The 144,179-nt window shown below is 36.6% G+C and overlaps 11 protein-coding genes, 3 long non-coding RNA genes, 1 other non-coding gene and 1 pseudogene across 19 annotated transcripts; 6 read left to right on the top strand and 10 right to left on the bottom strand.

Annotated features, from left to right (window-relative positions):
- Window positions 1-8,249: 8,249 nt before the first annotated feature.
- Window positions 8,250-8,870, bottom strand: LOC114820874 (blue copper protein-like). Its single transcript, XM_029092190.2, has one exon. It carries the CDS (start codon window positions 8,868-8,870, stop codon window positions 8,250-8,252), a length of 621 nt encoding a protein of 206 aa, XP_028948023.2.
- Window positions 8,871-10,640: 1,770 nt separating this feature from the next.
- LOC139191124 (actin-like) lies at window positions 10,641-11,181 on the top strand. The gene is made up of 2 exons (XM_070811675.1): window positions 10,641-10,907; window positions 11,074-11,181. Exons 1-2 carry the CDS (start codon window positions 10,641-10,643, stop codon window positions 11,179-11,181), a joined length of 375 nt encoding a protein of 124 aa, XP_070667776.1.
- Window positions 11,182-27,458: 16,277 nt separating this feature from the next.
- LOC103431008 (blue copper protein-like) lies at window positions 27,459-28,085 on the bottom strand. The gene has a single exon (XM_008369156.3). The coding sequence runs from the start codon at window positions 28,083-28,085 to the stop codon at window positions 27,459-27,461; it is 627 nt and encodes a 208-aa protein (XP_008367378.3).
- Window positions 28,086-29,982: 1,897 nt separating this feature from the next.
- LOC103454257 (probable protein phosphatase 2C 68) lies at window positions 29,983-33,747 on the bottom strand. Its single transcript, XM_008393849.4, has 4 exons — window positions 33,015-33,747; window positions 31,826-32,190; window positions 30,800-31,036; window positions 29,983-30,694 (listed from the first exon to the last, which is right to left on the bottom strand). Exons 1-4 carry the CDS (start codon window positions 33,313-33,315, stop codon window positions 30,452-30,454), a joined length of 1,146 nt encoding a protein of 381 aa, XP_008392071.3. The 5' UTR covers window positions 33,316-33,747; the 3' UTR covers window positions 29,983-30,451.
- A 2,590-nt stretch (window positions 33,748-36,337) lies between these two features.
- LOC103454256 (uncharacterized) lies at window positions 36,338-38,115 on the bottom strand. Its single transcript, XM_008393848.4, has 2 exons — window positions 37,430-38,115; window positions 36,338-36,564 (listed from the first exon to the last, which is right to left on the bottom strand). The coding sequence occupies exons 1-2, from the start codon at window positions 37,811-37,813 to the stop codon at window positions 36,475-36,477; spliced, it is 474 nt and encodes a 157-aa protein (XP_008392070.3). The 5' UTR covers window positions 37,814-38,115; the 3' UTR covers window positions 36,338-36,474.
- A 549-nt stretch (window positions 38,116-38,664) lies between these two features.
- On the bottom strand, window positions 38,665-43,966 carry LOC103454327 (DNA polymerase delta small subunit). Of its 3 annotated transcripts, none has more exons than XM_029092929.2 (15): window positions 43,811-43,966; window positions 43,404-43,533; window positions 42,844-42,950; window positions 42,639-42,765; window positions 42,045-42,095; window positions 41,519-41,634; window positions 41,347-41,430; window positions 40,672-40,740; window positions 40,514-40,585; window positions 40,334-40,425; window positions 40,099-40,226; window positions 39,789-39,890; window positions 39,612-39,679; window positions 39,398-39,464; window positions 38,665-38,894 (listed from the first exon to the last, which is right to left on the bottom strand). In XM_029092929.2, the coding sequence occupies exons 1-14, from the start codon at window positions 43,874-43,876 to the stop codon at window positions 39,405-39,407; spliced, it is 1,272 nt and encodes a 423-aa protein (XP_028948762.2). In that variant the 5' UTR covers window positions 43,877-43,966; the 3' UTR covers window positions 38,665-38,894; window positions 39,398-39,404. The 3 variants fall into 3 exon arrangements, with proteins under 3 accessions (XP_028948762.2, XP_008392150.3, XP_028948761.2); XM_008393928.4 differs by having other exon boundaries at window positions 42,045-42,152; XM_029092928.2 differs by having other exon boundaries at window positions 39,391-39,464; window positions 42,045-42,152.
- A 200-nt stretch (window positions 43,967-44,166) lies between these two features.
- TRNAA-UGC (transfer RNA alanine (anticodon UGC)) lies at window positions 44,167-44,239 on the top strand. Its single transcript has one exon. It is a non-coding gene; the product is annotated as a tRNA-Ala (tRNA).
- Window positions 44,240-45,470: 1,231 nt separating this feature from the next.
- On the top strand, window positions 45,471-51,003 carry LOC103454258 (probable plastid-lipid-associated protein 13, chloroplastic). Of its 2 annotated transcripts, none has more exons than XM_008393850.4 (7): window positions 45,471-45,923; window positions 46,531-46,652; window positions 46,738-46,821; window positions 46,965-47,061; window positions 47,643-47,859; window positions 49,405-49,457; window positions 50,678-51,003. In XM_008393850.4, exons 1-7 carry the CDS (start codon window positions 45,642-45,644, stop codon window positions 50,762-50,764), a joined length of 942 nt encoding a protein of 313 aa, XP_008392072.3. In that variant the 5' UTR covers window positions 45,471-45,641; the 3' UTR covers window positions 50,765-51,003. The 2 variants fall into 2 exon arrangements, with proteins under 2 accessions (XP_008392072.3, XP_008392074.3); XM_008393852.4 differs by having other exon boundaries at window positions 45,511-45,923; window positions 47,643-47,863.
- A 4,823-nt stretch (window positions 51,004-55,826) lies between these two features.
- Window positions 55,827-56,873, bottom strand: LOC103454259 (VQ motif-containing protein 17). The gene has a single exon (XM_008393853.4). It carries the CDS (start codon window positions 56,677-56,679, stop codon window positions 56,155-56,157), a length of 525 nt encoding a protein of 174 aa, XP_008392075.1. The 5' UTR covers window positions 56,680-56,873; the 3' UTR covers window positions 55,827-56,154.
- Window positions 56,874-69,648: 12,775 nt separating this feature from the next.
- Window positions 69,649-70,180, bottom strand: LOC108175325 (uncharacterized). The gene is made up of 3 exons (XR_001792218.3): window positions 70,057-70,180; window positions 69,836-69,952; window positions 69,649-69,729 (listed from the first exon to the last, which is right to left on the bottom strand). It is a non-coding gene; the product is annotated as an uncharacterized lncRNA (long non-coding RNA).
- A 7,245-nt stretch (window positions 70,181-77,425) lies between these two features.
- On the bottom strand, window positions 77,426-83,192 carry LOC139191125 (omega-6 fatty acid desaturase, endoplasmic reticulum isozyme 2-like). The gene is made up of 3 exons (XM_070811676.1): window positions 83,145-83,192; window positions 82,636-83,049; window positions 77,426-77,694 (listed from the first exon to the last, which is right to left on the bottom strand). The coding sequence occupies exons 1-3, from the start codon at window positions 83,190-83,192 to the stop codon at window positions 77,566-77,568; spliced, it is 591 nt and encodes a 196-aa protein (XP_070667777.1). The 3' UTR covers window positions 77,426-77,565.
- A 447-nt stretch (window positions 83,193-83,639) lies between these two features.
- LOC139191126 (uncharacterized) lies at window positions 83,640-84,710 on the top strand. Its single transcript, XM_070811677.1, has 2 exons — window positions 83,640-83,897; window positions 84,009-84,710. Exons 1-2 carry the CDS (start codon window positions 83,640-83,642, stop codon window positions 84,708-84,710), a joined length of 960 nt encoding a protein of 319 aa, XP_070667778.1.
- Window positions 84,711-99,981: 15,271 nt separating this feature from the next.
- LOC103454260 (delta(12)-fatty-acid desaturase FAD2-like) lies at window positions 99,982-103,721 on the bottom strand. Its single transcript, XM_008393854.4, has 2 exons — window positions 103,421-103,721; window positions 99,982-101,288 (listed from the first exon to the last, which is right to left on the bottom strand). Exon 2 carries the CDS (start codon window positions 101,259-101,261, stop codon window positions 100,113-100,115), a length of 1,149 nt encoding a protein of 382 aa, XP_008392076.3. The 5' UTR covers window positions 101,262-101,288; window positions 103,421-103,721; the 3' UTR covers window positions 99,982-100,112.
- Window positions 103,722-132,250: 28,529 nt separating this feature from the next.
- Window positions 132,251-133,405, bottom strand: LOC139191289 (uncharacterized). The gene is made up of 2 exons (XR_011575281.1): window positions 132,888-133,405; window positions 132,251-132,576 (listed from the first exon to the last, which is right to left on the bottom strand). It is a non-coding gene; the product is annotated as an uncharacterized lncRNA (long non-coding RNA).
- Window positions 133,406-134,608: 1,203 nt separating this feature from the next.
- On the top strand, window positions 134,609-137,100 carry LOC108171074 (late embryogenesis abundant protein 46-like; annotated as a pseudogene).
- Window positions 137,101-137,580: 480 nt separating this feature from the next.
- LOC139191562 (uncharacterized) lies at window positions 137,581-138,770 on the top strand. 2 transcript variants are annotated; one of them, XR_011575623.1, is made up of 4 exons: window positions 137,581-137,691; window positions 137,896-138,107; window positions 138,221-138,288; window positions 138,532-138,770. It is a non-coding gene; the product is annotated as an uncharacterized lncRNA (long non-coding RNA). The 2 variants fall into 2 exon arrangements; XR_011575622.1 differs by lacking the exon at window positions 137,581-137,691 and having other exon boundaries at window positions 137,775-138,107.
- The last annotated feature ends 5,409 nt before the right edge of the window (window positions 138,771-144,179 follow it).

Consider the following 144,179-nt stretch of genomic DNA (forward strand, 5'->3'; position numbering starts at 1 on the left):
AAAACTTGCTGAACCTGGTTTCTTAAAACCAGACCCAGCCAATCGAGTTACGGGGTGTTATACTGACTTCACATTTCATATCAATCCTTGAACATGTTAAAACTTGACGGTCCAACAGTGTCAATGAACCCTCTTACGGAAAGCTCAGGCGCGGGTTGGTTCTTCCCCAGTAAATCGTGATCTATAAAAATGACAACAATCGTAATGTCATCATGAAAGAACCGCCTAACTCCCCTCCAACCTTCTTAAGGTCATCATATCTCATCTCCCTTTTCCTAGCTGCCTCACTCAAAGCTGTTTTGAGATGCCTTTTTGCAATTCCCTGACATTTGTGAAAACAACATAAGAAAGAACTATTGGTATTTAGATACTGATGGGAAAAAAAAAATGATGAAAGAGGCATTAAAAGAAAAAAAAACAACATACTTCTCAAGGATTATTATTCAAAATCTCCACAGCTTCCTGATTTGTCATGTGCTCCCATAGCCCATCGGATGCAAATATTACAAATTTATCATTGGGTTATAGAACCCTAGCACATACAGATGGTTCTGCCGTTAGGACGGGCCGGCCAAGGGGCTCAGGAAGGTGGAATCTAAGAAACGCAGGATCAAGAGAAAATTCTGGCCTTTTTAAGTATGCATCACCGATAGATCTAGACACCTGATAGCAAGCACGTAAAGAGAAATTTAAGTAATTACTAATAACTTGTCAATGATGTTATCTAACTGGCAAATACAATTTGTAGTTCAGTGCCTAACACAGGAATTTGAATGCCTGAATGTGCGTACCAGTTAATTTTAAGCAACCGCTACTGTGGGGGAGTGAAAAATGTTAAACATGCATGTAATGAAGAAATACAACACAAAAACCTAGTCCTGCAGCATCTACAAGATACATGACTGATGCAACTACAAACACTGATTCTACTCAGACCAAAAAGTAACGGGAGAAATGTATGCAGTCGTGCTTGCTAACAGACACGCGTCTTGACAGGGCATGTGCATATACCACAGCAATCCTTAAGCATCCCAGACATTTATGTTAAGGCGATTACAGAGTTCATAAGTCAGAAATCATGAAGAGATTACAGCCTTGGAAATCATGATATTAGGAACGATCTGTATGGAAATTGTTAATATGTATGAAGCTATATCAGAGAGAAATATCAAGAACTAGAGAGAAAGAGAAAGTAAGAAGATAGAGAGAGAGAGAGAGAGATGAATGTACTGTTGTATTGATTTCTTACAGAGGAAGACATTACACTTAGGTTTATATAAAAGCCACAATACATGTAACTGACTAACTAAGTATACAATATATTGACAAGTGTCAACATCTCATAACACTAATATATCCTAACATCCCCCCTCAATCTCATGTGGGGATGCCCCAAGCATGAGATTGTTACAATGAGACCGAAACAAAGGAGAACTAAGCCCTTTAGTTAAAATATCTGCAAACTGCTCCCTGGAAGAGACAAACTGAACCATGAGTCGTTGTTTGGCAACCCGTTCTCGCACAAAATGAACATCAATCTCAATGTGCTTTGTGCGCTGATGTTGAACAAGATTAAAAGACAAAGCGATGGCAGACAAGTTGTCACAGAATAGCACTGGAGTTGCCGGAAGTTTGATGTGCAGAAAATCAAGAAGTTGTTGGATCCAATCAAGTTTTGCAAAAGTTGAAGACGTAGCCCGATATTCAGCCTCAGTAGAGGATCGTAACACTGTATTCTGCTTCTTGGAGGACTAGGAAATGGGATTGCCACCCAAAAACACAACTAAGCCAGTTGTAGAGCGTCGATCATTAGGATCGCCAGCCCAATCAGCATCACTAAAAGCTTTTAAATGCAAATCACGAGCAGAATAGGATATACCAAAGGACATTGTACCCTTTAAATATCGCAAGATCCTCTTGACTGCAGTGTAGTGGGAGACCATAGGTGCTTGCATAAACTGACACACTTGATGCACAGAAAAAGCAATATCTGGCCTGGTAAAAGTGAGATACTGCAACGCACCAACTATACTTCGATAGGCTGCAGGATTGTTAAAAGGAGAACCATCATCCTTGAGTAATCGATTGTAAGGCAAGCATGGTGTATCATAAGGCTTGCAATTAACCATTTCAGCCATCTGCAACAAATCTTGGATGTACTTGGTCTGAGACAAGAAAAGACCTGTTCCAATTCGAGTGATGTGGATGCCAAGAAAATAGTGCAACTCTCCCAGATCTTTAATATCAAATTCAACTGTAAGAGAGGCAATCACTTGTTGAATGACTGAAGAAGCACTACTCATGATGATTATATCATCAACATAGAGCAACAGTATCACAATCTCAGTGCCAACATACTTAACAAACAGAGAAGAATCATCATAAGTAGATGCAAACCCAAGAGAAGGAAGAAAAATGGTGAACCTCTCATTCCATGCTCGTGGGGCCTGTTTCAACCGATATAAAGATTTATGCAATTTACATACTAACTCAGGATGATTTGGATCTTCAAACCCCGGAGGTTGAGCCATATAAACCTCTTCTTGCAACAATCCATGTAGGAATGCATTTTTAACATCAAGCTGCCTTAAGGTCCATTGAAAATGTGAAGCCAAAGCTAGAATTAACCGGACAGTGGTAGGTTTGATGACAGGACTAAAAGTTTCCCCATAATCCAAACTAGGTTCTTGACGAAAACCCTTAGCTACCAACTTAGCTTTATGCCTGGAAATAGAACCATCAGAATTCTTCTTAAGCTTGAAAATCCATTTGCATCCCACTAAGTTTTTTCTGAACAGGTAAAGAGACCAAAGTCCAAGTTCCCTGATTATGGAGTGTTTCAATCTCTTCTTGCATGACTTTATACCAAACAAGGACCTTAAGAGCAGATTTGTGAGTTGCAGGCTCACACAGGGATAAGTCAACATAACTGGAAGCACTGAGATTACTGAGAAATGCTTTCTTCTTGAAAATACCATTCTTATTCCGAGTTTGCATTGGATGCATATTTAAAGGAGGAATAGGTAACACTGGATGCAGTTGAGCAGGACTGAACTCAGGATCCACAGGGAGTGAGGAAGAAGAGCTTGCTGATACAGTAATGGACTGAGGAGAGGATGCAGATATGAAGTGCAAATGAGATGGTTCTGGGGATATATGTGTGGAAATTATGGGCTGAGGTATGAGAGATGGTGTTGAACGCACTGCTAAAGGTATGGAAGGATGAACCATAGTATTGGTAAGATTAGGGACTGGTGTAACTGAAGATGCATGTAATGATGCACATGATATGGAACACTTGTTAGACTGAGAGATCAGGTGTTGGTAAGGAAATGTAGATTCAACAAACACAACATGCCGAGATACATATATTCTACCCTTTAAGACATCATAACAAATGAATCCCTTATATTTAGAGGCATATCCCAGAAAAACACACTCAGTAGTTTTAGGTTGTAATTTGGAAGTGTTATAGGGCTTGAGTAAAGGGAAACATGAACACCCGAAGACTCTAAGATGGGTAATGATAGGAGAGGTACCATATAGCAACTCAAATGGAGACTTATGCTTTAAAACTGGGGTAGGCATTCTATTAATCAGATAGGCAGCAGCCTGACAAGCAAAAGACCAAAACTGAAAGGGAAGCTTGGCATATTGCAGCAGTGTAACAGTTGTTTCAATAAGGTGTCTATGTTTTCTTTCAGCTAGGCCGTTTTGCTCAGGAGTATATGGGCAAGAGATTTGATGTAACATCCCTTTAAGTTTGAGAAAAGATTGGAGTTTATGAATTATGTACTCCCCCCCCCCCCCCACCATCTGTTTGCAAAGTCTTAATGGTCACAGAAAACTGAGCTTGAACATATGCATAAAATGAGACAAAGGTATCAAAAAGTCTGATTTATTTATAAGTGGGAACACCCAACAGAATCTAGTACATTCACCAATGATAGTTACATAGAATTTGAAACCATCAAGGGAAGTAGGACCCTAAATGTCACTGTGTACAACTTCAAAATGGATTTAGGATTGATGAGTACTAGATTGAAAAGGAAATTTAGTAAATTTCCCTTCTAGGCAACTATGACATACAATTGGTGCATCATCCTTAGAACACCTAATATTAGCTTTACTGAGCATGGTAGAAACAACCTTATTGGTAGAATGACCGAGCCTACTATGCCAAAGAGATGAACAAATAAGTTGTCCCAGATATGCATAAACCTTGATATTGCTTGGTGAACAAGAAGAGGAATGTTTGGCAAGAGATGGGATGGGATAAAGTCTATTACTGCAGAACCCTTTGTAGAGAATCCTCCCTATGGCCTTGTCCTGAATCCAAAAACAGAAGGCATCAAAAATCAACCAGCAGTTGTTATCAAGACAAATTCTATGTACGGATAATAAGTTCTGAGACAACTTGGGCACATATAGAATAGAATTCAATTTGATAGGTTATACTGGTGTATTAAGAACACTACTGCCAATATGAGATACTGTCAAACCTTCTCCATTAGCAGTTTGAACTGTCTCATTTGTGGGATATGGAGAGGCTAAAGACAGGTTGCTGAGATCAGTGGTCATGTGATTCGTGGCTCCAGAATCAGTAATCCAAAATTGAGGAGAAGTCTGTGATGAAGAGGCCTGAGAAGATGAAACCATATTCTGCACTCCTGGTATAGATGGTGAAGAATAAGATGGAACCATAGCATGCATAGCTTGCATTGCAGGTTGAGCTGGAAACTGAGGTGCTGAATGAGGATAGGAATAAGAAGCCAGGGATGGTTGATGTGAACCAATGTATGCAGGGCCCTTATCATTGTAAAAACAGAACCAAGTAGTGTGATTGTGCTTCCCACAAATCTGGCAACCAGATTTATCCACTGTCTTGGAATGGCAGAATGGGGCAGTATGACCATACGCATTGCATAACTGACAAGGCTGAGCAGAAGACACATTCGGAGGTGGACCAAGAACACCGGAAGTAGGAACATGAGCCTGATTGAAGATATGTTGTCTTGGTGTAGAATACTGATACCCTTGATTGAACTTTCCTTTACCCTTCTGCTTGTTACGGTTGAACTACCTAAACCCACCATTGTTGCCATTAGATGATCCAGCAGATGAACTATAAGCCAAATGACCAAAAGTAGAAGACTTGGGTGCAGAAATGGTGTTGTTATTAGCAACCAAGGTAGACAAAAAACTGAGATGAAACATTGCTCTCCACAATCAGTTCTTCAGCGAGTAACGGAGACCTAAAGTCCTTAAGAGAAATAACAATTTCCCTGCCTCGAATAACACAGCAGAAAGTATTGTACTCAAGAGGCAAACTATTAAGTGCCAATATGACAATGTCCTCATCAACAAAATACACCCCAACAGCAGACAAGTAATCTCTAGTCTCCTTAATGCGCTGCAAGTACTTTGACACAAAATCAGACCCTTTCTTGATAGTTTGCAAATTGGACTTCATCTGAAATATGCTGGTTCGTGAAATAGTAGAGAACTGTTCTTTCAATCGATTCCAAAGATCACATGCACTTGTACTACCAATAGCACAAGAAATGGCAACAGGTGATAAAGTCGCAGTGATGAGTTGCATCAAAGCTCTATCATGCATTTTCCAAACAACATATGCATCATTCTCAATTTGAGAAGAAGAATCACCAGAGACAAGATCAGACACAGTCGAATTAACAATAAACCGAGGACATAGATTTGTACCATCAACAAACTGCATAATTCCATGACCTTCTAACAACAATTGCATTTGAAATTGCCAATTCAAGTAATTCGTATCATCAAGCTTAATATTCACAGAAGTAGAAATTGTGGAAATAAGAGCAGTAATGGGAGATTGAAGAATCTGAAGTTGCGATGCAGTTACCATTGTAAACACGAAATTTTCCTGAAACAAAACGAGACAAGAACACGTGTACAAAATAATATTTGTATTTAATGATTTTGGGTTACAATCTCTCTCAAATTTGATCATCTGATTTGATCTCCGTAAGGTGTTGATTGGTGGATGTGCGATTGATCCAAAGGGCCGTTTGGGCTTGATCTAAGGATGAACGTTCTTCAAGGGTCGTGGGCTTGATCTTTGAAGGTGGATTTGAGCGGATCTTCAAGGAGCCGTTAGGGCTTGATCTTGAGGATGAGTGTTTCTTCAAAGGCCGTTGAGGCTTGATCTTGAATAACGGTGATGAACGGATCTTCAAGGGCTTTTTGGGCTTGATCTTGAAGAACAGTGATGAACAAATCTTCAAGGGGCTTTTGGGCTTGATCTTGAAGAATGGTTGGATGTATGGATTTGTCGACGTTGTTGATCCAAAGGGCCGTTGGGGCTTGATCTTTAGGATGAATGGATGATGAACGATGAACACTTTCTTCAAGGGCAGTCGAGGCTTGATCTTGAATTGGTGGAAGTTCTTTAAGGGCCTTTGGGGCTAGATCTTGAATTGGATGATTGTTGATCCAAGGGCCGTCGGGGCTTGATCTTGGAAGAACGATGAACGAAGAACGAAGAAGGCCTCTCGATTCTTCGGGAACCTAGATGCTTGAGAGCTTCGGAGTTTCAGAGTTTCAGAGCTTCAAGGTTTTGGTGTAATATGAATTGGTGAAATGAAATGAATGAAATTGGCTTCTATTTATAGAATTTTCCAAGGACTAATTTTGAATATAATATTCCATATGAAATAAGTCGTTTTTGCCAGGTGTTGACACGTGTCCTGTTTGATGACTTTTCCAACTTATTTCGATTTTTTGTTTAGACACACGCTACGTGTAAAATTTATGTAATACATGAGCGTTGAAACTTTGATTTATCAGTCAACATTTATTTACCGAAATTTCGATGTCTACAACCATATCTGCAGATTTGGAAAGAAATTGTCACTGAGACAAAAATACAAACACCTGGTGTACAACAAATCTTCACCACAACATCAAAGATCTCGATTGTGTAGCAAACCCTAGAAATGAAGAGAAGACGATCGCACAGAGAGAGAAGACGATCGCACAGAGATAAGACGATCACGAGCAAATTGGAGAAGCGGAAGCAACAGAAGGATCGAACAGAATAGCTTGAGCTGATCCGGCGATGGATACCATGTTAATATGTATGAAGCTATATCAGAGAGAAATATCAAGAACTAGAGAGAGAGAGAGAAAGTAAGAAGATAGAGAGAGAGAGAGAGAGAGAGAGAGAGAGAGAGAGAGAGAGAGAGATGAATGTACTGTTGTATTGATTTCTTACAGAGGAAGACATTACATTTAGGTTTATATGGAAGCAACAATACATGTAACTGACTAACTAACTAAGTATACAATATATTGACAAGTGTCAACATCTCATAACACTAATATATCCTAACAGAAATATTGTCCTCAGTGAGACAGTGGAGGCTCCACTAGTAGTGGACCACTACGTTCCCTGGAATTGCTGACAGGATGAGCAAGGAGCTTACAGCCTTGGCTCCAAGTAGCATAAAGTTTAAGGTCGTAGCACCACCAGAGAGGAAATACATTGTCTGGATCGGAGGCTCCATTTTGGCATCCCTCAGCACTTTACAACAGGTAATGTGTCGTGTGTGTGTGTCTTTTCAACCAAAAAACAGCTAAAACACCTCTCCTTCTGTTCTTTCTTGTTTGTCAAAATGCTTATGTGACAATTCATTAGGGAGGTAACTTAACGTCTTGATACTCAAAGCTATTTCTATTACTGACTGCAAATGTGGATTGCAAGGGCAGAGTACGATGAGTCTGGTCCCTCAATTGTTCACGGGAAATGCTTCTAATCGCACAAACAAAGCAAGCGGGGAACAAAGAGTTTATACATAACAGATTTTGTATTACAGAAAGGCTTCTTCTGTTTAAGTGGTTGCCGAATTTCTTTTTGTATTCATTTTCGAATTTCATTCATGTCGATTTCTCTGTGTTTTTTTATGACGGGACATGAGCAGGGAGGCGAGCAAATTATGATTAAGATTCAATTTTTCATTGCTAGTTCGTTGTTGTAGAGAAATTATGTATTGTTACTGATTTGGTTCGGTTGAAATAAAAAATCCCCTTCACTACTCTTTTTGTTGTTCTATATGTCTCATCTTAACAAAAATCAAATAGATATTATATGTAATCTGAATAATCTTTTCATATATGTAAGTAGAACCACAGTATATGGAAAACAATTAAAACTAATGAAAGTACAAATTCATTTACAATCAATCCGAATAAAATAAATAATACATTTAAACGACTTGGGAACTCTTTTCGGCTTGGAATATGGATTCATTTAAACGGCGGTAGATACAATGCGAAACCCAAGCCGCCAACATAAGAAGGGCGGTAGCAGCTGCACCAAACATCACAAGATCAAGAACCGGAAGCGGTCGTGTGATTTTTGAGCTTGGTGACATTGCCTTCGAAGGAGAACCTGCTGGTGAGGATGGAGAAGGAGATGGGCTTGGACTAATGACTGGATCTTCTATTTCGAGGGCATTGATCTTGATTTTAATCTTTTGGCCGGCTTTGCAGTGACCAGGTTCACCGCAAATAACATAGTAGGTGCCGGGTATATCAAATGTTAAGGCGGTAAAGGTACCGTAATGAGATAGGGGAAGTGAAGGAATGCAATAGTCATAATCTGCTTGGGTGACTATCATCACAAAATCATATTCATGTTTGTAATTAAATATGAACTCGTCACCCACATAGAATTTTTTCGATGAAGCCCACTCGTTGTAATCAACCGCGCCACTGTCGGTCCACCCTTCCAAATCGCCGCCAACCGTATAAACGGTAGCGGAACAAGCACCAAAGCAAATCATCGTGATGATGAAACTCACGGCAACAGTGTTTCTTAGAGCCATGACTAAAACAGTAAACAATAAACAAGCAAGGAGTATGCACGTAGACAAATTTAGATGAAAGGCAGTAATGCCCGAGCATGCGTATATATAGAAAAGGTATAGTTAGTGTCCGAAACGGAAAATGTTTCCCAAATCCAGTTGGAAAACGATTTATAAAATCAGACAAAGTAGTAGGAATTCTATTTAGGAATAATATTGCCCAACCTTAATTAATATTCGAATTCCAATTTTCTGCCGTTTTGTCTGCTGCTTTTGCTTCCAACTTCTGCTTGTTTCCATGTATGATGAAACATTTTATTTTTATTATAAGTCACAGTGGAGAATCGACAATCGAAACTCGGGCCTTCGGATTGCATGATGCAAATTTAGTGCATAAAAAGATTCCAATTTCTTATTAGCATTTGGAATCTTTGTTGCTGTTTTTATGGCATGGCCTGAGATAAGACTCATTTACTTTATGCCTGATTGTCGAGAGAAGCCGCACTGCTTCAGTGTCACTGGCTCGCTCTTTGTGACGAGAGATACAAAGAGCGGTATTGACATCAGATAGAGAAGCATTTATCCCACTAGCAAGGCCTCGACTCAGCAACTTTGAGCTGCCAACAGAACCATGGTGGCAATGGTCGTTATTACAATTAATTTTGAGCAAATCTGATAGTGATATGTTTACCGAATGATGGTAGACAACAAAGTTTACGATGAAGATGCCATAACTTGAAACCCAAGTAATCATTATTTCTGATAAAGCAAACCAGAACACAACAAATTGAAAGATTTCGAAATAATGGCTTGCATTCTAAAACCAGATAGCTTCAGAATTCTGCACTTCAGAACTGTTGAATTATAAGCAATGAGCTGATTAGAGTTTAGTGAATTAGCCATGTGTTTAATTGTGTATTCACTTATGTTTAAGATTACCCAGTGTAAGGCTCTAATATGTAAGGCCATGAGTGCCATGTGTAATGATCCTAGTTATTAGCTAGATGAGTGGCTGAGATTAGCTTCTAGAGAGAGAGAGTGATCCAACTAAGTTTTTCTAATGGTATTATTCTCCTTACACGACTTGTGTGTGGGAGTGAGAGAAGTAATCAACGAGAAGAATATTTCCTCTGTGACTTGCAGAGAGAAAGAAGCAACCATTTTCCTCTCTCTTATGCACTCATCTCTCTTCGATTCTTCTTCTTCTTCCAAAATATCTACTGAGCTAAATTCCAATTTACACTAACAAGAACCACACCACTGGTTTTCCAGCAACTTGTTCATAAAGCAAAAACTCATCAAAGAGGAGGATTAAGTGTTGCAGTACTTCGGTAGCTCCACATTCTTAAAACACTTTGCAGAAATTGAAAAGCCGTGACAAGAACGGATTTATTAAATCGAAATCCATTGCACAGCTTTTGGGTGTATACAGACTCCAACTTATGAACCTCGAAAAAAAAGTCTAAAACTTTCCCATAGATTTGCCTAGGGTGCATACTTTTATGGAAAGAAATCAATTTCGACAAAAGAAAGGCTGGAAGAAAACAACCCAATGTAAGAAAAATGTTGAAGAACAATAAAACTTGCTGAACCTTGTTTCTTTAAACCAGACCCAGCCAATCAAGTTACGGGGTGTTATACTGACTTCACATTGCTCTTGACTATGAACAAGAGCTAGAGACATCAAAGACCAGTTCATCTGTGTAGAAGAGTTACGAGCTACCTGATGGACAGGTAATCACTATTGGAGCTGAAAGATTCCGCTGCCCTAAAGTCCTCTTCCAGCCATCCATGATTGGAATGGAAGCTGCCGGTATCCACGAAACCACATACCACTCTATCATGAAGTGTGATGTTGATATTAGGAAGGATCTGTATGGAAATATTGTCCTCAGTGGAGGCTCCACTATATTCCCTGGAATTTCTGACAGGATGAGCAAAGAGAGTACAGTCTTGGCTCCAAGTAACATGAAGATTAAGGTCGTAGCACCACCAGAGACGAATTACAGTGTCTGGATCGGAGGCTCCATTTTAGCATCCCTCAGCACTTTCCAACAGGTAACGTGTCGTGTATGTGTGCATCTTTTCAACCAAAAACAGCTAAAACACCTCTCCTGTTCTTTCTCTTGTTTGTCAAAATGCTTATGTGACAATGTCAATTCATTCTGGAGGTAACGTATTCATAGAATTTCATACTCAAAGTTATTTCTATTTCTGAGTACAGTTGTGGATTGCAAAGGCAGAGTACGATGAGTCGGCCCCTCAATTGTTCACAGGAAATGCTTCTAATCGCGTAAACAAAGCTAGCGGGGAACAAAGAATTTACACGTAACAAATTTTGTATTACATAAAGGATTCTTCAATTTAAGTGGTTGCGGAATTTCTTTTTGTATTCATTTTCGAATTTCATTCATGTCGATTTCTCTATGTTGGTTATGACGGGACATGAGCATGGAGGCGAGCAAATTATGATTAAGATTCAATTTTTTCATTCCTAGTGTTTTGTTGTAGAGAAACTATGTATTGTTACTGATTTGGTTTGGTTGAAATCAAAATTCCCCTTCACTACTCTTTGTTTTGTACCGTGATTTGGGAATACAAGACTTGACAGTGTTAACTAAAATTAATGAAACATAGTACAAGTTCATTTATAAGCAATCCGAATAAAATAAATTCAACTATTAGTACAAAATTCATTGACAACTTCAACATTCTTAATTGAACAATCTGGCAATTTTTTTCGCTCTGCATTTGAGATTCATTTAGAGAAGCGGTAGTAGATAAAATACGAAACCACAAACGTTAAAATCACAAGACCGGTAAAAGCCGACCCAAAGTATCACAAGATTAAGAACTGGGATCGGTCCTGTGATTTTTGAGCTTGATGACATTGCTTCAAAAGGAAACAAACCATGTAAGACCACGCTACTTGAAGGACTGAGATAAATTTTTTACAATTTTAAGAGTAAAATGTCGATTTCTACCCTAAACTTTCACTTAACTTTCAATTCCCTCCCTAAACTTTTTAATTGGAAAATTAGGTACTCAAACTAATTATTTTGGCCGATTTCCCCCAGTTCTTAGTCTTCCATACATTCCATCCGAATTTCTGTTAAATGGAAGCATGTGCACAATATGTGAGGGTAGTTCGGTTGCTTCACTCTTTAAAATAATTGAAAGCCTTATGTTTCTCAAATGTCAACTTGCGCAAATCTGTGTGATTATGTAGCTTTTGTGTCTAAAGGTCTAGCAAAGTGACTCTTTTACCCTCAAGGGAGAGTCACGTTGTGTGCATGTGATAAGAGTTAACGTCAATTTGGATAAAATTTATAAAAAAACTAACGGTAGGGAAGAACTCGGCTAAAAAAATTAGTTTAAGTCCTTAATTTTTCAATTAAAAAGTTTAGGGTAAAAATAGGAAGTTAAGTGAAAGCTCAAGGGAGAAATCGGCAGTTTACTCAAATTTTAATGGCCCTTTATTGTTTAATGTGGTATAATGTTGGAGCAAACTGTACCTGGAGTTGAAGGTATGTATATGTTGGGATGAGGATCAGTTGATGTCCAGCAATTCCCCATAATTCAATTTTGTCAACTAGAAAAATATTGGTGTAATTTTGCAAAGGTGGGGAGACAAAAGGAAAAATCTTGAAGGAGGAGAATGGAAGTGGAATTTATGTGGTTGGTTGGCATTTTATATAGTTGGAGTTTTGGAGTTGCTTCATTTTCTAATTTATCAAGCAGACTTATTTTGGATTTATATAAAACAAAACTAAATCTTTAATCTTCATATTTAACTCTAAAATAGTCACTTAGTACTATGGTCTAGTGTTATTTCTCTTCACTTGTAAGTGAGTGGTCTTAGGTTCAAGAATCACATTATCTCTAACCATTATGAGGCTGAGCCTTCCCCCTCCCCCTTAGTGTAGAAAATATCATTTGTTCAAAAAAAAAAACCTCCAAAACATAGGATTAATTCATTTCATTTTTAACTGTATGTAATTGTTTGTGTTTGGATCATAATTAACTCATACTTGTGATTTTGGGTATTTATTTTAGCATAAATGAATAGTGGCTGGCCCAAGATTCAAGAGTACTTTAGAAGTGGCATGTTTGGGTGGCAAGCTCACCATCGTTCACATAGAAAGAAAGCTTACTCAGCCGAGTTTCTCAAAGAAAAGTGCTCTACTGTGGCAAGATATGTAAATTCGAGAGAATCAAAGCTCGAGTATCCAAGTGGGAGGGAGCTCATCCTCTAACAAATGTCACATCACCAACTTGGATGAAAGAGAATGAACTGAGTTAGGAAAGCTTAATTCTAGAAGAAGAAAGCTTCTATAAAAGACAACAGAAGGATTAGAGAAAGGGACAATGATCAACTCAAGCCACAAAGATTTCTAAAAGCTCTGCAACCTACTTTTCAATTATTCCTTTTGTATCTCAGACATTCCTTTGTATCTATAGTTCTACTACTTCCCTTTTGTAGTATCGATTCCCTTTGTAGAACCCCCTCAATAATACATGGTCCGCAACTGCACGAACTTGCCCAACAGGCTTGGAAACTTGCCCGAATAGGTTGAAAACTTACATGATGGCTTGTATTTGTCATTTATTTTCTTGTTATTGTCATTATGCTTTGTTTATTACTTATGTTATTAATGTTCTTGAACATTTGCTAGTATATTCCTTTGTTTATGTATTGTGCTTTATTTTTTTGAATTTCCCTTTACTCAAAGATTGTTGACTGGTTCAAAGTCTCCTTTGATCCGTTTGTGATCCTTGTTTTTTGGTATTTAACACGATAAAGTCTTTTTCTTCAAGGCATAGAAAGAGAACCTAAGTATCGATTTAACCCCTCCAAAATAACAATACTTTGAGAGAAGGCCAGTTTCTTGTGGCACAAGCAAATGGCTTAGTAACAACTTAAAAACAAACAATCTATTGGTCTGCTACAAGAGAGACTATTAGCCTACTCAAGGCTTGACTAAGGCACCTTGTGCTAACAAGAGTTCACCACTAGCATCCCAACTGTCTGTATCCTTACATTTGGTCAACTGTTTTTTTAATCCAAAGTTCCAAGTCCTTATTTTTCACTTGCTTGGCATCAACTGTAACAACGGATATTTAACCGATTGTAAGAATCAACCCCCTGTTATTATCGACGTCCTATGACATTTTATACTCCCACACCAACATTAAAAAGCTGTCTCATTCCCATTTTCTTTGTACTTGGAAACAAAACATTGGTTCTTAATTTCTGTTCTTACCTAACTCTTGTGTTACTTCAAGTCCACACCAATGGCTTTATGTAGGCTTCCTCCAAAGAGAGGCCAGGTCAAAGTTAAGATAGTGTCCAGTCTTGTAAAGTTGGTGGTAAGAGTAGCTTCGAAAGTCGGGAGAGGGTTGAGCTGCCGGAGAAAGGTGGCGACACAGGTTGTCCAGGCGCCTGTGCAGCCAGATAGCGATCAAATTAATCGCATATAGTTCATACAAGCGTTGATGCCTTTAGCTGCGCTGCATAATGTTATAGTAGTGTACTGCAGTTCTATATGTATTAGTAGAGCACATGCATGCTCTTAAAAATGCATGAGAAAGTTTGTAATACGGTGTGCTTTTGGTTTTATGTATTGATCCTACCATAAGTTCATAACAAAAAGTTTTTTTTCTTCTCACTCTTTATATTCTTATGGAGGATGGAGAGTCCTATTCTTGTAGACGACGAACTCTTTGTGTTCGGCTTGGCTTTTAGAGTACAACGGTGCTTCACGAACATGAATTTCGAGCTATCTGTTATCCAGTTCCAAATTCAACCGTGCTTTTTGGAATCATCTTAGCATGCAACAGATATACCTAATGTTTCTGTTTCAGTTTACCAAAATGTGGATGTAGCCTTAAGGGGATGACTCGTGGAAGAATGTAAAGTCTCACGTCGGAAATCTTACAAAATAAAACAATTTATGCTGACTGGTTCCGTTACTAATTAAGTGGATACATTTTGTACTCCACACCCTGTTTACTTATTTTACAAGTTCCTGCAATTAAAAATGCATGAGAAAGTTTGTAATATGGTGTGCTTTTTGTTTTATGTATTGATCCCACCATAAGTTCATAACCAAAATTTCTTTTTCTTCTCACTCTATATTCTTATGGAGGGTGGAGATATTAAGGCTACAAGTGTAATACAGTTAGAAATACAGTTAGTAAGGTTGTTAGTATTTGGTTAAAATAGTTAGGATTTCTCTTATAAAAACAGTGTGTGTAATCTTCATTTAGTCAATTAATACAAATACTATTTCTCTCTCTAAACTCTCTCTCTCTCTCTCTCTCTAATATTTCTCTGTTCATCCTTTCTTCTTGATTTTCCCTTAAATTCCTAAACATTACAATGTAGTTAACATGGTATCAAAACCACCAGGCTCACACCATGGATTTTGGTGGTTCCACTTCCCATTATTTTACATTTGTTTCTCGCTTAGTTGCTTTCCAAATTTTCATTAAACATTAGGATAAGTTTCTGGGTGCTTCCGCAATCGTTCTTTTTACTTCTGGGTTGATTTCTTTCCGATCAAATTCATGAGTCTCCCCGTTCCCGATCGAAAGTTGGAGAAAATTTCAGAGCAAAATGGCGGCAGAGAAAATGCAGAGAGTCACATCTCCACCGCCGCAATCGGTTGAGGTGTCGAAGAAGAACATAATTTAGGTCTCCAACACCAAGACACCGCTCTTCTTCTACGTTAATCTTGCTAAGAGGTACATAAAGCAGTACAATGAGGCTGAGCTCTCTTCACTGGAGATGGCAATCAATGTTAGGATCCTAGTTATTGAGTTTATATATTTATGGTATTTTGTCTTATCTTTGTAGTAGTTGGCTTCATCCAACGGTTCTGAGGATATAGATGTGTTCCCATCTAGGCACTCATCTGCTAGGGTTGTATATAAGCCTCCTTTCACCATTTGGGAAAAGCATAATGAAAAGACTTGTTATTTTTTTTCTTACTTTCCTTGCATTTTTCTGTTCTTCCTCCATTCCTACGGAATGGGTCCTATCATCTGGTATTCAGAGCCTAGGTGTGCTTCCATGGGCAAGCGCACGGCATTGGTGCCCGTGACCGACGTTTCAAAGGCGACACTAGACAGGCAGTTTCCGCAGCAGCAAATCATCACTTAAATCCAAAACTTGCGTGCCAAGGTCACGCTGATGAACCTACGGCAAGATGCTCTACAGCACCACCTCGCAGATCTGGCCATCCACACCGCTCACCAGGAGCAACTCCAACAGACTTGTCTTGAGGAGCTCCATTCTCTAAAAACCCAACCCACCACCTTTCCTCAACCTACATGGAGTACTTCTCCGCCACAGCCCATTGCTACCTTCCACCCGTCGAGGACCCTTTTCGCTGCTGGTCCTTCGTCCCCCTCTCCTACCACACCGCCATTCCACTCCTCTTCCCACCCCGTTTGTCATTTCCCCACCTCCAGATATTTACCCCAGTCCTCCAGCGGCTCTGTTTTCCATCCATTTGACTCTGACCGACATTCCTCCCACCACTACCGCCCCCTCCCCCAATCCACGACCCCCATTTCACCCACGCCTACTAAACCCCTCCCAATTCGTCCATGACCATTCCAACTCCAGACTTACAGGGGCCGACGACGTCCACACCCGCCGTCTTGGAGTTCACAACGGCATCGCTCGAGTCGATTCTTCATCATGTGAGTCTGGACAAGCAGGTTCAGCGGGTTACGGAATCCGTGTCTTCTCTGTGTGTTTGCCAAGACAGGTTGCAAACTCAACCTACGGAAGGTGAAGACGGGATAGAGTCTCAATTGGAGGGTTTGGATTCAACGCTTGGATTGAACCATTTCCGTGCACTTGAATCGACGCCGTCAAACTCTTACCAGAGGCCGCTTATATACTCGACACCACTGACCTCCATTCCGCACTTGGAGTCAGTTACGAAGGCTCCTTACTTGCTCCTTGTCAACCGTTTTGATTCCCTCAATTTTGCCGGGAATTGGGTCTTCGCCCTCAGTGCCCATGGGCTATCTTCAAACCACACCATATCTTCCATCGCAGATTCCATCATCTGCACCACCACAGCTAAGACACCATCGTGTTCCACCGTTGCCTTCTACATCTCCGTCGTTGACAGCAATGACGACTCCGTCCAGAACACGTGCTTCCGTAACGATTGAGGGTTCCCGCACAACGACTCGTTCTGGCCATGCTTCTACGCAAATCAAGTGTTTCCTGCAACCAATTTCTTCCGTGGAGATGAAGAGAAAGCCTAAGTCAGAGATCTTTGGCTACCGACAGTCCAAGAACTCTTCGAATTTCTCCTCCTTCTCTGTAGGATCAACTTTACGCTCTTACTGTTGCACTGATGGTCTCGTCAATACCGTGCTGATTAATGATGTTACCTCATCTCGCTGGAAGGGTGGCTCTCAGACTAATTGCAATGGCAGTCGAGTTATGCCACCATTGGGTAACCCTACTCCTACGATTGAAGATCTCTGTCCTAAGGAAGATTTTATTCAGATTGCTCACCGGGTCCCCCGACCAAAGGAACCCGACAAGGCCCTCTGTTGTCAGGTACCCATATTGTGTTCTCCACTGAAAAATGCACAGTTGCATTTGGAATTTCTTACACACCATATGACCGTTGAAATGATTGTGTTTCATTCCTGTGGGAGCCGCATAAACATATTTGCTGTGTTTGAAAAAATGCTGAAGAGAGAAATGGCCCAAACATATGTGCCTAACCTTTTACTTGATCCGCACCATTGGATGGAGATTACTATATCGATTCCTGACTTTCTGCTTGTTGAAATTAGGGAACATTGTACCATGGATGTGTTTCTTTATGCATTCGAATCCTTTGGTATTGGGAACAAGGTGTACCCTGAATTCTCACTTCATTGTCCTAATTGGTGGTTCCTAACGAATTCTTTCCTCACTAGAAATGTTCAGAGTGATACTGAGACCATTTTGGTTTCTCCCACTACCTTGTTGACTGGCACTTTTGGATGGGTGAGTTCGTGCTCTATGGATACTTTTTTAAGGATGATTGTGAAAGCACCGAAGTGGGAGTTTACTAGTAGAGGTTCCATTATTTGTTCTACAATTTGGCACAATAATTTAACTATGATAGCCAATGGTATTTTTTACCCTTTCATGAGTGGCTTGACTAAAGTAATTTCCACTTTTCCTTTATCTAGCCATATGATTGATACTATGACATCAGTTTGTCTACTTGTCTCCCATTAAAACACATGTGTTACTAGAACCATTATCAGGCTTTTGGAAAAATTTGCCAACTTGAAATGGCCTACAGATGGATATTTTAGACAAGAAGAGGAAGTGTTTGCTGTTCTTATCCGTGGACGCATACCTGATCCTCTCCAAATCATGGCAGAGTCACTTTCTCTTCATTTTCAGAAGTTGATTTCCATGGTTCTTTCTCTAGCAGTGGGTACTGAGCAGATTGGTTGCTCTTCTTTTTCTCCTAATCTTGTTGAGATTGAGAACTTCTATTGGATGATCATCCTTCCCACGTTGCAGTCTCCGTATGCGACTGAGCATCCTATGCTCATGGATAATGCATTGAAAATTTTCATAGCAATCTGGAATGCAGAGCAATTTGGTAGTTTAGGCCTTGCTTACTTCAATTTTCATGACAATGAGATTACTGCTCTTCTCCAATTCAATCTGGCAATATCTTTTCTAAGCTCTTATTTCCCTTATGTTCATCGATGGCACATACTTTTTTGAAGCCTATCAGCAAGTTATAAACTATGTCTGCTTGGGATGTTTAAGGCTGCTATGTCTTACACAGGAACATGGTGTTTTGAGCTAATTATCACGCTGGTGAGACATTTTGGGGTCCAGCTGGACCACACTATATATAACCACGCCATTTTAGGACTTTGGACTGCCAAGAGTTTTGAACAAACCTGTACTGTGATGTATGGTGTTTTGAGCCATTTTGGAAATGTTCATACTATCAAGACTTGTGCCATTTTGTTTGCAGATCATTCCTTCATGGTCAAAGAGCTGTTACATTTGGCCGAGTTGATACAATATTGTGTGGATGATGCCAATTTGTCTGATGCATCGCTACTTACTCTGAGGATGCAAGATTATTATTCGATCAACACCAAATTTGATGATACCTACTTGCAGAATGTATCACGGTATAAATTGAAGATCATTTTGGGTCTTTGTTCAGTACCATTATATGCATCAGGATCATTAAGGCCAAAGTTCTTCGGTTATTTCACTTTTCTGGATTTTTGGAAGCTAGTGTGCTTGTGGAATGCTAGAAGATTTGGGAATTTAGCATTTTCACTAAGGGTATATGCGGCTACATATCCGGCAACTAAGGTCAAGTTTGCTAGGATTGAATTGGTACTCCTCTGTTATCTTCTCTATCCTTTGCCAACCATGGTTTTTTTTTGGGCTTTCAGCTTTCGTCAAACCAAGGGAGAGGTTGAATACCATTTTACGAGATGTGTGCTTCATAGCTCTTGCACTTCTACAGAGATCATGCATGGTAGAAGCACAACTTGGCCGGCTTGGTTCAAAATCTGTTTGGAAACCAATTTTCTTATGGTATGTTGGGAGATTCACATTGCGCTGGTTTTGGAGGCATCTTTCATGATACTTTTTTGGAACTCCAAGGCTTGGGTGAACAAGCAACGCAAGCCTCTACATGCCAACTTGACGACATGAGGACATGCCTTCTTTTAAGGGGGAGGGAATGTTAGGATCCTAGTTATTGAGTTGATATATTTATGGTATTTTGTCTTATCTTTGTAGTAGTTGGCTTCATCCAACGGTTCTGAGGATATAGATGTGTTCCCATCTGGGCACTCCTCTGCTAGGGTTGTATATAAGCCTCCTTTCACCATTTGGGAAAGGTATGAACGAAAAAACTTGTTATTTTATTTCTTACTTTCCTTGCATTTTCCTTTTCTTCTCCATTCCTACGGAATGGGTCCTATCAATCAACTCGGTTATCACTATTGCTGAAGATTTACCTAAAGATAGGAATCTCTCTCTCTTTTTGGGTTTGATTTTTTGTGACTCTTGGAATGTTTGGAGAAATGGAAATTGGTGGAAGTTCTTGCCCTGGTTGAACGTTCAAGTGTGCAAATCTTGGGAGCTCTTCAGGTTATGATTCTGTGCACTCCAACTGTTTGAAGGAATGGATCAGTGAATTCTTTGATCTCTACTGTGTTCTCTGGTATGGAAGAAAGATCAGATATGGGTGTAGTCCAGGTGTTTGACGAATTGCCCAGCTCAGAATTTTCATGTGAAGATCGGTGCAAAGTTTGTTTCAAATCGGAGCTGTTGGAGATAGTGGTGTTTGTCGGTGCTAGAGATTCTTTCTTCTTCGCTAGTTCTTTATCTTGAGTTTCAACAATGGTGGTGCTGTTTGAATCTTGCAGACAATCGTGAAATCAGGTACAGGTATTCCACTTGATACTTGTTATTTCCTACATGATCAATTATTTTAGCAGTGTACCAAGCATCCTTGTAGCCTTCCTCGTCGATGCTGACCTCCACCACAGTCCCGTTTTCAAAGCTTTCTCCTAATGGTTTTTTGCCTCACTTAAATTTCAATATTAACTTTCTAGATTTCACCACCATCCCAGACGAACTATTCTCTTCTTGAAAAGGAGGGACCCAAGAGCCATCATCCCAGTCTCTGTAGTTGTTGAAAAGTGTTGAATTGTTTGGAAAATTGTTGACGCACAAAGCCCTATATGTTTCTTGCCTATGAAAATTGTTGATATGTGGAGTCATTCAGTTGATATGGAGTTATTCATTTTTTGGGTTCTTCCAGTTGTTTGTGATATTTGCTTTCAAGATTCTTCATTTCAAGATCAATGTTTGTGATATTTGGGATATTCGGATTCAAGAATATTGGTCATTGCTGGATTGTGTGATTTGTATGGTGTTGTCCAGTTCTCTCTCTGCTTCACTGATTTTCTGCAATTCTGTTGAGGAGTTTGTGCAGTAATTTTCCCTTATCTCAACCTTTAATGTCGAATCTAACCAACTCAGTTGTTAGCATGAATCTACAGTAAGTCCGGTTATACGATGAAGTTTGAAGAAGTTGTTAAGGGTAAATCTCACGAAGGATAATTCCGTGATGTGAATAGGTAAATCCCACGAAGGGTAGAAGAAGTTGCTAAATGGTAAATCCCACGAAGGGTAATTCCATGATGCGAGTAGGTAAATCCCACGAAGGGTAATCCTACATAGATGTTGATTTTTTATTTTTTATTTTGTTGAAATTGTGAAGGCCAATGCCATTGTTAAGTTGTTTTTTGGTAAAATCCACAAAGGGTGATCCCGTGGTACTATAGTTAAGGCCGATGTCATACTATAGTTTGTTAGTTTTCTGTTTTAAAGGTTGATGCCAATGTTAAATGAAGATGATGAAATCCCACGAAGGGTAATCCCCCAAGGAATTGTTATAACCGGCATGAGGGTGTGTTACAACTTTATAAAAGGCTATTCTTTGATTCTGTATTATATTAGAAACAAAGGCTTCTGCATACAAATTGGTTCCATAATCTTGCTGAGTATGTTGAAAGAAATATTGGAGAACATTCTGTCTTTGGAAGATTGTATCTGCAAAAGTGATGTGTGAAATCAATTTGAGGGGCTGAAATTCTTTGGGAAGTTGATTGACGAATATGAAATTGCACCGTTCTTGAGTATGGATTTAAGTTCTGAATACCTGTCAGTTTAGTGAGCAAGTAGCATGGTTGAGTATGGATACTTGTCAGTTTAAGTATGGATTTACAGTAGCGATGGTGCTAAATACATGTCATATGTTAAGATTAGCAAGAAGCAGTGCGAAATTGTTAAGAGCCTGAAGCAATCTAGCAAAAGCATTCAGTCCAGGTCTCTCAACCGGATATTAGGTAACATTGATAAGCTTTGATGTACAACCATATGAAGTCTTTGTGGCAGAAGAACAGAAGAAGTTGCATCAGCACTGGTTGCAATTGGCAATTAAAGATACCCCAGCAGCTTATGCAAACTGGATTGAAATGCATTTACAGAGACGACAAATGACAAACTCTTTGGAGAAGTTGCATTAGCACTGGTTGCAATTGGCAAAATTTATGCTGAGTGCTGGTTCCGCTACTAATTGAGTGGAGACATTTCGTACAAAACTCCACACCCTATTTACTTATTTTTACCTGAGTTTTTCTTTGTCATTTATTCGTTTTATATTTTCACAAGAAGTTTCTGCAGTTTTAAGTACAGTTGTAAACCGAGCAAATATATGGGCAACAAGGTTGATCCAGTCGTGCAAATTTGAAGCCCTTTTTTTATCCTAGACAGTATCTGTGACCATAAAGAATGACAATTCTATGCAGTTGAAGCCGACAAACCGTTCATTTTATCAGAAGGGTTAAAAACTCTTTCTTTCTTTTTTTCTTTTTTTTCTTTTGGGACACTTTGGATGCGGTCCTTAGTCATGAATATTCTTTGATTGAAACCTTATTAGTTTTTAATTTTTTTATTGAGATCCCTGAAATTAATGTGATAATTTATTTCTATGTATGCTACTATTTTTTTTAAATTAAAAATTAGAAATTTTAGTTGTTTATATAAATGAGATTTTAAATAAAAAAACCATAATTTGTGGGATTAAAAATATTAAAATATAATCTACTATTGTGTGTGTGTGTGAACATGGGTACATTTATCAAAATTAACCAAAAAAATCAAAACATGGGTACATTCTTCAAAATCACAAAAAAAAAAGATATTAGGCTTAATAACATTAGTAAATTTCTTTGGTTAAACTTGACATGGATACATTTTAAAACCAAAGAAAAAAGAATGTACCCATATAAGTTAAAAAATGGATTAGAAAAAAATTGAATAGATTTTATATTAAAAAAAATGGTACATTTTACATATAACAAATTTTTATATTTAAGAATGAGTACATTTTAAGATTAAAAAGTTTTACATGAATGGGTACATATAATTAGCATGGGTACATTTAGCAAAATAAAAAGTACAAATAAAAAAATATATGGGTACAAATACAAATAAGCTTTAAAAAATATGGGCACAAAAAGAAATTAATATATGAGTACAAATTAAAATTGAAAAGAAATTGGTACAAATTAAAAAAAAATTACAAATTAAAAATGGATACAAACTAAAACTAAAAATATATGATAAAAAATTTAGTCATAAATATAAATATACTAATTGTAACATTTTTAACATTAAATGAATATATTTAGAAATAAAAAATATTTTATTATTGAAATAATTAATGATTTAATAATACCAAGGACCTTGATCAAAAATTGAAAATGAATAGGATTTTAATCAATGGAGTAGTAAAAGGAAGGATGAGAACCTAATTTTTCCTCTTTTTTTTTTTTTTTTTTTTTTTTTTTTTTTTTTGGGGGGGTTATCATGAAGTGTGGTGTTGATATTAGGAAGAATCTGTAGGGAAATATTGTCCTCAGTGGAGGCTCCACTATGTTCCCTGGAATTGCTGATAGGATGAGCAAAGAGATTTCATTACAGACTTGGCTCCAAGTAGCACCAACAGATTTTGTATTACTGAAAGGCTTCTTCTATTTAAGCAGTTACGGAATTTCCTTTTGTATTCATTTTCGAATTCGATTCATGTCGATTTCTATGTGTTATGACGGGACATGAGCATGGAAGCGAGCTTATTATGATTAAGATTTAAATTTTTCGTTACTAGTGCTTTGTTATTGATTTGGTTTGGTTGAAATAAAAAAAATCCCCTTCACTCCTCTTTTTGTTGTTGTATATGCCTCATATCTTATCTCGTAATAAAAATTAAATCAATATATATATGTAATCAGAATAATCTTTATGTAGGAGCGATATTAGAAAAAAACAATTTAAGAAATATAAAAGAATTCTAATAATAATACTCATAAAGAAAAACACAACATCTATACAAGATTAATATAAACAACTAGAGAGAAAGTAAGAAAGACTGACAAACTTGGAGATTGAGGCTTGCATAAATGTATTCCTAAAAACAGAATTTCGCTCATACTTGTAGTTTGATAGACGTTCATCACCCATGATTCAATAATCTATAATCTGAAGTCAACACACTTCAATCCTAGAACTCTGGCAAACTTTATACATATTTCATACTTTTAAAACACGACTCGGATTTTAACTAAACATTGGAGAAAACTCTTTTCTTAATTCTATTTTTTAAAGACAATAGTTCTTGAGTATTTATAGAACCCAATATACTGTTTGCCGAAGAGATGTATCTTTTAGGTTTTAGGTAATTAAGTAATACCCCTTAATAGATACATTACTAAAAGGGATGACTCCCCTTGCGGCACCCTTTGATACATGACTTTTAACACTTAACTAACTCTTATTTTTCATTCATAATTTTTTTAATTAAATATTATAATATATCATTTCCAACAATCCCCCACATGAATGAAAAATTAGAAGAATTTGAGAGTACAAGCAGATGCATCGGGAGAGATGTTTTTTGGACTTGAACCTACCCTAATGAATACTTATCGGGTTTACTTTGTGATGCAGTAGATGTGGAAGATCTTGAACTGTTCACCGCAACAGTAAATTGCGACAATAAGGGACACACATCTCTTATCTTAATATATTATGGTTCATACGGTTGTGTTCATTTGGGTCCTGAACAAATCCCGGAATCATGAGAGCTTTAGAGAATTTAGTCATCTCATTCTCATAGAAGCGGCCCTTTTCTACTCTCACATAGGTGACCATTGATTAAAAATAATCTACGTTATTCCTCTTATTTATAAGATATCATTGTCATTAAGTATAAATATACACCCTAAAACTTCTGCAAACAACTTCCATCATAGGAATGAGGTATATAGTGTGTTAACTTCTTTGAATTATGTCCAACCAGTTTGCCCATTGAACTTAGACCGTGGGATTTCCAATCAACTAAGTTAGGTTTCTGCCCGGCTGATTCATTAGTTATGTTGGCTTTAGCCTCATTTCCCTCGATGATCAACTTACTCTCCAGTCAAACCTTTAATATTTGGTACTTTTAGGTTGACTATCTCTAATGTTGTGCACAATCCATCTTATGAAATTTTATTTCATATGAGAGTAGTTGTTTTCCAATGTTAAATTAGGACTTTTTCAATAATTTGCTAAGACTAGGAAGTAGACTTCCCCACATTTAAGGTATTTGTAAGAAAGTCTCTAACCTTGTATTAAACAATTACTCATTATAAGAGATGACATTTTGATTGTCTCATTCAATTAGCAAATTACATTTCCATTCTTCTTAAGTAAATCTCATATCTCAAAATAGATAAGTTACCCCACAATTCTTTGATTGTGATTAATTTCGAACATTATCGTTAAATTGATCATGTTTTGTAATTTAAGAAGTAAGAAACAACTAAGATAGCCTTTTATATTTCTTCTTAGGCATTCAGGCCTCACTAAGCTGTTACAGGCTTTCACACTTTATCATCTGAGCTTTTAAATTATCATGGGACTAGAATCCCCACCAAGGAATGTTAATCTTAAATTCATTTGATTCTTCCTTGCTATGACTAGTAACAAGAGAAAGCTAAACTCTTATCATTGCAAGGTATTCCCAAACTTCCGGAGTCTAATTCTTCTCAAGGGAATTGGCTTTGGTTTCATACATGACTAACATGAAAATATCCAAGGCCACGCTTGCTTATTATAAAGCCATATTGGGTCTAACGTATTTTGCAAAATGCTCCCACACTTTTAGTGTCTTGTCATTTCTTTCAAAAAGACCCCCACACTTTTAATCCAATCATCGTCATTTCAAGACGATAATAACTCATCTAAAATAAGTTCAAATATTTAATTTGAATACAGTATCTTCTTTTGTTATCACAAAATCTTTCTTACCATGAGTAACCATTGATAAAACACACTCATTGGTTGCCATTGCTTACTAAATAAGCAACATCACGTCTTTCTGCAGGACTTGGCTTTTAGTCCTGACAATTCACGATTTATGGCAAACCAAGTTTTGTGGTTTCCATTAGACATAGTTTCCATTCATACGAAACTATCCTGTACAACTCAAAGATCATATTAACTCACTTAATTAAGACTCTGAGATAATTCACTATGGCCTTGCACATCTGCCTAATAGGGATTAACTGCATCAATTATATAGATGCAATTCCTTTACGCAAAAGGAACTTTTCCAAGAACTGCTACGAGTTGGCAGAACCACATCTAACATCCAATCTAAACCCAGTACACCACAATGGCCGTTCTGCACTTATTGTAGATGATACAAATTTTTAAACTATAAAATTTCACTTGGTAACAAACAATTCTCTTCAAGAAAGAGTCAACGTCAAACATGGATTTTAGATGGATCTCCATGATATGCCTAACATAAGTAAAATCTTTCCAAAAAAAAAAAAAACATAAGTAAAATCTTACTTGTAGGGATATGCATGCGGTGTCAGCTAACAGTCATATCGTTTCATCCATCTATGTGCAAACATAACCGATTGACACAAAGATAACTCAGATTACATGAAGGTCTTTAAGCATAAAAGCATACAAAGAATATTATATCATGGCATTTTCATCATTCCTAATTATGCAATTAGCGACAATTTTACAATATATCTTCATGCTTCAGTATCTCAATTAATTACTTATAAATGAACAGTCATACATGTAACATATTATAAATCATGCCAACAAATTCTTGGCCACATACTAATATAAACAGATGATTAATGCAGGTTGAAATTAAACAATTCCTCTTCTTATTTTTTTTTTCCATAAGAAATTGAAAACACCACAATTAGTTATTTAAAACTAACTGCACATTTGTATATAATTGATCATGTATTTCACAGAAACGTGTATCTAGAATCATACTTCAGTGATCTAGATTAATAACATGTATCTAGAATCATACTTCAGTGATCTAGATTAATGCATAAACTAACCTTATAATGCCAAAGTATGTAAGAAATGAATGATCCTCGCGGCCTGCATATATGCATGCCAAGTCAATGAACAACTGATGGACAATTCTACATGTACCTCTTACGCACCGTAAGTGTCAAATTTCAAGGACACGAAAAGGTTTTTGGGACGCCTCCTTTGTTTGAATCCGATCATTCAAACAAAAAGGCACGAATCGAACTCCAATAATATCCATGTCCTTTTTACTTTTATCTTCATCAATATAATGAAGTCTCACAATTAGATATCTTCCGTCAATCATTGTATTTAAGAAGGTGACAATTTTTTCAATTATGCCACTATGAAATACATAACGACAGTCAATCTTCCACAACGATCATCATGTTACAATGATTTGAAGATCATCTCCAACTTGATAGAATTTTTCTTCACTGCTTTACATATACTGCATATACATCTTACAGCCCATAATCTTTCGAATCACATTTTCTAACAATTGCATATAAAAGAAATATTTTCATATATGTAAGTTGAACCAGAGTGTATATAGAAAACAACCAAAACTAATGAAAGTACAAATTCATTTACTTTAAATCCGAATAAAATAAAGAATACATTTAAACAACTTGGCAACTCTTTTCGGCTTGGAACATGGATTCATTTAAACGGCTGTAGATAAAATGCGAAACCCAAGCCACCAACATAAGAAGCGCGGTAGCAGCCGCACCGACCATCACAAGATTAAGAACCGGGAGCGGTCGTGTGATTTTTGAGCTTGGTGACATGGCTTTAGCATTAGGAGGAGAACCTGATGGTGAGGATGGAGAAGGAGAGGGACTTGGACTAACTACTGCATCTTCTATTTCGAGGGCATTGATCTTGATTTTAATCTTTTGGCCGGCTTTGCAGTGACCAGGTTCACCACAAATAACATAGTAGGTGCCCGGTATATCAAAAGTTAAGGCGGTAAAGGTACCGTAATGAGATAGGGGAAGTGATGGAATACAATAGTCATAATCTGCTTGAGTGACTATCATCACAAAATCATATTCATGTTTGTAATTAAATATGAACTCGTCGCCCACATAGAATTTTTTCAATGAAGCCCACTCGTTGTAATCAACCGCGCCACTATCAGTCCACCCTTCCAAATCGCCGCCAACCGTATAAACGGTAGCGGAACAAGCACCAAAGAAAATCATCATGATGATGAAACTCACGGCAACAGTGTTTCTTAGAGCCATGACTAAAACAGGAAACAATAAACAAGCAATTAGGAAAGCAGAAAGCAAAGAGAGTGAATGAATGCAACTTAGATGAAAGGCAATAATGCGTGAACATGCGTATATATAGATAGATAGATATAGTTAGTGCCCCAAACGGAAAATGTTTCCCAAATCCAGTTGGAAAAACGGTTTATAAAATCAGACAAGTAGTAGGAATTCTATTTAGGAATAATATTGCCCAAGCTTAACTAATAATCGAATTCCAATTTTAAGCTTAACTAATAATCGAATTCCAATTTTCTGCCGTGTTGTCGGCTGCTTATGCTTCCAAATTATGCTTGTTTCCAAGTATGATGAAACATTTTATTTTAGGCTTATTAGTCGAAATGCCCCCTAAAATCGCCATTGAGTCTCAGTTACCCCTTGAAACTGATTTTATCTTACTTTGCCCCCTGAAACTAACATTTTCAACTCTTTTGTCTCAATTTACCCACTTCTATTAATGAACTGTTAAATTTAAGGATATTTTGGACATTTCAGTTTTTACACATTTATTTACCTCTAGCCTACACACTAAACAAGTCTTAATTTTATTTTTTGACAACTCTAATTCAAACGCATAAATTTTGGGCATTTTTTAAAATAAATTATTTAATCAATAGAAAATTTCCGAGCAACAAAATCATTGTATCAACCAAAATAAGGGTTAAATTTGTTCATATACTCATTTCATTTGCAAGACATCCATGTATTGGCTCGAAACTTTGCAATTGAAAATTATTCATTACAACAAAATTATTATACCATTAAGCTATCCTATCCAAAATACTTCCCAAACCAATAAAAAAAATCATTTAAAGCAAATGTGCACAGTTTGAACAAGCTCATGCCTAGTGAAATCAGTGCTCAACAATGTGAATTTTTTTTTTGTTTCAAACTGTGCACATTTGCTTTAAATGATTTTTTTTTTTTTGGGTTTGGGAAGTATTTTGGATAGGATAGCTTAATGGTATAATGATTTGTTGTAATGAATATTTTTCAATTGCAAAGTTTCAAGCCAATACATGTATGTCTTGCAAGTGAAATGACTACGAACAAATGTAACCCTTATTTTGGTTAATACAATGATTTTGTTGCTCGGAATTTTTCTATTGATTGAATAATTTATTTTTAAAAATACCCAAAATTTATGCGTTTGAATTAGAGTTGTCCAAAAGAAAATCGATACTTGTTTAGTGTGGGGGCTAGAGGTAAATAAAAGTGTAAAAACTTAAATGTCTAAAATACCCTTAAATTTAACAGTCCATTAACAGAAGTGGGTAAAGTGAGATAAAAAAGTTGAAAATGTCAGTTTCAGGGGGTAATGTGAGACAAAACCAGTTTTAAAGGGTAAACTAAAACTCAATGATAGTTTTAGGGGGCATTTCAACTAATTAGCCTTTATTTTATTATGAATCACAGTGAAGAAACGAGAATCAAACTCGGGCCCTTGGGTTGCATGATGCAAATTTAGTGCATAAAATGATTCCAATTTCTCATTAGCATTTGGAATCTTTGATGCTGTCCTTTTTATGACATGGCTAAAGCCAAGACCTACTGACTTTGTGCTTGATTGTCGAGAAAAGCATCACTGCCTCGGTGTCACTAGCCTCCTCTTTGTGACAAGAGAGAAACGAAGAGGGGTAGTGACACCGGATAGAGAAGCATTTATCCCACTAGTGAGGCCTCGAGTCACCAACTTTTAGCCGCCAACAGAACCATGGTGGGGATAGTTGTTATTACAATTAATTTTGACGAAATCTGAAAGTGATAGGTTTACCGAATAATGGTAGACAACAAAGCATACGATGAAGATGTCTTCACTTGCAACCCAAGTAATCATTCTTTCTGATAAAACAAACAAGAACACAACAAATTGAAAGATTTCAAAGTAATGGTCTGCATTATAAAACAAGATAGCTCCAGAATTCTGCATTTCAGATTTACACCATTGATTTTCCAGCAACTTGTTCATAAAGATACAACTCATCAAACAGGACGAATAAGCGTTGCAGTACTCAGCTGGCTTCACATTCTTAAAACGCTTACAGTAACTGAAGAGGCGTAACAAAGAACGGATTTATTAAATCGAAAAACATTGCACAGCTTTCGGGTGTATACAGACTCCAACTTATGAACCTCGAAAAAAATCTGAAGCTTGTCCATAGCTTTGCCTAGGGTGCATAGTTTTATGGAAAGAAATCAGTTTATATAAAAGAAAAACTGGAAGAAAACAACCCAATGTTAGAAAAATGTTGAAGGAGAATAAAACTTGCTGAAGCTGGTTTCTTAAAACCAGACCCAGCCAATCGAGTTACTGGGTGTTATACTGACTTCACATCATATCAATCCTTGAACATGTTAAAACTTGACGGTCCAACAGTGTCAATGAACCCTCTTACGGAAAGCTCAGGCGCGGGTTGGTTCTTCAACAGTAAATCGTGATCTATAAAAATGACAACAATCGTAATGTCATCGTGAAAGAACCGCCTAACTCCCTTTCCAACCTTCTTAAGGTCATCATATCTCATCTCCCTTTTCCTAGCTGCCTCGCTCAAAGCTGTTTTGAGAAGCCTTTTTGCAATTCCCTGACATTTTTGAAAACCAACAGAAGAAAGAACGATTGGGATCTCGATAATAAAAGCATAAAACAAAAAGACGAAAGAGGTATTAGAAGGAAAAAAAAAACATACTGCTCGAGGATTATTTTGTACAATCTCCACAGCTTCCTGATTTGTCATATGCTCCCATAGCCCATCGGATGCAAATATTACAAATTTATCATTGGGTTGTAGAACCCTAGCGCATACAGATGGTTCTGCTGTTAGCACAGGCCGGCCAAGGGGCTCAGATAGGTGGAATCTCGGAAACGTAGGATCAAGAGAAAATTCTGGCCTCTTTAAGTATGCATCACCGATAGATCTAGACACCTGACAGCAAGCAAGTAAAGAGAAATTTAAGTAATTACTAATAACTTGTCAACGATGTTATCTAACTGGCAAATAAAATTTGTAGTTAGTACCTAACACAGGAATTGAATGCTGAATGTGCATACCAGTTGATTTTAAGCAACTGCTGTGGGGAAGTGAAAATGTTAAACATGCGTGTAATGAAGAAATACAACACAAAAACCTAGCCCTGCAGCATCTACGAGATACATGACTGATGCAACTACAAACACTGATTCTACTTGGACCGAAAAGTAACGGAAGAAATGTATGCAGTTGTGTTTGCTAACAGACACGCATCTTGACGGGGCATGTGCAGATACTAAAGCAATCCTTAAGCATTCTGGACATTCATGTTAAGGTGATTACATAATTCGTAAGTCAGAAATCACAAATTGACTCGTTATAGAAAGTGGGTATCATTAACAGAAGGAAGTTGAGAAAAGTACAGAAAATATCTCCAAAAGCTAGATATAAGACCAGATTTGGAAACTAGGTACCAGGACAATACAAAAAAGTAAAACATACGTAATTACACAAGTATGCAATAGCTTTATAAACTATAATTCTATCCAAAAATTGACGACAGCAGGCAATAACAGATAAAGAAAAAAAGGGATCATGCATATTTATATATATATATATATATATATATATATATATATATATATATATCTATACACACACACACATATAATTATATATGCAACAAATAACGTGACGTGACAAAACCAAGCAAGTCAATTAAAGAGAGACGGAAAGTGAGTAAACCTGTATGATGCCTTTGATACGCCAAACGCCATGCTTCATAACAACAATATGTGAATCATCTGGATGCAAGGACCTGAGTTCTTGTCTAACCTCCTCCATACTTGCATTGTGCTCCCTATTTAGCTGTTCAGCAGCTATCTTATTCGATCTACCTATAGAACCAATTACTGCTCGAGAGTCTCCTAGATTAGCAACATACAATGTTCCTCTCCAGATAACTCCAACCAGACAACAAGACCCAATTGCTGCCATTAATGGCTTTATTCCACAAGTCCTACGCACAAGAGTAAGGAACCCATCCTCCGTCGAAGAAAAGGCACTTCTAAGAATATCTTCAGATATGGTTCCCTTTTCTTGAGCATGTCCTGTAACAAAAACATTTAAATAAGTTGCGATTGGAAAAATCCAAAAGTACATGGTGTACAGAACAACTGCAAATGGAGGGGGAAGCATAGAGTACAAAAAATAAGCAGTATTGCAACAGAAGCGTGGCAAGCGCCCGTGTTCTTAAACTATCTTCCTCTTCCACTTCCCCAATCACATATAGCTAAAAGGCTCTCTATTGGCATATCAAAAAGGGCCTTTGACTCCAGTGTGGAAGGGAAAAGACAATGTATCAAAGAAACAAAAATTTCAAATTTCACAGAATTGTACATTCAACTCTACTCGAACTATGCAGAACCAAAAAGATAAACATAACAACCTCCGATCGAGTCCATTAATGGAACCGATTCTCTCTTCTGATTTTTATTTAGCACAAATAAATTAAACCTTTCAAATAACAGCGCTGTGTATATTTCAGCATCATCAAGACAAACTCGACTGACAAAAATTTACCCAGTAGAGAAAAATCCAAGACTCTGCTTTAAACCAATTGACCATCAAACAAACATACAATTCACATTTAAGTTTAAAAGAAACAACAACATCAAAGACAACACCTTTCAAAAAACACAAATCCACAAATCCCAAACAATCCATCAAAACACACAACTCCAACAATCCCAAGAAAAAGCAGACGCTACGCCCGCAAAGTTGACTAAAGCAGTGTGCTCGGCTCACCACACAAGTTCAAATCCCCGCAGTTTAGATTAAATTAGAATATCGCTCGAATCAAAACAGGAAAATAAAAACCCAAGAAACGAAAAGAATCCAAAAACCAAGAAAATAGGGGCTCTGGCTCACTCACTCATGAGATGAAGAAAGAGATGGTCATTAATGAAGCGAGAAGCATCAGGTCCACCGTGTCCGTCATAAACACCAACAAAGGTGGCGTCTCGGCCGGTCTCCACCTGGCTGTGATCCTCAATAACTTCATTGGCCTGCACGACAGCGAACGAGAATTCTCCATAGCTGTGCCTGTCGAGGCTTCTGCACCACAGCAAAGGGTCCTCCAACGACGAGTCGTCCACCTCATCCTTGTTCATACGGGCATATCTCCGCAATGGCTTCCAACACGTACACGCTATCCTTGCCAGCCACGAAAACATCCCTCATTTCCCAACAACAAACCCGACAACTGCTACTTTCCTCTGTAATCCGACAACCATTTCGTGGATTTCTGGTGCTCTTTGAGAAAATTAAAGATTTGGGGTCGCTTGTTTTTCAATAAAGTTTCAAATTTTGGGAAGATTTTGGAGGATTGGCAAAATCCAAAAGGAGTTGTGATTTTTGAGACAAAAGGTTCAAAGGGTCTGTGGGTTTTTCTGAGTCTTCCTCTGTCCTTCTCTCTGTGTGTTTAGAGAGAGAAAGAGGGGAGAGAGAGAGAGACAGGTTTTGCAGAGCAACCAGGACTGGGTGGAAGGGAAGGGGAAAGTTGACGAAAGCGTGTGAGAAGCACTCTATTCTTCTTTGTTTTTTCGAAATGGTGTTTGTAAATTGACGGAAATGCCACTGGTGTGATGACGAAAGCGGATTTGGCAAAACATTGTTTTCAAATTGTTTTTGTTTCCTTTTTTTGTTTTTTATAGAATTCAAAATATTTTCTTTTGTGGGGTCTCACCTCTCACATTATACATTTCACTATCACCAAATTGTCTTTTTCTCTAAATTTCTAGTTTTATTTAATTCTTGAACAATTTCAAAAAATGTAAGTGTAACTGTGAAACTAAAAGTATTTTATAAGGAGCTAAGTTCATCTCGGAGTAGGATTCTCTCCTCTCCTATTTACATCCCTTTCCATCCCTCTCCTCACAAATTGTTTTTTGTCTTCTTCTGTCTATTAAAAGATGAACACAAAACGTTGACATGGGTTAACTGTAAATGTTCAAATAGGAGGAGATGTAATGGGAGAAAGATTAGGATGGGTGAAAATCCTACTCCGACCATCTCTAACCCTTGTCTTAAAACATAAACTTTTTAACATTGAAAATTTAGGTTTAACTCATATGCAATTTTTAGTTCCCACCGTGAATTAAATTTTTAGCCCTAGATTATTAAAAATGAATTTAAGCTATTTTTTTAATTAACTTTTTTTATAAAAAAAAATTATTTAGATTATTCTAATTTAATTTTATGAACATTTTAACTTAAAAATATTTAATTTCCGATGAATATTGAAAAATACTAAATCGACACCATGAAACTCATGGAACACTATGAAATAATTCTTTTAAGTATTTTAGGCGTTGAATTTAAATTTGGACTGCTAGGTGTTTTTACCGTTAGATTTGATCATATTATTCTAGCAATTGGATTCAATGAATATATAAATATCAAACTAAAAATTAAATAAATTAAATTTGAACCATTAGATTAACCAACGTCCAATTAACCACAACCGTTTGATGAAAGAAAGAGTCGTTGGGCTTAGACTGGTGACCGATACACCTATGTGCATGGGACCCTCGCATTGTCAGCGCCTTGTGAGTTGGGGCGTTGGGCACGTCAAATTTGTTGTGGCTTGGTTTATGTTGGGCGCATCTACTCGCACTAGTGGGCTAGCCCACTAACCCTAGCTAAATCCTGGGCGAAATGTGCCCAAAAATGAGTTTTAACCCAAAACTCATTTTTGCGCAAGGGTTTGGAGCAAGTTAGGTGGGTTTAGAACCTAAAATTTGAGTTTTACTTCAAGGATTGGAGTAGGTCTAAGAGGGCTAGTAGCTCAAGATATAATCCTTGTATAACCAAACAAAATTACGCTAGTTAGTTGGAGTAGTATAACATCTCCTTACACCCAAATTCTAAGTTGGAATTAAAGCAATCAATATTGCTTTGTCAAAACAAAATTTCCTCAACAAAAACAATTACTTTATATGTATTTGTAGCCTGAATTTTTATCATGAACATTTATGTCGAACTAAAGATCAAGTTTTGAACTATTAAAAAAGTTTTTATCTCACTTTCTGCTCATGCTTAACACTTACATAGCATGTACACAATTGCTGATATGATTAAAGAGCATCATTGATTAGCCAATACAGATTTCAAAAGTGTGATTTTCTCTTTTAGCTATAATATTATAAATGGGGTGTAGCAAATTGCATGTTGACCTTAAACAATGACAAAGTCTATGCCTCCTCCTCCTCTCCCTCTGAAATTGATATTGTATGAAGCTTCCCTTCTTCTTTTTTTTGGAAACGTACGAAGCTTCCTTTTAGCATCATAAAACCTTTAGATTGCAACAAATTACAATATCCCATCCCATATGCAATGCATGTGCAACTCTCTTTTCTTTTTCTTTACAACTTATTAAATTTATGAATAATAATAATAATAAGCACTACAACTTATCTTCCCCAATTATATCCAACTATTTAAAATTAGTCACAATTATTTATTTATTTAATTTACAAATATATATATATATGTAAATTAAATAAATAAATAATTGTGACTTTTTGGACAAAATATTCGATCATAATCATGATATGATATCCAACCCTAGAGAACACGTGTGAGTGATCGGGGTAGGTCAGGTGTAACCATGAAATGTAATGCTTATCAGGAAATCAACCTTTGTCCTTTTTTCTGGAAACCAACCTTTGTCCTTTTTTATGAACGGAGGAAATGCAGCGGAGGTAGGAGGAGGGAGGGACGGCATGTTGCTTTCCAAGAAATTAATAAAAAATTAAAGGGTCTCCATAACACATGCAGCATGTGAGCAACAGTGGCTTTTTCGTTTCTGTCACAGCATTCACTATTCAGGTTGCCTTCTCTCTCTCTCTCTGTGATAATCTAGAAAGATGATGAATCCACTACAACACACACAGAGAGGCATTCATGGGATGATGGTGCAGTTGGAGATTAAAGACGTCGTTGTTGCCACGGATGAGATCAGATTTGACTCCATGAACCCCATCAGACGGTTGTGCTGTCTCCTTATGGTCAATGTCACATGTACAAGTGCTGCTCTTTTATTTGGCCAACAAATTGGGTTGGGAAACTCCCATCTCTGCTATATAGAGGAGGTGGAGAATTTTTATTAGTAGAGGTGGACACGGTTCGGTTTGAATATTCGTCTTATTGGGTATGATTTGGATTTTGGGTTGAAATTAGACTGAACCGATTGTGTTAGGAAACTAAAACTTCATACCAAACCGATAAAATTCATAATAAAAAGGCATCTTTATACTAATATACAATGAATTTGAACCACATTCTAAAAATGGACGATCAGATTAATACTAAGAGGGTGTTTGTTCGTTGAGCTAGACAATGTCATTGATCAAACGCTTGTGCCTGTTGTAATGCTTTTCCATGAAAACCTTTGAAGCTCCTTCAATGGCCATTCTCCATGTCTGCACATAACATCATGACAAACACAAAAAAGCATCAATATATAAGTTGACTTTTCATTCCCACTTGTAAATTGTAACAATATAAAAGTTCACAAGTCTTTATCAATGAAAAAAAATAAGTCCGACTATAATGTTAAGTCTCATTCAATAGTACGAGTTACATGTAAGATATAACCGTTGCGAAATTTTTAGATTCCTATATGCAAGATTTAACTATTTTACCCTCCCCTCCTCTCCCCTTAATAAAAAAGGAAAACTAATGAAAATAGCTTGAAAATTTTGAGTTTTAACGATAAGGACAAAATAAAGGGTAAAGTGAATAATACCAGAATTGACTTTTTAGTGTAAAAATATGATTTTTCGTTAAAGTAAATAATACCAAGAACTTTTCGTTAAAATTCCCTAAAAAAAAAGAGATAGGCAGGTTGGTTAGTTAGCTGGCAAATTGGACCAAGCTAGTGACAGCTTTACCAACATGTCCAACAGGCTGCACCACAGAGATGCTGTAAAACCCTAAACCCTAGTGAACAATCTACAGATGATGGGGTTGGGGAGGATGTTGGACCCTGCTCTACTAATGCTTTCTATATGCCTCAGATCACATAAGGACTGATGCACTGTTTTCGGGTTTAGGGTTTACGATTTAGGACAAAAGAACTAAAGCGGTATTAGTTTTTTTTTTTCACAAGTGATATTGGAGAAAAGGACAATCAATGCAGGACCTCATAATCTCATATCTATGTGTGAGTATAAGCATTTACTTTTTCATCCAATGTACCCAGTACGAAACTCCCTTCCTAACTATCGCTGGTATCAAAACACATTTTATGTAATGTAATAAATACAAAAATAACAAAAATCTAACCTTGTGAATTGTGCCAAAGAGGGACTTGTTCCTGATATCCCTAGCCCTGAGGTGTGAAGCCCTGCCGCCATGAATCCCAATTTTCCTAAACAACGCCTTGCTTTTAGTCCCAGCAGGAAGCAGAGACCTCCTCTCCACCAACCCACTCTTCCCACTCAACGGGCTCTGACACTGCTGATCCCCATCCCCGTTCACCCGGCTTCTTTTCCGACGCTTCGACACCCTCACCGCCAGCTGTTTCCTCGCAGGAACCTCAGCCTCGTCCCCGGAATCCGCAAATTTCCTCAGCAGCTCGTCGGAAGACTTCTTGGTCACATGTTGAACACTTGCGGATGCAGCAGCAGCAGCAGTAGTACAAGGAGTAGTCGTAGTGATAGCTTCCATTGTAAATTTGTAAAACGAGAGAGATATTGTGAGAAAGATAGTACGTAAAATTGGAATGTGGAAGCTTTATAATTATATGTATGTGTTTTTAGTGCTAATACTGTATTTGTGGAAATTGGACCGTTGGGATTAGGACTTGGGGGAATTATTTGAATAATTGGGGGAGTGGGGGAAATATAGCCGTTATAAGAGACAAAGAGGAGCCTGGAGGTGCAGTGCATTATGATTTGTGGGCATGTGATTATATTTCGGAGTACAAAAATTCCAATTTGGCATAATTATATATGGTTTAGGGTTCCCATGTTCAATCCTGACACAAATTTTGTAGATGATGTGGTGGTGACAAAGTTGGATCTGGTTCCGGGTTTTGGGTCAAGTAACGGTAATAATAGTGGATTGGTGAGGAGTTGGGCCATAAACCATGTGTCCGAACAAGTCTCGTTATCATCATCTAAAGATCATCTCTAAAAAAGAGATTGTTTAGCTATTCTTATGTGTTGAACACATCTAAATTTATGGTAACAAGCAATGTCCTCAGGGTTTCGTCAACTTGTTCAATTCATACAGATGACTAAATAATCTCTAAATCAAATAGTTTTTTCTAGAGATGGATTTGTAGGCGATGATAACGGGAATAAACAATTTGAATTATGACTTTTGCACACTAAAATAAGGGAATTATTATTAGTACTCCAAAAATCTCATTCTACACTCCTCACAAGTATATGTTTCTTTCTAATTATAGAAAGTTTGGAGGGTCAAATAACATTTTTGAAGTGCTATAACAATTCCCTAAAATAATGTCACATTGTCATGTAAGGATGAATTAACATGTAACGAAAAAGTAAACGGGTAGTGAAGTTATTTGCATAAAGTGAGAGAAGTAGCTAAGGAAATCTAATGCCTAATTGAAAATAAATACAATAAATATTACACCTTTGTAGAACATATATAAAGATATTCTACAAGCAAATGTTACAATAAGAAACAAATATACTGCCTCCGCAGATTCCATCCATTCGGATTTCTTTTCAATGGATCTCCACAAATGCTGTTAGAGGATGTCTTCAGAAGCCTAAGCCTGAAATTACGAATTTCGAATTTTAATTGAGAATATTTCAGTTAGCGTCTTAAGGTTGGTTTCTGGGCATGCACTTCCAAATGTTCAAGAAATTCCATGCAATGGTATAGACTTCTTTTAACGCACGTAAAATATTCCAGAACTTCAAATACTGATAGCGTCAACATAATATAGTCAAGCATGTTGGATTAGTTAAAAGTACATCGAAACGAGTTTTGAATCATCAATGCGCCTATGAGATTACTTCTAGTTATTTTCAACTAAAAATCAATTAGCGTGTGTATTGTAAAGATGAAGGATCGTGCCATAAAGCGTCATAATTCATGTTATTTCAGAATTTGTATCACTTGATCTTATAGAAAGAGCCAGTTATCTTCTTTCTAATCTAAAATGGAAGTTTTATAAAACTTACTTCTACATCTCCTTGATTATCACCTGTAATGAGAAAATTGACTGGAGGCAAATTACAAAGAAGTCAGAACTGTAATTGACAAACCTTGTACCTTGTTGTTATGAGCTGAACTGAGTCCCGAAACTGAGTGTATGGCATTCAAGATTCCCCAAGTTTAGCTGTATAATTGGGAAACACCAACATCATAAGCATGAATGCAAGAAATTGTCTAACAGACCAGACATGAAAACTCGTCTAACATCACGATGACATCAAAATTTATTCCTCAAGAAGCTTTCAGCATGCTCGAATATCAAAGAGCTTACCACAACAGCAACTCCCGTCTCACAGAATTTAGGTATGCTAATGAGTCTCACCATCTGACCGTCAGATCCTGCAATTGGAAGTTTGTAGACCATTCAAGTGATGAAAAGAAATAAATAATTCATTTTTGGCATGAGAAGTATTTTTAGTAAATGATTACCGAAGTTACAAGAAAATACCCTTTACTAAGCGACTATCATATTTATCCTGATTACCAACAAAGTAAACGTGAGGACAACTCTCGATCAGGAACGGATCCCTATCCGTGAAAGGATAGCACCCTGAAACATAATGAAAACAAGAGAAACTCAAACATAAACCCATAGGAAGACCAAAATTACAAATGATTGTCCTAATTATTTTCATTGTTCAGTCTCAAATTGGAGACAAATGTCAGCCAAGCTGAATTCGAAGCCAAACAACCAATTTAACATAACAAATTGATTCAGGTGACCAATAAACTACACAGGCAAAAGATATAATTCATACCAAGAGTATTAGGTGCTGTTGGTGCCAGATGCCTCCACCTCAATGTCCTTTCAATAAAGTCAAGTTTATCCGTTGCTTCTGAATACTTATCAAGATCATCTATATTTTGCCCCGATGTTCCAAGAAACCTGAAAGCCACAATACCAGTATGTCAAAAATAATTACCTATTAAGTAATACCAAAACAAAAATTTTGATCAACAATGCGAAAAGTCAAATTAGATCTACAATTTTACCTGACATCATCAAGATCAAAGCAATGGGGATTGGTACATGATCTGAACGTGTTATAAGCTGATGAACCAGGGAAAAGGCATCTGTTCAAAGGCTGAAAGGAAAAGCATATTAGCAAATAACAAACCTGCTGCGGCATGGAAAAGTTGATGTATACATACTTTCAAGGATATAGATCAAACCTGCTGTGGCAAGGCAAAATTAGCAGGGTCATAGATACCAGGCATGATATCCAAAGACAAACCTGCAGCAATCTAGCACAAGTATGTTTAATTAAGCAGTGTGGTTCATGATAGGAGCACAGATGAGGTATATTCACTAGTTATATGATTAAACAAACCTGAGTCAACAAAATATCCAGCTCCTTAATTGGCTCAGACAGCCTTGATTGATCCTTTGACGCTAAATTCTAGCCACAATGGACAAAACGACTATTAGAAAGAGAATTAGGGGTGGTTTGGGAGTGAGGTCCTTAAAAAAAAAGCACCCATGAAAAAAAGCTGTGAGGGTTTTAGGTGTTTGGTAAACTGAAAAAAAAAAAAGCTTATTTTGGAAGTTGCTGTAAAAATAAGCTGAAATCAAAGGAAAAAGCTGAAGCTGCTATTTGCAGCTTTGGAAAACTGGTTTTTTTTCAAAGCACACGGAGCTACAGTGCTCCTTTAATGAAAAGACCCACTATCAAACTGCTTTTTTTTCTTTTCCAAAAGCACTTTTACAAAAAAGTTTACCAAACACTCTGCTGATTTATTTCACAGCCGCTTATTCCCACAGCAGCTTTTTTTCAAAGCCCAGCAATACCAAACCAGCCCTTACTAAGTTTTTCTGTAACACATGAACCTATCAGGCATCTCGATTGAAAATTTAAGAAACTATACTACAAAAGGTTTAGGCTTTCCATTTTATTATTTCAACGAAGATTAAAAAACTTAAAAACTATGTTCTTAGGCTTTTCAGTTTATAAGAAATCATTAAACAATATATTCATCCTATTATCAGAAAGATCTAAATGGTTTACCTGTCCATTAAGAAGTCCATGAGGAACCTCAATAGAATTTCCAGCAATTACAACATGTACTATCTGTGCTGCAATACCTTGTTCCTATTTAATGTTCTACAAAGTTAGTATGTTAAGACAGTTTTATATATAATGCACAGCACACGATAATGAAGGATAAGACAGCATGAACCTTCTCATCTCCTAAATGTCCTGTTATATGATCAACGAGAAGCTGAAACTGGAGAGGGTTTAAAGAGCTGCTTCCAACACGAAGTCCAGATACAAAAACAACATATTTGCCTTCTCCTGTGTGAAACAAAATAAAATTAGTATAAAATGGTAGAGCTAAAGATAATTGTGAAAGAACAAGAATACTTGAGGAAAATGAGAAACAAAATACAAGACATTGTAGCTCCTCCTTAAACATATTTTTTTATAGCCAATATTGTCTAACATACTTTTGCATAAATTCGACCTTTTTTCAAATGTACGTTTCTTACCAATATCATAATCCTAGAATTAACGTGTCTTTATCCCTACAACAGTTTGCAGTATTCAACTTGCATGAACTGGTTTTGATTCCAAAGTCATTAGATCCTTCTATAAAATTATTAAATATAAGATGAAAGTCTAAAGGAACAAATACCCAAGAACAAACATTTCTGCAAAGAAGAAAAATTGCAAAGTAATAGAAAGGGAGAAAACTCAGATTATACTTGATTTAAGTGGCAACTCTATCTGGGGTGGTAATCCAGCTTCAAGAACATCTAGGACAAAGAAGTCACCGGCATCAGTCTCCTTTCCATGTAAACCAACAATAGTCCCTATCAACATGTTAACGTAGAATGAGCATGTGATGCACGAGCCAAGCCAGAAATTAAGATATTAGGGTATTTCTAGTTTCTTATGCAGTTTACACATGTACTGTTCATGTCTTTTAAGTCTCTTTTGTCACAAAATTAATGCATCAAGTGTCATAAATTAGTTTTTAGAATTTCAAACTATATTAATGTGGATCTTTCCATATTCATGTAACAATTAGCCTACAGAAAGGGCTAAATTAAAAAACAAAAAGTGAATAGATACATCTTTGGTGGGAGTGACTCCAATACACCTTTGGTGTGATGCCAAAGGCCGGAGTGAGCCTGGATGTCTTCTGTGTTCCTAGCTATTTCTATTGTCCTACATCAGCATGCTTCAAACATATTGATTCATAGTAGAATGTTAAGCAATTTGGACTCTTCCCAGTCAAAATGAAACAGTTCGAATAAATATTTTTCTTTGTTGTAATATTTTAATTTGACACAGACCTGTTACATACACAGAAGGTGAAAGCACATTCCCAGAAAGCTTAACTCTTCCACTTTCATCTTCCAAAATCAGATGGTCATCTGGGTGCACAAAATTATGAGGCTTGACAAGTGGTGTCACAGTTCTCTGTAAAATTTACAATATTATAAACAGTAAATAAGAAAACCTCAGAAATTAATAATTAACATTGCGCAAGTACACTACCGTCTTAGAGTATTCATCAAGAACACAAGGCTTGAGTTTCATGTGCTTGTAGAGGGTTCCAACAATGATGCATTCCTTGTCCCTTTCCAATCCCAAAACTCTGCAAACTACAAACCATACAGCACCCTATTATTTCAGATTGCCATTTACCCGAAAACCAAATCACTAATACTTCACATTTTCACATAAATGAACGAAAAATCCCAACAGCTAGCCGAAGAAAAATCCTGCCTTCACTCTAATCCAATGACATGTACGAAAAGTTGAACCCCATTCTTCCTATCAAAATCCTAACTTTCTGCAAGCCCCGAACCCCTATTTCAATACGAAGACATTTGATATGCAGATATCATAAAAATAAATAAATAAATAACAAGACAATCAATGCAAAAAATTTAAACTTTAAATGAATTATAGAAAACCAATTATCTTCCACGGATAGCCAACTCAAAGACAAACTTACGGGTACCGTGCCATCAACTCCGTCAAGAACGAAACTTAACAGGAAAACCGAAATCTAAAATTCAGCAAATGTTGAATAAATACAAAAAATTGAGAACCTGGCAAATGGGGTTTCCAGTTAGGGACAAGGGAATAGAGAAGGGTCCTCATCATATGGAGGCGGGCGAAGTATATTTGGCTGTACTGTTGACCCCTGTACATTTCCTTCTGAATCCCAAACCTCTCGTCCTGCAATTAACACAAAATCACAAAGAAAATAAAAACCCAATAAAAAATCGAAATTAAGAAATAATTCATACTTATTGCTACAAAAAAAATTCAGATGTGGCTCGTAATTCGGGAAAGGTTGCTGAGAAACCCTAGAAAAAGAACGGAACTTTCCGATTGAGCATGAAAATCTTTCTACTTTCCCTTGTTTTCTCGTGTGTTTTCTCGGTAAACAAACAAGTTGATCTGAGAAGTACTTCTAGAGAGAGAGAGAGGGAGGGAGGGAGAGAGTACGGACCAGCAATTTGTAGGTGGAATGCTTTCTGTGGAGGTTCTTCTCCGAATCGATTTCCATGGCTTCCATGGCGGGAAAATAAGCAGCAACAGCAGCAGAGAATTTCACTGCGCTCGCTCTTTGAGGTGGCTCAGTTACTATTACTCAGTAGGGTTTTTATAAGAGTGTGATATCACACATCTTATTTTACTTCTCAAATATTTTTTTAATTTTCGGCGTCAGATTGGATGAATTAAAAAAGATCAACAGACAAAAATTATCAAAATAGTGTGTGTGGATAGCACATCCCCTTTTATATTGCCGAATAGAAAACTGAGCAATTTCAATAAAATTTTAATATCGTATCGAATTTCAAGTAGGGGGATGTAGCTCACATGGTAGAGCGCTCGCTTTGCATGCAAGAGGTACGGGGTTCGATACCCCGCATCTCCATTCTTTTTTAACATATTTTATTATTATATTTTGATACTAATAAGAAAACAATTTTTTGGGTAGGTTCATTATAATACTTTTGATTCTTTATTTAGGTGTTTATAACAACTAAATGTCTAAATTCTAATTTTATTCGAAAATTATAGGGAACACTATAAATTCGTCGAGAAGGCTGCACAACTTATATGACTACATTGTTCCTTGTTTGTACCATATTATATTAGCCTTGTAACCATCAAGTGTCAGTCAACTAGGAATCCTCAATAAGAATCCTTACTTAGGCACCCATGCTTCCTCCAACTTGAAACCCACTTGCTCAAGGACACGTGGCAACACTACAACAACGTTCCTAAAATTTCACATCGACCATGGACAAGAGTAGGCAACTCTCCTCACCTATAAAAGACCTCTCCCACATTAAGGACTCTTGGCTCTTAGGACCCCTAATCCAGGCTTAGTCCTCTACTTATGTTTAAATCCTTGTATAATTTAAATAATATATTATTAATGAAAACTTCTCTACCCCATGGACATAGCTCAACAAAGGGTGAATCACATAGGTATCGTGTCGAATCCTCTACCCTTATCTTTTTACATATCATCATTATGTAGTGACCTAAATACTCTTGCATAGGTTACTTTAACACATTTATGTTGACTCAAAATCCACCCAATTTGTTCATCAACATGATTGAATTATTAAGTAAATTGTAATAATGGTCTCTCAACTTTAACTCAATTGGAGCAATGATCCCTTAACTAAAAATCCATTAGAATTGGTCTCTCAACTCATCAAAACGTGTAGCTATAGTCCATCAACTAAAAATTCATTACCAATGGTCCCTTAACTTTAATCTAACTGGAGAAATAGTCTCTCAACGTTAACCCAATTGGAGAAATGATTCATCAACTGTAACCCAATTGTAGCAATGGTTCTTCCAACATAACTCATTTTGACAAAATTTTGACAAAGTTGACGAAAAAGACCATTGCTACACGTTTTAATGAGTTGAGGGACCAATAGTAATGAATTTTTAGTTAAGTGACCATTGCTCCAATTTGATTAAAATTGAAGGACCATTGCTACAATTTATCCTGAATTATTTCTCAAACTAAATTACATATTAATAAATACATATAAATAATTTCCTATATAATATATTGTGGTGAAAAAATTGAAAGTAAATTGACATCATATTTCTCATTGGAGCACATTTATGACATCACTGTAGAATTACCTTATTTTTCCAATGACGAAAGTACCCTCAGAGACACACGAGCTTTCCCACTTCCCACTTCCGTCGCAGCCGTCAACCACCCACCTGTCTCTCCTCTCTCCCGACGATTCAAAACAGTACACTTCTCCTCTTTCAGCTCTTCCCCTAGGGTTTCTCTCTCTCCAATGGCGTCCGTGCAGAGCCGCCTCTCTGCGTTTTCTTCCATAACCTCGTGCTATTCGACTTCGTCTTCTTCGCCGTCGTCGGCCTTCTCTTCCACCGCCACCACTGCACTCGTTTCCGTCGGTACGTCGCCGCAGTGTCGCCGGAAATGCTACAGAGACGGGAGAATTCGCTTCCAGCGGTCCGTATGCCGAGCGATGGTTCAGCAGGCCGTTCCCGGAGCTACTGCTGCCTATGCTAAGGAAATGGAGAGGCTTTCCGCTAAAGAATCGCTTCTTCTCGCCGTGAGTCTCTGCAATTTTAATCTTCTTTTTTTTTTCATATATAATCTGTTAATTAGGAGAGAAGTCTTTAGCTCTTTGCACTAATTGGTTGTTTAGGAAGTGGTCATGGCGGAATAATGGCAAATGTAAGGCACTGTTTTGTTGCTATTTTTAGATTATACTCCTCAACACAAAATTTGCTTTCTCCATAGCTGAAAAAGCACCTTTCGAAATTCAAATTACAAAAGTGATAAAAGTATTAAAATTTAAGTTGTTCGAATCCTGACAATATAGCTCCATTCAATATATCTAGAAATTATATGTTTTGATTTCGCGAATTTTTGGACTTGTTAATGCATTAGTGCAAATGTCTTGTTATAGAACTTTTCAATTTATCAGTCAAACTCTTAAAAGTTAAAGTAGAGCTCCGCTTGTGCACTTGGGTCGTTACGATTATGCAAACCCATTTCTCGATTCAATAGAAGTCCAAAGAGGTGAGGTAAATAGGTTCCCATCCCAAATAACGAGAGATAGGTAAAAAAGCCATACGATTTACATGTTTCTAGCGACTCACATGGCATCATCGAATGATACTGTCATGGGTTAATGTTGACACCTTGTGTTTCAGTTTAAGGATGCTGGGGGCTTTGAGGCTTTAGTCACTGGGAAGACAACAGACATGGAGCGGATTGATGTGAATGAGAGGATAACTGCTTTGGAGCGGGTCAATCCAACACCACGTCCTACAACGTGAGCGCACATCTGAACAGTGCATTACCGCATTTTTTCCTTTTTGGTTTGGATGAGATGGTCACTTGTTTGTTCAGCTACCCAGGTCGCCTTTTTTGGAAGGACGATGGAATTTCGAGTGGTTTGGATCTGGAAGCCCAGGTCTTTTTGCTGCCAGATTTTTGTTTGAGTAAGTGCTGCACGCGTTTATCGATTCCATTGTTTGATTGGTTCAGAAAACCTTCTTGGTTTTGGTATATAATTAGTTTGAAGTTTGAATTAAAAGGTAGCTTACTGTATTGATGCAATTAATCAATTTCTCTATTGGTGCAGGAGGTTTCCTTCAACTTTGGCTAGTTTGAGAAAAATGCAGGTGGTCATCAAGGATGGGAATGCAATGATTACGGCAAAATTGAAAGTGTTGAACTCGGTATTTATTTTTTCTTTAAAAGTTCTCAGACCATTGTATACTTTCAATTATATGATGAAGCACTCAGGATAATTACTGCACTTGTCACATATCCATGTCAATTCACAGCTCTAGCACAATTTTAAGGACATTGAACTTACATGAGTCATATTTATGCTGTAACAACAGTGTATGTTTCGGGCAAGTTGGTCGTGTTTGCATCAGAACCTTGGATTGCATGTGCAATTTGTTTAGGTACTACATCACAAGACGAGCCGGTAAATCTGTGTAAACCAAAGTTTGCAACTTTTTTCCATCCTTTTTCCTGGAAACTTAGGAAAAGTAGCAATTTTAGCAATTCTTTCCATCTAATTAAAATCATGTTATATGATTGTTAGATGCAAATGAAAGTGAGAAAGGGAGAGAGAAAGAAGTACAAATTTTAGTCTGCTAGTATTTTTTAAGATAAGAAATAGTCAATACATACTTTTGATTTAGGTATGATGATACCTATCATTTCTTCTATTTGTCTGTTCTCTTTGAATTTTGATATAATTTTTCTTCTGAGCATTCACTATGCAACTCATGCTGGTGCTGTGCAGATAGAAAGCAAATTTACTCTGTCAACCAAGTTAACTGTGGAGGGGCCAGTTCGAATGAAAGAGCAATATGTTGAGGGGGTTCTTGAGATGCCAACAGTTATTGAAGAGACAATACCAGACCAGCTAAAAGGTGCACTTGGTCAGGCTGTAAACACAGTGCAACAACTTCCTCTGCCTATTAGGGATGCCTTTTCCAGTGGGCTGAAAGTTCCTTTACGTAAGTACGATGCTTTTCTTAGCCAGTTATCTTCTTTATCTTAATTGCATAGTTGAATCTCTAGCTCCAGTAAACTCCTTTAAACATATTGTCTGAATAATATCTGCTATGTTGTGGGCTTGTAATACACAAGGAAACAGTACTGGTATATGAAATCATGGATAACCAAATATTGGGATAGAAGATGCTTGCGAATTTCTTTGCAATCTATGAAATTTGAAGTACTCCAATCAACTCCTTTAAATGCATAGTCAGAAGAATATGTGCTCTTTTGTTGTCTGGTACAATTTAATAAGACAGTATATGAATGTTTGAAACTGACTATTTGGATAAAGATGCTAAGATGCTTGGGAATTCTCTTTGCCTATGAGTCCTACCCCTCCCTGCATGTTAATTTTAGCATGTGCTACTATGTTATAAACTTATAAGTACTTAAGGTTCTCTACCTTACCATTTGCAACACTTGTGCTCTATTTGGCATTGCTGTAATCAGCTGTTGTCTCCTTTCTGTAAATCCAAGGGTACCAATATTCTTCCTTGGGGTACTAGTTGACACTTGGTCAAAATCAAATTTCTGAAAATGGTGTTGCCGTTAGGTTTTTAATTTATTTCATTTTTTATAAATATACCAAAAGTTATAAATTTAGAAATGAGATTCTTGTTGATCTTTCTTTTTATAATAGAAGTTTTCCCTTTATTTCTCTGTTAATTGATTTAGATGGGGTTAGGAGAGCTATAACATTTGCTTTCCTTGGACGATGAGCTTCTTTTTCTTCCTTCTCAAAATGATTAATACCTAAGTCTCAAGGGGAACAGTCATCGATGGTAAATATGGTAGTGGTATGATATCTTGAAGGAGACTTTCTATTTGTAAATGTAAGTCTCTCATGTTACTCTCTGTCGGTTAGAATGTTTTTTGTTGTTTTTCTTAAATACTAAAGTGCTCTAATGCATGGCCCATAACCAGATTCTTTTGATTGAGATTCAAACATTGTGGCATCAACTGCTGCAGATATTTTGTTTTGTTCAGTGAACACTTTTTCCACTCGGATGCATTTCATCTTGCATGCAGTTTTCAAATTGTTGTCTTCTTTCCCCTCTTTCTTTTTCCTTTCTTGCATGCTTGATCTGTTTGCAACCTAGAATCTAGAATGTTAAGGGGCTGTTTGGTATCCTTCTTGGATCCAATTTGGTTTTCAAGAACTGACGAATGTAGCTAAATTACTTTGTACTTATGAGTTTCAAAAACAAAAAAATTGGATCCAATAACCCTTGTTTAATTTTGTAGTAGCTTATGTTGCACCTTGCTATTGCTCAATCCAATAACCCTCATCCAATTTTTCCTAATCTCATCTTTTACGCCTCTATGCTAGCCTAGTTCTATAAAGTGTTTATGTGCTCTTGTGTTATTTGTATTAGTATATGCCGCTCCCTGCTAATGCTCCATCCAATATGATAAAATAAAGCATTTCCCATACTGATTTATCTCTATGTTCACCCGGTTCTCATATGAATCCATGCTAATCATTTTCTTTCTGCCTGCAGCTGGATCTTTCGAGAGACTCTTCATGATCTCCTATCTTGATACGGAGATACTTGTAAGCATTATACTGAGTATTAATTTTGCGATTCAGCTTCAATTTGTTTCACATGTGATGTACTTCGTAAAAAATATGGCTCCCTATCTCACTTATGATTAATAGAATTGCATAACCACATGAAAAATAATTAATCTTCTTAGTTTAAAATATCAAAACTTGGTGGAACTTAAAACAGGTGGTTAGTTTATGTTATAAATAGTTTAAAATATATCTAAATTAATGTTAAAATATCTTGCATGGGGAAGTTAATTTATAGAGGAAGATAAAGTTTTTCCCTTTTCTTGGTGGCATCTGGAATAAATTTTCCTTTCCTTGCCATGGGAAAGAATTGAGACTCCTCTAAGCTTTCTAAAAGTATTTAATCTGGTGCATTTTCATGTGTGTACTAGAAAGTTTTCTACATTTTAAAATACATTTGTAAAGAGCGTGAAACTTGTAGATGCATGAATCATGATGTATGCTTTTTCTTTAGGTAAAATATGTATGACGTATTCAGAATCATCGTTTATCACTAGATAGCGACCTTGGCTATTCCATTAGTCTGTTGATTGTGCATGAATATTATTATCAAAGTCAATGGCAATGCCTTTTTCTGAGCTTTATTATTGTATTTCGTGATTATCTTAGATTTAATAAGAGATGAAAGAAGTTTAAATTTGCTCCCTTTATCCTTGACCATTTTGCTAACCTTAGAATTTAAGTGTAGTTTAGAATTAGTTTAGTTGTAACGGTGAATTTTAGAGGTTTACCTCTGAAATTTCAACTCTTTTCACTGTTTTTATATGGACGGTCCCTGGATATTGCTATATATCAATCTTACTTAGCATGTAAGACTTTCTGACTTTTAAGAGTCTACATCGACAGACGAATAATTGAATACTATTTCCACAAACCCTCGCGCACAAGTTTAGGAGAGTCAAAATTAGACATTTGAATTTTGAGTGATTTACCTCATCCAACAGCTTCGCTCATACGATTTATGGTCGATGCACCAAGTGAGAGGAGTGATGCATAGGTTAGGGGCTATTAGCGGTACACTGTTCATTACTCATAATTGTAGGTGGAAAAAAAATTTGGTATGAGTAATGCATATGCATTAGAAACATTTTCCCTCGTCATCACCATACAAGATCGTTTTAATGTTCGATATATTGAAGTTGCTGTGTAGCGCGATATACCTTATCACGTTTTGAATTCTGCAACTGGGTTTGATACAGATAATACGAGATGCTGCTGGAGTTCCTGAAGTGCTTACAAGGTTGGAGTCCCCGCTGGAAGAAGGCGTTATAGAGTATGAAAGCTAAAAGGTACCTTATGTAAAGGAACTCAATTTTTATATGTTTTTCCTACATATTTCAAGTAAAACAACTTCTATACTTTACCACTTCCTCTCTTAGTATTTCCTTGTTACCTCCCGAAATTCTTCCAAATAATCGGCGATGAGGTATGAAAATTAGGTGCAATGTTTATGTCTCTGTAAAATACTAAAATTGAAGTCAATGGACCAAAAGCCGAGTCTGGTTTGGTTTGTTGTCCCCTGCAAGTCTTGAGCATTTTTAATGTGTTTTAATTATTCTCGTGATTGATTAGGGATGGATAAGAAGAGGGATAATATTTGTGAATTAAAGGTTGGTGTCAAGTGTGAAAATGTTTGACTAAATTGCTCCCCGCTGTTTGACTAAGATGTGCTATCTGCCGTCATGCTAATTTCAAATCAAGAGGTTCGCAGCCTCTCAAGCTTGACCTTATATTAACTGGAAGGGCATTCCAATTTTTTATTTGGGAAATGAAGAAAACTGGAGTGCGAAAATTACTAACCTTTTCTATTGGTTTGTTTACTAATTTCATTTTCCTTGTCGACATCATATTATTTTGTTTGAATTTCTAACACCTTCATCGGATATCGATTTTAAGTCGTTTTTCATTAGAGCAACTTCACTGTTGCTTATTGCCTTGGGGATGGGTAGCTCAATCCACTCTTCCCTTTCCCAAAACACTGCAGCCCACTAGGGCAGTTAGACTCAAGGCGAGCCCAAAGGAAAAGGCAGGCAGTAATTGTCTAGCCTAGCGCTTTGCCTATGCGCCATCATTAGTCTCAATTTAAATTATTAAAAAATTATAAAAATTATTAAAAAAAAACTAATTAAAAATATAAAACATTATAATTATTTTTCTCTATAAATACCTAACCCTAACCATGTCCTTCCAATCTATACTACATTTCATTATTGGTCTCTATACTACATTTCATTATTTTCAAATACTTTTAAACAATTTTTTATTTTTATTCGAAATAAAGTTATCTTTTATTATTTTATAAAATAAAAAATACTAATGTTTTAATACGAATTGCCTTGGCTATTCAATTTAGAGGTGGAGATGCATTTGGTCAATTATTGTTCAATTAAAGGAATTGAGTTGCCTATTGCCCATGGGGGTCTTCTTAAACTGAAAGTGCTCTTAGGGTTCAGAGTTTCCCTCCCCAAGCTACTTTAGCCTCGATTTTTCATATTTGTCTCCTTTCGGACTCAATCAAATACATCGACCGGAAGAACATAGATAAAAATTAGATGGTAACAAAAATGTAAAAACATATTTTATGGATAGTGGGAATGAAACACAATATTCGGGCGTAACAGTAAATGTTCTTTACTACTTGAGAAATATCAATGAGTTTGTTGCTTAAGTATTTAAGAGCATTTATTGTTATACACGATGCCCTATATTTGACCTCACCTCCCTTGTAACTACTTGGCAGAGGGAGGAATTAAACAAAAAGGGGAGGAATTATAACTACTTTGCAGAGGGAGGAATCAAACACAAAAGGGAGGAAATGAACACAACACATCTTGTCGTAAAGACTCTCTAACTACTTAAAAATTGTGGAAATTAATATGTATTATGGCATGGATGAGTCAGAGGCGAATGTACATTACGACCAAGGTGGTCTTAGGACTACGCGGAGTTCAGAAAATATATATATGAAAGTCTTCTGAGAATTCTACAGTTGCTTAGTACGGGTTTCTTTTGTGCCTACAAAATGTTTGATGTAATGTCTGCTAGGCATATCTTTATAGGTTGTGATGCACTCAAATTATCTCGATATCACTCATCAAATCGCTTCGGCATTGTTTGTTGACATGTACATGATATAGTTTGACTGACAACAACAAACACACCAAGTATTAGACGAAATGCCTTAGTGTATAAGTTAAAAATTCTTTTTGCGAGCTTCATGCTTTATCAAATCCAAGAATACTTGTACTTTAACACAGCGAAAATCCAAATCATGAATCTGCCACTTAAATAAGTCATTATCTTAGAGGTGTACGGTCGTTGTAAGATGACACTGTTAAAAGCATAGGATAGGCGCAAATGGTGGTTTGAGTAATCCCAGTCGCACCTGTCATCTTAATTATTTAGGTTCGATAAATAATATATTTAATATGTCACAATTTGCAAATAAAAAAATTCACCAAAAATTCTAACTTTTTCCAGTATAAACTTTTAATGTAAACTTTTTTTTTTAACAAACAATTTCATATACACTAAAAGAGAGACGGTGGGCTTAAACTCACAATAGGCTAACAATAATATGGTTCAAATTCATTTTTGGTAAGAATCGAACCTAAAACCTTTCACTTACAAATAAAGAGGAATACCACTAACCAATAGTAATAAATTACAACTCTTAATATAAACTTAAAATTGGGTTTGTTTTTTCCTTATAATTTAAGAAGTAATTTTGCAGGTAGCTCTTGGTGATGGTACAAACTGGTATTTATTCTAGGGGTGTAATTTAATGATTCGCTCTCTTTCAAAGATTATTCATGCACAAAACCAGTTATGTGAGTACTTTCGTTTAACTTTTTATTTTAAAGGGGGACAACTAGTGGCGAACTACGGTTATTCACCTATTCTAGACCCACAGGAGACCAGTTGGGCATAGCATCCTAGTCATGACCACGATCAAGCAGATTCACAACTTACAAAATATTAAACCCAAAACCTCTCGTTTTTTTTAGGGAGCTGCTGTGCGCAGCACAGGATCACTTGTCGTGATTTACTTGTTTAGCCATTTGACTATTTGCATTTTCATTTTAACTTTATTTAACCAAGTGTGTTGTTTTTACATTTATAGACAATCAAACCATATAAGATATTAATGATTTGTAAGAACGACCTTTAAAATAGAACCTAAAATATAAATGGTCCCCATCTAAGAACTTTAGTCTGGAGTAACCGTAAGAAGGAAGCCCCTTTGTAAAATAAGGACATTGTTGACAAAGAGTAGCTTGATATATCAATATATTACCACATACATATAAACATATATTGTCTGTACACATGAGATATTATATGCAATAGTGTTACAAAATAGACATAAAACATAAATAATCATTCAACACTACTCTTACACTAATTTATACTAGCATATGGGCACATACAAAGTGTGTGTGAAAATTTTTTATTTTTATTTTTTGAAATAGAAGGAGAGAGGAAGAGAGTGATAGAGAATGTGGGAGTGGGAAGCTTTTTTATTTATTTTATATTTTTAATTAGAGATATATTAGGATTACATGTATGTGAGACTTTGAAAAAAATACAGCAAAATTTGGTTGTGTGAAATTACATTTCTGCCCCATATTTATTATTCATGTTTTGTTTTAATTAGAGGGTTAAACTGGTAATTTCATAGAATTTTGGTTGACAATGAGTGTTTTATTAATTAGTAGAGATAAGCGCTTCATTTTTAAATTATTAAAACTACATATTAGTTGCTTTTAAAGATTTAAGTAAAAAAATTCCTATCATTTTGGTGCCACATGTCTCATAATATTTTTTTTTTCTAAAATTTTTCACGTTAAAAAAAAAACTATTTATTTATTTAGTGAAACTAACCATCCTATAATCTAGTTTTTTTTCAGTCACACTAGAAAAAACATGATTAAGAACAATATAAATATATCATTCATAAACAAATATAAATGTACCAATATAATCGAACCATTAAAATTGTGTCTGAAACAAAACATAGCAAAAATGGAAATAAATGTACAGATCAACAATCGTGTATAAAATCAAACGTACCAAAGTTGAAATTAAACGTACCAATCAACAATATGTATAAAAGCAAACATGCCAATTAATATATTAGATTATCAAAACGTATCAACACGACCTAATTAAATTGAAAGAAAATATTAACCAACCGTACAAGTTGGAAAAAAAAACAGGAAAAAAAAAAGAACACCCATGTATTATGTATTTGAAAAACTTACCCACCAGATATAGTTGAATCTTTAAATTAAGGAAGGGATGAGATTCCATAAATATAGCAATTAATTAATTAATATTATTGAGGGAATTTTTGACATAAAAATTAATTTAATATGAATTGAAAAGCCCTTTAATCAAAATGAAAGCACTTTAATATACATTTAGAAACTAACAAATGTTTAAGGGGTGTGATATCCACACACCACTTTTTACTTCTTACACATCTTTTTAATTTTCGGCCGTTAGATCGGATGAATTGAAGAAAATCAAAGGACAAAAATCAACAAGGGTGTGTGAGAAGTAAAAAGGGGTGTGTGGATAGCACACCCCATGTTTAATCAACCACTTAATGCTACGGTTTAGTGATATTCTTCTTCACTTATAAGTGAGAGATCTTAGGTTCGCTTCTCGCAAAAGATAAATTTAAACCATATTATTGCTAACTCATAGTGAGGCTAAGCTCACTCCCTCTCTCTTAGTGTAGATAATATTATATGTTCATAAAATAAAAATAAAAATGTTTAATTAAGAAAAGTTTAAGAGAATTTCATATTGTGCTATAAAAAATAGGAAAACTAATGAAAATAGCTTAAAATTTTTTAATTTTAACTATAAGGTCAAAAAAATGGGTAAAGTGAATAGTACCAGGATTGACTTTTTAGTATAAAAATGTGATTTTTCGTTAAAATGAACAGTACCGGAAGCTTTTCGCTAAAGTTACCTAAAAAAATTAGAAGTTTCTCCGAAGGACTAACCATAAGTTAACTTAGGAGTATATCTGCACTTAATTTCCAAGAGACGGCTTGTGCTAATTAATCAGGAAAAAAATAATTAATTGCAACAATACTCTTGCAAGAAAAGTAATACATTTATTTATCAATCCCTATAATTTTCAGCACGTTGTTTTTAATAATTCTGGTTTTCCCAAACCCTAATCATCCACCTAGACGAACAGGTGGTCCCACATACATAAGACAAGTAGCAAATCCCACATCCAAAAACAACGAGACAAAATAATAATAAAAAAATAAAATAAAAAAACCACAGCTAAATGTTAATTATTCAATTCAAAAACTCAAAAACAAATAAATAATTTCTAAGTAATATCATAACTTTCTGCTTCTTCCAAAGGGAATGCAACTGGAAATATCTCTGCAGAAAAACAGATGATATCTCAAATGCAATGTTATTTACACAAGAAATAGAGAGAGATGAAAGCAACATAAAAATTGAAAAATTGAAAGACAGATGGATAGACAAAGTAATTTCACTAGAATTAAGTTAAACCTTAAAACCCTCTAAAATCGCAAGAAAGTTAAACAAAATATTTCAGACTACTCTGATCAAAACCACACATCTTTTTTTCATTTTTTTGGGGTGAGAATTCCACAGAAAATATTGATTGTTTGACCTTCTAGACAAGTTGGGTTCCTTCAAAACCATGCAGGAGGTGAGAATTTGGAGCATCCAAAATGGGCAGCAAAGGAAATTCACCACCAAATTCCTGAATAAACCCCTCCAAGTCGGCAAATCTGTCAAGAAACCCACCAGAGTTTTCTGCATTCCACATCAGCCCTTCTTCTCCCTTAACCCTGTCTCTCGATTGGTCCACAAATCCCCTGCACCCAGCTCTCATCTTGTCAGCCATGATCAATGCATTCTTTTTGCTGGGTTTGGGTTCTTCTTTGCTAGGTATGCTTGTTGGGTTTTCCTTGATGTTCCTCTTGTTGCTGCAGCCGCCGTTTTCCGATGGTTTTCCAGTGAGTCTCTGAACCAGCTCCCTGAAGTTTGCCACGTCAGTCTTGATGATCTCTGGGGCAAATATGTGAATAATTCGGATTTTGGGCTTTGATTTTGATATTATCTGTGAGTCTCTGTGGATTGCTGGAAAGTTTGAGCAGAAAGTATGCTTCTTGGTTAGCGTCTGAGCCTCCTCCATGGGAAATGCCTAGAGAGAGAGAGAGAGAAGTTGGGAGAGATGGGGAGATTGAGGAAGTTGGTGTAAATATATTAATTTGTTTAAAATCATGGAGAAGGTGAGGCTTATATTAGAAGGGGTGTTAATAGTTAATTAATTTAAATCAGGAGGACAAATTGGAAAGAAAAAAAAAAAGAAATGAGAGGGGAGAAAAAAGGCTGGCTTTGGGAGGGAGGGGTTGGATGAATCCTCTTGTGGCGAAATGTTAAAGAGTCAATAGAGTAATTAATTGAACTCAATGGTCCCTATTTCCCAATTGGGATTTTTTAATAATTTTGTATGTGTATATAAGTATATTATATATTATGTTTTGTGGAAGATGTGTAAACCTGTATAATGTATTTTAATTTTTTATCATACTTGACGTGCCCAAAAACATCCCCATTTTCCATTCAACTAGTAACTAATTAGCCAATTGCAAAATTGCAATGCATGTAGTTTTGTTAATTAAGGTTGAATCACGCCCACAAGGGTTGGTTCAGTTGGTAATGATGTACTTGTGGTTAACCTCCAATCAAGTTCCCTCCCCTCTGCTAGTAGTTCTCATTAGCGCACGATCTATAATTTCCTACGTAAATCCATACCGATGGCAGCTGATAGTTCAGTGTCACGCGTAAGTCCTTCTGACTTAAGGTTGTGAGTTTGCTCTAACGCTGGTGTTAAGATTAGCAAATCTCCCTCTAAACTTTTTCTTACCAAAAAATTAAGGCTGAATCACTTAATACGTTATTTAGACACACAAAATCAACACACTTTCATAAAATTTGCATTCAATGTTAAATTTTTAGACCAAAAATTACACGCTTTTGTTATTTTAGTCATCTGAATTAGGAGTAAGAATAATCCAGTTTGGTTTAGTTTAATTCGAGATTGAGGTAAGAAATCAAGCCCCAAATTCAGTACCTTTTTATTTATTTTGATTCTTTTTAATTTTTTAGGCTAATCAAAATTAAATCATTTTTTGTGTTTCATTGTGTAAAACTTGCGTTTACACACTTCAAATTCTATAGCCATGTGAATGCGACACAAATTTATACGTGAAGGTCGAAACAAACATAAAGTATTTTCACTTCTTATAATCTTATGAAACCAAAACTATCAACCTAACAATCTTAATTACAAATTTCAACGACCCAACATTGCATATTCATTTATTCTAAAACTTTCAATTCTCAAACATTGTAATAAAAATTCAACATTCCATCAAAGTAACAATCTAACAAGACTAGCTACGAAGATCCAAGTGGCACAAAATAATAAAATTCATGTAGTCGGTTTGGTTTGCTTTAGGAAGTTTTGAATAGGTTAAATCAAACCAAATTAACCTTAAGTATATATCTAATATCACTATATCGTAGTTCTAGTGGCCAAAGTTTTAATATACAAATTTACTTTTATGTGGAAAAAGTTAAGGTCGGGGTTGAAATGGTATCAACCATTCACTTATCCTCTCCATATCCATATGGGTAAATTGGTAATTATGCCATTATGCATGAATATGGATCATAACATAAAACAGTGTAGGTTGAAGAAAAACAATGTCATGGGTTCATGGCTTGCACACAAACGTACGACAGCGGTACCTAATCCCGCGTTTACAACTGCAGGCCAATGCTCCCAAGACCTAAAACTTGCTATAAGAAGTGAACAAGCATATTTTTTAGATTATATATAGCAATCATATTAAATTGTATACAATCCAGCAAAGCATATGCTGCAATAGTTGAGTGCATGATGCATGTATAGCTGGGTAGAATCGAAGAAAACAGTTTAATTAGCTGTGTATATATACAGTTTTTCTATGCCGCAGTTAACGCACTTGCGGAACAATAACAATATATTATATGCCATATATTGACAACTTTAACCTCACGATATCCATAGTATCAACTATCAACAGTAATGATGACACACAGATAACAATATCGAACACATATTCGCATTTTCTTTGAACATGGCTAATTGTAATCTAAGAAATATATATCTCTCTCTAGATATCGAAATTTCAAGTAGAGTAATATAATATTTCCCATTAACTTTAGAGCATCTCCAAGAGATGCTGAAAACAATCAAATCTCTATTTTAAAGAGTAAAAAATTAAAAAAAAATTAACCTCCAAGAGATGTTGTAAAGGAGTATAAAAAAAATAAATAAATAAACTCAACAGTGGTCCCGAAATTTCTTTTAGTGGAGGCATCCCGAAAATCAACTAAGAAAACCTTATTATAGTATGACTGATACTTAATATGATAATAGGGATGCTTTCAAATGATGATACAATTCCATGTTACAAAAATTTCAGCATAGTAGTGGAAAGTGAAAAGTGGTGAGAAAAATATTAATACAATATTAATACATGATAGGCAGTAGAGGAGTTTTTCAGTTTGAATGACAGAATAAGAGCACTTTTACTCATATAATATTTGACATGGAGTACAAGTGGTATGAATGTATGTTGGATATTAGATACATATATTTTCTTCGAAGATAACCTTCATTGGCTCCGTCCATGGGTGGACTCTTGAGCAAGGTGAAAATGAATAAAGAGAAGGTTGCTTTAGAAAATGAGTGGGTTGAGTTTGACTTTTTAATAATAAAATATTCAAAATTTGATAAAATTAAAATATAAAGTGTTGTTAGAGATAAAAATTAATCTGAGTAGCTAAAATAGTTTTATGATACTATTACTTTGGAGATGCTATTACTACAAGTGGTATTAGATGAGAGTAAACACAGATCATAAGTTCATATCATGCAGGTAACTAAGGAAAGTAAAGATCATATTAATTTTAAGCTACCTCATCCAAAAGTTTGACAATAATTAAACTAGTTAATTTGGAGACGATATCTATTTTGATAAGGTCAACACTATTTCCATCATGTTCAAATCAATCTACACTCAGCCCATATATATATATATATATATATGAGATGTGGTCCTTAATTATGAATATTTTTTTATTGAAGTCTTGTTGGTTTTTAATTTTTGATCGAGGTAATTAAAATTAATGTGATAATTTATTTCTACGTACATTACTATATTTTTTAAATTAAAAATTAGAAATTTTAGTTGTTTATATAAATGAGATTTTAAATAAAAAAAAAACATAATTTGTGGGATTAAAAATATTAAAATATAAATATACTATTGTGTGTGTGTGTGTGTGTGTGTAAACATGGGTATATTCATCAAAATATACTATTGTGTGTGTAACCATATTTAATATTACAATATATAATATATTAGTTTACTTAATCTCACTACCCAAAATAGTGAGATATGTGATATGTTATATTATAAAACCGTAGTAACGTGAACGTTTGTTAAATATTGGTCCATGTTGAGTACTCTAACAATGGAAGATTATTTACGTGAGAGAATCTTATCTTTCATGGGGTTTGAGGTATATCTCACTTGCTAACTTGCAAAACCGACTTGGATGTGGACATCTCCTTTACCAATAATTTGTCTATACGCTTTTCACCTCATAGCTACAAACAGAGTACCATGCCCGGTTCTAAGTATTGCCACTGCTCACTTATGGAACTTTCAATCACAAATTACATGTATGCAAAACTCAAATAAACTCATTTTTAACTCTCAATTACAACATATTCGTTTCATTATATAACATGTTGAATACGAAAGCCATATACGATAAATCATTTTGGTTTTTGTAGAGCGAACCGAAATCCCTGCTAAGAAGTGTCGATAATTCTACTAGGTGATGAAGGTCATATAAAGAAAATGTTTAGGTGAGAATTTGGCTCAGTAGTGTGGTCACATGGCATATGACTGTGTTCGTGGCAGAAATTTCCGTGGGGGATGCTTCCTGGCCGACGAGCACACAGCTCCCCGAGAGGTCGGCGCCGGTTGATGCTTTCTGTCGGGCTTCTGCTTTACTGGCGGGCTTGTCGGGCAAAACCTGTCGAGCAAGGCTTGTCGGGCAAGGCTGAAAGAGAATGACAGAGTTAACTTTGAAAGGTGCCTTTGTGGGGCCTTAGGTGTAGGCCTTGAGACTCACAATCAAGATTAACTTTTAGTGTTCAGGCGTGCCATTGCCATCTTCAGCATGGCAGATGTAGAACGGATGTTTGAGTTAATTGTATATATTCGAGAGATTATATTAGTTATTGACAGGTGCCTTTGTGAGGCCTTAGGTGTAGGCCTTGAGGCTTCCCATAAATAACTAACTTAGTACTCGAACACATAGGTTCCTTTTCTTGGTTATATGAGTCTTGTAACCATCATACTTCTGATTACCTGAGCCCAAAGAGCAGAATGAATCCAAATGGGTGCCTTTGTGGGGCCTTGAATAGGCCTTGAGGCTTCCCATCAGAACTCCTTCTATACTCAATATTCTCGCCCAAGAAATAGGATGAATCCAAATAGGTGCCTTTGTGGGGCCTTGAATAGGCCTTGAGGCTTCCCATCAGAATTCATCCCATACTCGAACGTTATATGGTAATCATAATATAACAGAAATAAAACTAAGTGATAGGTCGATTACTTGCGCCTCAAGTAACTTCGGACTTCTTGTTATCAAAGCTTGTCGTGGATGGGTTAAGTCCACATCAGGTTCTTGTTTATGCCTTGAGGCCAAAGACTTTTTAGAGTGATCAAATCTTATATGCCCGAGGGCTTAAAACTTAGATCTGGCTTGAACTGTGAAGACATATTCAAATCGGATTCAAATGCTGAGAGAGAGTCTTTTAATAGCCATATTACTAGAAATAACTTGGATACAACTTGTAGTATACAACATATTGCTAGGCTAATGAATGAAAAGACAAAAACAAAGAGGGTCGGGTAAGGCTGATCGTCTTGCAACTTCCTATCTTTGTGGTTTATTAGAAAGATTTGGGAGCTTAGAACAGTGGTTGGGAGGTGAGTTTACAGAAAGAAATCGATACTACAACAAGAGTTGAACAGGGTAGCAGAGTTATTACAATAAGGTTTATCCCGAAAGGAATGAAGGCTTGGGCTGACTACAGCTTCGTTTTAAAGGCAAATCTGGCTTTGAGCAGAGTTTGTGCTTGTTGTTGTTTGTTTGAGTGTTCTTGACTCTGACTTTTCTTTCTCCTTTTATAGACACCTTGGCTTGGCATCCTGTAGCAACAATCTTGCCCGAATGCAGTTTGAAGGATAGTGACTCATCAGCTATTTACTTGTACTGCCACCATAAAGTACTTTTAGGCTGATTAGATGGCTGGTCTATACCACTTGGCCCTTGGGTAGGTGAGCAAGTGGTGCAAATGATCTGCACCTAGTTGGGAAAGGCCTTTTCTGCCTTCTAGACTTGGGCTATGCTTCGGGCTTCTCCTTCTCTTTTTCGGCCAACTCCCTTCTAAGCCCAAAGTTTAAGTTTTAACCCAAACAAACTGCTTGCAGAGTAACTGGTGCAACTGCCATGAAGCTTTAGCTTAAAATTTTTGACCTTTTTACACGATCATACATGCAGGAAAGGAAGTCACGCTAATGAGAACGCAACCCTAAAATGGATAGTGATGATTATTAATTGGTAACTTTACAGAAATAATTTTTCTGTGTGCGACTTCTCAATATTAACAAATACAAAATACGCAAATATTTCCGTGATTAAAATTAAATTAGAAGTAAAATTCATAGATCATTACTATAATTAAGCATTTTTCTTATATAGGTCGGTCTATTTTCCAAAAGAATTTAGTGGGGCAAATTTACAATGTATAGTAGTGTGCATGAACTCCATTGTATGTTATTTCATTAAAGAAAATAATAAAATATTTGTGTGGGACTACGATTTATCAGCCCCAGAGTGAGGCGGATCGAAATATGCATACTTCAGAAGTCGAGTCATGGACTTGACAGTGTTCGCCGAAGAGCTGAATAAACGGAGCAATGATGCCACCATCATCCTGCTCAGGAATCATTGGCGAAGTTTGACGACTTTAGTGAGATTGATGCTTATTCTGCAAGATATGGAAACCTAATTCAGCAAGGAATCAGCAGGTTTCCTATAATCTTTGAGTTCTTACAATCTAAGTATTGGCGTGCGCCGTAAGTAATCACACTATTAAGAGGATGCAATATCTATCCCTATATATCCTCTGAGAGTCTCTCAGTTTAATAAGGATTCTACTATCCTAAAAGGTCATCCTTCGACTGGTATAAATACACACTACTATGGTTCATCTCTAATAAAACAATTATTGCACTTATTCTTACCTGCTGCTTGAGTCTCATATTGCTTACTAACTTGACCATTGGAGAGCCTTTGACAATACACTCCCGGTCTTTGGCTTGCTCACGGTTGTTTGCTCTTTTACAGGTTACTTGAATTTATGCATCACCACTTTTTATGTCGGTGGACGAATTTGATTCTAACATTTGTACATATACACATTACTTACGGGCTTTCAATCTGTGCTCTCTACGCAAAATAACGTTGTCACCTGAAACTGACACTAAACACAAACCTTTGCGTCTATAAATCAAAATACATAGTTTTTGAGTTCATATATATGCACGAGAGATCTCTCATTCATCAATGATTTAATTAAGAATTTGTTCCATAAGAATAAAAATTAAGAAATTAAGAATTTTATTATAGCTTTATATTTTTTCGGGTGGAAAGCATGATAAATGATTTGCTTATTTTCAATTGTGTCTTTTAGAACTCCATTTTGATCTCATTTTGCTTCGTATAATTCAAAAGTCACGACTTTACTCATTGAAACTCAAAATTCGCTTCACTTTGACTTATAGGCTCTCTTTTGCCCCTAAAACTTATAGGTCGCCCTGTGAAATATATGTGGGACCGAATACTCAATAAGACTATGCACATGTGCAATAAATTTGATTATAAATATTTGTAATGCATTAACATTCAACAATAAAAGAATATTAAGTTTAAAAGAAATTGAAGAGATGAAAAAAAAATAAAAAAATTTGATTAGTCTGACGCATCTAATCAAACTCACATAAGAAATTAATAGATCAAAAGCACTATGAAGTGAATTTTGAGTTTTATAGAGTCGACTTTTGTGTTTTCGAGGCAAAATATAAAATCGTTACAGTGGCAAAGTGGAGCGAATTTTGAGTTTCAATAAGTAAAATTACGACTTTTGAGTTATAAGGAGCAAAGTGAAATTAAATCAAGTTCTAGGGGCATAACTAAAAATAAGCCTAAATAATTTGGAATGGAAGCCGGTAGATAAAACATGTTTATAAAAATTAGCATATGCCTACACACTTTGTGTGTGTGAATATTTTTTATTTTATTTTTTAAATGGGAAGGAAAAATGAGAAAGAACATGGGGATGGAAAGAGAGATTTTAATTAAAAAAAAGCAAATTTTGATTTTATGAAATTACTTTATTGACTATTAATTTTGTAATAGAAGATTAAATAGTTTTTTTTATCGTATTTTAATTTACAAAGAAAATTATATTAATAAATAATTCAGATGTATACGATATTTGAGTGTACGGGTAAAGATCTTCCGTTATGATTCAGAGTATCATAACCGTCGGATGTGCACGTGATGGACTGACATTCATGATGATGGTGTATGCGTCATCTGAGCACACGAGTCCCGTGCGTGCCGGCTTGGGCCGGCCCACGGCCCAACTCATAGGCAAGATATGGTACACTCACAGCGAAGACTCAATCTCAATTACCACGTGGCGACGTGCGTGCCGTGGCTGTTTCCGAAGCGGGAGCCAATCCAACGAGTGAGAAAGTGCGAGGCCACTCTTTTGAATTTTGACCCTTTTTTATAAATTTTGGCGTCCTCGTTCATTAGGTTAAAATTAGGACTTGGGTTGCACGATCAACTGCCCTCTTCTCTGTGAGGCTTAGCTGGATGATCCTGTTCGTCGATCGTATCAAAATTTTCCCAACATACGTTCAGCATGCAGAGCGAATCCAGGAATCATCGAGTAGGGGATTGAATTTAAAAAGGTGCAAGATTAAAAAAATGTAGACAACCATATTTTTTAGATAGTAGATAACATTGAAGTCATTCGTAATTTCAATAAAAACAAGTTACAATTGTTTCTGACATTGATTTATCAACCAAAAACATAGCTTTAGCCTTTACAAGATGATGTCGTCATTTCAATAAATCTTCATACGGTTATGTGCATTTAAAAAAAAAAATTGTATGATTTCCTCTTGACAATACGTAACACGCTTTTAAAATTGTAGTAACACTCACCACCTAATTAGGGTGATTAGTAAATTCAAACTCTAATCTATTAAATTATGACCAATAGCATCCTATATACCTTATATTCTAGGTAACCAACTTTTTTGTGGCTATATATATAACATGTTCCTTCTCCACCAAGAACTATAGCGTGGCCGTTTGGCAGATGACACTGATGGTGGAACATACCCCTAGTCAATTTTTTTACACAATATGTACAACCTTAATTATATGCATGCTTGCAGTGAAAGAAAGAAAAACAACAAATATGGAAATATGGTCAAGTGTCTGTACGTGTGTGTGTGTGTGTGTGTGTGTAGCTGTCATTCATACTGGCTTTGCATAAGACAATATTGTTGTTGTAAATTTTGGCATATATAATGACTGTATATGTATAAATTCAATTTGAAATAAAGGAGTTCTTCCATGTGCTCATGAGTCTGAATCTCACATGCACATGCCTGATTTCATCTTACGGCGTGAATTCTGAGAGTGCATAGTGTATATATATGGAATATGATACTATTAATGCACTGTTAATTTTCTTATTTCCGCCAATATTATACGGAAAAGGATGATCACACGGTTTTTCCTTGTTACACATTCTTGATTGATTCTGTTGATTGTTTTTATTTGATTTTTCTAATTTAATGGCTATAAATAAAAAAAAGATACACATGTAGACAGAAAAGGGGTATATAGTAACTTCTGAGACTAGAGACTTCCTACCAAGGTAATTTGATTGAAGCCCTAGGTTTTTAATTAATATTATTTGGCTCCAATGATTTGTAAGAGAATGAACAGCTGAGCGATCTTCAAACTTAATGGCTAAACAATGCTTATGAATGGCTAAAAGATCTTCAAATTGAATGAAATTTTGCAAATATGATCTTTAGATGATGTAAAAGAAATGAATAGTTTTGATTATGATGTTCATACACTAAAGATACGTTAATCATAAGTGGAGGGAGGGGTTGCGAAAGAGAACAAGTAGGTTCTCCCATAGAGGAACACAAGCATTATCCTAAGTTAAAACCCAACACTTTCTTACCTTAATAAAGATAGAAATAGCCTAATGTTTTATCAATATGAAGAAACTACTGGTAGTTTAAATGGATCTAAACAACTTGCATGTAATGCGAACAAGCAAAAGCTACATACATTCTCATAATTATATACTCAGACCCTGATATAGCTATTGCCTGTTGGCCTGCGACTTCAAATTTTCAAGCAAAAGTTACATAGGTTCTGAAAATTTGTACAATTTGGGAAAGTATATTGTTTTTGCTCTTTTGATTGACAAGTAGCTTTAAAGAACCATATGCATGCAATAGTATCACAATTTTCTTTTTCAATGTTCTATAGGATGATATTATTTTTCAGAAGTATATATGTTGGCGGACAAACATATGGCTTAATGATGTTCTAATCTTTTGCTAGAATAATCTCTTAATGATGTTCTAACATACAGACGGTTCGGATCTTTGAACTCATTACTGTTTGAACTCCTTAAAAACGTGTAACCTAAATTGTGTAAAATGAGTGTGCCATGAATCTACCCCCATTCCATGTGTCTATTTTAATTATTTTACTTCGTTTCTTTTTGTGTGTCGTGTGTCAATAGTCATCGACTAATTGAGTAAAGAAGTATTGCATTCACACAGTAAACCTTTTGCATTGTCTGTCTGTTATCAGTTGCTTTCATGGTCGATTTGTGGTCCTGCAGGATTTCACTTCTCTGATTACCCAAATGTTCTCGTCGAGGCAAATCCTTCACATGCATGGCAGCATCTCTCCTGTGAAATGTGGTCTTTGAGATTTCGGGAATCCTATACGAAATTTATAAAAATACCATTTTTCTTAAGATAGTTTTCCGAAAAAACGTAGAACAATGGGTTAATACTCGAGAAAATAACTAAAATCAAAATAAACTTTAGGACTCACTAATTGTAAGTTTATAAATGTTATTAAATAACAAGTAAAAAGAGCTACAAATATATTCTTCACTAAATAATAAAAAACAATTCAATCTTAAGCAACCAAACAAGAGCAAAAGCTTCAAAACTCTAACTTCAAATTTTTGCTTGAATATATAATATTTTTATATAATAATAAAATTGAAAAAAAAATTCATTTTTAGGGTGTTATTACCAAATATCTCATTATGCACTCCAAATTTGTATATTTAGAAAGAAAGAAATTTTACACTAATAAAGAGTGCACAATGAGATTTATCGTGCTAATAAAAGCAAAATTTTAATATACATCACTATTACATATAAAAATTAGATAACAAATTTTTTTTATGGCCTCTTTAAATTTGGCCCCTGCGATTGTACATTTCACTCCCACCTCTAGATAGGCAAATGCAATTACCTTTGACATATATAGAATATGCTACAGCTTAATTATATGGCATAGTTAGGAAGTTATTATAACTAATTAGGGTTTAGGGTAAAAATAGGATACAAATATATATATAGAGGACTCTTTGAGATTGAGATTTTATGTTAACAATTTGATTCAATTTTATATTGGGATACTTAAAAAATATAAAAAATAAAATAAAGAGGGGAACAACGGGTGGCAAGCCACAATCACTCCTTATGGGCCCGGAAAGGCTATGGCGAATTTCACCCTACTCGTGGCCACAGTCAAGCAGACTTGTATATTGGGATACTTTTGAAGATATTATGTAGGCTTAGGGTTTTCTTTTAAGAATTTGATTCATAATTAGGTCTTTATATACATAGCTCTTGTAATTCAGTGGATGAGAATGAAGTGTTGACAATATGTAGTCGTTTTATTATGCAGTCATCTTAGCAATCTGAAGTATTCTATGTTCCTTTAGAGCAAGTCCACCCATTTTAGGAGGCAATGGCAACAAAATTGTTCTTACTATTCACTATGAACAGTAATTGCTCTTGTGCAAGTCCACACACTTGTAAGGGGTGAGGGCAAGCACCATCCACAAATAAATATTTTCAATTTTTTATGGTTGCAAGTTTGTTCCACAAAAATAAAATGATTGTCTAATTTCAATAATATATTTCATATACAACGAATGAAGAAGATGGTTGGGTATTTATAAAAAAAAATTTTAAAAAATGTATATTTTTGGGTACTTTTTTTTAATTTTTTATGTTAAAATAATAATAGCCGTTGAATTTCAAAATTATTTACATTGGATGCCCCATATTGCTCCATGTGGCATGTATTTTTTTTTTTTTTACCATTGAAAATCCAATAGTCCAAATCAAATGACTGTTGAAAATCCAACGGCTCAACTTGGAGGGAAAATGAGCGATTTGGCTTTGGGCTATGCCGTGGTGGCCTCACTCACTCAATTCCTGTAGCCAACAGGCGCAAGCCCATGCAGAAGTTGCAGGGGTAGCTAAAAAATGTCCTTCATTTTTTGCACCGGTAGACCACCTTTTTGGGGGCTAAGGACAATTCAATCCAGTTGCCCTATCAATTGGATTACCGAGGGACTTGCTATTATGTCAAAACAAGAATCAAAATTGCAATTAGTTTTCTCTTCTTTTCACTTTCTTGGATTTGTTAACACAATTTGAAGAAATATGGAACATTCATGTCTAGAAACTACTCTTTTAGTCCTTTCCCCGAAAGAGAAAAAAAAATACTTGTATAGTTCTTAACCATTAGAGTACGTAAACACCTATTTTTAAAGGGTAATGCTAGGGATACTAAATTTATAAATCAAATCTGTAACCAAATGATGAAGTTGTAGATGATTGGACTATTACTTAAGTGTCGATTAACGTGCTTATTATGCAAAATCCGACAGAAAATGGATGCAGTGGCGGATATAATAAGCGACATAATTGCCAGCGTCAGGAAATGAATTTTTCGACAAAAAATACTCTAAAACCGACAGAACTTGTGTCGGATATAACCAACATAAAGTAAATAAAGAATAAATAAGATGATTTTTCTGTCGGATATAACCGATAGAAAATATATATAACTGACAGAACTTGTGTCGGTTATAACCGACAATAAATATTAATAAAAAATTACTAAAGCATTGTTCTGTCGGTTAAAACCGACATCAAATATATTAATAATAAAAAAAAAGGACATTAGAGCAGAACCCTTTTTCTCGTTGACCATTCTTCTCCCCTTCTACTCAAAATCAGAATCTGCAGAAAAACAGAAGAGAAAAGCCAACCTTCTTCCCAACACAACACAACAATCCATCAAAAAAAAAAAACAACAGAGAAAACAAAAACCTCTCATACAATGGACAAAAACAAAGGAAAACAGAAACAACAATCAACCCTAAAAACAGAAACCTTCTTCCTCATCTTGACTTGTCATCACTTTTTCTCTCTAGATGGTTCAGTCCCAGATTCCTATATAAAGAGACTCGTCATCGGAACTCATTGATACACCGGATATCTCCCCAAAGAAATCAATCTCTTGCCGCACTTTGTAATCTACCTCTGCTATATATATGCACAAAATATGCAGGTTCCGCGACTACCATAAACCGACCATCTGATGAAATTGAACAGTACTTCGTTAAAGTTCCCAAATGCAAACACATCATTCAAAATACGCACTCAAATGCAAACACAGAGCAACACATTTCAACTAATATCAATAGATTTAAGGTAAGAATAGAATACATGTTTCCTTTTAAATGAAAATCCACTTGTGAGCTTCCATAACTTTAAAAGTTCAGTTGAAAAAGAAAAAGAAAGGAAGTAAATACCTGCAGCACTTCCTTCTGTCGAGAGGCTTTCCACTACCGAAATTGTTCTGCTTCTTGTTTTATGCTTTGTTGCAGTTGAACCTATTATTTAAAAAAAAAAAATATATATATATATATATATAATATCAGTAGATGCAGAGAAAATATTAGCCTTAATAGGAAAAAAATATGACTGATGAGTTTAAACCTTCTGTGCCTTTATAGACTGGATTTCATCTTGCAGCCGCTTTGCTGCTTCATCACTTTTTTGTTTTTGCTTCAAAAGTTGAACCTGGCTCTATTGTTTCTTCTTAAGATCCAAAATCTGGTATAAAAACATCGAAAAAGACACCACAATTGGATTACAAAGAAGTCCACTGCTTATCCAAAGAGAAATAGCGATCCAGTCGTAAGAAGAAATATGGTTACCTGTCCCTCAAGTGCCTTTAACTTCTGGGTATGAACATCTTGAAACTTTTGTGGTTGTCCATCACCAGCAGAAAGATTTTCAACTTCACCGAGCAAACGGTCCCTATCTTGTTGCAGTACGAAACAAGAACAAACTTGAATATCGGTTCCCTCAATAATAAGACCATCAAGTATAAATGTTCATTAATGTCGGTTATAACCAACATAAACATTTTTAAAATACAAACCGTCAAAAAATTTTCACCTACTGTCGGTTATAACCGACAGAAAAAAATATGGACGCCAAAATACCCCCAAAATTCTCTTCCAAAATTTTAAATTCCCTCCCAAAATTTTACCCCCCCCCCCCCAAAAATTTTGGTACGATTTTAAAAAATAAAATAATAATTGTTTGGTTAAATGGGAAAATTTAAATTCACATTCTTATTTTTGTTAATCCATCGATTAAACTCCTATTTTCAATTTTTTATTAAGGTCCTTGAGGATTAATAACATCATTAATTATTTAAATAATAAAATATTTTTATTTTTAAATATATTCCTTTAGTGTTAAAAATGTTATAATTAGTATATTTATATTTATGGCTAAATTTTTTATTATATATTTTTATTTTTAGTTTGTACCTATTTTTCATTTGCAAATATTTTTTAATTTGTACCAATTTTCTTTTCATTTTTAATTTGTACCCATATATTAGTTTCTTTTTGTGCCCATATTTTTGTACCCATATGTATACCGTCACGTAACATTGTATATTTAATCAATGATAGAAAAATTACACATGGTATATTTATGTTTTATGCCTAAACTTTGTATCATATACTTATATTTTTAGTTTGTACCCACTTTTAATGTGCAACATTTTTTTTAATTTGTAGTATTTTCTTCTTAGTTTTATTTTGTACCCATGTATTAATTTATTTTAGCGCCTATATTTTTAAAAATTCATTTGTACTTATAATTTTTAATGTTTTATATGTACCCTAATTTATTTATAATGTACCCATTCTTCCTTATTAATGTACCACTTTGTTATATGTGAAATGTACCAATTTTTTTGTCAAATGTACCAATTTTTTTGTAAAATGTACCAATTTTGTAAAACGATCCACTACTGTTTTGACGCAATATGCATTCTACGAAACTTTTATCAACGATCTAACCGTCAAACTTATTTTTACACACTCCAAGATTACATACGTAAAAAATTGTAAAAAACAAACATTCAGATATTACGTAACAAAACAAAAGTTTTCGACGGTTATAAACGAAAAATCACAATTTAACGGTTATTTTAGCTCCGATTTTGATGATTTTTTACAGCTACACTTCTCAACCCTATAAGAATGTAATGAATACATTTGATCTTTAATTTAAAATATTTACACTAGTTATACTTAATAGAAGTATAATATTAACTTTAAGTGTTTGTTTAATCTACCGTTTTGACACAATATGCATTCTACGAAACTTTTTTCAACGATTCAACCGTCAAACTTATTTGTACACACTCCGAGATTACATAGGTAAAAAATTGTAAAAACCAAGCATTTAGAGATTACGTAACGGAATATAAGTTTTTGACGGTTAGAAACAAAAAATCACAATTTAACAGCTATTTTAGCTCCGATTTTGATGATTTTTTATAGCTACACTCCTCGACCCTATAAGAATGTAATGAATAAATTTGATCTTTAATTTAAAATATTTAAACTAGTGAATACCACAAAATCTTATTTTATACTTGATGGGGAAGTATAACATTAACTCTTAAGTGTTTGTTTAATCTACCATTTTGATGTGATACGCATGCTACGAAACGTTTTTCAACGATCCAACCGTCAAACTTGTTTGTACACACTCCGAGATCACATACGTAAAAAATCGCAAAAAACAAACATTCAGATATTAGGTAACGGAACAAAAGTTTTCGATGGTTATAAACGAAAAATCACAATTTAACGGTTATTTTAGCTCCGATTTTAATGATTTTTTTACAGCTACACTCCTCGACCCTATAATAATGCAATGAATGAATTCGATCTTCAATTTAAAATATTTACACTAGTAGATAAATCTTATTTTATATTGATAACATTAACTCTTAAATGTTTGTTAAATCTATCAATTTGACAGGATATGCATTCTACGAAACTAGTTTCAACAATCCAACCGTGAAATAGGTTTGTATATACTCTGAGATAGCATGTGTAAAAAATCGCAAAAAAAAAAAAAAAAACAAACATTCAGAGAACCGTCCAAAATTTTGCTTTGTTCGTGTCGGTTATATCCGATAGGGCCATGAGTGAAAAAAAAATATTTAAAACATGTGTTTATTTATTTTTAATCAACATAACATTTTAAAATAATAAAATCAGATATGATAGAGTACACCAGATGTTCATGTATGTTTATGTGCCAGACAATGTGCTTTGTGATGCTTTGAAAAAAAATTGTTTGAATTTCTTTGTATCTTGTTGCTTGCCTATGAGGGAGCATAATCCTTATTACAAAAATGAAAGAGCTTCATATTGTAGTATGTTGTTATTATTCTCTCAGAAAATTTATGGCTCGTGAGAATTGGGTTCATTAGACTTTAGAGTCATGAAAAAAATATATTTAAAAAATGTGTTTATTTATTATTTTTAATCAATGTAACATTTTAAAATAATAAAATTTTTATTTCTGTCGGTTATAACCGCCAGAATACTAAAATAATAACCGCCATAAAGTAAAATAATAAAATAATCAATTTCTGTCGGTTATAACCAAGAAGGAAAAAATCGATAATATCGGCGAAATATCGCCGATATTATCGTTTTTTTGAAGTTCCGAAATTTTTTTAACTATCCAACATATTTTCGTTAAAATATCACGATATTATCGATAATATCGATAATATCGCGATATTTTCGAAATTATCGACAATATCACGATATTTTATTAAAAAAATACTTAAATATGTTGAGAAAACTCAACACATAGTTAACTTGATCATGGCCCAAAGGCCAAACAAGTTTTGGTTATCTCACCAGAGGAGTGTGAGTTTTATAGGAAAAATTCATTGCTCACTTCCTTGCATGGGCGATGTGGGACTCGCCCAATGGGGGAAAAAATCAAAATTTCGGCCGAAATTTTACACCCACTTTAAACGGCCATAACTTTGTCAAAACTCAACGAAATCAAGCAAGACAAAAACGAAAGTTGTAGCCCTCGAAGAGATGAAGAGAAGGGTACCTCACACGATGTCTGAATCGTAGTGGTTTGGCCGGAAAATGCCTCGAATATCACTGAGGTCGCTGAGGTCGTCGGAAACTGGGTAAGATTCAAATGAGTATAACTTTTTCAATACGCAACGAAATTGAGTGAAACAAAAAAAAAAGTTGTAGCCCTCGAAGAGACGAAGAGAATGGTACCTCACACGATGTCTGAATCGTAGTGGTTTGGCCGGAAAATTCCTCGAAAGTCACTGAGGTCGCTGAGGTCGTCGGAAACTGGGTAAGATTCAAATGAGTATAACTTTTTCAATACCCAACGAAATTGAGTGAAACAAAAAGGAAAGTTGTAGCCCTCGAAGAGACGAAGAGAATGGTACTTCACACGACGTCTGACTCGTTGTGGTTTGGCCGGAAATTGCCTCGAAATCTACTGAGGTCGCCGGAAACTGGGTAAGATTCAAATGAGTATAACTTTTTCAATACGCAACGAAATTGAGTGAAACAAAAAGGAAAGTTGTAGCCCTCGAAGAGACGAAGAGATTGATACCTTGCACGTCAGCCAAAATTCAATTGACACACTCCTAGCTTCCAAAATTCAATACTTTTACTTTATATCAAGTTGAAAAAACATAATCGGCATCCAAATTAAAGTTTAATCTTATTCAATGTATTGATTTTCAATCGTTAATTGATATACTATAATTTGGAACTTCAACGCCTAGACGCATGCTTATGTGTAAGAAATTTAAATTGTCAAATTCGGCACATTATTCTTCATCATTTTATTCACTTCCCTTTTTTTTTTTTTAATATCCTAAATAAAACCTCCAAATATTGTACTAATTAATTATATATAAATGATTATGGTGTGTTTAAACTTCTTTCATTAATTACTACATATTTTCTACACTCACAATGTTTGCCAGCTCGCTATATAATCAACTTAAATCAGTTAAATCCATCATGCAATGCATTTCCTTCCAATTTTTTGTGATAAACTAATAGATAATTGACTAAATAAACATCCTACAAAGTTTCATTAAAAATTTCCAAGTTTTTCTTACAATTTCCGTGGTTTCCATGTAATTTTTATCGATATCGATATTATCCCGATATTTCCATCGATATTTCCGTGTTTTCGGACTACCGATATTTCCGATATTACCGATATTTTCTTCCTTGGTTATAACCACCACAATTAACTTAAAAACCGTCAGAAACTATCAAAAATATTTAAAAAAAAGGATTAAAAATTAATGTCAGTTATAACCGACAGGATATTTTTATATCCGCCAGGAATTTATGTCGAATATAATCGACATGATTTTTCTAATATCTGCCACTATTTAAATGATGTGTCGGATATAATTTATCCGACATGATGTTTTTAATATCCGTCACCATCATCTGCCACCTAAAGCTAATATTGTAGTAGTTAGACAACATTTAACAATAATAGGCCTAGAATAGGACAAAGACTGACTGGGCTACCCGAACAAACCCATTCAATTTGTTTTCTGTTTTTACTTGTTGGGTGGGTTTGAAATTTTTTTGGTTTATCTCATATGTAAAAAGTCTGCTATCCACAATCTTAGCTTGTTTATCCCTTTTTTTTCCTCCTTCATTGAAAGGAAGGAATTTAAGTCGTGACTTCGGATCAAGGTATTAAATATCGATAATATCAGAAATATCGGTAGTTCAAAAACACGGAAATTTCGATAGAAATATCGGGATATTATCGATATAGATAAAAATTGAATAAAAACCACGGAATTTGTAAGAAAAACTTAGAAATTTTTATTAAAACTTTGCAGGATGTTTATTTAGTTAATTATCTATTAGTTTATCACAAAAAATTGGAAGGAAATGCATTGCATGATAGATATAACTTATTTAAGTTGATTATATAGCGAGCTGACAAACATTGTAAGTGTAGAAAATATGTAGTAATTAATGAAAGAAGTTTAAACACACCATAATCATTTATATATAATGAATTAGTACAATATTTTACACTTTATACATTGTATGGTAAAATACATGAGTGACTTAGCAAGATCTAAAATATCGATGATATCGGAAATATCGGTAGTCCAAAAACACGGAAATTTCGATAGAAATATCGGGATATTATGGATATTTTAGACCATGCTTCGGATGCATAGAATAATAATCCAATACAACTAGGTTACAAGCTCCTTGTACGTTTGTTCTACTGTGAACACAAAAAACTTGGAGATCTTTTACTCACTTGTTAAAAAATATGATAAATCATACATGTACCTTACTAGAATGTAGACCAAGTAGCCATTAGCCACTTTCAGTGAAGTAGAAACGAAGAACATAATGGACGAAGTTTGTTTGTGGCTGAGCAGAATCCTTGCGTTATCGTTGCAGTGTTTCCTTAGCCTCGCCTCCTTCACGGATTCATGATGGCAAATAATTTAGGATCACAAAAAAGGCAAATGTGACTTACTCAGCTGGTTAACGCAGTGTGTGTGTCTGCCTTTTCGGGCCAAGTCAGTCAGCCATTTCGAGTTCACATCTTTAAGCATGTTAATAAAAGGTTTTCTTATTCATTAAGGTTAAGAAAAAAGAAATTTTATTTAAACTCATGTAACCTATTTCTACACCCAACTTACTCTTTGCATCCATGTTATTTCTAACTAAACTATTAATATCTCTTTAAACCTAATTTAATACCTAATATATCCTCATAAACCCAATTCAATATGTGGATTTATTTTTACACTCATTTGGTTTTTAACTCTATCTTTACGCCGTCTGAAAATGGAGACTGAGAATTGGGGTGTGAATTCAGCCATGGCTGACAACAAGACTAACACTTCTATAGATGTTGACAATATTTTGAAATCTTCTCCAAGCATGATTCTTAGACAAATCCTGCATAGACATCAAACTCTCATAATTGACCCCTTCAATGGCTTCCGTAAAAGCATTCTTCTTAACATCATTATATATTTCCTCTCCTTGCTTGATTTATAGGTGAAGATAGGTTATGCATTGTGTCTTGAAAGCGAATCATTTGATTAGGTTCCATGGTAATCTAAAGAGTATATGTTGAATCTGATTTTATTCTCATAGGAAGCCCTTGCTCAATGTCTTATGGTACTCTCAGAAGGATTTGTTTACCCTATGCAATTTATAAAGTAAGAAATGTTATACGTTTTTCGGCGGAGGCCTAATTGGCATGGTACCGAAGAACAAACTAGGATATAAATTGCATGAGGAAAGACAATAAAAGCTCTGGGGAGCAGTTGTGTAAGTATTTCAATCGTGTGCAGTTGTAAATTGAAATAAATCAATCTGCTTATCTAAAAAAACTTCAAAATCATAAATTGGTTGGAGGATTCAAAATTTCATAATCACCATCCATAAATAGAAAAACTTGTTTTTCTCCATGAGAGCTATTAGGGTTTTAGCCAGAATGAAGTAGGATAAACAAATAATGATCGTAGGGTTTAAGTATAGTGTTTGGGTTTATTGATAAATTTGAATTTTATTATTAATTTTATTTTGTACTTAATAGTAATTATGCAATAGGGTAAAATAGACAATTAACATTTATAATTTAAGTTGGGTGTAGAAATAGGTTACATTTGCAAAGTTAGGCGTACTTTTTTTGTCCAATACAAAAATGAATATCTTAACTCAACAAAAAAAACTCATACTACTGTCTGCTGGTATTCCTCTTCACTTATAAGTGAAAGGTCTTAGGTTCAATTCTCGCTAAAGGCGAATTTGAACCACATTATTGCTAGCCCATTGTGAGGCTAAGCTCACTCCCTCCCCCTTAGTGTAAATGCTATCGCTTGATTTATAAAAAAAAAAGAAGGAAAGATTGTTTATGCACAATAAAAATTAACCGTAACAGCCTAATGTACTTTGGATTAGGCAAGCAGGTTTTGTTTTGGCTTAGGCTTTTAGATTAAGCACTTTGCATGCTTTCGGCTTAAGAGAAAAGCAATCCTTCAGGGACAGCCTAAAATTTACTTTTGATTAGGCAAAGCAAGTTCATTTGGGATTCGGCTTTTAGATTAAGCACTTTGAACGCTTTGTGCTTAGAAGAAAAGCACATAACAGATAATATCCTGTGTTTTAACTTGAACGATAATTAGAGAAGCAAAAATTATTGAAAAAGCACTTATATTGATATAAGATTATTCTTGTACCAAACAACCAAGACATCTTCAACATAAGTTAAGGGAACCTCAGATCCATTACACGAACCTAGAACTCCCAAAACACTCACTTGAATACCTTTCAAAATCACGGCTTATTGTCGTACCAGAAGACACCTTTCTTGTCACGTTCATCGGGCTCAATGTAGATACACTCTTTCACCTCCCTAAACATTGCCTTGTGAACCGGAGTCCCGTCAAACTGATAGTACTCGCCCTGTTAGTTTATAAGTGTATATGCTGAAATGTAATAAGAATTCAGCTTTAAATGTCAGCCTTTGGATCATAGTCCAAGTGTGCAGCTAAGATGTAATCTTAGGTTAAGTAATGGTTTATGCCATGTGTCATTACCTTATAGGGTAAATGAATGAAGGGCTAGATTTAAGTGATGTAATGAAGGAATATTATAATTCCTAATTCTGCTACATGTGAAGTGTGTGCGTGTGGATGAAATATGAACCTCAGTTTTACTTCTTCTTCAAGCTTAATCTCTCTCTCTCTAAGATACTCACTTTCTCTCTCTTAAAACTCTAATTCTCCAGTATTCATAGTTTGCTGATCATAATCAGCTTACATACAAGATAATAGTCTGTATGCTAACATAGCCTCAGAGCCTAGTTTGATCAATTGATACTGGGCGTTTGGATCTATGAAGAGTGCTACCCAGAAATCAAGTCAATCGTGATCTGAGTCTAACATGGCAGGATCGGGTAGTAGTGAGGTGAGAGCACCGATTTTCAAAGGTGATAATTATGAGTTCTGGAGTATCAAGATGAAAACAATTTTCAAATCTCACGGGCTATGGGATCTGGTTGAGAAAGGCTTCGAAAGGTCAGATTCGAATGATGATGGTGAATCTGATGGAAAGAAGAAAGAAAAAGAGGAATCGAGCGGTATTGAGAAGATACCTCTAGCTGAGAGACTGATGAAAGATGCTAAACCTCTGGGTCTGATTCAAGGAGCTGTTTCAGATGAAATATTTCCCAGAATCTCTCATGAAGAAACTTCAAAAGGCGCATGGGATATTTTGCAACAAGAGTACCATGGTGATAAACAGGTTAGAAGTGTTAAATTGCAAGGTATTCGTAGGGAATTTGAATATACAAGAATGCGAGATGATGAATCACTTTCTGTTTATCTTACAAAATTATTTGATCTGATAAATCAAATGCGGAGTTATGGAGAGGAGTTATCTCGAGAAAGGGTTGTTCAAAAGTTATTGATTAGTTTGCCATCAGCTTATGATTCTATATGCTTTGTTATTGAACATTCGAAGGATTTGGATGTGATTGAGGTACAAGAAGTAGTAGCCTCCTTGAAGAGTTTTGAGTTACGACTAGATAGACATTCTGAACACAAAACTGAGAAAGCATTTACTAGTCTCAATGTGAATTCCAAACCAGCAAAATTCACTGGAAATCAGAATGCAAGGTACCAAAAGAATTGGAAAGAAAAAGGGAAGAGGTGGGATAACAAACCCACTGATGGTGCTAGAAATCCTTGTAAACATTGTGACAAGTTACATTTTGGTGAGTGCCGATTCAAAGGTAAACCAAAGTGTTATAACTGTGATAAGTTTGGTCACATTGCAAGGGATTGTAATAGCAAGAAACCAGTGCAGCTCAATTATGCAAATAAGGTATAATCTACACCCACCATGTTTTATGCTAGTAATCAAACTAATACTAGTGTAAATGGCTGTGATGATGTATGGTATGTAGATAGTGGGTGTAGTAATCATATGACTGGAAGGGAGGATTTACTTGTGGATATTGATAAGAATGTGACTGCAAAAGTTGAAATGGGTACTGGACAGCTTGTTGATGTAACTGGTAAAGGAAGTCTTGTAGTTGAAACTAAACTAGGTGACAGATATATCAAGGAGGTTATGCTTGTGCCTGGACTGAAAGAAAATTTGCTCAGTTTGGGTCAAATGATGGAGCATGGTTATTATTTGGTGTTTGGAGGTCACAAGGTGGAAATCTATGATGACAGTTCATATTCCAACATGGTTGCTAGAGTTCCAATGAAGGGAAATCGAAGTTTCCCAATGAAATTACAGTCTGGAATACATATTGCTTTCAAGGCAAATGTATGTTTTTCTACTGCTATGTGGCATAGAAGATTGGGACACTTAAATATGAGTAGTTTGAAATTGACGCAGGAACAAGAAATGGTAGTAGGGTTACCAGAAATCAAAGTAGTTAAAGGAGTATGTGAAGGTTGTGTTCTCGGTAAACAATGTAGAGAAGCATTTCCAAGGGAAGCTACTACTAGAGCATCAATTCCTCTAGAGCTTGTGCATAGTGACATTTGTGGCCCGATGCAGACAACTACAAAAGCTGGAAATAGATATTTTCTCACTTTCATAGATGACTACACCAAGATGTGTTTGGTTTATTTTTTGAGGCATAAATCTGAAGTTCTTAGTGTGTTTAAAAAGTTCAAAGCTACTGTGGAATTACAGAGTGGATATAAGCTAAAGCAGCTTAGGAGTGATCGGGGAGGTGAATACACTTCAATGGAGTTTAACAAGTTTGTTGAAGATGTAGGCATGGAAAGACAACTTACCACTCCATACACACCACAACAAAATGGTGTGGCAGAGCGAAAGAATAGAACCATTGTGGAAATGGCTAAGTGTCTCATGTTGGAGAAGAACATCCCACTTGAATTTTGGGCTGAGGCAGTTAATACCTCAGTGTATATCTTGAATAGATGTCCAACCAAAGCTTTACATAGGAAGACACCTTTCGAAGCTTACAGTGGGAGAAAACCAGGAATTAAGCATTTAAAGGTGTTTGGTTCTTTGTGTTATGCTCATGTGCCAAGTCAACAGAGACAAAAACTCGATTTGGCAAGCAAGAGGTGTATTTTCTTGGGGTATGGTAGTTGTAAGAAGGGTTATAGACTCTATAATATTGAATCTGGAAAAGTGACAATTTCCAGAGATGTTGTGTTTAATGAAGAGGCATGTTGGGATTGGAATGCACAGAAGGAAAGAAGGGTGAGTATTCAGATTATTGAGATGTCTGAAGGAGAACAAAGCTATGAAGGAAGTGCTTGTGATTCTGAAACACAATGTGAAGCTAGTGAAGAGAATGTTGTGTCAAGCTCAGTTACTGAAATTTCTGATCAAGAAAGAATGACAGGTCCACAGGATATTGATCACACTCCTCTCAAGTACAGAAATATTACAGAAATATATGAGAAGTGTAATCTGTGCATTATAGAACCAGAATGTTTTGAAGAAGCTGCCAATGATGAATCATGGCAGAAGGCTATGGAAGATGAAATTTCTATGATTGAGAAGAACCATACTTGGGATCTTGTTGATAGACCATTTGATAAACCAATCATTGGAGCCAAATGGGTCTATAAAACGAAATTAAATCTGGATGGTTCAGTGCAGAAAAACAAAGCAAGGTTGGTTGCAAAGGGTTATTCTCAAAAGCCTGGAATCGATTTTAATGAAACTTTTGCACTAGTGGCAAGACTTGACACTGTGAGAACTTTGGTGGCCCTTGCTGCACAGAAATGATGGAAATTATTTCAGTTAGATGTAAAGTCTGCATTTCTAAATGGAGTGTTGAATGAAGAGGTGTATGTGGATCAACCATCTGGTTTTGTTATACAAGGCAAGGAAGACAAAGTGTACAGGCTCAGGAAAGCTTTATATGGCTTGAAACAAGCTCCAAGAGCTTGGTATGAAGAAATAAATTCCTATTTTGCAAAGGCTGGATTCCACAGAAGTCCAAGTGAAGCTACACTTTACATCAAGACATCTCACAGTGGTATTCTCATTGTGTCACTATATGTAGATGATATTATCTACACAGGAAGTTCAAAGGTGATGATGGCTGAATTCAAAAGTGAGATGATGAGACAATATGAGATGACTGATCTAGGATTACTTCATCATTTTCTTGGTCTTGGAGTACTGCAGACAGATAATTACATTTTCTTGCATCAAAAGAAATATGCAAAGACTTTGCTTGAGAAATTTGGACTTAGGGATTGCAAGCCTGTTGCAACACCATTAGCTATGAATGAAAAACTTACAAAAGTAGATGGAAGTGATCTGGCAGATGAGACTTTATATAGGCAAGTGGTGGGAAGTTTGCTATATTTGACAGCAACAAGGCCAGATATCATATTTGCAGCAAGTCTATTGGCTAGGTTTATGCATAATCCTACCAAGAAGCATATGGGGACAACTAAGAGAGTTTTGAGATACATACAAGGCACTGTGAACCATGGAGTTGTTTATGAGAAGGGAAAAGGAGCAGTGTTGGTTGGTTATTGTGATAGTGATTGGAGTGGAAGTGAAGATAACATGAGGAGTACTTCTGGCTATGCATTTAATCTTGGTTCTGGTGTGTTCTCTTGGGCCTCAATCAAACAAAGCAGTGTTGCTCTTTCAACCGCAGAGGCAGAATACATTAGTGCAGCAGAAGCTACTACACAGGCCATTTGGCTAAGATTTGTACTCTCTGATTTCGGGGAAGAACAAGCAGAACCAACTAAGTTGTTGTGTGATAATACTTCAACAATTGCCATATCAAAGAATCCAGTTCATTATCACAAAACCAGGCACATTAATCAGAAATTTCATTTTATCCGAGATGTACTTCAAGATGGTGAAATTGACCTGGTATACTGCAAGACTGAAGAACAGGTTGCAGACATCTTTACTAAAGCTTTGGCAATGGATCGGTTTGAATTACTGAGGACAGCTTTGGGAGTGATTTCAGCACATCACTTAGAAGGGAGTGTTAGTTTATAAGTGTATATGCTGAAATGTAATAAGAATTCAGCTTTAAATGTCAGCCTTTGGATCATAGTCCAAGTGTGCAGCTAAGATGTAATCTTAGGTTAAGTAATGGTTTATGCCATGTGTCATTACCTTATAGGGTAAATGAATGAAGGGCTAGATTTAAGTGATGTAATGAAGGAATATTATAATTCCTAATTCTGCTACATGTGAAGTGTGTGCGTGTGGATGAAATATGAACCTCAGTTTTACTTCTTCTTCAAGCTTAATATCTCTCTCTCTAAGATACTCACTTTCTCTCTCTTAAAACTCTAATTCTCCAGTATTCATAGTTTGCTTATCATAATCAGCTTACATACAAGATAATAGTCTGTATGCTAACACGCCCAAGATCGGATTGATCGCCTTGGTCTCTTCCATTGCTTGATATTGCGGCATGGTTGAGAACAAATGGTGAGCAACGTGAGTGTCTGTGATGTTGTGGAAAACCTTGTTCAGGATTCCGTAGTCTCTGTCAACGGTGGCCAAAGCTCCCCTAAACCAGTCCCATTCGGAGGTCATAGTGCGGCAATGCGGGTGAGTGTGCTGCAAGTATGTGATCAACACCAAATATTCGTTAACTACCATTAGAGGACCTCTGTAGAAGCATATAACCCAAGCAAGTCCCTTTGCAACAGCAAGACGGTAAAGCCCATATAAGACAGCAAGAACACCAATATCGGACACAAATATCTGCAATCGTTCGCGATGAGAGAATATTGGGCCATATGATAGCGGCACGCAAATCCTTTGTAGGGTCTTCCGGAAAGGTTGAATGCGAGATACAGAGGTGTTGAATTATAAGTGTTGAGCTGAAAAGTTTAGAATAAGATTGTTTAAATTGGTGTATTCACTTGTGCAAAATAATGCCAGGTGTAAAGTTTTGTTTTGTAAAAGGCCATGAGTGTCATGTGTTGGTTGATCCATGTAATTAGGTAGATGAGTGACTAAGATGAAATGTAGTGTATGTGTGATCCCAAGTTTAAGGCCAACATTTATGTAAAAGCATGTGCTTCGTGCTCTTTCAAATACACAGAAAATATTCCTATGCAACTTTGACAGAGAGAAAAGAAACCATTCAGCTTCCTCTGTGTTCCTTGTTTTGTTCTCCGTCCAGCTCTCTTTCTCTAGATCAAAACCCGTGAATTCATCTACACTAACATGGCCTCAGAGCCAGGTTGGATTTAACCATCTGGGCGTAAATCTGTGAAGTTATTGAGCTAAATCGAAGCTCTCTTGAAGCTCTGTGAAGGTTGTCAATTCAGATAAAAAACATGTCTGAATCTGGAGGCTCGGAAGGGAGGACTCCAGTTTTCTCCTGTGAGAACTACTAGTTCTGAAGAATTAAAATGGTAACAATATTCAAATCTTTTGGGTTATGGAATCTGGTAGAGAAGGGGATTACAACCTCCAATCCGAAGAAGAAGGAAGCTGGAGAAGCATCGGAGGATGATGAAGCAATGGTAGCTGCTTTGATGAAAGACGCAAAGGCTTTGGGAATCATTCAGAATGCAATCTCGGATCAAATCTTCCCACGAATCGCCAATGCCGAGTCAGCTAAGATGGCATGGGATTTGTTGTATGGAGAATATCATGGTGGTGATCAGGTACGATCTGTGAAATTGCAAAATCTTATAAGAGAATTTGAATATGCTAGGATGTGAGATGATGAGTCTTTATCTAGCTATCTTACACGGTTGAATGAACTAATTAATCAGATGAGAACATTTGGTGAATCTCTGTCGAATGAGAGACTTGTGCAGAAGGTTCTGATTAGTCTTAGTAAACCTTATGATTCTATCTGTTTGGTTATAGAAAACACAAAGTGTCTAGAGACTGTAGAATTGCAGGAGGTAGTTGTAATCTTAAAGAGTCAAGAACAACGGTTTGATCTGCATACTGTTGATACTACTAGGAAAGCATTCTCATCTTTCTCAGTGAGTTCAAAGGAGCAAAATAGGGGCGAAGGTCAATCTGGTTCATCTCAGTTCCAGAAGAATTGGAATAATAAGGGTAAGAAATGGGGTTCAAAACCCAAGTTTCAGCAGAAATTTCCTGCTAATTCTGCACATAATGCACAGTCAATGGGTCAGATAGGTACAAAACCACAGTGCAGGGTATGCTCTAAGTTTCACTTTGGAGAATGTAGGTATAAAGGGAAACCCAAATGCTATAACTATGAAAAGTTTGGACACTGGGCTAGAGAGTGCACAGTAGGTAAATCAGTGCAAAAGGCAAACAGTGCTAATCAAGTTGAGGTGACAGGGAACTTGTTTTATGCAAATAGTACAATCACTGAATCAAAAGTGAATGGAGAATGGTATGTTGACAGTGGGTGTAGCAACCATATGACAGGGGATTCAAAGTTGTTGATAGACATGAAGACAAATGTGGTTGGCAAGGTTCAAATGCCCACATGAGAACTTATGAATGTGGCAGGTTTTGGTACACTTGTGATAGACACAAGCAAAGGCAGAAAATATGTCAAGGAAGTAATGTACCTACCTGGTTTGAAGGAAAACTTGTTAAGTGTGGGTCAGATGGATGAACATGGTTACTACCTGGTATTTGGGGGAAAGATGTATAGTATCTTTGATGGTCTTTCATTGGATTATCTGGTACTCAAAGTTGAAATGAAAAAGAACAGGTGTTATCCTTTAACACTGATACCAAATGATCAGGTTGTACTAAGAGCAAGTATTTCTAAGTCTACTTGGATATGGCACAAGAGACTAGGCCATCTGCATTTTAGAGGTCTTCAACAGCTTAAGAACAAAGAAATGGTGCATGGTCTTCCAGTTTTAGAAGAAGTGGATGAAGTTTGTGAAGGCTGTCAGTTTGGGAAACAGCATAGAGAATGGTTTCCAAAGAATCAGGCATGGAGAGCAAGCAAACCTCTAGAGCTGGTGCATGTAGATCTTTGTGGTCCTATGCAAAATGATTCTCTTGCGGGTAACAAATATTTTATGCTTCTTGTAGATGACTGTACAAGAATGATGTGGGTTTATTTTCTGAAATACAAGTCAGATACATTGATCTGTTTTAGAAAATTCAAATCCATGGTGGAGTTGCAATGTGGTTTTAAAGTAAAATGTCTGAGAAGTGACAGAGGGTGTGAATTCACATCTTGTGAATTCAACAAAATGTGTGAAGATGCAGGGATTCAAAGACAGTTTTCTATGGCTTATACTCCACAACAGAATGAAGTGGTAGAAAGGAAGAACAGAGCTGTAGTTGAAATGGCAAAAGCTATGCTTCATGACAAGGGAATACCTTACTATTTATGGGCAGAATCTGTACTCACAGCTGTCTACATACTGAATATGTGTCATACAAGAGCTCTTGGAGAAGTAACTCCATTTGAAGCATTCAGTGGTCGAAAACCTGGAATTGCACATCTTAGAATCTTTGGTTGTTTATGTTATGTACATACACCAAGTGAGTTGAGACAGAAACTAGATGCAAAGAGTGTCAAGGGCATATTTGTAGGTTATGCAACCTGTGAAAAGGGGTACATAGTGTATGATCCCCTTAGTAAAAAGCTTATACTCTCAAGGGATGTAGTGTTTGATGAAAATGCAGCCTGGGAATGGAAGAAAACTTTTGAGAATTATGTAACTGTGTTGAATCATAATGAGTTATCTAAGATGCCTAAATGTATTTCATCAGAGACAACTCCAGCAGGAAATGACTATGCTTTGTCACCAAGTCTGGTATCTTCTCATGAATCTGTAAGTGATGTGAACAGCAACATGAGAAAGACTCAAGCCTTTGATCACACTCCATTGAGATGGAGGAATCTAGATGATGTTCTAGCATAATGCAATCTTTGCATTATGGAACCTGAAAAATTTGAAGAGGCAACTAAAGATGAATCATGGATGAAAGCTATGAAAGATGAATTGTCAATGATTGAGAAGAATGTAACATGGGATCTAGTGAACAGACCATGTGATAAACCTATAATTGGGGTTAAGTGGGTATTCAAGACCAAGCTTAATCTTGATGGGACATTGCAAAAGCATAAGGCAAGGTTGGTAGCCAAGGGATATGCTTAGAAACCAGGTGTGGATTACAATGAAACGTTTGCCCCTGTAGCTAGACTTGATACAATTCGGACTCTAATTGCCTTGGCAGCTCAGAAAAGTTGGAAATTATACCAACTAGATGTGAAATCTGCTTTTCTGAATGGAGTACTTGAAGAAGAGGTTTATGTAGAACAACCAGATGGGTTTGTGATCAAGGGGAGTGAAGACAAGGTGTACAAGCTTCATAAAGCTTTGTATGGTCTAAAGCAGGCACCAAGGGCCTGGTATAGTGAAATTGATACATACTTTGCTCACTGTGGGTTTGTGAAAAGTTAAAGTGAAGCTACTCTTTACATCAAAGCAAGGGGAGGAGAAATTCTAATTGTTTCAATCTATGTGGATGACATAGTGTATACTGGAAATAACACTGAGATGTTGAAGGAGTTCAAGGAAGACATGATGATAAAATATGAGATGACAGATTTGGGACTTCTTCACCATTTTCTTGGTATGGGAGTTATTCAAACTCACACAAGCATTTTTATCCATAAAAGAAAATATGCTGCTTCCTTGTTGAATAAGTTTGGTTTGAATGAGTGTAAATCTGTGTTCACACCTCTTGTTTCATCAGAGAAGTTATGCAAAGATGATGGCAGTGGTTCAGCAAGTGAGGAACAGTATCGAAGAATTGTGGGAAGTTTGTTGTATCTCACAGCTACTCGACCAGATATAATGTATGTTGCAAGCCTTCTAGCTCGATTCATGCATTGTCCTACAAACAAACACTTTGGAACAGCCAAAAGAGTGCTTAGATACATCAAGGGAACATTAGACTATGGTCTGGAGTATGTAAAAGGAAATAATGCAATGTTAATCGGATTTTGTGATAGTGATTGGGGAGGATCTGTTGATGACAGCAAAAGTACTTCTGGGTATGCATTTTCTTTTGGTAGTGGAGTGTTCTCGTAGGCCTCTGTGAAGCAGAATTGTGTAGCACTCTCTACTGCAGAAGCAGAGTACATCAGTGCCTCTGAAGCAACTGCTTAAGCCATTTGGATTAGATTTGTACTTGAAGATTTTGGTAAGATGCAAACTGAAGCAACTCTAGTGCACTGTGACAATACAACTGCAATTGCAATCACTAAGAATCCAGCTTTTCATCAGAAAACCAAGCACATTGACAGAAGGTATCATTTCATCAAGAATGCACTCCAGGAAGGGATAATTGATTTGGTGTACTGTCCAACAAATGAGCAGGTGGCAGACATATTCACTAAGGCTTTAACAAAGGATCGGTTCAACTATCTCAAGGAAATGCTTGGAGTGAAATCAGCTCAAAACTTAAAAAGGAGTGTTGAATTATAAGTGTTGAGCTGAAAAGTTTAGAATAAGATTGTTTAAATTGGTGTATTCACTTGTGCAAAATAATGCCAAGTGTAAAATTCTGTTTTGTAAAAGGCCATGAGTGCCATGTGTTGGTTGATCCATGTAATTAGGTAGATGAGTGACTAAGATGAAATGTAGTGTATGTGTGGTCCCAAGTTTAAGGCCAATAGTTATGTAAAAGCATGTGTTTCGTGCTCTTTCAAATACACAGAAAATATTCCTCTGCAACTTTGACAGAGAGAAAAGAAACCATTCAGCTTCCTCTGTGTTCCTTGTTTTGTTCTCCGTCTAGCTCTCTTTCTCTAGATCAAAACCCGTGAATTCATCTACACTAACAGGGCCAGCCTAGAGTGAGTTGGACGGCGAGTGTGAGGAATCTGCCAGGTGGGTTGTTTAGATATTTTTCCCACCACCCTATTGCAGACTTTTGCTTGGGGACAAAGACTTCATCCCACTTAAGGGAAGCTGTGTTGGAATGGTGGCGGCGATGGTTATACTTCCATCATAAGTATGGGACAAGAAGGCAAAAGTGGAGGATCAAACCAATAGTGTCATCCAGCCATTGGTAATCACTGAAAGCATGGTGACCAAACAAGAACAAAAGCTTCAAAAACTCTGACTTTAAAGTTTCACATGAATATATAACATTTTTATATAATAATAAAATTGAAAAAAAAATCGTTTTTAGGGTGTTATTACCAAATATCTCATTGTACACTCCAAATTTGTATATTTAGAAAGAAAGAAATTTACATTCCATAAAGAGTGCACGATGAGATTTTATCGTGCTAATAAAAGTAAAATTTTAATATACAACATTATTATATATAAAAATTAAATGACGAAGATTTTTGAGGGCGTTTTTAAATTTGGGCCCTGTGCGATTGGACATTTCACTCACCCAAAGCCACCTTTGATTATGCAAATGCAATTACCTTTGACATATAAAGAATTTGCTACCAACTTAATTATATGGCTTAGCTAGGAAGTAATTATAACTAATTAGGGTTTAGGGTAAAAATAGGAACCCTTGACATATATAGAATATGCTACCAACTTAATTATATGGCATAGTTAGGAAGGAATTATAACCAATTAGGGTTTAGGGTAAAAATAGGATATATATATATATATATATATATATTCAAGTTTGGAATTTCCACAATTTTTCAATCAAAAGTTTCTTTGAGTTCACACTGTACCCAAAGAAATAAAAAATTGTAAACACTTTTCATTTTAGAATGTCAAGAATGCATGCGTACACCAATATCCTTTTCATCAATCATTTTCTTATTTACTGACTCAATCGTCAATAAATCAATTGAAAGTTCCGGTGTAAGTTTTGCAATAAAACTTATTTTTAAATTATATTTGCATCATTACTTTGAATTCATTATTTTCATTATGAAGAATATTTTCATAACAATTGATTTTGAATTGCATAAAATTCTTACTCACAGTCAATTCATTGAATACCTCAAGTTCAAGGTAAATACCGATCAATCATTTGTTCAATTCTTTCTATTTGTTTATAATAGTTGGTTTCATGGCATTTTTAATCTTGATTATCCTCCACATCAAGTTCCACATAATTCAATTAACAATTCATTTAACAGTTCATTCAACCCTAATCATCATTGCCCTTGGTATAATTGTCCTCATCGTTATTAGTATTAGAAATTCGCTCACATCTCAATAGTATCCAAACACAAGCACTCCTTGGCAATAATGATGAAGAACACAATAGTTCTTCCTCCGACCAAGAGTCAGAATCCAACAACTCTTACCAAAAATTGGTATCCAAGGTCAACACCTCCGGATATTCAATTTGAAGAAAGAAACATCCAAAATCAATTCTTAGTCTCAGCTGAAAAACTCTATGAATGGAATATAGATGGATTATCAGAACAAGAACTTTTGAATAAATTACAACACATCTCCATGGTTGCTAATAGTTATATTAGCAATCATAACCTTAGTCAAACACAAGTTGTCGACATTTTGGTCACTGGATTTACAGGAATTCTCCATTCTTGGTGGGAAAAACATCTCACTGAACAATCCAGAAATGAAATTAAAAATGCAGTCAAAAGAGATGAAGATGGAACACCCATCTTTGATAAGCATATAGGACGAGGAGTCCCAGATGAAATCAATGTTGGAAATTTGCCCTAAAACCAATCATATGATGATACTTTACGGACATTTCACATGTTAAACTAATATAGTTTAATTTGAAGAGCAAATATTATTGTTTGAAGTCGTCTCATATAAATGTTATACGCTTAAACGATAAGTCCAAGTAATATGTAATTGGGAGAATGCAATCTAAAGAAGTTAGATTCCTGAGACCATTCTCTTTCGTATACACATCCTAAACGTTCCTGATCATAGGATTGCCAATTAGGCATTGACAGTTCGTTAAGATCAGTACGTGCTATGTATTCTCTTAGGGAGAGTGACTGGTCTCGAGTTATTGGTGTGACTGACACCAAGATAAGTACGTAGGTGCTCAATAGAGAATGAGTTCACTGAACGCGATCAACAAGGAGTTCTCATACTTACGTCATGTGAGAACTCATGGTTGGGATAATGCAAAGTAGTCATTTGACCAGAGGCATCATAGTTGTCTTGTGGTTAGGTCTTTGATCTTTGACTATGTCAATGTCACTCTATCTGAGGGTGTCCACGACATAGTTGGGATTAAGCCACTTGGCCATGAAGTCAAGTGAATGAACAACAAGGGATCTCTAACCTTCAAATTGTTTGAGGGAGAATACTCTATGATATGATTAAGAATCACTGGCCAGAGTATGAATGACATTTAGGAAGTCGTTCCAAATCACATTCAAGGTAATCATATAAGTAAATGAATCATATTGGATAGTGATTACCTTATATTAGAGATTCCTAAATGACATTTAGGAAATGAATGACATATTTCCTTGAATGTGAGATAATCATTTTGGGATCTCTAACCTTCAAATTGTTTGAGGGAGAATACTCTATGATATGATTAAGAATCACTGGCCAGAGTATGAATGACATTTAGGAAGTCGTTCCAAATCACATTCAAGGTAATCATATAAGTAAATGAATCATATTGGATAGTGATTACCTTATATTAGAGATTCCTAAATGACATTTAGGAAATGAATCACATTCAAGGTAATCATATAAGTAAATGAATCATATAAGTATTCGTTCCAAATGACATTTAGTAAATGAATGACATATTGGTAAACTATCAAACCAAACAATGTGGTCAAGAGTATTGTATTAGAGAAAGACCATATTACATTGTAATCATAAACTGAATAGGTTCTCCTCCTCTTCTGATTAGCTTGGGTAACCATGACATACTGCTAGGTGTCACTCAGGATTTGTGGAAGCCCTAAACGTGTATAATCACTAATGGGAGAATTACTTTCAATTCACAATCGATTTGAAAGAGTTATAATTGCCCACTGCCTCGCTAAAAGGAACCTAATGGATCGCACACCATGTAAGGTAATGCTTGAAGGATTTGATGGAGATGAGTAAGGACAATTAAATGGTTTAATTTTTTATGGCAAGAATTAATTAATATGTTAATTAATCAAACGAATAAGTTCGTTTTAAACCTTGAGTTAGTTTTGGGCCTTAAAGCCCAAATTGGGCTTCGAATCGTCAAGCCCATTAGCTGAAGTTGTATGACAACTTAACAAGCAAAATTCAAGAAGCCCAAAACAGCCCAAAGGCTTGGGAAAACCGGCCATAAAGAGAGGAATGGCCTTTTGGTCCAAAATGCATACAAAAGTTGAAAGCATAGAAGGGGTATCTTTTGCTCCATCCTCATTAGGTTTTCTAAGGATGAAAAGTGAGAAAAACTCTTTCTCTTTTCTCTCTAGAATAGCCGGCCACCATGGGAGAGTTTACTAGCATCTAACTCTTCCATGGCCACTCATCTTCTTCCTCAACCATCCTTGGTGTCGGAACTTAGAGGTCTCCAACTTTGGGGACTTTTGGAGAAACCAATTCTTCCATCCATATCCAAGAAGGCATGGAGCCAAGAAGCAAAGTTCCTCCATCCACATCCATGGAGCCAAGGAGTAAGGTGACAAAGGAAAGAAGGCCCTCACATGGGTGATTAACCTTTGCTAAGCAAAGAGGTGCTTCAAAGGTATAAAGTTTCTCAACTCACTTTGTTTTGAGTTGAGTCTTGGTTCACCCTTCTACTAGGCTTTGAATTTCATGGGTAATGTTTTGTTTTTGAGTGCATATAAACATGATTCCGCCTTTAAATGTTAATTGCATGGCATAGATGTTGCTCAAATGAACATGTTTTTTCACAAAATTTCCTTCAATTAACACATTACTTTTCACCATTATAGAACATTTCATAGGGACGCCTAGTAATGTTACCTTCAGAATTCATGACCAACTTAGTAACTTAAGATGTCCGACCCTAAGAAATTTTAGATGGTACAAAAATGTTTTCATGTCTAGAGTCGTGCTTAGAGAGGATAGTAATCAACCATTTTAAAAAGAAAAATTCATTTAACGGATTACCAAATCTATTTGCCCATAAAATTAGAAATGTTTTAGTTAATGAAGAAGGTATCATACCATATTATACTCTTACTTATGCAAATATTATTAATATTATCCAGAAAGAAGGATTGAAAATGTGTATTGATATGAAAATTACAAAACAAGTCAACAAAGAAAAGTCAATAGCCAAATATGAATTAGGAACATTTTGTGCACAATATGGATTACCTCCTATTGCTCCATCCAACAAAAAGAAAAAATCAAAAGCCTACAATAGGTTCCCAAATAAGTACTCAAGTAGGAGACATCCCAAATATAAAAATAAGAATTTTGAAACAAATAAATTTTACAAGAAACTCATGCCCAGCAAGTGGAAGAGGAAAACCTCAGGAAAATTCCACTCAAAAAACCAAGAACGAAAAAAAATTGCTACAAGTGTGGCAAATTCGGTCATTATGCAAATAAATGTAGAGTCAAGAAAATAATCAACCAGTTGAAAATCTCTGAGGAAGAGAAAACCCAGTTAATCCAGGTCTTAGAATTAAGAGACACAGACCATAGTCAATCCGAAGATGATTTAAGTTCTAATTCATCTTCTTCCAATAATTCCTCAAGTAGTCCTTCATCCCCCAACAATAAAATAGGATGCACTGATACTTGTTGTAAAAATATTTCAGTCCTCAATAAACAAGAAGAACAAGAAGATCTTCTTATCGAATTAATCAACAAAGTAGATGACCCTGGATTAAAGTCATTTTATTTTAAAAACTTAAGAAGTTAGGGCTGGTTTGGTATTGTTGTGCTTTGAAAAAAAGCTGCTGTGAGAATAAGCGGCTGTGAAATAAATCAGCAGAGTGTTTGGTAAATTTTTTTGTAAAAGTGCTTTGAAAAAAAAAGCAGTCTAATAGTGGGTCTTTTCATTAAAGAAGCATTGTAGCTCCGTGTGCTTTGAAAAAAAACCAGTTTTCCAAAGCTGTAAATAGCAGCTTCAGCTTTTTCCTTTGATTTCAGCTTATTCTCACAGCAGCTTCCAAAATAAGCCATTTTTTTTTCAGTTTACCAAACACCTAAAACCCTCACAGCTTTTTTTCATGGGTGCTTTTTTTTAAGCACCTCACTCCCAAACTAGGTCTTAGGGCTGGTTTGGTATTGCTGTGCTTTGAAAAAAAGTTGCTGTGAGAATAAGCGGCTGTGAAAAAAATCAGCAGAGTGTTTGGTAAACTTTTTTGTAAAAGTGCTTTTGAAAAAAAAAGCAGTCTGATAGTGGGTCTTTTCATTAAAGGAGCACTGTAGCTCCATGTGCTTTGAAAAAAAGCCAATTTTCCAAAGCTACAAATAGCAGCTTCAGCTTTTTCCTTTGATTTCAGCTTATTCTCACAGCAGCTTCCAAAATAAGCTCTTTCTTTTCAGTTTACCAAACACCTAAAACCCTCACAGCTTTTTTTCATAGGTGCTTTTTTTTTAAGCACCTCACTCCCAAATCACCCCTTAGTCTCCCCTGAAAAAGCCAGTACTAGTCAATCCCAAGAGGCCCCAAAAATATGTCTTAGCACAACCCTAGAAAGGTTTAATAGGACTAAAAAAGAAATTACAGTCAAAGATTTACAAAGAGAAGTCAATAAAATTAAGGAAGAAATTAAGTCCTTAAAATCAGAAAATATAGAAATTCGCTCATATCTCAGAAGTATCCAAACACAAGCACTCCTTGGCAATAATGATGAAGAACACAATAGTTCTTCCTCCGACCAAGTGTCAGAATCCAAATCCATAGAAAACCCAACATAACATCTAATTTTAGGATTACTACAAAAGATTAAGATCCAGAAATGGTATTCTAAAATAAAAATAATAATGGAAGACTTACAGTTAGAAATAATTGCCTTAATTGACTCAGGTGCAGACTTGAATTGTATCTAAGAAAGTTTAATTCCCACTAAATAGTTTCACAAATCAACAGAAATTCTTAGTACTGCAAATTAGTTACCGATGCAATTAAAATATGAAATCCCAAAAGCCCATGTTTGTCAAAACAATGTTTGCTTTAAAACTCAATTTGTTTTGATAAAAAATATTTCAGACCCAGTCATTCTAGGTCACCCCTTCATAGCTCTCCTATATCCTTTTAAGGTACACCATAATCGTATAACCACCAGAATGTTAGGACGAAAAAATCACATTTGAGTTCTGCACGAAAACAGATCTCAAAAAATTAAGACAATTACAAAAAGATAGCATCTCAAAAACCATCAATTTAGTTACCAAAAAATCACAACAAATTAATATCTTAAAAGAAGAAATTAATTACAAAAGAATTGAAGAACAATTAACAAACAAATCTTTGTTATAAGCATTGACAATTTTCAAAAGAAACTTGTTAATGAAATTTGTTCGGATATTCCCGATGCCTTTTGACACAGAAAACAACACATTGTTAAACTTCCTTACAATAAGGAATTTAATGAAAATAAAATACCAACAAAAGCCAGACGAATCTAAATGAGTCAAGAAATTATGGAATTCTGCAAAAAAAAAATCCAAGAACTTCTCAATAAAGGAATATTAGAAAAAGCAAATCACCCTGGTCTTGTCCTGGTTTTTCTGTCTAGAAAAATGCTAAATTAGAAAGAGGAACTCCCAGGTTAGTCATTAGTTACAAACCTCTTAATGAATTCTTGGAATGGATACGGTATCCAATTCCCAGAAAAAGAGATTTAATTAAGAGACTTAATCAAGCTGTAATTTTCTCAAAATTTGACATGAAGTCTGGATTTTGGCAAATTCAAATTCATGAGGATGATAAATACAAAACAACATTTGTCACTCCTTTTGGTCATTATGAATGGAATGTAATGTCATTCGGTCTTAAGAATGCACCCAGTGAGTTTCAGAATATCATGAACAAAATATTTAATCAATACAATCATTTTTCAATTGTTTATATTGATGATGTTCTCATTTATTCCAAATCGATAGATGAGTATTGGAAACACTTAAACATGTTTGTTAGGATAATTAAATCGAGCAACATTAGTCAGTCAATATGACTTTTATTCAACCCCAACATACCAGTAATCATCATCCCAACCAGTCAGTTATACCAAAACATCATCATATGTCAAGAAAAACTCCAGTGAATATCTTTTTAGTATCCCTTTCAATCTCAATCAAGAACAAGCACCGGAAAAATTAGCCAAAACAATCTTTCCACCCAATTTCTATTATCATCCTACACAACCACATAAAGCACTGAAATACTATCAAGTCATCATCAACGAAACTGAGTCCATTTCAATCAAACCTCTCTACAGCAAAACCCATGAAAACAAAATCCTCTACCATTCTCTTTACATTGGAAGGTTTTTAGCTGAGTCAGATTGGGGAATCCCCATTTACAAAACCAAACCTCTTCATACCCAATATATTCATATTCCCAACAACCATTACAATTATTTTGATTACATTGATGCATGGACTAACATCTTTCTCCATAAAACAGAAGATTTTAGTCATTCATGGTTCATTAATTTTGACAAGAGTTTCAGATTGAATTTTCCTACATGGTTCCCAAAATGGTGGTCAACTCACGACCCAACAACCAGTCTCCTACCAGAAAAACTTATGCAGGTTCTCTTTGCCAGTTTCCAACAAAAATTTGACAGAAGCCGATTCAACTACATAATTACACTTCTCCCAATATTCATGGCCAAGTACAAAGTCTCATGGATCTTGAAGTGGAATTATGAAGTCGAAACAGGTGAAGTTTACAAAGCCAGATCAGTCAAGTGGTGGGATAAATTCAACCATCAGAAGACCATCAATCAGGTCCTCATCGAATTTCCTATTACTCCACTCCCAGTCATTCCAGCACAACCAACACATCCATCATTGCCAATCATCCCAAAACAATCATTATCAGACATTAGTCCATCTTCGTCCCTCAAAGGAACGGTCAAATCTACCAAATCGTCAGGCTCAAAGAAAAATAAAGTCACTCAATTTGAAGATTTAGCACAACAATTACTTGCAGAAGCAGCGATGCTCCATACTAAAGACGAAGAAGTCGCAGACTCCGAATCTTCAAATGCAGCCTCACAGCAACCATCCAACTCAGCAAGCCAAAAAATACAATCAGCTAAGTGGACCGACTACCAGGATTCCCAGGACCCATTTGATTAAAAACCATGTGAAAACATCAGTCATCATATCAAGTCACCATGTGAACACAGTCATTTGCCATGTGAAGCATTCAGAAATTATTCTCACCAATGATTCTAACAAAGTTTGGAGTCATTCATTCATCCATCCATCCCATGCTTCCACAATATTGGCAACAAATATTCTTCCACAGTAAAAGCAACAATTATTCCAACAAATTTCACTGTTCATCAATAGTGAAAGCAAGTCATCATTCAAAGTCATTATTCATCAATAGTAAAAGTAAGTCTTCCAAGACCTTTTCCAAGTCTTTAAGAAGTGAACTACGGATGAGAAGGTTTCAAGTTTGGAATTTCCACAATTTCTCAATCAAATGTTTCTTTGAGTTCACATTGTACCCAAAGAAACAAAAAATTGTAAACATTTTCATTTTAGAATGTCAAAGATGCCTGCGTGCACCAATATCCTTTTCATCAGTCATTTTCTTATTTGCTGAATCAATTGTAAGTTCCGGTGTAAGTTTTGCAATAAAACTTATTTTTAAATTATATTTGCATCATTACTTTGAATTCATTATTTTTATTATGAAGAATATTTTCATAACAACTGATTTTAAATTGCATAAAATTCTTACTCATAGTCAATTAATCAAATACCTCAAGTTCAAGGTAAACACCGATCAATTATTTGTTCAATTCTTTCTATTTGTTTATAGTAGTTGGTTTCATGGCATTTTTAATCCTGGTTATCCTCCACATCAAGTTCCACATAATTCAATTAACAATTCATTTAACAGTTCTTTCAACCCTAATCATCATTGCCCTTGGTATATACATACATACATACATACATACATACATACATACATAGGACTCATTGAGATTGAAATTTGATGTTAACAATTTGATTCAATTTTATATTGGGATACTTTTGAAGGATATTATGTAGGCTTAGGGTTTTCTTGTGAGAATTTGATTCATAATTAGATCTTTATATACACAGCTCTTGTAATTCAGTAGATGAAAATGAAGTGTCGACAATATGCAGTTGTTTTATTGTGCATTCATCTTAGCGATCTGGAGTATTCTTTGTTCTTTGAGAGCAAGTCATTTGTTTTAGGAGGGCAAGGCAAGGCAAGGGCAATAAAATTGATCTTACTATTCACTCTGAATAGTAATTGCTCTTGTGCAAGTCCATCCGATTGTAAAGGACAAGGGCAAGCAGTATTCGCAAATAAATATTTTTAATTTTTTATGGTTGTAAGTTTGTTCCATAAAAATAAAATGATTGTCTAATTTCAATAATATATTTCATATACAAAGAATGAAGAAGATGGTTGGGTATTTATAGAAAAAAAAAATTGTATATTTTTGGGGTTTTTTTTTTATAATTTTTTTTTACATTAGAATAATCATGGTCGTTGAATTTCAAAATTATTTACGTTGGATGCTTCAGATTATGCCATGTGGCAGCTACAGAAAAATGTGAATTTTTTTACCGTTAAAAATCCAACAATCCAAATCAAATGACCATTGAAAATCTGACGACTCAACTTGGAGGGAAAATAAGCGATTTGGCTTTGGGCTTTGCACGTGGATGGGCCCCACTCACTCAATTATTGTAGCCAACAGGGGCAAGCCCAGGCAGAAGTTGCAGGGCAGCTGAAAGGGCATAAGCCTTTAGCCCAATGCCCTTTATTTTTTGCATCCATAAACCACCTTTTTGGAGGCTAAGAACAATTCAACCTAGTTGCCCTATCAATTGGATTACCAATGGACTTGCTCTTATGTAAATAATAAGAATTAAAATTGCAATTAGTTTTCTCTTCTTTTCACTTTCTTAGATTTGTTAACACACAATTTGAAGAAATATGGAACATTCATGTCTAGAAACTACTCTCTGTCATTTCAGAATAGAAAAGAAAAACCTACTCTTTTAGCTAGTTCTTCACCATTAGAGTACGTTAACACTTATTTTTGAAAGGATAATGCTAAGGAGATTAAATTTCTAAAATAAATTTGCAAACTAAATGATGTGTCACCAACAGAAATGAACACGTTCATCAATGCTTAAGTAATAAACTAATTATCAACTTCCATGTCCTTTATTTTTCAAAATTTAATCTATAAATTTAGTATCCATAGCATTACTTTTTTTAGATAAAAGCCGTTTTAGACAACGTTTAATGATAATAGGCCTAGAATAGGATAAAGACTGATTGGGCTACCCGAACTAACCCATTCAATTTGTTTTCGGTTTATCTCAGATGTACAAAGTCCACTTATCCACAATCTTAGCTTGTTTATTCTTTTTTTGTCTCCTTTATTAAAAGGAAGGAATTGAACTCGTGACTTCGGATGCAGAGAATAATCTGAAACAACTGGGTTACAAGCTCCTTGTACGTTTGTTCTATGTGAACACAAAAAACTTGGAGATCTTTTACTCGCTTGTTAAAAAAATATGATAAATCATACATTCAGCTTGCTAGAATGTAGACCAAGAAGTCCTTAGCCACTTTCAATGAAGTAGAAACGATGAACATAATGGACAAAGTCTGTCTGTGGCTGAGCAGAATCCTTGCGTTATCGTTTCAGTGTTTCCTTAGCCTCCCATCCTTCACGGATTCATGATGGCAGATAATTTAGGATCACAAAAAATGCAATGTGAGTTACTCAGCTGGTTAACGCAATGTGTGTGTGTTCGCCTTTTCGGGCCAAGTCGATCAACCATTTCGAATTCACATCTTTAAGTATGTTATAATAAAGGGAACTTTAACAAAAAGTTCCCGGTACTGTTCACTTTAACGAAAAACCACATTTTTACACTAAAAAGTCAATCCTGGTACTATTCACTTTACCCTTTATTTTGTCCTTATCATTAAAACTCAAAGTTTTCAAGCCCTTTTCATTAATTTTCCTTATAATTATAATTAAAAGGTTTTTTTATTCATTAAGATTAAGAAAACCTTATATTTAAGCGTTGCAAAGTTAGGTGTATTTTTTTGTCCAATATCAAACTGAATATCTTAAATCGACAAAAAAACTCATTCTCTCCAGGAAAAGAGACTCATTTTTTTTATGGAAAAGGATCCGGCGCCCATATGCTTTTCTTAGGGATCCGGAGAATCTCGTGATCATGATCATTCATCGTATATTGTACGGTCAGTTTTCGTTAGGTACTATTTATATTTAATTTTAAATTTTAAATTTTAAATGATTGCTGACTGTATGATATACGATAAACAATCATGATCACGATGACGGAACTCCAAGAAAATGATCCAGCAAGAATCTTTTTTCCCTTTTTATGGCCAATAAAAAGCCACCGTGACAGCCTAATGTACTTTGGATTAGACAAGCAGGTTATGTTTTGGCTTAGGCTTTTAGATTAGGCACTTTGCACGCTTTCGGCTAACGAGAAAAGCCATCCTTCACGGGCAGCCTAATTTACTTTAGATTAGGGAAAGCAGGTTAGTTTTGGATTAGGCTTTCAGATTAAGCACTATGCACGCATTGTGCCTAAGAGAAAAGCACATAACAGATAGCATCCTCTTGTGTTTTAACTTCAACGACAATTAGAGAAGCAAAAATTATTGAAAAATCACTTATATTGATATAAGATTATTCTTGTACCAAACAACCAGGACATCTTCAACATAAGTTAAGGGAACCCCAGATCCATTACACGAACCTAAAACTCTCACTTGAATACCTTTCAAAATCAAAGCTTATTATTGTACCAGAAGACACCTTTCTCGTCACCCTCGTCAGGCTCGACGTAGATACACTCCTTCACCTCCCTAAACATTGCCTTGTAAACCGGAGTCCCGTCAAACTGATAGTACTCGCCCAAGATCGGCTTGATCACCTTGGTCGCCTCCATTGCGTGATAGTGCGGCATGGTTGAGAACAAATGGTGAGCAACGTGAGTGTCTGTGATGTTGTGGAAAACCTTGTTCAGGATTCCGTAGTCTCTGTCAACGGTGGCCAAAGCTCCCCTGAACCAGTCCCATTCGGAGGAATCATAGTGCGGCAATGCAGGGTGAGTGTGCTGCAAGTAAGTGATTAACACCAAATATCCGTTCACCACCATTAGAGGACCTCCGTAGAAGCATATAACCCAAGCAAGCCCCTTGGCAACGGCAAGACGGTAAAGCCCATAGAAGACAGCAAGAACACCAGCATCAGACACAAATATCTGTAATCGTTCGCGATCAGAGAAGATTGGGCCATATGGATGATAGTGGCAAGCAAATCCTTTGTAGGGCCTTCCAGAAACGTTGAATGCAAGATACAGAGGCCAGCCTAGAGTGAGTTGGACGGCGAGTGTGAGGAATCTGCCTGGTGGGTTGTTTAGATATTTTGCCCACCACCCTATCGCAGACTTTTGCTTGGGGACAAAGACTTCATCCCGCTCAAGGGAACCTGTGTTGGAATGGTGGCGGCGATGGCTATACTTCCATGAGAAGTATGGGACAAGAAGGCAGGAGTGGAGAATCAAGCCAACAGTGTCATCCAGCCACTGGTAATCACTGAAAGCATGGTGCCCGCACTCATGTGCTATGACCCAAACACCGGTGCAAACACAGCCCTGAACATACCAGTAAATAGGCCATGCCAAGAAGGAGAGAGGTTGAGAGAGATTCTGGATGTAGGTGTAAGCAAGGTAGTAAAGGATGGAAACAATGGCGAGGTCATAAAAGACATAGGAGAAGGAGCGGATGACAGAGCGCTGAAAACAATGAGGTGGGATGGCTTTCTTGACCTCGCCGAGGCTGAACGGAGGCTTTGTGTACGGAACTCGCTTGACAGTGTCGGCTTCAGCAATTTTACGCACACGGAGTGCAGTCATATTTCCACCGGCACCCATTATTCACAAATTCCTCCTGATAAAACCCTGAAAGTGAATAGTACAGAAACGATAAGACACCACAAAAGTTACATGAAAAAAACGACCAACAAATCAAGATATTGTAGTTCGAAGCCTAACACGACAACCACTCAAATTTGGAACGCAAAAGTAAACGGACCAAAACAAACGTTCACAGGCAAGAGGAATATCCAAAAAAATCCAACGTATACAGCTATAGGAGCAATTACAAGCCCAAACAAAATTTGACCTAAGTTAGTGCCGCTTCCATTTACCAGTGGAAACCTACGGACAAAGGTTTTCCATCCATTATTTTGGTAAATATATTATCTAATATTAGCAAAGATGGAGACAGAAATACCAACAAGTTGATACAATGAGCTCTAAATAAAACAGATCCCTTGTTTAAGCGGGCATAAACTACTTGATTAAATCGTAATTAGCAATTTGGCTACCAAATTAAGAGGAGCATACAAATAAACCAAAAAGATATTTTCATCCTTTTCAGGTATATACCACTCAAAACCGCATATTTCGTTTGCTTGTTTTACGTTTAATCACTGTTTAAGTACGTCCTGTTTCCTCCTTAAACATCATCGCAACAAGGAATCAATTGTCGAAAAGATGCCCTACAGAGCACCGTTAATAAAAGGGAAAAATTGACTACATTGTTTTATTAGTTGGAAGGTGATTAGGACCCACATTTTTAATTAATCAAATTCATAAGCACCAAAGCTGGAGCGGCTGAAAGCAACCCTACATGCACATAAACAAACACAACCAGCAAGCAAGTTGCGATGCACCAGACACTCCATTTTACAGTAGACAAGGAATTCAGAGTGGCCCATCACGTGAAAATACACACATATACATATACATACATATATATTTATTAATTGATACTACTCTAAATTAAGAAAAGAAATAAAATCATAAACCCATCTAATCCCTCCCCATATTCTTGTCAATTAAACAAATTAAAATAAATTAACAAAAATACTACTCTTACCATCTAGTTATATCGTTATTTGTACTAGACGTGACCCTATCTCTATTAGAGAGACAGTACAAACAATTGTATTGTAGCATTACAGTAGTGTGTAAAAACCATTTTCAAAGAAAAAATCTTTGTACAAAATTAAGTACATGGAAGCTGCGGGAAAGTATGGTTTAGCTTTGCCAAAATCGTGGCCGACCTTTAGACACGGTTGATTAAACAATAATTAACCACAAGTCCACTTCCTAAGCATGTTTCACCATTCTGCCGAACAATACCAACTTGTCGATTGCCAAAAGTGCCCAGGTTTTTTTGTTGCCAACCAATTTTAATTGCTAAAATAATATCGTTTTCCGAATATTATTCAAAAACTGTTACGTTAAATCGAATTTCACGTTGGGTTTTTCCTAATTTTCGAATTGAAAACCTACCAAAAAGCAAAAGCCACCCTACTTTTCGGAATTTATGCCGAAAACACAAAAAAAAAAACTTATCAGAAAGTGTGCATACATGCCGGCACTCAGTTGCGACAGACCATGTTTAAACGCCGCGTTTCTGACGAAACGAAGACGGAAAGGTTTAGAAATCGGCTGTGGAACGCGAGGCATCGAAGAGAGAATGAAAGACACCGACCACAGAGCACCAAAAAACCGAATCCGGATGAACAAATAATATTTTGTTTATCAGATAATTGTAATTTATTCATTGAAAAAATAAAAAAAATTTGAGATGACGACAAAGCGAGAGATCAATGTGGCCGCCATGGAAGTACAAAATCAAACAACACGACAAAAGATCCAGTCTGTTAGGCACGGATGACTCAGATCGGACTTCAAAAAGCACAAATCCTTACAAAATTAAAGAAAATAAAAAAAAATCAATGAAATTAATATTATTTAAACAAAATTATCATCTGCATTATCTTAATCAAGCTCAAAATCTAAGCCGTCGATACCGGAATCGCAAGAGAAAAGAACGGTGAAAATTTTTCCGCCATTAACGGCGAGATCTAACCCAGATTACGCCATTGGAGCAGAAAAGGAAGCTCAAACACGCAGATTTCCAATCACATTCGATCACAAAAAGCGAAATGCAGTTAAAAAACCTGAGAAATTTAAACCGGAAGCAAAATGTATCGGAAAAGAAATAAGAGAGGAAGTACCTGAAACGATAAGCCCTTCTTCCTTCTCTCACCTCCCTCTCTCTCTCTCTCTAGCTTTCTATCTCCTGGGCTCGACGGCCTGGTGTTGGATCAGAAATCTCCGGCCCTTTTGAAGTGCTCGCGAGCCCCGAGCACACCACTATTTAAAGCTCAAAGGCTTCCCTCCTTCATCTGAATCTGTGGGCCCCGCCAATCTCGGTTCGACTTTCCTACGTGGGCCCTATTGATTGGATCCTCTTTGTTACAATTTTCGGCGAAAAAATTAACTGATTTCGTGAATGTGATCTTGGCCGTTGATTGTGAGGAGGAATTGAGTTGTCCAAAGCTATTTGACCGCTTGTGATGATGGGAAGTACCTACCTAAGCAAGGTGAGAAATATCTAGGGAATATGTTCATCGAGAAATAAAATAAAATAAAATTCTGACGAATCACGTGTTGGCTGGATCATTGCAGAGAAATTTTTAATTATGACAGAAACACTGGTGATACACCACTTGTTCTTATGTAATTGGTGAAAAATTTTGTTTTTTAAGTTATTAACTTTCTAATACACAAATCCTACTATTTATATAATAACATGTGGTGTACCATTTCGTATATCGGTCACACTGAAAAATCTCTCCATTACTGGATGGTGAACTTTTGTAATCACGAAAATACCCCCCTTGAAGTTCCGAAGGCGGAAAATTTGAAGGTCGTTTCTTGCCGAAATTATAATTTTGAAAAAACTTGGTCGCGTATTATGGACCAGCATTTAACACCTACATTTGACAACAAGAATTCAATAACCGCACCGTCTCGGGTTCGATGCCCACTTGATGTTCTGATCAACGGAACAAAAATTAAAGGGTGTATTCAATTGGGAATTTGAGTGATTTTAATGGATGTATAAATTCATGAATTTTTATGGAGTTTAATTAATTTGTAAAGATTTTATGTAAAATTTTGATTCAATTCTCTTGAAATCTCATGGGGAGATGTAAGATTTGTAGATGCTTAAAATACATTACAAAATCTCTCAAATTCCCTCAAATTCCTTAACTTTTTGAAATTCATTAAAATCAAATTCTAATTTTTTACATTGGAATGTTATAAACTTTTTTAAAATTCTAATTGAATACATCCAGATTTTTTAAAGATTTTAATAAACTATCTTAAAATCCTGATTGAATACACATTAAATTTCAGAGAATCACTTAAAATCCTGATTGAATACCCTAGATTCATTAAAAGTATTAAAATCCCTCAAAATCACAATTGAATACACCCTCCTAAACTCTGTTTATGTTGTGACCTATTTTCTACTTTGTTTTATGTTGTGACCTATTTTATCTGAGGGAGAAAGAGGGTGCGGCAGTAATAGAGTGGAGAAGTTGTAGAATGCTTTGGAATTGTTGTGATTCTTTGTATGTTTGTGCCTTTATTTATAACCAAGTGAAAAAATTAACTTGTAATCCAAATAAGTACAATCCTATAGAGAAAGAATCACTAAAATAATAGATAATTTAGAAACCAAATATATATAGAATTTATACAATAACAATTAGATAATATTTATAACAACTTAAGGTAAGCTATCTTACTCTATGTGAAATATGGGCAACCGGTATGGGCCGTATGGCAGGTAGGAACTCATGTCCACTAACAATTGTACACGTGTATTTGTTTGGTATTTTTTAAAAAGTAGTATTTTTTTTAACACACGATAATATCTACATTAAGCGAGTGAAAGAGTGAGCTAGGTTTCACAATATGCTAGTAATAATGTGGTTCAAATTCGCCTCTGATGAGAATCGAATCTAAGACCTGTCACTTACAAGTGAAGAGAAATATTATTAAACCGTAATACTAAGTGACTTAAAAAAATGATTCTTTTTACACCTAATTTTTATCTTTGGACACTATATATTTTCTCCGGCCACCCATATAAGTTTATAATATTGTCAAATCATCTCTACTTAAAAATAGAGAAAATTTTGACACAACCATCTCAATCGTGAATCCAACTCCAAACCTTTCTTTTTCTTCTTCTTTCGCCTCTCCCTATTCTTCTAAAAAAAACAGCAAATCTCAATCCTCACCCAACCCAGAGCCCATCACCCTCATCAGTACTATCAAAATTTGATGGCAAAAGCTATGGAGCCCCATTGGCATTGCCCAAAGAAGTTGGAGAAATAATGACTTTTCTTTTTTTATTGTAAGCAAGTGGTTGTCCACAAACCCATAGATTTGAAGGTGGGAGAAGCGCCAGTCACCATTAGTTCGATGGAAATGAGAGGAGATAACAGATGAATGGTATGAATGGTTGTGTTGATGCATAAGTCGCTTAATATTACAATTTAATGATATCTCTATTGACTTGTAAGCGAAAAGTCTATAATAAAATGAATGGGGTGAATGCAAAATCCTCATAATAATTGTAGGGAATTGTTATTAACACTTAAAAAATCTCATTTGGCACTCCAAACTTTCTATAATTAGAAAGAAAAATACATTTGTAAGAAGTGTATAATGAGATTTTTGGAGTGTTAATAACAGTTCTCATAATTGTAAGGTGTTAATGAATATTGAGTGTCCTTTATGTAGTCCACCACTGCAGAAAAGATTTCTACCAAAAACTTTAATGAACAAAAGTGTTTAACATAAGTATTATTGAACGATCCAACTATTCATCTTTTAGGTCTCTTCTGTAAGATCATCACTACCAAAAATTACTTAAATTGGAAACCATTTGACTGTTGAATTAAATAAACCTTATTCGTCTATTTTTTTTTCCACTACAATTGGATGTCTTAATGCTTATGAATTTGTTTAATTTTTGTAAGGATGATCTAGAAATGGTGTATTAAAACATGGCTTGGATTTGTCCCTCAAATAAAATTATTTGAAGAATCCCGAACAAAATAGTGCTATTGAAGGTAGATCACTTTAGGTTTTTTTTTTTTTTTTTGAAAACCTCGGTGGTACGAGAAAGATTTATTGTTATTAAAAAAAATGTTGCACCTAATCAGGAGGACATAAAATTTACCCTTCATAGAGTAAGAAAAACAAAATACAAGAAAAGAGGTGGGAGACATACACCTTACCTCTCTTGAAAACAAAATTACAAGAAAAGGAAAGGGAGGGGGAACATACGCCTTATCCCTCTTGAAAAAAAAAATACAAGAAAAAGAGGGAGGGGGAGACATTGAACTTACTTCTATTGAAAAAGAAAATACAAAAAAAAAATGGGGTGGACATAGGACTAAACCCCTCTATAAAACCTAAAAGTTAAAAACTTACAAGACAAGCTACAAAATGGAAAGGGAAATAAAAAAAGATTAGGTAAAAAAAAAACACACACACATAAAGAAGAGGAGACAAACTTGTAGGCCGGCATGCCCAAGACTTTGAGAGCAGAAAGTGAAGAATCTCTATAGGAGGAGCGACATGCCAACAAGTGAAGACGAGAGAAATCCTAAATTGGCTAATTTGTCAGCAACTGCATTCCCTTCTCGAAATGTATGAGAGCAACATAATACCATATTTTGCAATTAGAAAATACAAATTTTCAACGTGTCTGGAGCGACCAAGGAGGAGAAAAAGAACAAAAAACAAGACAAGATATTACGCTAAAAAAGTTACTTTCAAGCCATCAATTTTACTAATTTCACTCACGAACTAACTCCACAAAAAGGATGACATACCTAAATAGATCACTTTAGGTATGCCATCCCAATCTTCATTAACATCGTCGCGGAAAAAGTCTCTCAGTTGTCTTATCAATGCATGATTTTATTTTCAAAGTTTTGTATTAATTAGCCGAGCTTAATAGGTGATCCGATCTTCTTGTCTATAGCTTTCGTATGTTTTCTTTTTCTCTTGTTTGTTGTTTCTGATTTTTCTTTTCCTTTGTATAACAAAATTTGTTTGTTATGAGTCGTGTTACATTGTACCCTATGTATTGGTTTTCTCAATTTGTATGATTGTATCTTACTATATTAAAAAAAAAATTTCTTTAATTTGTAATCTCGCCGTATTGTTTTCATCTTCAACAACGTAGGGTAGGGTTGTCTTTGAGATTTTAAAGTTCCTATGCGGAAGATAATAAATGGACCCTTGTATAAAACTTCATGCTAATTTATATGTCTATGGTTGTATTAAGAATGGACCTATATCAAGTATTATTTGTTGTGAGTTGTAGTTCAAATCAACAAAATATATCAAATAAAGAAATAAATACACAATTTAGAGCAAAGTTGACAGAGAAATTAGTGATGCTTCTTATGCATATGGAGGTCATATTTCTCTTATTTATATGCAAAATCTAGAAAATTTCTCAAAGATAGAAGTTTTTTTGCTACAAATCAAGTTGGTATATATGTAGATGATATTATCTTTTGGGGCCCTTTGGCTTTGGGATTGGACCCATATGCAAGGGCCCCTATTGCACATGACCTAAACCACCACTCGTGTAAGGCTATACACTAATAATTATTGAATTTAGAGAAAAATATAAAGAGATAGAAAGCTTATATGTGTTCCACGAAAAACTTTTTGGGCTTAATGTAGCCCGCTGTGTTTGCTGACCAAAATAATCCCCTTCATGAAGATGAACTTTACAAGTTTTCGAGGTAAAAGTTTCTTGATTGAAACAAAATGAAGAAAAATTCATGGCAAAAAAATAACAAGAATATAAGATAAAAATGAGTGTGTGAATAATACTTTCTTAATATTATCTATGGAGTGTCCAACTTACATGAGTTTTATGCCTACCTGCATGTGAAAGTATATAAATCTTACTTTGCCTCATTGTTTCGTATTAAACTTGTAAAACATATGTTTTTGCATAATGGCATGCATTTGATATGATATACTAGTTGCTTCTGAGTTCTGATGGAAACTAAGGCTTACACTTTCAAATATGATGCAATCAATTAGAAATTCAGAAGCTCCTTAGCACGAAGAAAACACGTATCTTCTACTCCAATCTCATGTGTACCAAACGAGCCCACACACAGCTTTCAAAAAGAAGGACAAAGTTCACTATAAGTTGTACTTTGCTTACCTACAATGTAGAGCAATTTGACGAACAATATGGCTGAGGTATTGTACACAATTGAAAAATGAAAAATCTATAGTTGGACATGGTACAAAATTTGGCATCTGCAGAAACATTAGCCACAATATAGTTCAATTTGATCTCAAATGACCCAAAACTAGAGCTTTGTTAAATGAGGCACTATCAAAATTTGGCATCTCTAGCAACATTAGCCACAATAGTATTATAGTGAATTTAGTTGTATCAAGTCATTTTTACGTACATTTATCACATTTTTATATCACATTTGTCCCACTTATCTAATAGAGGCAGAGCTCTCCAATACAAGTGGATCTTGCCTTTATCAATAGGTGGCACAAATGTGGTGTGGATATCAAATGGTTGGCGATCACTTTTGATTCTATTCAGTAGCAACATATTTATAGAGAAGCCAACTTCCTAACCAACTTCCTAACCGATGTTATTTATATCCATTGGTCACAATATGACAACATTTGAATTATGGGATAGGATGCTTCGTAGCGAAGCACATCAAGCGTTTGTATTTGACTATATGGGTTCCGTGTGTTTTCGGAGATTCTTTTTCGTAATATGTCTAGATACTTTTTACTTATTCGGTACATTATATGGTTAAGGTTCACATGAGATGCATGTTTCAGCACCTTCACAAGGCTTTTGGAATTCTTCTCGAAGACTAGTCACGCTCAATAATTACAAGGTCGAAAGCGATGAATCTTTTTAATATGATCTAAAGGGATGAGGTTTTCTAAGATAAAGAGGGAGATTATATTACGTCATTAACAAGTCATCCATAACTAGGTATCTAACTCAATACAAATATTATTTGTTATCGTTATTCATGTTAGTCAAGTTTTAAGACCTCTCACTTATAAATGAAGAAATCTAATTTTCTTTCTTGTATATAACATATTGTACCCTTCAAATCTTTATAACCGAGTACCAATTTGATTTGTTTCTAGAAGTTGATCCTTGATTTTAGCTTGTAATTCAATACGGCAATTAGATTTATATGATATTATTCTCCCCTTGTAAATAGTCTTCTAACACAAGCAGCCAGAAACCGTCTTTATAATCGTATAACAATGTGGATTGTTAGAGCATCTCCAACAGAAATATCAAATCCTAAATGGAATATCAATAATTGTATAACAATGTAGATTGTTAGAGCATCTCCAACAAAAATGTCAAATCCTAAATGGAATATCATGTAATAAAATTTGAAGGCAAATAGAAACTCCAACCGATATGTCAATTTTATGTAGATTGACATCGAGATTGTGTGCTACCAATTTTGACATATTTTAAAAATATTTTGTTGCGTGGATCCTAGTAATGCACTAATTATAAATCATGAAAATTTGTTTTGAAAATGGATCCTACAAATATTTATTGACTAAGAAAAACATACAGGTTGGAGTAAAAGAAAATTTGACATTACTATGTAAGCCTTCAAATTTACATTTGACAATCTTTTTACCTCTCCATTGAAGATGGTCTTAGAGCGTCTCCGAAGGATCCTAAGTGGAATGTCACTCAATCAAAATTTGAAGGTGGGAAGAAATTCCAAGCGATATGTTAATCTCAAGTTGATTGACATAAGATTTTTTTTTTACCAATTTTGACATATGAGAAAAGGTACTGTCAGTTAATTTTTGTAATTATTTTGTTGTGTGGGTCCGGACCAATTATAAATCATGAAATTTTATTTTAATTGATTTTTAAAATAATTATAACAAAAAAAAAACATATGAATTGGAGGAAGATAAAATCTGACATTGCCATATCGGCCAACAATTTTTGCTCACCAAGTACTGGTGATGTTCACCACCTTACTTATCACCATTGGATGATTTTAAATTTCAAAATATATATAGTAAATTGAAAGAAATTTCAAAATTTAAATATCCAATGATTATAACTTATTTCGAACATGACCACCACTTTAGGTTGGTGAATAAAATAACACCCATTATCTTTTGACATCTCTATCGAAGATAATCATGTAGAACAAATAAATTATTTTTTAGGTGGAGTGCCATGCTCCCTCTTTCTTCTGTACTGTATGCTCGACTAACCCTTTCCAAAATATGTCATCTTCTATGTTTTGAACAATACCGATATATATCACCAGAGGCTTCAACTATTGGATTTAATAAATACCAAACCTCTTAAATAGGTTGCTCAATATATCATGGAGTATTAATCAGTCAGATAACCACAATCAAGGCAACAACAATAAAAACAAAAGCAAAAATTCCATGCTTGAAGTAGAAAAAGTCCACTTCTGTTGTAACGAATCAACATTAGAATCAAGTAATAACCAAGTTATGAAATATGAATTTAAAATGTAACTATTTACTGTGTCTGTAATGAATCTGTAATCAAATAGTTAAACCCTAAAAAGCTACTGATATCAGTAAAAAAAACCAAAAAAAAACAAAATATGTTTCCAACGTATGAAGAAAAGTATGATGCTTCAGTGCAGCCGCGGAGTTGGAAGTCAGAGTCCTATGATTGGTGGCATATTATCTTTGAATTTTGATTCTTTCATTTGATCAGATTCAAGATTTCGAAACCAAACTGGACCCCTCGTTCCCCTTTAATTACAGAATATGCCCCTAAAACTCAATAAATTAGAAACAAACTAAAACCTGGGATTGGTGAAGTCCGTACCTTGGAAAGTGCTTAATGAATGCTGCCAGATTACTACTCTGAAGAGGTGACTTTCTTTGAAGATTACTCAATATCAGTAGCGTCTCCATCTGTGGGATGAAATAGCAACTGCTAACCCAAGCCCATGTACAGTTTCTTTGGCTCTTATAAAACAGTTGCTACATCTACATGTATCCTTCTGTAAACACCGTCAAATTAAGATGTAACACAATTAAACAATCATGAAATCATTAAATATAGCTTCGATATCTTAGAGAAGCCTAAACCAAAAGGTGGAAAAAAAAAAAAAAAAACCTTTCGATAAAAAAAAAGTTAACAGTAACTGAAGACTCCGAAAATTGAGTCCCTTTCAGAATTGTTGTAATAAAAAAAAAAAAAATTGGCAACTATGGATACAGAGCCATTAAAAACTGGGGATTCTTTGATCTTTTCTTTCATCAAAAGTACTCTGCATTACAGTTCGACAATGTTGCTCCAAAACATTTTCAAAACACAATATAAAAAACAAAAGTTGTTGAGCCAGTTAATATTGTTCTTCAAGGGTTGTTCACACAACTATATATTTCAGTTATACATCGAAAATAAACACACATGTTTAAATAGAGATAAGTAATTATACGCATTCCCATTGAAAATGACTTATTAGTTCATGACAATTATAACATTCAAAGGTAGATTGTGTTGGAAAATATTAGTATTTTGGTTTATTTGAATATTTGGTTTTATGGACTTAGCCCGTTAGAATTAGGTTTTGTTAGAGATTAGGGTTAGTTTATTATAAATAGGGTGCTTTGTTATTCATTAGAGAATAAGGCATTCACAATGTAGCTTTTAGGGTTTTGTAGCCGTTTCGGCATTCTCGTTTGTTTAATAATATTCTTATTTTGTTAGTCTTATTCGTTGCGCACTCTGATATTCAACTTGGTATCAGAGCAGGTTTGATCCTTCGGGATTTAATCTGCTTCGAGTTGGTATCTGTTTGCTTGTTTCCGTTGTCGTTTGTGTTCAGATTGTTAGTTGGTATTGATTGTTTGCAAGAGGAAAAAGTAAGAATGGAATGAAAAAAGAAGGAAAAAAAGGGGAGTAAAATAAAAAAAAAAAGAAAAAGGAAGAAACAAGAAAAAATTGGTTGCTTGTCTGAGGCCCATGCGGGCAGAAGAAAAAAATAATTTGGTTGGATTTTTTTGTTTGTTTGTTTGGAAGTTGGCATCGGCATTGGTATTAGCATTGGCATTGGCATTGGTATAGGCATCGGCATTGGCATTGGAATTTGGAGGCTTGCATCCACATCTGCTTGTTGGCAAACTCATGTCGTGTACCGCCATGAGTTTGACGGGGGTGTTGGAAAATATTAGTATTTTGGTTTATTTGAATATTTGGTTTTATGGGCTTAGCCCGTTAGAATTAGGTTTTGTTAGAGATAAGGTTAGTTTATTATAAATAGGGTGCTTTGTTATTCATTAGAGAATAAGTCATTCACAATGTAGCCTTTAGGGTTTTATAGCCGTTTTGGCATCCTCGTTTGTTTAATAATATTCTTATTTTGTTAGTTTTATTCGTTGCACACTCTGATATTCAACTGATTGATCAAGTCCATTCAACTGATTGATCAAGTCCATTTCTAACCGATCCTCTTCCTTGTCCGCTGAAAGCACTACAACCCTGACCTCTTCGTCTTGGTTAAGCTTCATGAGTTACCTTTAGTGCTTATTAATCCATAACATGCCTACTCATCTTTTGATGCACCAACAAACGGCTTTGTAATTCATTCATGGACAGGGTGTCCATATTGTTTGACTCCTCAATGGAGCACACAACATAATCATATTCTGGATTCATGGATTACAAAATTTTCTCAATGACAACCACATCGCTAATCTTTTCTCCATGAATTCTCATCTTGTTTGCTATGATGAGAGTGCATGCAAAGTAGTGATTCATGGATTCTCTTACCTTCATGTGAAGCACCTCAAACTCTTTGCGAAAAGCTTGCAACTATGCACACTTGACTTGTGTCGTGCCTTGATACTTCTACTTCAGGGAGTCCCAAATATTGCTCGCAGTGTCTTTTTTAAGTTTGTCTTCAGAACTGATCAATCAATGGCTTGAAACAGGTAGTTCTTAGTCTTCAAATTACCTTTCTCTGTGCATCAATAAGATCCGTTCTTTCTGCTGCTGCAGTAATCCCGGTTTCCACCAAGCTCCAATACTCCTTGCGTAAAAATTCTCTATCAGCATGCTCCAGTGGTCGTAGTGTCCAACTTTTGGGATTGCAAGTTGCACAAAGCTACTTTCAATGGTCATGCCATTGCTACTTCACGCTACACTAGATTGTGTTTGTTGACCCTAAAAACTACCAAGCCTACGTGGCGCGCAGGTAGAGTAATCTATAAGCTAACTACGTCCTTCGGTGAATGCAGGGTGTGCCAACTCGTTGGCCGAGCTCGGCCAATGAGTAAATTTGTTGATGTTGCGTTGGGTACGCGGCTGACTTCTGCGTCTCGCGATTGCGACCGAGGAAGGAACACGTCTCGGCCTCTTGGGTTCTCGAACCTGAAAATAAGGCTACTATTCTTACGAAGTTCACGAATCGTCGTCGTTGGATTCGGTCACAGTGATGGTATTCATCAGAGTAAACTCACGCCGAATCGACACCAAAGTGTAAGGGCATAAATACTCAAATCAGATATGAGTCTTAATAATGAACGTGGTTCGGCCGTCTGAATGCCGAACTCTGAACTTGCGAGTATCCAATCATAAAATAACTCGGCGTGCAATGCGCCGAGCTCAGTAGGCTGTAACACCTCGCTTCGCCGAGAAAGCTAACAAAATGACCTCAATCAATAAGGATCTAGAAATCCTTCTCGACCAAGACTTGGATAGGTAACCAACCGTCCTCGCCGCAGTGTTGTTGATGCCAACGGAAGATACTGCGAGATTGGCTGATTCTACGGCGACATAGCTATCTATGTCGACTGAAGATGTCACCAGTTGCTTTCACAGTGCTGTTGATGCCAACGGAAGATGTGTCAGCGAAAAGAGAAAATAAAAATCTCAAGTTGTTGAGAGAGTTTGCGCAGGGCAGTTGTGTGTTGAATTAGAAGGGACCTCGAACGATGTATAGCCTCCTCTATTTATAGCACCGGATTCCTTCAAGGTCGAGTTAAAAAACTACCCGGATTAGGACTTCTTCTCCCAATCAAACTCCAACTCGACCAGTACTTTTTCACTATACTTTTGAACCCAGTCCTATATCGAGCTGAATTCACTTCCGGGTTGTTAATCTTACCGAGACTCCTCATTGCACTAGGATTCGATTCGTCTTGCAGCATGACTTATTTGACCTAGGTTTGGAAGCCCACGAACCAAATGATCCATGGTAACTTTGTCGTAGGGCCTTCCGGGTCGAGACTAATTCTATACTCGGCCCAAACTGATATTTTGGGCCCAAATATTGCCCCCTCGCTTTTGAGGTCCTCGGCCTGAATTCTCTGGTCGAGCTCCGACCTTGAAGAAGCGAAACTAATACTCATAATCCACATACTCTATTTCCAAGGCGTATTTATTGAGCACGATTGCACGATCTTGATCCTGCTGACCAATACGCCACGTGGCATTTTTTAACACGGTTAATCCTTAATGATGACTTTTAAAACGTGCATCTCTTTGAACCATCGTACCATCATGACCTTATTGCTGAGCACCACCATGCCGCCTTAATCCGTGAACCATTCACCATCATGCAGACACCAAACGTCTTTCACCATAAATCTCGCCGCCACACGCCATCGTGCGTTCCCCAAGCCACGAAACCCTCGGTCTTCTCAACTAGATTCTCTGAATGTTCATAATGATTAGAGGATTCTTCGGTCGATTTTACCCTTCCTTTTGAATTTCAAACGATTGACCTTCCCTCCATATTCCTATAAATACCGAAATTCCCTCATTTACACCTTACGCTTTCAAATTCTCTGAAATCTCTTGCCCTCATTCTACGGTGAATCCCTTTCTTCCAGATTTTTGTCTCAAAATCCCCCAACCCAGAAAAATTCCTTTCGTCACATCTTCAACCCCCATATAATGGCCTCTTTCATCTCCAAGCTTTCCAAGGAATGTGACCAATGCCAAAAAATTATTGATCGAAGTTCGATCAAAACCATCCGTTTTGAAAGTGATATGAGCACCCCTCACCAAATGTTGGGCCCTCTCTTCAAAGCGGCAGTACCACCAACCATCATCGGACTTCTCAAGGAGCACTGCTTATCACCCTTGCTGCAAGGGTTTGAATGGTTGAAGTGGGACTTGGCAAGGCCACAAAGATCATGGTCTTCGACCACTACAACTTGGGCGGCTTGGGTCGTACGAATGGAAAAACTCTTCGGTGAGCAATGGAAAGCCCTGGGCATCTACGACGCCATTCACATCTCATCTATGGAAGTTATCATGGACAAGGACCTCCTCCTAGCGGCCTTATGCTTCTGGTGTTCGGCCACCAACACCATGGTCCTCCCTCTCGGCCCCATAGGTCCCACCATCCTTAACATTACTGCCATCTTGGGGACTTCCCCGACTGGAATCCTAGTTGATGCTGCCCTCTCTGGGTACTTGTCGAACCTTGACCTGAAGGTGTTTTTCGACAAGCGGGCCCTTGAAACGCTGAGCGGTGAAGGCCAAGCACCGTCGAAAGAAGAGGTTCACAAACTTCATAAGAACTTCTTCAACTATAACACCCTCTATTTCCATTTTGCTGGTCAAGGAGATGAGGCTCTGCGAAAAGGAGAACACGAGGCCTTCCTCTTCTATTGGTACAACAAATTTATCTGTTGTACCAAATCCAATAAGTGTCTGGTTGAGAACATGCCAGTGGTCGAATCCCTAGCTAGCAGTCACACTCTAGCACTCAGCCCAGCCATTCTCGCCCATCTCCTACGATGCTTGGCCGAGACAACCTAACACAAGATCGACCCATAACATAGTGGTCCCCTCTGGATATTTCAACTCTGGCTTCAAGTTTACTTTGCATCTCTTCGGCCAGAGATTGCCGATTTCTCGCCTACGGGAGCGCTCGGCCCTCAGTTGGTTTCTCGGCCAACACCCCCTCACCAGGCTGAAGAGGTATTCAAATACCTTTTCGCTCTCGACGATCTTTCTCATGACGAGTTCCTTATCTGTCGTCGTCGAGAATACCCTTCGTCGATCAGGCTTCCTACATCAACGTGGGGCGCGGATGAATATGTTAACCTTCGTCAATCCTGGGGGTCCTTCATGCTTACCCGCGACCTACCCCTCGGCTGCGAGGGTCACCGAGCGGGTTGGGAAGTGTATCATCCCAACTTCCTCACTCGGTAACTTGGCTACCTCTAAGGCTGCCCGATCCTTCTTCTCTCTTCACGGTCCGTCTTAAGCCACAGACGTGAACCCGGTTCTTCAGAGAAGGAATGCCACGACGCCAAAAAGAATTCCAAGAGCGATGCCAAAAATTCCTTCTTCGAACGGTCACTCCAGAATCCCTTAGTACCGATACCTTCGACGATTGGTGGGAAGAATATACTCAGAGCTTCTTCAGCGCACCGGTCGAAGATGTCATTAACAAGATTTTCGACGATCGTCCCCACAAGGCTCCTGCTCCCCAACCCAAAGAGGCTACCCAAGGTATATAGCTTGCTTTATATATTTGGATATATCTATATCCTTATTGTTATTGACTCAGCTTTCAATTATCAGGCGGCCAAGCGTCAAAAAAGGTAACGGCGGTGGCTACAATTGCAGCCAAGAAAAAAACAATCCCCTCTTCCCAGCCGAGTAAACAACCCCGACAAGAGACTGAGACGGCCGCCGCAGTTTCTCGTCATATAAAACACGTCAAGAAATTGGCAAACAAAGGGCAACGAGAAATTCACGTCATCTCTAACCAAACGTCGGGAACGGCCACTCCCGACATTTCTCCTTCCATCCCAGCTGTACGTATATCGATGGTCGTGCAGCCGACCCCGGTGAGTCAAGCTCCCAAGGCTCAACCTAACCCTTTAGTCGTGACCGGGCCAATGACTGCTCCATTAGTCGAGCCATCTGTTGTTTCGAGGTTGGCCGTCGCACCTGTCGTGGAAGAGACGGCCCCTCTGGCCGAGAGAACTCCCTCCAAAAATTCAAAACATGCGGCAGTAATTCTAGAAGAGAGCGACGAGAGCGACAAGATTCAGCTGGCGGGTCACCTCCAACCACGCAATTAACCTCTTTTTGCGTCCAAGGCAGATGTCCAAGTCGGCCCTTCTACGACCAACCGTGGTAAACAACCTACCGTCGAACCAGATGAGAGTGATGGGAGCGACGAGATTCCACTGGCGGGTCGCCCGCAACCCCATAGTCAACCTCCCCCTGCGTCTGAGGTAGCTGTCCAGATCGGCCCTTCTGCAGCAGATTGCGACAAACGACCTGCCGTAGAGCCAGAAGCGATGGCGAAAACGCCCGTTCATCCGCAGGACCAGGACTTCCACATTCCTCCCCAAAAAGCCACTTCGGCCTTCGTAAGTAACCCTATTGCTTTCCTTGGTTATTTTTCTCTTAGAGCTCTAAACCAAGAAAATATTAAATGTCAGGTGCCTGCCCACTCTTTTCATTGAAAATTCTATGCGCCGAAAGGTGTTATCTATATTTCTTGGCCGCCTCCGTGGCCATCAAATGTAGATAACCTTCATCAGTCGCGTGAATTGAGGAACAGTCTAAGGCACTAGGCTCGGCCATTAAATTCTTTATGTTCGAGCAATGAACCTGAAGGTTATCTACATTTGATGGCCACAATGGCGTGAATTGAGGAACACGCGGCAGTCGCAATGGCGTGAATTGAGGAACAGTCTAAGGCACTAGGCTCGGCCATTAAGTTCTTTATGTTCGAGCAATGAACCTGAAGGTTATCTACATTTGATGGCCACAATGGCGTGAATTGAGGAACACGCGACTGATGAAGGTTATCTACATTCGAGGTTGGCCGTCGCACCTGTCGTGGAAGAGACGGCCCCTCTGGCCGAGAGAACTCCCCCCAAAAATCCAAAACACGCAGCAATAATTCTAGAAGAGAGCGACGAGATTCAGCTGGTGGGTCACCTCCAACCACGCAATTAACCTCCTTTTGCATCCAAGGCATAAAATGTAGATAACCTTCATCAGTCGCGTGAATTGAGGAACAGTCTAAGGCACTAGGCTCGGCCATTAGGTTTTGTTTTAAACCTGCCGAGGTCATAATCTTCTTCCTTCTTCGCCCTGAATTTATGTAAACTGATTGACCAACTCACTTTGTGTATTCTTCTATCAACCTTAATGAAATGAATTTCTATTCCCGCATTTCCCATGTGACCAGATAGTACTTCTTTAAAAACTTCCCATTGATTGGCAATTTGTGAACTAAACCAGTCCGGTCTCTAAGATGATATGCGTCTTTGCCGAGAACCTTATGTATGACGAAAGGCCCTTCCCAAGTTGGCGACCATTTGCCGAACCTAGGGTCTTTAATTCCTACGGGCAACACCGTTTGCCAAACTAATTCTTCTTCGCCAAATGTTTTCTGTCGGACCTTTTGATTGTATGCTCGCTCGGCAATCTGTTTTTGTGCCACCAGCAAGTTATAAGCATCGAGTCGTGCTTCTTCTAAGTCTTCTAACTCTTGTCTCATGGACTGATTATATTCGGCGCTGAACAGACTACTTTGTTCAATTATTCGTAACAAATTTATGCTTAGCTCGACTGGTAACATTGCGTCGTGTCCGTAGGTTAGTGCATACGGAGTTGTCCCAGTCGCCGATCAGAGCGATGTTCGATAAGCCCATAAAGCCTTATTTAACTTTAAATGCCACATGCCAGGCCTCTCTTTTATTATTTTCTCGAGAATGCCGATGAACACTTTGTTACTTGCCTCAGCCTGCCCATTTGCTTGTGGATAATATGATGTAGACTGTTCAAGCTGAATTTTCAAACTTGTCATATATTTTTTAAACCTCTCGGCTATAAAGATTGTGCCATTGTCAGTTATAATCGTTTCTGGTACGCCAAATCTGGTCACAATGTGTTCTTCCACAAAGTCGCAAACTTCTTTAGACGTTAGGTCGGCATACGATTTTGCTTCGACCCACTTAGTGAAGTAATCGGTTGTTACCAGTATCCATGCGTGCTTGGCCGCCCCGGAAGATGGTGTGATTTTACCGATTACGTCTATGGCCCATCCTCTAAACGGCCATGGTTTAGTGACCGAATGTAATGACTCGGCCGGGACCTATTTTATAGGACCATGAATTTGACACTGTATGCACCCTTGTGCGAACTCGATACAATCCTTTAATATTCTTGGCCAGAAATAACCGTGTCGTCGAAGCAACCACCGCATTTTACGTCTGAACTGATGAGCTCCGCAAACCCCTTCATGGGCTTCTATGATTGCTTGAGCACCCTCTTGGGGGCCGAGGCATAGCAGTAATAGACCATCCTCACCATTTCGGTATAACTCGTTTTGATACGTGACATAGTTTGTGGCGTGAACTCTTGTCTTGCGACTATGTTTTCCATTGGGATTGTCAAGATACTGCATAATGGGCTTTCTCCAATCATCTGGTATTGCCTCGACGGCATAAACATCTATAAGGTCTTGTCGATCTAACAATGAAGGTAAGGACATGACTCTGGTACGTATCACATTGTCGCGTCGGAGGACTTGCTGGTTAACCAAGGCCGAGTATAGCTGTCGTAACACGGGTATTTCTCGGCCTAGTTTGCCCCCCAGGACTTGTGCACCGGAGGTGATTTGAGCCAATTCGTCTGCGTCGGTATTATGGATCCGGGAAATATGTTCAAATGTAATACCATCGAAGGCTTCGGCCAAATAGCTGGCGACCATGTGGTAGGGTGCCAGGGTACAACTCATGCATCGAAAAGACCCATTAAGTTGGTTAATCACAAGTTCAGAGTCACCGAGGATGAGGGCCTAGGTTGCCAGCAAGTCATGAAGGATGCCAAGGCTGATGATAAGGGCTTTGTATCCGGCCTGATTATTTGTGCATTCAAAATCCAGCTTAAGCAAAAAATACCAACGATCGTGGTTTGGGGATTGAATGACAATTCCGACGCCAGCCGAGGATGAAGTACTTGAGCTGTCAAAGTACATCATCCAGTAGTTATCGTGCGTTTCAACCATGTTGATTTCGACGTCGGTGTCCGCAAAACCATAGGGGGAAGGGTGTTGAGCAAGGAAATCAGCTAGTGCCTGGCCTTTGACAACTTTCTGGGGCACGCATTGCAAGCTAAACTCAGACAACGCCATTGTCCACTTCCCAATTCGGCCTTTTACGATTGGTCGGGTGAGTATGTAGCGGATGACGTCGGTCTGGGCAATGGCTTGTGTGACCGATGGGAGCACGTAATGCCGAAGCTTGGAGGCGGCGAAAAATACGGTAAGACAGAGATTCTCGAGGGCAGAATAATTGATCTCTGGTTGATTGAGATTTCGACTGAGGTAGAAAATAGCCTGCTCTTGTCTGGCATTGTTGTCTTGCGTGAGGAGGCAGCCGATGGACTCTTCGGCCGCCGAAATATATAGCTTTAGAGGCTTACCGCGTCGGGGTGGGACAAGGACAGGTGATGTTGTGAGGGAGACTTTGATTTGCATAAACGCCGCCTGATGCTCGTCTTTCCACTCAAATTTATCTGAGTTCTTAAGTTTTAAAAGCGTAGAGAACGTTTTCATTTTACCCGCCGAGTTAGCTATAAATCGGTGGAGAAAATTTATCTTACCGAGTAAGGACTATAGTTGTTTCTTTGTCGTTAGGGGTGGAGCATTGATGATTACGCGTGCTTTATTTTCATCAACTTCAATCCCACGGTGATGCACGAGGAAGCCGAGAAAATTACCGGTCGACACACCGAAGGCACATTTGGCAGAATTCATTTTGAGGTTGTGTCGACGCATACGGAGGAAAGCCTGTCGGAGATCATCCAGATGTGTCTGTCAGCGTTTAGATTTAATTACAACATCGTCGATGTAGACTTCAACGATGGTTCCAATTAAATCATGAAATATGGCGTTCATTGCTCGTTGGTATGTGGCGCCGGCGTTCTTGAGGCCGAATGGCATGACAACCCATTCGTAAGTACCGAGTGCCCTCAGGCAGCGAAAAATAGTCTTGTGCACATCGGCTTCGGCAATGAAAATTTGGTTGTACCTAGCATGTCCATCCATAACAGATAAGATCGCGTGATTTGCTGCGGCATCAATTAATAAATCCAAAATCGGCATTGTATACTCATCTTTGGGAGTTGCCAGATTCAGATTTCTGAAGTTGATGCACATGCACAATGCACCACTTTTCTTTAAAACATGAACGATATTGACCAACCATTCAACGTATCGAGCTGTCCGAATGAACCCTGCTTTCAAAAGCCGAACCAGTTCATCCTTGATACCGAGTTGTACTTCGGTCGAGAATCGTCGAGGTGGTTGATGGAAAGGTTTACACCCAGGTTTAATATGTAACTCATGCTCGACGAGAGTGCGATCTAAGACAGGCATCTCATCTAGCTCCAAGCAAAACAATCTTTGAATTCTTCAAGTAGGGCACGGAGTTTGGCTTTCATAGGTTGGGAAAGCAAAGCACTAATAAATAAAGGTCGTGGGTCATCGGTCGTCCCAACATTAATTTCTTTCAATGGGTCCTTAACTTGGGGCCTATTATCTTCGAACTCGGCTGGGGCAGCTTGAACTTTGTCAAGAGATAAGACAGGACCATTATCTCATTCGGCGAGGAACTCTACGAGGTTGACATCTGAATTTGATTGCTTCGATATAGTATACCAATGAGCCAGCAGCCGTTCCATAGTAGATGAAACCGCGGCCCAACATTTTTCTCGATTGGTGTTAAACATTGGGGTCGGGGATGAAGTTAGCTAACCCGAGTCTCACCGAATCCTGGTGGACAGTCTCGGCGCCAACCTCAATAGCTTTCTGAACAGAAATCTGAGTCGGTCGTCCTTCATCATTGAAACCTTATAGGGTGATATAGCTGACGTGGTCATCATAATACCGTGCTTTGATCATATTGGCTTCGAAGGGTTAGCTATCAGCCGGGTGAACAATGATTGATTTTCCATCCCAAAAGACGAGCACTTGATATAATGATGAAGGAATACAACTGGTTTGATGAATCCAGTCTTGACCGAGCAGTGCATTATACTCGGTCTTGGAGTCGACGATGAAAAAGGCGGTCATGTGATTACGGCCGGTAATGTTTACCACTAAAGGAAGCACCCCTTTGGTTTGGGATTTGTCTCCGATGAAACTGCTCATTGTGATCCCAGAAGGAATAAGTTCGTCATTGGAGTGACGTAATGCCTTCATGACGTTTACAGGCATGATATTGACGGTGGCTACGCAGTCGACAAAAACTTTGGAGACTGGATACCCTTCGATATGGGCCGTTACATACAATGGCTTCAAATGATAAAGTTTGGTCGATGGGGAGCGAGGAAACAATTCAGACAAAGCTGCCTTGAGATTGTCATCTTTTATTGTCGACTCGACTTCAGCAATGGTTACAAAATCAATGTAACCGGCTTCCTCGGCAACTACGTCGCCATCGAGGAAATTCGGTTGAGCTATGCTCGACTGAAAATCAACGGGCAAAACATGGACCATACTGATTTCCATGTTATCCAAGACTGACGGGCCCATCGGGTTACGATCATCTTCTTCAGCCTCTTCTCTTTCCCGGTCACCGACTGCGGCATCTGCTTCCATCAGAGTTGTACCAATAGACTCCTATACTCATTCTTCAATAGTTTGTTCCTGCGATGTCTCTTCGACAGCCTGTTGGTTCTGCGTAGGTGTCTCAGGTGGGTCTGAGATTAGAAGTGTGCCTGGGATTAGTGCCAGGATACGAGCTTGCTCTTAGTACATTATACAGGCATCCCTGGTGTCGAGATAGGCATCCAACCATGCGACCCGTGTTATTTCATCAGCCGTAAGGCCTAAAAGAGAACAGCTGAAAAGACTTCAAAATGGTATCGTAAATACTGAAAGTCCTCCATTGAGAAAGGAAGGTCGGTTGCATCGATATCAGTGTATGGGTCGACTTCAAAACCAAGGACTCGAGCTTCTCGTATGTGCTGGAACCTAGCTTTCAATCCTGGATCTGAGGTATTCTAAATAATTCGCTCGGTATCCAGGCAAGTTAGGACGAGATCGATTGTATCATGACATGCTTTCGGCAAACCATATAGATCGTTGGCTGAATGTTTTTTATGAAACTCTCGCATATATTCCAAGGCCTCCCCGAGGAATGGTGGATGTAAATTCCGTCGAATTTTGATCAAAGGTGCTTGTGTGGTTGGCGGGGGCAGTTTGCTTTCAGCTTCTTGCCTAAAATGCTCGAAGCGTGCCTTCATCTCTCCGGGCCGAAGAAGAAGTTTGATCCGTTTATCAGCCTCCTCAAACATGGTTTCGACATCTCGATTGACCAGCCGTTTTCCTTTAACCAGCTCTGTCATAATCGTTGGAGATAGTCGTTCATCGTTATTGGCAACTGTTTCCTTCGACCGCCATTTAGGGACTGAAGTTTCTTGGGCTGCCCGTCGGCTAGCCATGCAATCTATTCTTTAGTGCCAACGTTTCTGGGATTTGGACAGTGCAATGTAGACACCTTTCGAAGAGTGATATGTATACCAACGCTGGTCTCGAAGTTCGGGAGGTTTGAAAGTTTTTTGGCTCTGCGATGATTCCGAGCTGCTAGAATTACATATGTAATAATCTTCGTCATAAAACGGAGCATCAAAATCGAGGCAACGTCTGACTGAAGGTGTGTCTTCCACCCGTACTTTAGGATCGAGCCTATCAAAAACCCCTTGATGTTAGCCTGCGTTGAGCACATTTTGCTGTGTTGCGGCTGTAGGTTGTTCCATTATAGGTGGAAAGGGCTTTTCATTTGGCTTGGTGTTGACATTTGCTTTACATTTGCTACATAAAACTGCCGACCCACTGTCTTCATCAGTGCTGTAATCTGTCATTGGCTTGATAATAGCGGGTCCCGTTAGAGCTGTAGGTGGTTTGTTTAAACGAAAATCAGCAGTGAAACATGGCTGAGAATTCTGATTCAAAGAATGTTGCAGTGTAGCGACCTCTGCTTTACCTTTTCCTTTGTCCCTAGGTAGGCGAGCATCTACCATATTTACTGTTGTCGTGGGAAATAGGTCGATATCAACACTCATCTTCTTCTCCGGAAATTTGAGTTTGCCATTATCAATCCAGCTTTGGATGTTGTCTCGAAACACGACGTAATTATTTGTCGTATGTTTGCTTGAATTTTGGTATTTGCAATATATCTTTCCCTTAAGCTCGTCGACCTTGGGAATGGTATGCCCAGGCCGAAGTTTGATGATCTTCGCTGATAGCAATTGATCAAAAATTGCATCGGCCTTTGTAATATCAAAAGTATAGACTTTTGACGTTTTCATTGTTTCTTCAGGGGCCGAGCGGGTTTTGACTTCCTTAGAGTCAATTTGAGTCAGTGCCTTGCAAACGTATGGCTTATCTATGACTATCTCAGTTGCGTCCACGCTAACACATTCACCTTCGGTCGATGCATAACTGACAGTGGGATTTTTGTAGATCGTCCCTCTGGACGGAGCTTTCGAGATCTTCTCTTCACGGAGCAAATAATCATATTGCTCAACATGCTGGGCTAGTTCATACATATCCCGAAAGTTTGCCCCTAAGAATTTATTTTTGTATTTTACGTCAAAACCATTCAGAGCAAGTCTGACGAATTCGACTTCGATGAGAGGTACTCGGCATCAATTCCTGGCTGATTTAAATCTGGTAAGATAATCCATTGGTGATTCGTCGGATGCTTGAGCCATCCTTGCTAACGAGGATACTGACACTTCCATCCCTGGCCGATAAAACTGCTCATGAAATTTCTTGACCAACTCCTCCCAGCTCTGGATAGAATTCAGTGGGAGGTTGATATACCAAGCAAATGCTGAACCGGTCAGCGAAAAGTTGAACAGTCGCAGCTTGTGAAAGTTGCTATTGACATCTCCGCATTGCGCGGTGAAACGAGCCATATGTTCTAACGAGGATAAGGATGATTCTCCAGCGAAAAGGCTAAAATCCAGGATTTTGAAACCTCTAGAGTATTCAAACTGTTCCACATAAGCTGGATATGGATGTATAAATTTAGGGAACTTCGGCCCTTTCTTCATGGCTGAATCGATCATCCGTTAAACCTCGATCATATCGACGGGTGTTGCTTTCACATTCTGGTCGGATTTGTCTGACCTATTATTTGATCCTCCTCCTTTTTCCAAGTTAATTGGTTTGAGCTAAGCAGGGGTTGACTCGGCCGGTGCAATTGGTAATAGATTATTTTTTGTGGCAAGTGCTGGGCAAGATCGAAAGACCTACCATCGCTGACCTTACTAACCAGTATTTCAAGTAATCTGGTTTATGCCTCACTGGTATTGCGTATCACGCCATGAAGTTTATCGATTCCTCGACTAAACATCTGTTCAACCGTCTGAGATTGCTCGTCAAGTCATTTTCGAAGAAACGATCTTGTTGGTGGATCAGATCCCTCGCCACCATCCTCGTCACAATCCTCCATTATCCCTTCATTGAGAACGCAAATGTTCTTGTTAGGGATTTCAAGACTGCGAAACTGACCGCCAAGATTAACTTCCCTTTCTCGACGAGTCGCACTCGTGGACTCAAGTGTCACAGCGCTAATGGGATTCTGCGCCTGCGGCACACTTTGTCCTATGTTCTAAATTGGCAAATCGGCTGTTGATTTTCCCATAGCTGTTTTCTTTTTTATCGATCGCATTTCAATTGGCATGAACTTCGTAGTTTAGCACTGGGTCCCACTGGGTGTGCCAAAATGTTGACCCTAAAAACTACCAAGCCTACGTGGCGCGCAGGCCGAGTAATCTATAAGCTAACTACGTCATTCGATGAATGCAGGGCATGCCAACTCGTCGACCGAGCTCGGCCGAGGAGTAAATTTGTTGATGTTGCGTTGGGTGCGCGGCTGACTTCGGCGTTTCGCGATTGCAATCGAGGAAGGAACAGGTCTCGGCCTCTTGGGTTCTCAAACCTGAAGATAAAGCTACTATTCTTACGAAGTTCACGAATCATCGTCGTTGGATTCGGTCACAGTGATGGTATTCGTCAGAGTAAACTCACGCCGAATCGACACCAAAGTGTAAGGGCACAAATACTCAAAGCAGATATGAGTATTAATAATGAATGTGGTTCGGCCGTCTGAATACCGAACTCTGAATCCTACTTGCGAGTATTCAATCATAAAATAACTCGGCGTGTAATGCGCCGAGCTCAGTAGGCTGTAACACCTTGTTTCTCCAAGAAGGCTAACGAGATGACCTCAATCAATAAGGATCCGGAAATCCTTCTCGACCGAAGATACTACGAGATCGGCTGATTCTACGATGACAGAGCTATCTATGTCGACTGAAGATGTCACCGGTTGCTTTCACAGTGCTGTTGATGCCAACGGAAGATGTGTCAGCGAAAAGAGAAAATAAAAATCTCAAGTTATTGAGAGAGTTTGCGCAGGGCAGTTGTGTGTTGAATTGGAAGGGGCCTCGAACGATGCACAACCTCCTCTATTTATAGCACCGGATTCCTTCAAGGTCGAGTTAAAAACTACCCGGATTAGGACTTCTTTTCCCAATCAAACTCCAACTTGACCAGTACTTTTTCACTATACTTTTGAACCCAGTCCTATATCGAGCCGGATTTACTTCCGGGTTGTTAATCTTGTCGAGACTCCTCATCGCACCAGGATTCGACTCGTCTTGCAGCATGACTTAACCGACCTAGGTTTGGAAGCCCACGAACCAAACGATCCATGGTAACTTTGTCGCAGGGCCTTCCGGGCCGAGAATAATTCTATACTCAGCCCAAACTGATATTTTGGGCCCAAACAGTGTTTCAGGCTTTGATTAGAACCTCGTGATGGGCTCTAATACCATATGTTAGAACTGAAAAAGAAAGCTTGATAAACTCGTAAATGAAGGTTTATTACACTTATTATGGGGAGAATTTCTCTTATTGGAATTCAAGAAATCAACGGCACAAATGGCTTTACAAAGAAACTAGAATTGAAAGCAAATAGCCCACGTTTAACAGCCCTAATTACGGGGTCCATGACTAAAGTTTAAATCAAAATAAAAGTACTTGTCGCTCAAGAATAGGAATTATAAACCATCACTTCAAACAAACTGATTATTGGTGGAACTCCATGTCAGCCTATGTGCTAAGTATCTAGAAAAATTTCTCCAAGAATAGGAATTATTAACCACCACTTCAAACAAACCTTGGAAACTAAAAACCCTAACCCTAACAGCAGAAAACCCTAACAACTTCAACAATTCAATCATAAAAAGTGTTCAAATATCGAGTCTAATCATCCTCCACGGTCCAATGTCTATTAAACTCAAATCTCAAACAATATAAGTTGTTGCATTAAAAGAAGAAAAAGAACTCAAAACCATGACCTTTCAACTTTTCAACGGAGAAAATAAATAAATAAGTAATAGATAGATAAATAACCAAAACCCGGACAAAATCGCAACCATCAACGCAGCAGTTGCTGTATACCCACCGACGTACGTTTACCAAAGGCAACGCGGTACTATTTCTACTCACCTTCAAATCTTCTGTGCCCGCCCAACTTTTAATGCCATATGTCTCAGAAATTGTAATAAATTTCATTGTTATTTGTTTACAAGAGGGAAGTCCTCTCTTATAGAGGGCCAAAAACTACACAACTAGTCATAACAAGTGGACAAGTCAAATGATGATTACATGAGGAAAACACCGAATAGGAAAATAAGGAGAAAAGGAAAGCAAAGCAAAGTAATGATGACTAGCTATAAAGTAAAGTAATGATGGCTAGCTATAAAGCAAAGTAATGATGACTAGCTATAAAGTAAAGTAATGATGGCTAGCTAGAGGAATAATTACAAGTCTATTATCTATACCAATAATGTCTACCAGCTATTGTTGACACTCCCCCTCAAGTTAGTGCATAAATGTCATGAATGCCCAACTTGCTTAGTGAGTTGTGAAATACTGATCTTGTGACTGCTTTGGTGAGCATGTCTACTAATTGATCTTCAGATTTAACAAATGGAACTTCAATAAGTCTTGCCTCAATTTTTTCTTTAATAAAATGTCTATCCACCTCCACATGTTTGGTTCGATCATGTTGAACCGGATTGTGAGCAATGTCAATTGTAGCCTTGTTGTCACAATGTAGACACATAGCATGCTTGGGCCTAAATCCTATATCTCTCAGTAAATTCTTCACCCAAAGCAATTCACATACTCCATGTGCCATGCTCCGATATTCTGCTTCAGCACTTAATCTAGCAACAACCTTTTGTTTCTTACTACGCCAAGAGACTAGATTTCCTCCAACAATAACAAAGTATCCTGATGTTGATCGTCTGTTAGTTACATCACCAGCCCAATCAGCATCAGTGTAGAAACAATAACAAAGTATCCTGATGTTGATCATCTGTTAGTTACATCACCAGCCCAATCAGCATCAGTGTAGCCTTAACGTCTAGATGATCATGTTTTGAAAACATTAATCCTTTCCCATGTGTGTTTCACTTGGTGCATGCATAAACTGGCTTACCATGCTGACTACATATGTTATATCTGGTTTAGTATGTGCAAGATATATTAGCTTACCAACAATTCGTTGATATCTCTCTTTGTTGGTAGGTATCTGATCAGGATATTCACCAAGTGTGTGATTCAGCTCAATTGGGGTATCTGCTGGTTTGCATGCTAGCATCCTAGTTTCCGTCAAAATATCAATAACATATTTCCGTTGTGATAGAAATATTCATTGTTGTGAGCGGGCCACCTCAATGCCCAAGAAATACTTTAAAGCATCGAGATCTTTCATCTCAAATTCACTTGCTAGATACTTTTGCAGTGCTGCCTTCTCTTCTAGATCATTTCCTGTAACCACCATGTCATCCACATATACAATAAAAGCAGTGATTTTACCTTTCTTATGCTTTAAGAAAAGAGTATGATCCGAGTTGCTTTGCTTGTATCCAAAAAATTTCATCGATTTGGTAAATCTCCCAAACCAAGCTCTCAGTGATTGCTTTAAACCATACAACGACTTTTTTAGTTTACAAACGTTGTTGGTCTGGTTGGGATCCAGCTTGCATCTTGGAGGAAGCTCCATATAAACTTCTTCTTCTAAATCTCCATGCAGGAAAGCATTTTTGACATTGAATTGTTGCAAAGGCCAGTCAAGGTTTGCTGCTAAGGATAAGAGTACACGAATAGTGCTTATCTTAGCTACAGGGGCAAAAGTCTCTCCGTAGTCAATGCCATATGTCTGCGTGTAGCCTTTTGCCACTAATCTTGCTTTGTATCGCTCAATAGTGCCATCTGCATTGAATTTTACTGTGTATATCCACCTGCAACCAACTGATTTCTTCCCCTTGGGTAGGTTAGTTAACTCCCAAGTGGAATTTTTCTAAAGTGCCTCCATTTCTTCATTCATTGCACGAGTCCACCTAGGATCTTTCATAGCATCCTCTACACTACAAGGAATATATACAGTGGATAATTGGTTTACAAATGCCTCACATGATGTAGATAACCTATGGAGGAACACATGGTTAGCAATTGGGTATTTAACCTTGGCTCTAGGATCAGGATCATATAACTATTTAGGAATCCCTCGAGATTTTCCAAACATTAAATCCAGCTATATTGGGCTAGTTTTGGAGTAGCTTATGGGTCCAAAACGTGGCTGTTCAGATTTTAGACAGATTTTACCATTTAATTTAGGGTTATGTTTCCTATTTTATTTATTATTATTATTAGTTTCCTAGTGGGAATAAAGGACCTGTTGTTAGGGTTAGTTTGGGGGCTTAGCAGATATATTGCTTGGCCGTCTACAGTTTTGAGACAACATTTTATTTTATGCAATTTTGGAGACAGAGAGAAGTGCTAGGGTTTTGGAGATTTTCTACTTGAAGGTGTTTTCAATCCTTTTCTTAATAATATTTTCTATGATTTCAATTATGAATATGCGTAGCTAATTTCCTATTGCTAGGGCGAAGCTTTGAGCCTTAGCATGAATATGTGATTTTTATTTAATTGCTAATGATTGATTGCATGTATACTTTGAATTGTTAATCACCGGGATAAAAACTATCTAATTGTCTTAATGCCTGATCACCATTAGGATCTTTAGAAAAGTAATTTGATGCAATTTTGGCGGAAGGTTCCCTGAAATTGACGCTGGTTTCTTGTGATTAATAATTGTAATTTCACTTAGGATGAATACCACGTCTTAAGGGTTGCATGGTTTTTCAAAGGATTTTCATAAACCATAATGAGTCTTTCATGTTCAGATTTGATCCAAAAGTCCGGACGAGTTGCATGTTAGATATACGTTCTATGTTGGAGGTTCCAAGTAGAATATGAATTAGGAAAATCTAACCTTCAAAGTGGCATGTGTAGATCATAAGTAATTGGTAAAAGTGCATAGGATTGCTAGGTGATGGTGGAACCCTAGTGCTTTCTTAATTTGATTTCTCTCAAAACTGTTTTCTTTTCCTTCTAGTTTTTAATATTGCAGATTGTCTTATTTTTATTAATTAAATTCGCTTTTAAATTTAAGTAGGTTATAAAAGCAATCATCTCAATTTCTACTTTACAATAATTAATTGGAATTTGGTTTGTTTCGAATTATTTAATAATCCCTGTGGAGAACGACCTTGCGAGATCCGTTTATACTACAACAACCTTGTGATTCTTGCAAGTATAATAGGAGTTTTTAGACTATTCACATGAGTAGTAAAATCCCTATCAATTACAGTCGTCTGCCGACTCATCACATTTATCTCAATTTCCAAAATTTCTACAACAATTTTAATGTTGCTAATGTCTTAGGTATCATCTTCAAACATACTATTCTCCTTCTGAAGGGGATACTCAATGTCCCCCTTTGAAAAATATGTTTCTCCTTCTTGAAACTAGACATTTGCAATGATGTATAGAGTTTGGGTAGGAGGATGAAAACATTTGTATCCCTTTTTTGTATCAGAATAACCCAAGAATACACACCGGAGAATGGATCAAACTTCCCTCGTTGATGTGGATAAACATGTACATAAGCCACACACCCCAAAGACACGTGGTTCTAAGTTTGGGATAGATGGAATGGTGAGAAGGTGGTTAAGTGTTTGGAATGGTGTTTGATATTAGAGAGTACTGGATGGTGTTCGATTTATGAGATATGTTGCAGAACACAGTGCCTCCCCCCAAAACTTATGATGCATGTTGGCACCATATAAAGATGCACGAACCACTTCTAAGAGATGTAGATTCTTCCTCTCTGCTACACCATTTTGTTGAGGTGTATAGACACATGTGGTTTGATGAACAATACCATGCTCTTGCAAATAGTTATGCAGAGCATGATTGACATATTCTCCTCCATTATCAAACCTGAGTGTCTGAATTTTCTTGTCAAACTGAGTTGCAACATATTGATGAAAAATATTGAACTGGGTAGGAACTTCACTCTTGTGTTTCATTGGAAACACCCAGGTCATTCTAGTACAGTCATCTATAAATGTCACAAACCATCTAAATCCAGAAGTGGTAAGAATTCTGGCAGGACCCCAAACGTCAGAATGAACGACCATGAATGGCACAGAACTTTTATTTAATCTTAATGGATAGGAAACACGATGACCTGCTACACCATTTTGTTGAGGTGTATAGGCACATGTGGTTTGATGAACAATACCATGCTCTTGCAAATAGTTATGCAGAGCATGATTGACATATTCTCCTCCATTATCAAACCTGAGTGTTTGAATTTTCTTGTCAAACTGAGTTGCAACATATTGATGAAAAATATTGAACTGGGTAGGAACTTCACTCTTGTGTTTCATTAGAAACACCCAGGTTATTCTAGTACAGTCATCTATAAATGTCACAAACCATCTAAATCCAAAAGTGGTAAGAATTCTGGCAGGACCCCAAACGTCAGAATGAACGACCATGAATGGCACAGAACTTTTATTTAATCTTAATGGATAGGAAACACGATGACTTTTGGCCAAAATACAAATTTCACAATGGAAATCGGATTCTTTGAATTGGGGAAAAATTTCAAGGAATAAAAGTTTAAGATAACCAAATGAGGGATGTCCTAATCGCCTGTGCCATAACCAAATCTTCTTTATTCGGGTTGATTCGTCTCTGCTTACATGATGCACTTGACTTAATCTATTGCTGCATTCTTCCGTTAAGTCCAAATAATATAGTTTGCCCCTTCTAGTACCACAACCAATCACGGCTCTGGTGAGCAGATCCTGGAAAAGACAATATAGTGGCAAAAAAGAAACAAAACAATTAAGGGAGTCAATTATTTGAGAAACAGATAAAAGATCGTAATATAGGGATGGTACAACTAGGACATGATCAAGATTGAGTGAGGAAGTCAGTGAAAGAGAGCCCTCTCCGGTAACCGGAGAGATTGAACCATTGGCACTGGTAATGAATGTTTGGTTGGTTGTTTTTAGTGAGTGAAGAATGTTAGCATCAGATGTCATGTGATATGTGGCACCTATATCAATAATCCACAATCTATTACAAGTATAAGCGAATGTAGAATTAGATATACCTGAGGTGTTCAAGGCTTTTGGGACTTGGTCAGATGAGTTAACATCTTGAGAAGACTCAGAGGTGGTGAATGATGCTCTGCTGGATTCCTTCTTTAGTCCTTTGTGAACCCATCCTTCTGGATAGCTAATAATCTCATAACAGCCTTGAATAGTATGATTTTTCAATCCTCAAAATCTCACCACGAATTTAATCAAACTTGTTGTCTAATCCTGCAAGAAAAATATAGACTCGAAGTCGCTCAATTTCTTGCTGCCTTGATAAGATATCATCTGGGTCCTTCATGTTAGTAAGACTAAGTTGATCAAGTTCTTGAAAAATCTCGGTGAGATTGCTGTAATAGTTAGCAATAGGAGCTCTATTTTGCTTCATGGTAAATGACCTTTTATAAAGATCATAAATTTTGGCTTCATCAGAGCCATCTGAGTAACTCTTTTTAATGGCATCCCATACCTGCATGGCTGTGTCGTAACGAATGAACCGCTTCATCTGATTGGGTGTCATAACATCAAATAACCAACTTTTGGCAATTTTTAGCTTGCCACTTGTTATACAGTAAGTATGTGACTGCAAGCTGCTTGGTATCACCGGAAAGATGCCCATGTTTTTCTCAACTAGCAATTTTCATCTCTATGACTTGATGCCATAGAGATTAATTGTTCTCATCAAGTTTAATTCCTGCAGAGAAATTAGAATTATCATTTTGAATGGTGACCACTTGTGTGGTGGAGTTTGATTCACCTGGTGTGAAGGACTGAATTGGTGGGTCTGATACTTCATCATCAGTAGCCATTGTATAGGCTTAAGATCAATGAAGTTGAAATAAAAATAAAACTTATATGATGATTGAGATATGATATGGCGGAAGCTTTCTTCTGTTTTTGAGGTTCAAGAGTCAGTCATGATCGACTGCTCTAATACCATCTCAGAAATTGTAATAAATTTCATCGTTATTTGTTTACAAGAGGGAAGTCCTCTCTTATAGAGGGCCAAAAACTACACAACTAGTCATAACAAGTGGACAAGCCAAATGATGATTACATGAGGAAAACACCGAAGAGAAAAATAAGGAGAAAAGGAAAGCAAAGCAAAGTAATGATGGCTAGCTATAAAGTAAAGTGATGATGGCTAGCTATAAAGTAAAGTAATGATGACTAGCTAGAGAAATAATTACAAGTCTATTGTCTATACCAATAATGTCTAGCAGCTATTGTTGACAAAATGAATGTCACCCTCTAATATCTTGACCTCTGGACACCTATTTAACACGCACCTAACTCCAATGGGGGAGACGTAAATATTAAAGGAAGGAAAAGAAAACACAGAAGGCTTCGTCTCCAGTCGGCATCAGTGTCCCCCAGCGCTGAAAACTGGGTCGTTATCTCCCAAGACACGGCTACACCAAACATTTGGGTCCGGTGGGGAAGGAAACCAAATTCAAACCCTCATTCAATCTCATATTTTAGCATATATTATTACGCGTGTCTACATGTGTCGACAGATGAACCGTGATGCTTCTCTCCAGCCTCCACCTCAACTATGTGTTATTACACGTGCGGTAACCCCAAAACTTCCTCTAAACCCTGGTATTCGAAGTGCAGCTCCAGCATGTAAAGATGCTCCACCCCTAGAGAGAAATTCAAGAGAAATTACTTTTACTGGAAATTTAGGAAAAAAAACGAAAGATTAATGGAGTGAAAAATGCAAAGTGGGAAGAACGCGATGGTGTCGATGAAAGAAGCAGCTGCTTATATAGCAACCTCTGCTAACTCTGACATGTAAAATACCAAAGCCACCGTGCAAGAAAAGGTTGTACATACATTATACATACATACATGCATTATAGGTTTTCATTTATTTTACTGAAAATATGACTTTAGCCACTGAAACTCAAGTTTCTTTACATAAAACCCGACATAGTCTTTTTACCTGAATAAAACCCAATGACTAGGCTCCACATAAGCAAATTCATTAATTCTATTTGCCTTTACACATTTTTCATTTTTTAGATGCCTAAAACACCCCTAATTATAGTTTTAATGTATACATTAAATTCTACGCATATTTGAAGGGAAGGATTAATGAAAAAAAAATGCATTAATGTTTAAAATCATTGCATATTAATATATCATAACAAATTGTATGTTAATGCTTCTGGAAAAAAAAAAAGCACTAATGTTATACTTTCCTTAAGATTTCATAATTGTTTTTCAAATTTGCATAAAATTTGACAATTTTAATTTAATCTTGTCATTTTCATACCCAAATGAAAATCTGAAAAGGCACTACAAAATTTGTCCAATAATAATACATGCAAAATAATGTACTTATAAAGTTAAAGAAATGTTATTTGATTCAACAGAAATTTATCTATATTTTATATAATAATATAGGTGAATCATTGCACAAATATATATTAGGAATAAAATGTGCCCAATATATATATATAATGCATGCAAATAATTCACCTACAAATAAAGGAAATTTGGTTAAAAATAATATATCTACTACTTTCAATTTTCCTTCTTTTTTTTTTTACAAACATAATGTGCCTATAATATAATTTACCTATTGTTTAATCAAATAAAAAAATAATGTATCTACTGTTTCATTTTAATGGCGATAATTTGCCTTGGTATAGTTTTTTCGAAATAATTTAGGCACTATTTAACTTGACCAAAATAATGTAACTACTATTTTAATTTACCTACAAAATAAATGCTATTTGATCAAAATTAATTTACTTAGTTTACATATAAATATAGATAAATTATTTTTAACACGCATATATAATAACAAATAAAAAATGTCTAATGTATGTAATAATCTATGTAAAATAATTTACCTACAACATAAAGAATATTAAATTGGTTTGTTTTTTTATCAAACAATATTATTTGATGGAAAATAACTGATTATACAAAGGATTTTCTTTTTTTCATACGAAAAATGTGCCCATAATTGTTTATGAATATGGATAAATTTGTGATACAAGAAAGGAAAATTTTCATATGTTGCTAATATTTGTGATACAAGAAAGGAAAATTTTCCATATGGGGTTAATTGCTAATCATAATTAGGGTGAGTAATAATATTTATTGACATAATTAGGGTTTTGTGGCATAAGTTGTAAATATGTTGTAATAATTGGTTACATATTTGTTTACATGGTAGTCTATTTGAATTTTGGGTTTTATTTGAATATTTACTATTAGGTGAGTTTTTGTTTGGAAAATAGGAGTTTCAAGGACCTTTCTCTAAAGAACCCATTATTTTATTGAGTTTTTTAAGTTAATCACTTTGTTTACTACTATAAGATTTGAGCTTAATATCAAGAAAATCTTCACAAAGGCTCGTCTCACAGATACGTCATTTGTGAGATGATGTGACACTTCCTTATAGTAACAAAGTGGCGGAGATTGGACGATACTTTAATTATTCTTTTTATCAAACACCCCATAACATTTCCTGAATGTTCAAGGCTTCTATCATTTCTGTATGATTTGCTTTCTCGTGTGTTACACGTTATTTTTGTTCTTATTTTCTATTGTGATTTTTACATATATATATATATATATATATATATATATATATATATATATAGGTGGAGAAGATGAAATCCAGTGACCCAATTGAAAAGGACATGGTGGCTAGAAAGAAAGAGGAGAGAATAGTCGATGCCGAGATCAATAAACGTAGTACTGGTTTGGTACCAAGGTGCTTTTATAAAAAGTGGGTATAAAAAAAGCTGAGCTCAAAAAGGTTTTTGATAAACACTTAAAAACAGCTTATTTTCACAGTTTTGGGTGAAAAAAAAAGCTGAAAACGTGAAGCAGCAAAAATGAGTTTATTCTTACAGCACAACAGAAGCAGTTTTTTTTCAAATTACAGCAATAACAACCAGCCCGTAATGCCATGGAGCAAAACGCGGCAGCTAGACAGGATGCGTCAGGGGCTACCGGCTAAACTGCAGCCGGTGCTGGCACTGGTACCCACACGTATTCTACGATTGGGGCCACAGGGCAGCCGACTGGAACTCACCAGATGTGGGCACTGCCCTGCCACGGCACCGGTCAGCCTGCATGCCAAGTGACGGAAGGTGCGGTGGCGCTCACCCTATTGGAATCAACACGGGTACGGGTCGGACCACGGCCCACAACACTCATGTTGGCGGGAATGCACCTAACTATGGGACTGGTGGGACCTGTAATTGAGATTAGGGGTGGGTTCAAAAAACCGAAAACCAAACCGGACCGAGGCCGAAAAAAACCGAACCGAAAAAAAAAATCGAACCGAAACTGTCAAACCGAACCGAACCGAATCTGGTCAGTTCGGTTTCGGTTTTTGAGGTTCGGAAACCGAACCGAACCGAACCGAACCGATATAAATATTTATTTATTTATTTTCAATATTATAAATATTTTAGTCATACAATCATAACAAAACATAACTCGTTGCCAAGTTGGTTTCTGTGAAGCTTTTCAAACTGCAAGGCATGGGTTCGAACCCTCATGCCTTTAGGATTTTAGAGAATTTTTTAAATTTTTTTTGAGAAATCTACAAAACCCTTTTAACCCTAGCCAGCCACAGCAGCCACACCTTTTATTTTTTTTCATTCTTCTCTTCTCTCTCTCGTGTTAAATTCTTTAACCCTAGGCAGCCACAGCCGCCGCAACACCCTTTAACCCAGTAACCCTCTCTCTCGGTCTTCAACTTCAATCACTCTCTGTGAGAAAGTCTTCAAGACCAAGTGCGCTCAGTGCCATACCGTCGACTCGTCGAGAAAGGCACCGGTCACAAGCAGGGTAATTTCATCTTCTCTCCCTTCACTGAACCTTGTTTTTCCTTTTATTTTTTAGCTTTTGATTTCAATGATTTATTGATTTTTGTTTGGATCTGACAATTATAATCCCTTTTTTGCATTTGGTTTTTGGATTTGTGTATTTGGATATTTGTTTCAATTGTTATTTGGATTACTGATTCGATCTCTGCTACGTGCCTCTTTCGAGGTCGTTCCCGTCATCTCACGTCGTCTCGCCCCCAGCTCCGTCTACCGCAGCCCCCAACTCTACCGGAAACTAGTTGAATAATAAGTGTTTCCGTTTACTGAAGATATTGTGTAACGCAGAGTGCAAAGACGAATCTTAATGTGGAGCAAGTTTTCTTTTCGATAGCAAGAGACATAAAGCAACGGCTTGCAGATACCGACACTAGGGCTGAGGTATTTCATTTGCTTTCCTGGTTTTGTATTAAAAAGATACAATCTAAATTTATTTTTTCGAAACTCGCTTGTTCAAGGATTTGAATGACTTTGGTTTTGTTCCGGCGTTGTAGGTTTGGCTGAGTCAAATGGTTATATATACATTGAGGCAAATGGTGGTCTAAATTAGCAGAGGACTTCAGTAAGTTTGACTCCTCGTCTTGTTGATCAGTGGATGAATTTCTGTATGACACAGTTATACATACAAATGTCCTTAGCCTTTTGTTTAAGTTCTAAAAGGGTAGGTGGGGGTGAAGTTGGTTGGTTCTATTATATGTTTCAGTCTGTTTGAACACTGGAAATAATGTTTTTATTGTCATAAAGGTGCAAAATTTGTGATTGTTAATTCATAAGCTGAAGGAAAATTATGTTTGTTTGTGCTCAGGGGTCGTCAAAGGCAGGAAATCGTGATTGGATATCGCGATTCATGGTCTTCACCTCTGGTGTTTGTTGGATTGCTGGTTCATGGTCGCCGGAGCTTGCTTCGAAGGCAGCAAGGGAACTAAGCAGCTAGGCAGCTAGGCTTTCAGTTTTTTTCTTTCTTTTTCGGGCTTAACCCTTGGGTTGGGTTGTTGTGCTGGCCCATTTTTTTGTTTGTGTTTAGTTGTGGGCTTTTGATATGTATGTAAGATTAATGAAAGTTTACATTTTATAAAAAAAATAAAAAATAAAAAATAACCGAACCGGACCGAAACCGAACCGAAAAAAACCGAACCGAAAAAAAACCGAACCGAAAAAAAATTAAACCGAACCGAACCGAACCGAAATTTCGATTCGGTTTCGGTTTTGGCAAAAAACCGAACCGTTTCAAACCGAACCCAGCCCTAATTGAGATGGACTCTTTGTTTTTGAATTATGGGCCTTGGTGTGGGCCTAAAAACTTTTTTGTCGGTCAATGTGTAATATGTGGTGTTTTTATAGGTAACGGTTTTGGTCGGTTGAAGTTGTTTATCTTGATATTTGCTTAGTTTTTAATTGTATAAAATTTGGAGTCTTTGGAGTCACTAATTTTGGTTTATTGATTTTATCATTTTTTGGATCTAGATTATGTGGCTAGTAGTTTGTATTATTTTCTTTCTGCTCAGAGCGATTTAGAGCGTCCCGTTCCCCTACCATCGAATCTAGATGGAACTATGAAATACTAAATCAATCCAGTTACAAACATATCCTGCATAAACAGCCCTAGAAGATGAGTAGATATAACTGCCTATGGTCCTAAAAACTTCGGATTAATTAAGAAATCATGTGAGCTAATCTTCTGTCAATGTATGTGCTTTATATTTACATGGGTTCCTAGAGTAGGATAATGATAGCAAGAGTGGTCTACTTCCCCACCTGAAAATATTTTGATCCAATATCTTTTCAAGTCGAATTGAGATATTTTGAAACAAACTTTCAAGGTTGATATAACTGATAATTACTTGTATGATACGGTTAATAGCACCACGATGATGTCTCGTGTTGATAATTTAAGACTTGTATGCTAATAATATGAAGACTTGTGTTTTTCTTTTTTTTTTTCATATATCTAACGCTATTGTGGCGATATATTTGTATCATACAAATTTCTCTTTGATAATTAAGAAGGTGGAAAGTTGAAAACTCACATGTTTAACATTTTAGTTTCCACTCACTTAGATTTTAAAATAGGAAAACTAATGAAAATGATTTGAAAACTTTGAGTTTTAATGATAAGGACAAAATAAAGAGTAAAGTGAATAGTACCAGATTTGACTTTTTAGTGTAAAAATGTGGTTTTTTGTTAAAGTGAATAGTACCGTGGGCTTTTCGTTAAAACTCCCATAAAATTGAATACTTATAATTATTATAGTTAGTTTATTGTGTAATTGAACTCAAATTTCCTAGTTTGTGGGTTGTTTAATAAGTGGTGGCATAGGGAAGTGTGACAAAAGCCATACATTTGCTTGGTAGGTGGTTGGCACCTCTTTTATTGATATAGCTTCATTAAGAGCTTACAAAACTCTTTCTCAACCGTCTTCCGAAAAGGGGTGCGACTATGTTGAAGAGATAATTATTTTAGTTGCAAAAATATCTCGACAGAATTAAATATATGACAATCTATTATCATTTTTCACATGCTCCAGGAAATTTAGAGTAGGTGCAAATTCTCCCAATTTATGTAATTGAAAGGATCCTCTTATCAATCCAGAGATCATTTTGATTTCATTAGTAATGAGGATTCAGAATATCTCACATTGATCAATCAAAGAGATATTCAACAACTAAAAGTGCATTATTTTGATTGGCAGTTGAAAATAGATCTAGAGAGTTGCTTACTCCAACAAGCCTAGGTGGACTTTGTCTAGCTCAAACTAGCCGAGACTCCTATTCTAGGTAGTGTTTTTTTTTATAGTCCTTTGATCTTTACAAACCCCTAACTCATTCATTCACTTCGAGATGTTTGTGTTCAATATTCTCCCTCTAATTAGGGCGAGAGTTTCTGCAAAGACAATGTTCAAGACAATTCTGGATGCCCTCAAACAGAAACCACTAAACAAGTAAGGGACAATGGGCAGTATTTGTGGATCGGGAAGACCAACTTTCATTCAAGGAAGCAGACCGTTGATGATAGCAGGCCGGGAGGAACAGATGCTACTGCAATTAGGTACTTGTGATAAAACTATTATACATATTGTACTTGAAGGTAGTCTGAGACAAAATATTGTAATGATATATTTTGTAGTGTCAATAGCAAACTATTGATCCTTCTCTAAAATCTTTACAGAATTAGAAACTTGCGAAATATATATCAGCTTATTTTATGACTTAAGCATCTTTAATGATGTAGGCAAACAAAATAGGGCATGGCAAGGTGGTCACTCAATTGTTTTATAGAAAAAGTGTCGCTTTAATGAAATAGGCAAACCGAGTAGGCAAAATTTTATTTTATTATTTTATTTAATCTTATTTTTATCTTTTATTTTTTTCTTCTATTATAAATGAAAATGTGGAGCCGATTTGCCTATAATGTTGAAAGTAGACAATGCTGTCTACTTTGTGGCGGTAGGCAAAATTTGCTTACCCAATTAACTACACCATTAGAGTATTCTTTTACGTACGTGACTCATCAAAATAGGTTTGCCTACTTCATTAGAGATGGCTATTAAATTGAATACACGTATTATTGTCATAGTAACTTGATGATGATAGATTTTTTTTGTGAAGAAAAGTTTAGGGGGAGATCTACTCTCACCACCAGCGTAAAGGCATACCCACAAACTCAAGTAGGAAGGACTTATGCGTGGCACCTAACTATCAGCTGCCATCGATATGAAATGAAAGATTTATCAGTGTTGTGGAAACACGGCTTGGTACACCAAGTGCTTCAAGCAGTTATATTATTCAGTTATATTATTACACTTAGTGTATCGAGTCGTGGTGTTTGCATACCGAAAAGTTTATCCTTGATAATGGTGGGGATTCTTTTTAGTGGCTTTTATGAAAGAGCATTTATTCTTAAAAAGAGTTTTTATTCTCTTCTTTACTTACATTAAACCAATGATTATAATTCATTTAGTATAGAGTGGTCAAGTTGTCAGTAGTGCTAAATTGCTAATACAAAAGTCACAATGGTACAACATATGCCTTCTTCTAGTGATATCCTTAAATATTCTTGGGAAATACTCCAAAACGGGATAATTTCTTAATCTTGGGACAAAAATAGGACAAACCGGCTATGCATAAGCCATGCACACCATGCACAAGATCGAAATTACTAAAATACCCACATATAAATACTAAAAATCATCAGCCCATTGCATCATTGTTCTCATTTGGAAGAGAGGGATGCCGAGAGAGCTCTGTGAGCTCTGGGTTTTTGGATTGAGCTCGGATCTCTGAGCTTCGATTTCGAAAAGATGGAAGTCCAAAGAGAAGCGAGAAGAGTGAGCTGGGTTTTGGGTTGACCTCATACCTCTAATTTCGAACAAAGGGATGTGAGAGAGAGGTGAGAATAGTGAGCTGGGTTTTGTATCGTATTTTCTGTTTTGGCTGGAAAGTTCCATTTTTTTCGACGACTAAAGCTTCGGCAAGCATCGAATGATAGGGTGTTTAGTTCTAAGTTGATTCACAATGGTTTATGGAATAAATGGGTTGTTTGTAAGATGAATTAATACTTAGAAGTTAAATTAGGGTTTGTGTTTCATGTTCGGGCTTATGGGTTGTGAAATAAATTTCAAGTTTTGACGTGCTTCAAAACTGGGATGAAACAATTTCTGGTTCAAGTGTTCAATTGTAGAAATTTGTGAATTTTTTTTCGTAATGTGCATGTGGTGTGCATGGTTACATCTTAATATGAAAAGCGGGAATGTTCTGATGCATGTATGTTGGCCTCGAAATTTAGCGAGTATGACCACAACCTAGTTGGCCTCAGTGAAAAACAAAATTACGAAAAAGCTTAGAGGACGTTAAGGCTCATGCATGTCCATGAAATAACGACAACGAGTATCATGTTTTTCACGTGCACGGTTAAGCGGTGGTTAATATACATAACAAGACTTTTCAAACTATCACTATAACCTTATATACGTAACAATTATGTTTTAATTGTATCCACTATACCAATATGTTGCCGTTAAAGTTTCTCCCGTTTTGTGCATATCATGTGCATGTATTGTACATATTATACGCATATGGTGTGCATATAGTCTATATGGTGTGTATTTACATCTTTGATACTCTTCGCATTAACGTAGTTTATTACTTTTTCATTTGATTCATAAGCAAGCCCTGCAAATACGAAAAAAAGCAAACGAGTTCGTGAAACAATTTCCTTTGAACCCAATCAAATTTGATACCAAATTCAAATTAATAAATCTTTGATTCTTCATATAAAGTTTATGATCATTTATCTGATTGCGTCATTTTTCTGATTTCGAAGATATAGTTGTGAGCTATGAGTTTTTGGGTTGAGCTTAGATTTGTGAGCATAACATGTGCATATCGTGTACATACAGTGTATAAGCGAGTTTATATGAAGAAAGGGAACGAGTACGTGAAACAATTTCGTCCATATCCTTCTCTCTTCCTTCTTTCCACTCTGATTTCTCTATTTTCCCTCAAATTTATCTCTTCTCCAAAAGACAATTGACATTTAATACATTTTTTCATTTAATTGCAGCAAAAGCCAAACCCTATTTTAGTGCTTGTAAATTTGGATTGAGAGAGGGAGCAGAGGGAGGGAGAAGACCGATGAAATGAAAACCCGCATATAAATCAGAGAAATATAAAAAATAAAAAAAAAACAAAATTGAAGAATTTAGGTCTCCTCCATGAAACAACAAACCAATCACTTCAACTCCAAAAACCCATCAATCAAAAAATCAAATTAAGCAAACTCAGTTCACAAAACCTACAAGTGAAAAGGTAAAAATCGAAGATGGGTGGGTTCGAGAGAGAGCTCTTGTGCATATTCAAAATGTAGAGAGAGAGAGAGAGAGAGAGAGAGAGAGAGAGAGAGAGAGAGAGAGAGAGAGAGAGAGAGAGAGAGAGAGAGAGAGAGAGAGCGCTTGGATGAAGAAGATGGGTGGGTTAGGGTTCTTCGAACTGTAATTGGGCAATAAAGATTTTTTCTCTCTCCTCTCTATTCTCTCTACAAAATGAGAAAAGAGGGCTGAAATTTCTAAATAACCCATTTATATAAGAGGACAATTTGGTCATTCAAGGTGTACGAAAAAGGGAAAACTAATGAAAATTGCTTGAAAACTTTGAGTTTTAATGATAAGGGCAAAATAAAGGGTAAAGTGAATAGTACCAGGATTGGCTTTTTAATGTAAAAATGTGGTTTTTCGTTAAAATGAACAGTACCGAGAACTTTTTGTTAAAGTCCCCTAGGAAAAATCCTATTTCTGCCTGATTATTATGCATGTCGTGTGCGTATTCAAAATGTCTTATTTATGACCCAAGATTAAGAAATTATTCTATTCCTGAGTATTTTCCTATATACTTTTGGTGGTCTTTGGTAGGCTTTTTGATATTGTTGCCTGTCCCCACGATCATACCTAAGATTACTGA

This window comes from Malus domestica, chromosome 14 (genome assembly GCF_042453785.1).
Source record: "Malus domestica chromosome 14, GDT2T_hap1".
Taxonomy (NCBI): Eukaryota; Viridiplantae; Streptophyta; class Magnoliopsida; order Rosales; family Rosaceae; genus Malus; species Malus domestica.

What these genes read in the sequence shown, in the direction of transcription:
- LOC103454258 (XM_008393850.4), top strand. Translation starts at nt 45,642, where the DNA reads ATGGCGTCCGTGCAGAGCCGCCTCTCTGCGTTTTCTTCCATAACCTCG. An exon ending in AAGAATCGCTTCTTCTCGCC is followed by an intron (nt 45,924 to 46,530) that starts GTGAGTCTCTGC and finishes CTTGTGTTTCAG; the next exon opens with TTTAAGGATGCTGGGGGCTT. An exon ending in GCTGCCAGATTTTTGTTTGA is followed by an intron (nt 46,822 to 46,964) that starts GTAAGTGCTGCA and finishes CTATTGGTGCAG; the next exon opens with GAGGTTTCCTTCAACTTTGG.
- LOC103454327 (XM_008393928.4), bottom strand. Translation starts at nt 43,876, where the DNA reads ATGGAAGCCATGGAAATCGATTCGGAGAAGAACCTCCACAGAAAGCAT. An exon ending in CTGGAAACCCCATTTGCCAG is followed by an intron (nt 42,951 to 43,403) that starts GTTCTCAATTTT and finishes TATGGTTTGTAG; the next exon opens with TTTGCAGAGTTTTGGGATTG. An exon ending in TGATAGTCGCTTAGTAAAGG is followed by an intron (nt 39,680 to 39,788) that starts GTATTTTCTTGT and finishes TTCCAATTGCAG; the next exon opens with GATCTGACGGTCAGATGGTG.
- LOC139191126 (XM_070811677.1), top strand. Translation starts at nt 83,640, where the DNA reads ATGGTAACAATATTCAAATCTTTTGGGTTATGGAATCTGGTAGAGAAG. An exon ending in AATATCATGGTGGTGATCAG is followed by an intron (nt 83,898 to 84,008) that starts GTACGATCTGTG and finishes CTAATTAATCAG; the next exon opens with ATGAGAACATTTGGTGAATC.
- LOC103454257 (XM_008393849.4), bottom strand. Translation starts at nt 33,315, where the DNA reads ATGTTTTCGTGGCTGGCAAGGATAGCGTGTACGTGTTGGAAGCCATTG. An exon ending in TCTCTTTCTTCATCTCATGA is followed by an intron (nt 32,191 to 33,014) that starts GTGAGTGAGCCA and finishes TTTTTGTTACAG; the next exon opens with GACATGCTCAAGAAAAGGGA. An exon ending in TACAAAATAATCCTCGAGCA is followed by an intron (nt 30,695 to 30,799) that starts GTATGTTTTTTT and finishes CAAAAATGTCAG; the next exon opens with GGAATTGCAAAAAGGCTTCT.
- LOC139191124 (XM_070811675.1), top strand. Translation starts at nt 10,641, where the DNA reads ATGATTGGAATGGAAGCTGCCGGTATCCACGAAACCACATACCACTCT. An exon ending in CCCTCAGCACTTTCCAACAG is followed by an intron (nt 10,908 to 11,073) that starts GTAACGTGTCGT and finishes TTCTGAGTACAG; the next exon opens with TTGTGGATTGCAAAGGCAGA.
- LOC103454256 (XM_008393848.4), bottom strand. Translation starts at nt 37,813, where the DNA reads ATGGAAGCTATCACTACGACTACTCCTTGTACTACTGCTGCTGCTGCT. An exon ending in TCTTTGGCACAATTCACAAG is followed by an intron (nt 36,565 to 37,429) that starts GTTAGATTTTTG and finishes TGTTATGTGCAG; the next exon opens with ACATGGAGAATGGCCATTGA.
- LOC114820874 (XM_029092190.2), bottom strand. Translation starts at nt 8,870, where the DNA reads ATGGCTCTAAGAAACACTGTTGCCGTGAGTTTCATCATCACGATGATT.
- LOC139191125 (XM_070811676.1), bottom strand. Translation starts at nt 83,192, where the DNA reads ATGGCCTTTTACAAAACAAAACTTTACACCTGGCATTATTTTGCACAA. An exon ending in CCTGGCATTATTTTGCACAA is followed by an intron (nt 83,050 to 83,144) that starts GTGAATACACCA and finishes CCTTTCCGGAAG; the next exon opens with ACCCTACAAAGGATTTGCGT. An exon ending in CGATCAATCCGATCTTGGGC is followed by an intron (nt 77,695 to 82,635) that starts GTGTTAGCATAC and finishes ATAAACTAACAG; the next exon opens with GGCGAGTACTATCAGTTTGA.
- LOC103454260 (XM_008393854.4), bottom strand. Translation starts at nt 101,261, where the DNA reads ATGGGTGCCGGTGGAAATATGACTGCACTCCGTGTGCGTAAAATTGCT.
- LOC103454259 (XM_008393853.4), bottom strand. Translation starts at nt 56,679, where the DNA reads ATGGAGGAGGCTCAGACGCTAACCAAGAAGCATACTTTCTGCTCAAAC.
- LOC103431008 (XM_008369156.3), bottom strand. Translation starts at nt 28,085, where the DNA reads ATGGCTCTAAGAAACACTGTTGCCGTGAGTTTCATCATCATGATGATT.